Source organism: Bactrocera neohumeralis, chromosome 6, assembly GCF_024586455.1.
Source record: "Bactrocera neohumeralis isolate Rockhampton chromosome 6, APGP_CSIRO_Bneo_wtdbg2-racon-allhic-juicebox.fasta_v2, whole genome shotgun sequence".
NCBI classification, from domain to species: domain Eukaryota; kingdom Metazoa; phylum Arthropoda; class Insecta; order Diptera; family Tephritidae; genus Bactrocera; species Bactrocera neohumeralis.
In genome coordinates, this window is record NC_065923.1 from 48,232,584 (window position 1) to 48,341,028 (window position 108,445).

The window sequence follows — 108,445 nt, forward strand, 5'->3', positions numbered from 1 at the left end:
GACTATTTGGTGCCTGAAATTGAAGCTCGTGATCTCGGCTAAATTTAGTTTCTACAAAACGGCGCCAATTTCCACAAATAGCAATGGACTTATTGAGAAAACACTTCGCTGAGCAGATAATTTCACGTTTTTGGCCGGTCGATTGGCCACGAAGATCGTATGATATTACAACGTTAGACTTTTTCCTGTGGGGATATGCAAAGTCTAAAGTCTATGCGGACAATCCCGCTTCGATTCAGGCCTTGGAGCAAAACATCAAGCGCAACATTCGGCAGTCACGAGTTTAAATGCTCGAACGAGTCATCGAAAATTGGACTCAAGGGTTGGACCAACTGAGACGCAGCCGCGGCCAACATTTGGATTTACCCTTTGAATTATTATATTTAGTAGTCGAATACAACACAAAAAAATTCTACGTGTGAGGAAGCATAACTATCATTTTCGGGTTGAGCAACCCGAAAATAGCTAGAAGCAATCTCACCTCATAGTCGAAAAAGTCTTTTCGTATTTTGTTGTTGAAGTCATATATCTCCAATGCTACAATTGTGTCGTCCCACATAGAGTTGGAAAGGTGAAATTTTGAGCTTCATTTAACTAAAAATAAATTAAATTGAGGAAATTGAAAAAAAAAGTTATAACTGTTCAAAAATGAGTGAAAATAATGAAGAAATTCGCTATATTTTAAAGTTGTTATATAATAAAGGAATAATGCCATGAAAGCCACCAATGAAATTTGTGAAGTTTACGGAGACGATGCCGTATCAGGCACAACAATGGTTCGCTCGCTTCCGGTCTGGAAATTTCGATGCAAAGATGCAGCTCGCTCTGGTCAACCTAGCGTTGAAAAAGTCGAAGAAATTATCGAAAAGATTGGCCAGGACCGTCACTTAAACAGTCATGACATCACTAAGGAGCTTAACATTCATCACCAAAAGATTTTGAACCATTTAAAAAAAGCTGGCTACAAAAAGAAGCTCGATGTTTGGGTACCACATGAATTGTCTGTGAAAAATTTAATGGACCGAATTAGCATCTGCGATTCTTTGCTGAAACGAAATGAAATCGAACCATTTCTGAAGCAATTGGTAACAGGAGACGAAAAGTTGATCAAATACGACAATAATGTGCGAAAAAGATCATGGTCCAAGCGTGGTGAAGCTCAACAAACAGTCGCAAAGCCAGGATTGACACCTCGAAAGGTTATGCTGAGTGATTGGTGGGATTGGAAAGAAATCATTCACTATGAGCTGCTCCAGCATGATCGAACGATTGATTCTACATTTTACTGTCAACAACTGAGGAGACTAAAGCAAATAATCGAAAAAAATGAGCAACAGAAAGGGCTGCGTCTTCCATCAGGACAACACTAGACCATACACATCTTTGATGACTCGGCAAAAACTGGTAGAGCTTGGCTGGAAAGTTTTGATCCATCCACCGTATAGCCCTGACCTTGCACCATCGGACTATTATTTGTTTCAGTCAATACAGAACTCCCTTAATGGAGTAAAGTTGGTTTCGGGAGAAGCCTGTGAAAATTACTTGCCGCAGTTCTTCGCCGAGAAACCAGAAAAGTTTTACACTGATGGAATAATATCTCTAGCGGAAAAATGGCAAAAAGTGGGCGATCAAAATGGTACATATTTGTTTCATTAAAGTTCATTATAAATATATAAAAATAAGTTCAAATTTGATTAGTAGTATGAAAAGACTTTTTCGACTACCCAATATGTATTAATACCAATTTAGCTATTATTTTACTTTTAGGTTGGTGGTTTACAAATAGAGGAATTTAGTTAGATAAAAAAACTTAAAAATCTAAATTTAAATTTAAATTCTAAATTATTGCAGATTTATCTAGATTAATTTTATTAAATAGCAAACAGCTTAATTTATTAATATTCAATATTTACTCATCCCTACTAATTTTAAATTTGTTGAGTAGCTGAGCATGTCTAATTGGTTCGGTGAATGTGAATAATCAATTTGATTATTTTTATATTCGACGTTTGTAAGGTTTTATATTGTTTTTGTCTACCATTGCTTTACCCTCATCATTCAGTATTATCATTGTTTTCTTTTCCTTTCCGAGCTATTTCATTTATGTCACACTTAAAAACATAAATTCATATCGCGACAGCAGACGTGCCCCTACCGAACGTTACTTTCGCCCTCTGATTTCATTTTGTCCAAAACTTATACTCTGGCGCCAGATGAAATATTTATTTAAATTAGGCTTGACGCAGTTTTATTGTATAAAAACCACATATGTATGTGCTTTATTCTTCATAGAAATGCATCTCTTTCGTTAATAAAACAATGCTATTATTTATGTGATAAAAAGAGTCATAAAAAAGTCAGAAAAAATTAAGAACCGAATTCTGAATTTTAAACTTTTATTATACCACTAACAAAGAACACTAACCGCTTCGTTATGAAAACTTAAAGTTTGGCTACGCAATGAAATTATGTGACGTCAATATTCCCGATTATCGTGCGCCCAATTGTTTGCATTGTCTTCGCCTTACTTGGCAGAAGCTCTTCATGTTTTTCAAGCCACTTGAAAAGCTCTTCAAACTATGGTATCGTACCAGCCTCAGCGTGATATACTCGTGAGTACCGATTGAAATGAAGTTCGGAAAGTTGATTGATATCTGAAGCATTTAATGCGAATTCTATTGATTTATGTACTTATTTATTTTGTGTTTGAAATTTGATTATTTCACATCGGTGTGCTATTCATGTAATACTTCAAGTGTTTAAGAATTGGAGCATTGCTAAGTGTTGCCAAGTGGTCCGAGCCCACATGTTCTTCTTCTTTCTTGGCGTAGACACCGCTTATGAGGTATTAGACGAGTTTAGAACAACGCGTCAGTCGTTCTTTCTTTTCGCTGTTTGGCGCCAGTTGGAGATTGCAAGTGAAGCCGTGTCCTTCTCAACCAGGTCTTTCCAATGGAGTGGAGGTCTTCCTCTTCCTAGCCGAATTAGTTTTGTGGTGTCACCATAGTCAGACATGGTTCCTCCTTTCATTGGGCGTGTTTTGTATTTGACGGGTCCCAAACCTAGCGCACAACACTAGGGAGGGATGATTCGCCTTCTCACTTTGGCTCGCATTCAAACGGATGTTTTTGGCTTTCCTCACTAGTGAAAGGGTATTTTAAGACATTCGGACACTTAGGGTTACCTTACACTAGCATGAACTTCTAAAATTGGCATGAACTTCTACAATCCTCCGTTTCGTTATTGCCACGAGAGAATGAAGAAGTCAGGGCACAACTGTGGGGATCGATCATGTAACGATATTCCAACAAAAGATTATTAAAAAAGGACTCATCCTAGTTTTATTATTTGTATCTATATAAATTTAACTAATATTTATTAGCCTCAGCAAAGTCAAGTATCAAGTTGCTATTTTATTATCGTTTCTATTAAATTAGTATTTAAAGTTTCAATATTTAACGGTCGATAAATGGGAAATGAAACACTGTCACTATTTCGTAAACAAATTTTTTGGAGAAAAGAAACTCCGGCTGTATTTCAGTTGCTATCATCAATAACATTTGTCAAATTTACGATGTGTTTAAAAAGAAGAAGAACCATAAATTTCAAACAAAATTTGCATTCGCTGTAATTTTTTAACATTCACAAACAAATACAATATACATACTCACATATAAATGTGAAAAAAACAATGAAATGTTGTGAAATTAATCTCCATAAATGCCAACTTAACCAACTCACTGGCGCCAGCATACTCGTATATCAGACTAACCGAATCGATTTCACATTCAAACACTCTTTAAGGAATTAATTAAAACCTCGACCGAAAACAATAAGAAAATAAATAAATTTGTATAAATATTCGCAAAAATATTTACCACAATTAGCATACCAATTAGAACATGAGAACACTAGATCATAAATTGCCAGTGAGAATACTAGAGATCATATCAAAGTACAAACTTATACATACATACATACACCGGTGGATGTTTATCCATATCGAATTGAAATACGAGATTTTGTTTACATGACATGTTTTTGCACTTATTCGATTCTAATCACAGATTTCATTTCTGACGCCAAATGGCGTAATTTATTTAAGATTGGAATGCCGTATAGATAAACATCAAAACTTGACCGAACAGCATTTAAATCCAGAACAATCGGAATATTTCACATCCATATTTTTCCATTAAAATATGTTTCATTCACTATTTTGCTTATAGTATAATGGGTTGGTGATAAATGCACGAAACAGAATAATCTACTGATCAATTTCAAAATATGTTTTCTTATGTAAATTAAATATTTTCCAATTTTTCATTTCATACCAATACAACAATATTTAAATTACTTTATAGAGTTAAGGTGGGAACTCTAACAAAAAGTAACTCGGCTGAATGGCAGCGAAAGTGTAATACCTGGAGATGGTGAACTCGATTCCCCAATCGATGCATCAGCTTCTTTGCAGGATATTTTAAGTGTGCTCTGCCCAATTCACAAAAAGGCGGACGCTACAATCTACGCCAATTACCGTAGATTAAGGCTCCTTAATATCGCATATAGGGTCCTATCGAGCGTAGTGTGTGAGAGACTGAAGACAACCGTCAACAAACTGATTGGACCTTATTAACTTGGCTTAAGGTCAAGAAAATCTTCTATCGACCAGATTTTCACCATGCGCCAAATTTTGGAAAAGACCCGTGAAATGAGGATCTTCGTCGATCGGCAATGTCTGAACTTGGTATCCCCACAAATTTAATACAGATATATAAGCTAAATAGAGAAGGTACAATCTTCTATAAGAGTTTTCAGCTGCTGGTGTACGCCATTGATATTGATAGCATTGGCCTCACAACCGCACCGTTAGTTCTGCTTTCTCCAGACTGGATAAGGAAGCGAAGCGTATGGGTCTGGTTGTAAACGAGTACAAGACGAAATACATCCTGTCATCAAGTCATCGCATTCGCAACTTGGCTCGCACGTCACTGTAGTTCTTTACGCATTAGCCACCGCAGTCAATAGAACAATGAGCTGTACGAGAAATACAGTGACATTGACATAGTTCAGCGAATCAAGAGGCAGTGTCTGCGCTGATTAAGCCGTCTTGTCCAGCTGGAAGAGAACACTCTAGCTTTGAAGTTTTTCGATTCCACACCCGCCGGTGGAAGCACAGTAAGAGGAAGGCCTCCAGTCCAATTGAGAGTTAAGGTGGAGAAGGACCTGGCTGCACGTGGTACCTTGAATTGTCGCGTTATTATTAATTCAGCTATAACCGCCTAAGCGGTGTCTACGCCAGTAAAATAGAAGAAGGTGGTTTGTCGTTTCGGTTTAAGCAACCCGAGCACGATAGTCGCAAAATGACTATAAACTAGTATTATTTACATTTAATGCATTCTTGTTAACTACCAACAGCAACGAAACGGATACTTTGTTTACCACAAATATCCTTCATCTAATTTAGAAAAAAAATTCTACCATCTTAAAGCAAAATGATTTATGCAAATGATTTATGAGATAATTGTCAACAAAACTTTGGTATACTTGATGTTAGGCGATTCAAATGGATTTTACGGACTGTCTTTTTTATGCACAGCCCATCAGTTGTGGCCCAACATTTTTGTCATCATACAATAAATCAAAATAAATGTTCATTTAAATTGAATTCTTGATATTTTTCGTTTGCTTTATTATCAATCCAACTGAGTGGAGTTGAAAACTGTAATAAGCGCATATGTAAAACAATACGAATGGTTTTTTTTTTTTAAATAACTGTAATAATTTCCAAACATTATACATTTTGGTGTTAAGGTAAAATAGACATAGTCGGGGCGCCTAGGGCGGCCCGGTCCTGCTAATTCCATATGTAAGCTTACGGTTAAATTATACAGCGATGCACAGCAATCATTCAAGATGAGCACGGAATTAATAAAAACTAAAAGCAAAAACATATAATCATCTCTTTTAGTCAGAGTCACGAAGAACTTTAAGACGCACCTATTAAAATCACTTTTCATCATTTTTTTTTTTGTCCCACTCAATGTAAAACGGATATTAACTTTTTATATTGACGCGCATTTAGTAAAGAAATAACAAAATTAATGAAGACAATTAAAATTGCAACGAAGAGTAATTACATTTGAAATTGATTAAGCAAACAATAATTATTCTGCTTTAAAATGCAAATTCGGCTTTTAACGAAAATCGTAAAAACTCACTGAAATAAAATCAATGAGCTGGCGCTACTAATTTGAATTAAATTTATATAAATTTTTCACTTCTAATTAATTAATTTGTTTGTTTGTCAACACCAAATTCTTCAAATGGCAAAAACAATCTTAACGACCTCTCACAAAGCTGTGATCTGGTTTAAACCCGATATATGTACATACATACAAGTATGCATTTTCAGATTTTTATAATGCTATGAAAATAATGACGACAGCAAGGATGAAAAAAAACAGTCTCTTTTGGATGTGTGGAATAGTTGATGACTGAATCTTATACTTTTAACTTTGGAAATACTACAAACAATGTCGAAATCGCTTAGGCGCACTAATTTAAAAGATTGTCTGGAAATTTTTATTATGGAAAAATATTTAGACTCCATTAACACACCAACAATATTTTCAATTATGCCGTAGCTCGTTGTCGATTTTTTTTCCATGGTAAAAATATCTTATCAAGTCATCGAAAACTTGCCTTATGGGATTACATGGGTTTCCTCGGGTAAAACACAGTAATTTTTCAACAATTTTTTTTATATAAAAATTAAATATTTTATTAGAATTTTTTATTGTTACAAACATACACAATTAACAAAGAAATTCTTTTTTTTTTATTTAACTTTCTTTATTTACAATCTATCTACATTAAGATATTCAGTAAATTAGATCTAGTAGGTAATGGCAGAGGTAGATTTGTCCTTGAGCAAATCTACATAAAGGATTACTTAATTTTTAACATATACATAAGTAAAATATAATTAACTTAGGTTATTAAATACATCCATCAAAAATTCATTTTTTTTTTTTTTTTTTTTTTTTTTGCCAAACTTAAATCTAAGAAAGTTTTAGAGAAATGGTAAATCTAAGATATGAGAACGTTTTAGCCGTATAGTTTCATAAGTTGTATCTAACAGACAAACAGCAATTGGGTTTATATGGTTTGAGAGACGTGCAAGATATCTAGCACTATATTTAGGGATCTCATTTTTTATAAAGGGAATACCTAGGTCGTTATGGATAGCTTCATTGGTAACAAACCATGGGGCGTTAATAAGTGACCGCAAAGTTTTTGATTGATAACGTTGCAAAATCTCCACATTGGACTTACTGGCAGTACCCCAAAGCTGAATGCCGTATGTCCATATTGGTTTGAGGATAGCTTTGTAGAGCCGTATTTTATTTTCTATGCTAAGTTGAGACTTTCGACCGAGCAACCAGTACATGCGTTTAGTTTTGATTTTTAATTGCTGCTGTTTAGCCTGAATATGACTTTTCCATGTAAGACGTCGATCTAGATGCATCCCTAAATATTTAACTTTATCCCTAGTAGGAATCTGCTTATTATTTAAAAATACAGCAGGACACTCCTCTGTTCTTAATGCAAATGTGACATGTGTAGACTTTTCAGAGTTAACCTTTATTTTCCATTTGTTGAGCCAAACTTCCAGCATATTCAGTTGGTTTTGAAGTAGAGACGAAGCTTCTATAGGGGAACCACTAGAAGCGATAAACGCTGTGTCATCAGCAAAAGTTGCTACCTCTATTTCTCGTAATGTGGGCATATCTGATGTAAATATTGTGTATAGAACTGGACCCAAAACACTACCCTGCGGTACACCAGCATTAATGCTGTAGATTTCTGATGAGGCATCTCGGTGCCTTACATAAAAGTGTAAGAAAAAAAAAAAATTTTTAAAGTCGGCCATTGTGACGCCATTTCCGGTGACCCCTCGGTAAAAAAATGGGTCCGCGTTTGGCAGGATAACTTCTTACAGGTTCATTTAAAGTTAAAAAATACGTGTTTTAGTTAAAACCTTAACTTAGAACTTGGACGAAGGAAACAAAAATTAAAAATACATATTTCAGTGAAAATTTCGCGAAATTTTTTTTCAAATAGTTGTAATCGAAAAAACTCTCTTCGTCCCAGTCTTTAAGTACAAGGTGCCTTCCAAAGTAAACAGGACTTTTTGAATCTAGCGGCTTCTGGCTTATCGATAGTCCAGTGAGAGTTTCATGACATTTCATCGTTCGGAAGTGAAGTTATTGCGTTTTAATTGTCAGTATGTAACACAATCGGTGCGAAAATGAGCTTCGAACAAAGAGCCAACATTAAATTTTGTTTTAAAATTTGTAAAACTTTTACCGAAACGTTTCAATTGATGAAACAAGTTTATGACAATGATTGCCTATCCCGTAGCAGAGTGCACGAGTGATTTCAATGTTTTCAAAGTGGTCGTGAGGACATAAATGATCATTGAAATTCATAGAAATAGAATTGAACATCTCCAAAACATCGATTTATCACATTTTGACCGAATATTTGGGTTTACGATAGGTGTGTGCACGGTCTGTTCCGCACAAATTGACTGACGACCAAAAATTGCTCAGAATCCAACATTCGAAGGAGATCATTAAAGGGTTCAAAAAGAACAAAATCCTGAAGCGAAACGTCAGAGTGCTGAATGGAAGGCACCGGACGAGCCGAAACCCAAAAAATCGCGCATGGAGAAGTCAAAAGTGAAGACAATGCTGATTTGTTTTTATGATTCCAAGGGTATTGTCCACAAAGAATTTGTTCCACCCGGCCAAAACGTGAATGCGGTATTTTAGCTTGGAGTTTGGAAGCGTTTGGTGCGCCGTATTCGACGTGTTCGGCCCGAATATCGCGAAGATGAAAGTTGGCGTTTGTTGCACGATAATACGCCGTCTCATCGATCGACGCTTGTGACCGATTATTTGACCAAAAATCACATGTTAACTATTAACCACTCCCCATATTCACCTGATATGGAACCGTGCGACTTCTTCCTTTTCGGAAAAATGCATATGTCCATGAAAGGCAAGCGTTATGCAGATGTAGAGGTCATTCAAAAGGCTTGCACCGGCATACTGGCGGCCATACCGGCCAACGAGCTAAAACACTCGTTTGACATGCTTTTGGATCACGCAAAAAGCAGTATTGAATCAGAAGGAAACTATTTTGAATAAAATAAATTGATTTTGCCGAAATAACCATTTTTTCTTCTTTTTTTTTTTTTAAACTCCTGTTTGGAACGCACCTTGTATTATACCTCAAAGACCTGTGTAAAATTTCATGAAGAACGGTTGAGCAATTCTCGAGAAGTCTTGCCAACCAACTTCAAAAACGCAGTTTCGAGAAAAACGGAGGAGGAGATATTAATCTCTTTCATATATTTTGGATAATGTTTTGGGTATGTATCGTGGCAATGTAGACTCGTACAAAAGAGCCTGACTCTTTTGCAGAATTGACGTCGAGCAGAAGTCACAAAGGAGATGAATGACAACCTAATTGAGAAGCATACATTCATCAAAAGCATCAATATTGGTGACGAGACGTAGATTTATGAATATGACGTTATAACTGTCCAACAATCTAACTAATGGCGCTCCATAAATGAGCTGAAACCGAAACAAAAAACCAAAATTCACTGAGGCGAATAACAAGTGTATGGAAAATTGGAATAATCGTTGGCTTGCTTGTATTGACTTAGGAGCCTATTTTGAAGGGCGATAATAAAGGTTTGGATTAAAATACGTGTAAATGTTATTTTTTTAGTTTTTTGTATTGTCAGATAGTATAAATGATCAGGATGATAAGATTAGTTTTGGGTGCCTGTCTATCCTAATTCCTTAGTTTTCGAGATATCTGTTTGAAATTTTGCACATATTCTTTCTCAGCAAGAAGCTGCTCACTTGTCGGAAATTCCGATATCGGAACATCGATCAAAATTTAGCTTTTGTTTGGGAGTTAAAATAAATATCTTGATAAAAAATCTTTTCTGCTTATTTCCGCGATTTTGATCCTGTCAGCTGAACCTAGCACTTCTCTACTTGTTAAATATTGAGAAAATGAAGACAAACATTGATGAAAAAATATAAATATCGAACAAATTAAATACCACGAAAACGGTGAAAACAAAACTTAACTCGCTTTAGATCTGCAGAACCAACTAGTTGATGAGTAAGCGAATGATTTTCGATGAAAAATTATTCCTTTGTTTATACTTAACTATGTAAATAAGAGTTTCAAAATATTTTCTACGAAATTTGTGTGCACAAAAATGCAAATTAAATAGCTGGCAACGTCAATTGAAGTGCTCGGATGTAATATTTAGAACTGGTTGAATTTGCTTTGTCAGAATGAGTTGTAAACAACGAATTTAATTGTCGTTTAAAGCGAAAAATCATTGCGAAATCAACGTCCAATTGATATTTTGGCAAATCATTTGATTTGAATCGAGCGCTCGTAAAAATCAAAATATCAATTTTGAGTACCCAATACATGCACGTCATTTAAAATTGTTCTCCCTTGTTGTGCTTGTTGTTGCAAATTTAATTAAAAGCTCACCATAAAATCCAAGCTAATGGGCGAGTATATCGTGCAATAATTAATTTGCGCAAAAAATTCCAAAACAGTTTAGGCATTAATTAAATGTAACCGGTTTTGCATTTCTCGACGAAAGCGTTGAAATCTTTAATGCAGAGCATTAATCTGATAACTGCGGTGCGATTGGAAAACAAACAAAATTTACCCATTCGGGTGCAATAGCCGCAAGAGACCACAGCGCGTAGTCATTAGTCACGTGCGACCGATTATCCAGTAGTCGGTTGGTCAGTTACATACGCATAGCGGAACTTACAACTTGATCCAGTTTAACAACCTGTCTCTTGTTATCAAATTTGTGATTTTTTAGACGTCACAGTGTAAGTTCAAGTACAGCTCATGCATGAGTCAACTGTAAATGTCACTAACACTCTGTAACCGGTTGGGAACTGGGAAATTGGAGTTTACACTAACTGCAAGCACACGTTGCGCAGGTCAATTGGTTGCAATCGGCGTGATGAACATATTTTTATTATTATTATTAATTATATTGTTTGTCTGGAAAAGTACGAAGCATTGACCCCGGTGTTTCTGAACATTAGTACCTCACAAAGTTTGAGCGCGTTTTCAGGCAACGAGGCATTTGAGTACACATACATATATTTTTGTATTTTGACAATAAAAATTATTCTCGAAGATAGTTCATTGCCCTGCAAAGCCATTAGGAATCGTAGGGAACCTAAATTGTAGTATTTGATGAAGCCAAGCAGCACAGAACCCCTATTGTCCGCTAACTGAACTTACACGTTCGGACAGCAAATGAAGACTGTTACTTCTTGACTGAAATATTTAAAAGTAGAGGCAACGAAATGATATGTTGTATAATGTGACATTAGGTTTGGTCTGTTGTTGAAAACTGCTTATTTAACTCGATTTTATTTCCGTATCTCTATCTTCCCATTCGGCTTGATTAAATATTGAGATATCTTTATGAAACTTAAGTCCCATGTTCCTTGGCACTCTGAGTTGGTTAGAATTACAAATAGGTGGACGGAATTGGTCCATTACCGTGGCCACAAACAGGTTTTATTAAAAGAAGTGCTAAACAGCAGTCACCAATTAAGCTAAATATTTTAATTTAGCGCAGTGGTTAGCATTAGAGAGGAGCAGAACTGTCAAAGAATATAAATCGGTTTATATGATTTTATGCGGATTTTTTTTCTTAAGATAAATATCTTTCACTTAACTAATAGGTTAGGTTAGTCTGGTAGGCCAATGAGCCACCAGTTTTGGTCCTTTGCGATACCAGATAGCGTTAGTTTCTTGGTTCATGAGGAGTAGTCATCTTCTAAGATGCCTGCGTTTGACGCGATTTTCAACAGACTCTGTAACCTCACTATCGATACCTCTTCCAGTGTATCATACCGTAAGGCCCCCATATGCTTACAGTGTAGTCCTGCCAATGCAAACAATTGCACGAGAGATACTCCATTGTTTTCATAGTGCCTTGCTTTTGACATTTTCTGCAGTCTTTTCGATCTGTCAGGACATTCTCCAGGTGAGTGCCGTCACCAGACAGTGACCATTTTGTCTTCCGATCATGTTCGTACAGTCTCTTTTATCGAGTGCTAGTAGGAATTTTGTGTACTTCCGATCTACCGTTTCATTTTACACATGATTTTTGCAGTTTTGCAGTTTAGGTTTCATCGTGTTTTGATTTTCTTTACCATGCTTCTGATCAGATCGTCGTATAGACATGCAGTTAGTCATTTTTCGTAATCTCGTCCAATATCTCATTACCCTCGATGACTGTGTGACCTGGCACCCAGTAAAAGTGAAGTTGCTTAGTTCTGGCAACACTTTACACTGCTATCCTGATTCCATCGAACACTTCTGACCGATATGAGATACGAGTTTCCTGCTTTAAATGCTGCTTGGCTTTCTACGTAGATGTTGACTCTGGAATTGCCTGCAGGTGCATTGGAGGCCAGCTCCGCGATTTTCGCGATAGCATAGACCTAAGCTTGAAATATTAGTCCAACAAAGCTAAAAAGCTGCCCTATACCTAACTCTGGTCAGTATATCCCGGTACTACCCCATCCTCCATTTTCGAGCCATCCGTATAAATTAGAGTGTTGCGCGCAGCTAACATCCCTTTTCCCAACCATCTTTTTGTATGTTTACTTCGAACGTTCTTTCCCAGTTGAAAAGTGAGATCATGTAGTCGGTGCTTGCCAAACACACAGTGGATGCCAAGCGGTTTTGCAAAATCATTCACCGTGCGACATCAAATCGTGCGACGTGGCACTCCATGAATTTTCGTGTGTCGAACGAAATCATATGACAGCCAATATGTTAAAAGAGTTATTCTGGAAAAAGAAGAGAGCGGAAATCAACAATAAACTCCTTCTTTTCTGCCAGGCAAAACTGATACTGGGAAGATATAACCTTAAAAGGTTTAACCACATTATAAACGTCACGATGAATAAATACAGACTGGCTGCAGTCCCAAGAGGCACCTATTGAACCAACCACGGCGCATCAGCTTCTAGAATGCGTAGCATTTGTAGGCACATAAATAAGTCATAGGATATACATATATCCTATAGATAGCGCAGGTAGCGCATTGCCTCGGAGATCCCCCTCTCCATCCTACAATTTGTGGTACATACATATGTATAAGTTTTACAGAATACATTAGTACGTCCGCACTACCATTCTGTAGAACGTGGGTTTAATCTTCATTTGAAACTAAGCACAAAAAGTGGTGGCTCCTCGGTAAGCAAGGTAAAGCCTCTGAGAGGATTTTTTTCGATTTGAAGGCGGCTTAAGGCTTGTGGTACCCTTTTTATGAAACGCATGAAGTGCCAACATTGCCGTGATGTACGTCAACAACTGATGAAAGTTTTGAAGAGATTTTATCAACCCGAATTTTTAGAGAGCTAATTAAAATAAGAAAATTTTCCAACGACCCCGGATGTGAGACGACCATGGCAAACGCCACACACAACCTCTTCGTCGCTTTCAAAGCTGCTTTCGACAGCACGAAAAGGAGCTGCCTTTACGCCGCGATGTCTGAATTTGGTATACCCGCAAAACTAATACAGCTGTGTAAACTGACGTTGAGCAATACATTAAGGACCTCTCCGAGCCGTTCGAAACCAAACGAGGTTTCAGATAAGGCGACTCCATATCGTGCGACTTCTTCAATCTGCTGCTGGAGAAAATAATTCAGCTGCAGAACTTAATCGAGCAGTTTACAGCTAGTTAGTTAATTCTGCTTTCTCCAAACTGGGCAAGGAAGCAAAATAAATGGATCTGGCAGTGAACGAGGGCAAGACGAAATATCTCCTGTCATCAAACAAATAGTCGTCGCACTCGCGACTAGCCTCCCACGTCATTGTTGGCAGTCATAACTTTGAAGTCGTCGATAAATTCATCTATCTTGGAACCAGTATTAACACCAACAACAATGTCATCCTCGACCAGCTCTTGCCAACAGAGAAGAAAAGTCCTCTCTTGACGAACGAAGACCAAACTCTTCAAGTCACTCATCATTCCCGTCCTGCTACAAAGTGCAGAAACATGGACGATGACAACATCTGATGAGTCGAGGTTACGAGTTTTCGAAAGTTTATGATCCCTTGTGCGTTGGCCACGGCGAATATCGCATTCAATGGAACGATGAGCTGTATGAGATATGTATACGAAGACATTGACATAATTCAGCGAATTAAGAGACAGCGGCTGCACTGGCTAGGTCATGCCGTACGTATGGACAAAAACACTCCAGCTCTGAAAGTATTCGACGCAATACCCGCCGAGGTAAGCAGTGGAAGAGGAAGACCTCCACTCCGTTCGAAGGACCAAGCGGAGAAAGACCTGGCTTCGCTTGGAATATCCAATTGGCGCCACGTAGCGAAAAGAAGAAACGACTGGCGCGCTGTTGTTAATTCGGCTATAATCGCGTAAGCGGTGTCTATGTCTGTAAGATGCATCTTTGTTCTAATTTTTAGTTGTTTAAATAAAATTATTATTATTGCTAATTGCTCCTATGGCTAAGCATTTACATATCTGCGCAAATGTATGTATAAACTTATTTGCATTATGCATAAATTATCTACTTGTTTTGTCTATTCTGCTCGGATCTGTTATTATTAATTCAATGTCTGAGTTTTAAGTGTTCTCGGCGCGATTTACTATGGAAATAAATCAGTTTAAAATCTGTTTGTTTGTTCGACTAAAATGAAAACAGATTGGTTATTAGCATTAATAAATTAATTGCTGCTGCTCATTTGTGTCCAATTTTATTTATTAAAGCCTGAAATAGCTTTCTAATAAACCAGTGGAATTGAATAATGTCTGGAATTTCTAGCTAAACATTTTAGATACATTTTCTTTCCCAACAAGTAAGTAGTAGCGATTCACTAAATTATGGATATTTAATCAGAAATGTTAAATAATAATATTTTAATTAATGCAAGAAGCAAATTTATTAATATTCAAAAATTTATGTGGCGATGTCTATTTATAGAATTTTATAAATAACTTTTTTTGTGCAGAACCGCAATATAAAAAACGTTATTTTTTATGTATCAATGTGATCTGTATGTAAATACATAAATACATCTATGTATGTATGTATAGAAGTCGACCGATTGTACCGTAGTACAAAGCTTACATACAAGCTATGGTCACTTACTTAAGCCCATAACAAAATCATAACACATCCAATAAATAAAACCTTCCGATGCTAGAAATATATTATTTAGGATCTGTTAGGAAGTTCAAATTCGGATCATAATATTAAGATCTTAATACACACCTAGCGTATTACAAAAAGTATTGAAAAAAGTAAAAATAAAGTGCATTCTTACTAATTGGGAAAAATAAAGAAATCCTTGCCAGAAGCATTGATATCGAGGCTGAGGAATCCCTATCCAATTTTTGGTTTATGATTTATATCACTTGTATATATCACATTTGCAAAGTCGCAAAATCATTTAATAATTTCTGTTAGCCACATTATCACCAAAAAAATTTAAATTGAATTGAAAGCACCGACGCATTTTACCAACCTATGTACATATATGAAAGCGACTAATTCAAAAATGTAAACAAACAGCTACTGCTTCTCCTGCATAAAAAAACAGAATATGGATATTAAAATAAAAGGTTTATTAATAATAAAAAGGTTTAGGATACAATAAATTAAATACTCCAAGTAGAGATTTAATACCAAATAGACAGACCGATATAAACTTTTCTCCTTTTCTTTCCGCTTTTACAAAAATTATCGCTTTATCGATAGCATGACAAGGAATAATAGCACTTTCCTCAAAATTGTTTGTAATGGCAATGCTGTCGAAATCAAAATCAAAACAGCTGGTTATTGGGAATTATTTACTTGTTTATTCATCAACAACCGGCAAAAGTTGTACCGCGTTTTATTATAGGGTATTTTCATACTAGATATTCATTATTTTATATACAAAATGAAAGATTTAAAGTTAAAGATTATGTACAATAACGTGATCTCACAAGCCATTTCAGAATCTGGCCGCTTTTTGTTCGCCGGTAACCGCTTTGGTGATATTTTTGCCCAAGAGTTAGTAATTAAAACATTTAATCCCATGCTATATATCAAATAAATTGCTTTATTTCAATTTCAGCTTGCATGACTTAGAAAAAACAGACACACCAAGATCTAAAGTACTTGTTTTCCCGCAGCCTAGTCAAACAGAGATTAACAGTCTCTGTTGTCATCGCGATTTTCTTATAGTGGGCGCCATCGGTGTTGTGTACGGTCTATCATGGAATGAAGAAAAGCGAGAACTGAGCACTACACGTAAATGGGAAGTGAAAATACCGCTAGACGTGGATGCCGTTGAAGTACCCGATGTGAATTTTCTATGGTTACGCGCCGAAACCGACACATTGTATGCCGGGTGTGGCGATAATATAATTTATCAAATCAATTTAGAGGATGGACACATTGTACGAGACTATCGAGGTCATTCTGATTACATACATGGTGTAGCAGGTAGCGATAGAGGGCGTATCTTTTCAGCTTCCGAAGATGGTACAGTTCGATTTTGGAGTGAGCAACAAAAAGAGGCAACAGCAAAATTAGAACCAAGTTCAAATGCACAACTAATGCGTCCGGAATATGGTAAATGGATAGGAGCGGTAGCTACTAATGATGATTGGCTCATATGTGGCGGTGGACCAAAGTTTTCGATTTGGCATTTGGGAACTATGGAGTGCATGCGGGACTTCGAGTTTCCAGGAAAGGTTCATGTCTGCGATTTCGTCGAGGAAAACCTATTTGTAGCCGGCGAGCACAGTCATGCACAGTTCTATGCCATGAATGGTGACATACAAGCAAATATACCGTTAGAACATACCGCTGCTTATTCGGCTGTATGGCAATTAGAGCCTATAAAATTCATGTCCATTGCGGGCTATAGCAATAAGTTACATATTTTAAATGATTTCCGTTTCTTAGACAGTAAAATTGACTTATATGGAAATACTGAGGAATAAGAAATATTTTGTATAAAAACTAAAATTTTTTTTATATTTTTAAAACGATGGCAGAGTTAAAATTGACTTATTAATACATGTATCATTTGTAATAAACATTAGCTGATACTCCTCTTTTCCAACATTGTCGACAAATTTGCAATTACCAAAGCTTAATTCATCACTAAAAAGGAACATGAAAAGTAAAGGGTATAGACTCACAATTTCCAAATTGTTTTACCTCTTTGCTGCGAAATTTTCCAACATTCTAAGGAATTTCTGCGATATTATTTGTTCATCGGGGCGTATTTTAGTTCTTCCAATCCGATTGAAAATTAAAAAGAAGTCATCTCCATGCACAGTACCTTCGAAGGGAAAATTTTTGAATGTGTCAAAGTAAAGATAAAGGGAAAAAATTGGTTTAATTTTTACACACCCATTTTTACATCTTTGCGGTGTGATAACGCTTCACCTATACCCTCTTCCGCTGGATTATCATAAACATAAGCATAAATTGGACTAGTTGCGTGTTGTCGCTGCAAACGGATTGCTTGCTCCACACCATTTCGGAACAGTACATCCGTATACATCCGTTGCACATTCGGATAGGTGTCAATCGAGAATTCCTTTTCTCCCAAGTAGCGACGTTTCAATGCTACCGAGTAATCATCCATCTGTTCTACAGTATGCATAGTGTCCTTGTAGAACAAATTGTATGGCGCTAAATCATACCACCGATCGTTAAATACTTCAATCAACTCCTCTCTACGTGGCATACGTTGTAGCAATTCTGCAGCATTGTAAGCGCCATCCTGTGCCGCATAAGACACTAACCAAGGTATTTGGGCGAAATCACCTGATTCTACTATCTGCTGAGGTGAACGCATCAAAAATGCATCCTCAACAGCGGCATCTTCAATGCTAGGCCCAAAAGTGGTGAATGGATTATAACCGAAGACAAGAAAATTTCGCACACCACGTACAATAGCCGCTGCCGGTTTGCGCTGCAGACATTCTTTAATCAATTGTGAGCTACTGACATCTGGACAGTTAAGGTGTTTTGCCAATTCAAAGGCGCGCTCCCGTGTCTTATGTGTAATCGCCCATGGATTAAAAGCGACACCACTAAAGGATGCGGCCACTTTGGCATATTCTGTAAAATTTCGTTGTGCCAAAATATGTAAATGTACGGCAACGGCGCCTGAGGAGAAACCCAATACCATAATACGTTCAGGATCACCACCAAAACGTGCAATATTCGTCTTGATCCATTGCATCGCTAAACGTTGATCCTTCATGCCGAAATTACCCGATATAACCGCATCTTCAGTACTAAGAAAGCCCAAAGGACCCAAACGATAACCCATTTTCACAACAATTACACGTCCGTTACGCATAAAATTCTCATGACCATTAGCGCGCACTGAACCGAACATAAAGGCGCCACCGTGTATAAGCACCACCACTGGCATACCATTTTCTGCAATTTCAACGGCTGGCAACTTTGGCTTGTAGACGTTTACCGTGAGACAATCTTCGACACCGTGTAGTTTATCGGCGCCAGATTTATATTGATCCCATTGCATGCATTCGATTGGTTCACGTGTCGCGTCAAATGTGTCCGTCCAATTTCTAGTATATGGACGCGGTGATTCAAAACGTAGTGGACCAAGTGGTGGTTCTGCATAAGGAATGGATTCATAACTGTAGTAGTGATTGTTATCGCGGCCGCGTATTCTACCGTTCGGTAAATTTACGATTAATGCATCGTTAAATGCACTTATATCAGTTACAAACAGAACCGTTATAAACAAAAGCAAAAACTTAATGTGCATCCTAAAGCGGTGTCATTTAACGACTGACTAAAATCAGTAGCTCGCTAATTAATCAGCTCGTTCAGTACATAAATGTGTGTGTGCAAATAGCATTTATTATTTATACATATTTTTGTGTATATTTTTGTAAATATTTTTTTCGCAGCTATGCTTGCATCTCAAGTTAAGTAGGTAGTTCTGCTGGACACCATAAGCGTACATTCATACTCACATATTTCTATACCTAATACACGCAAAAGTATAAATATTGTGTACTGTATATTCAAATAATTGCTGCTGTGTCTTAAAATATTAGCAAATAATGAAATGACTAAAGCCTGATTAAGAATATATTAAAATCAGTATGTAGTCTAGTGACAATATTTGTATATAAGTACATATAAGTATGTATGTATAAACAAACACAATTACATTTACATATATAAAATTTCGCTAACAGTAATCCGACGAAATACTGTGTGGGGTATGAAAACTTTTCTTTCTGAAACATGCCTGTTTTGTTATGTATGTATGTATGTCTGATAGCATTATGTGAAAGTCTTTATTTAAGCGTGGCAACGGGCTGATAACAGAATTGTATGAAATTACAAAAAATAGCAGCTACTTTATACTTAAAAAATAATACAATACAAAAAAAAAACAAATACATACATTCGAAGACTTCACTTTGGCGCTAAACACTCACTTCTAAAATATTTGCGGCATATTCATTATTTATTTTGGTGCTAAAATATTAATAAGAAACCTAAAACTTTACAATATTACCATACAAAAAAATGTATGCCATAAAAATAAGAATCCCGAATTTTGTGTGGTTATGTGCATATGTATGCATGCTTTTGAACTCTGTTTTCAAGTAAATCGTCTTGTAAGTACACTGATGTGCGGTTTATTTAATTTTATTTGCTAACTTCGCAAATATTGTAGCATCTAATTTGATTTTCTCAAACATTAAACGAAAGTGTGTCTTGTGTGCACATACTAAATCAGCATAAATATGTATGTATGTAAGTATGTTTGCATATTAAAATTGAACAATGTAGCAGCCTAATCTTAGCGCTACTTTACACATGCAGGCATACTTGTACTTAATTTAGTTATCTGTACTTGATTTGACTAATCTTGTCTTATGACGTAACGTCTTTGATTTATCTGCGTCTGTACAAAAGGAGAGTCCATACCTACTTCAAAGATTAGTTCTTCATGCTTTAACGATAAATCGTGTGTATTTTATAGTCCAACAACCGATTAATTATTTATTTTTACCTTTTGAAAAAGCCAACTAAATCAAGTTAACAAAGGTTGATAAGCAGTTATGAACTTTATAGGCTACCTTGCATAACGTTAGCCAGATGATAAAAAGGCACGATATCACTAATTTGTTTAACAAAATCAATATATGTATATATAGCATATGTATGTATATATGTACATAGGTATGTATGCACACGTACTCTTTGAACTTTTACTGTTAAATTTCTGGGTCATTTCATCCATAAAACTTTGAAATTATTACAGTTTTTTTAATACAAAACGCAATAAGACGCTGTGTTTTTTAGACCAAGGCACCTCATTAGCAGCGGAACAATTACGCCAAGCGGAAGTGATTAACCGCAATTGACTGCCAGACATTCTATAACAATTTTCTATATACATACATATATAATGCCATGTAAAACATACATTGAAACAATAATAAAATGTATTTTTAAAACTGAAATTTCAATATAATTTTATTGTGAATATCATTAATGGTTGTAAGAAGTACAATATTTATAAGTTCATAATATTTGTTTGAATTGTTACATTTCTAAGAATCTAATATGTATATCAATTACAAGTATTCAGTGAAAAATCAAAAAGTAAATTGTCGATAAATGAGTAAAATTAAATTGCCTGTATAACTGGCACAACATTTTTGGAAGATTCTGTACAAGCCAGACTTAAAATGCAAACTGTTGTTATACGGTCACTTTTCTATAAGCCAACATTTTAAGTTTTAAATGTGTAATATATTTAAAAAGCTTTTTTTAAAAGCATACTATTTTACTTAATAATTAGAGAAAGCATGCAAAGTAAATTAGCATTTTATGAAATTATTAATTAATGCCATCTCCAATTTTTATTGAACGTAGAACCCGCACAATTGGCACAAAATTTGAGCAAATTATAAATTTGCAAATATAATATACATACTTATAATATGTATTTTTATATTTTCTCCTAAATCAAATAAAACCCAAAATTGATCACAATTAGGTTTAAGCTTAAAACACGTATCCTTGCGCTTTATTTCAATATCATTCAGCAGTCTAAAAAATGAACAAGTGCTCGTATGTGCTTTTCTAATTAGTCCGTTTATATATAAATGTAAAAGTATTCGCAAATGGAAACTTAGTCAATTACACAGTTTTGGTCGATTTCTAAAGCTATATAAATGTTAATATCTTTTAACACTATTTTCGGCAACCACAGTATAAATTGTAATATTGACGGTCATTTGCCAATGGCTTAAAGCCTACAAACAACAAATATATGCTGTTTATCGGTCAGCAGTAATTATTTATGATCAGAATTATATGATCACGATGTTAAATAATTGTGATTGGCTGTCCACTAACATTACTAGTAAGTTCATGTACATATGTATGGACACTTTTACATGTAGTGCAGGTAATGGGAAACACGAATTAAAAATTTTGTTGTACTTTGTCCCCTTTTACTCATCAAATTTTAGAAACAAACACACTGCTCATACTCGTATTACGAAAGTAAATTTATGGCTATATACATACGTTATCATGTTTGTAAAACTTGTAATTGGTAATCGCTCGCAGAGATGCACACCTACATGTGTATGTATAAGCATGCAAGCTCAACGCAATTACTTCGTCTTTGCGTCCGCTTTCGATTCGGAACCGTAGGATGAAGCTTTGCTGATTTTCGACATATTGATTGACTTAACCATTAGTATGTAGACTGAAAAATTCGAAAAAAAGATTACTATGAGAAAATTTAATTAAAACGATTTGCACTTACATGCCACAAGTATGCCCACAGCAATCGAAAGACCGATCCAATTTTGTGATAAAAGTGAAGATATCAAATAATAGAGTACAAGCGATATCGAGAATACAGCCCAGAGAGCAAAATTGATTAAACTGCATGGGCGATATTTTAAAACAGTAACGGGCACCTCCTTAAAGCCAGAGGCATCAAAGAAATTGCCAGTTGTGTGGAAGCTCTCGACCAAACGATCCTTCTCGCGATACAAATTATGTAACCACTCAGCCGCCTCCTTTTCATTTTCCGGCACACTGTCTACTGGAATACGACGTGCATGCAAATGACCTTCGACAGAGTATCCGTTGAGCAGTGTGGAAATAGTCGGTGCATTCTGCATATATAACAATTAAAGAAGTGTTAAATTCGGATGTGACCCCAGATTTCATACTCTTGCAGCTTGTCAGGATCAAAGTAGGGGAACTATTTTCAGGTAATTTATATGGAATCTAGGGAAAGTTTGGATGAATAGTTTTGGTCCGTTTGTACAATTTGTTGTCATAAAATGACTTATTTAAGCGGACAATTTGGACAAAAACGATGCATTCACTGATGCTTGATTTCCATTTTGGAAAGTGAAAAAATAAGAGTCAGTAGTATTTATTTAACTTATCGTAGTTTTTAACGGGACCGTTCGTTATGTGGAGATTGGGCGGGGTTAACACAAGATTTCATTCATTTTTACAGTGTCGGTTGGGTCCACCCATCTACGAACTCATCCGCTTGTTGCAAGAGTATAACAATATATATGTAGGTATATATTGATAGATTTAAAGTATTATAAGTAAACATAAGAAAGGTTTAAATATATGTATTACGTACCTTGGCTTCCTTTCTGAAGGCCAAAGTAGTGCAATAAATGGCGGGACAGCGACCACGCATGCTTGGTAGGCTTGTCGTAAAACCTTTTGTACGTGGTATCAAATGGTGTTTCAATACAGGTAAACCACGCTCCTCCGCGAATTTAACGGAAGCTTCATGTTTCTTTGGTGTGAAACGTGTACCCTCAGCATTGAGCAGCAGCCATATGGGATCAGGATAAGCAAATACCTCTTTTAATTGACGTGAAATTATTTCAATGTCCTTGTCATACGAACGTTCCAAAAATACAAATTCAGCGAATTTCCATGCCCAACCCATTACAGGCGCATAAGAAATAGCTTTCTTTGCATATGCTTTGCAATTGCCCAAACAATGTACTTTGTCGGCGAACATCCAACCGCATAGCCAATCAATTTCATATGAATGATTCTGAATAATCATAGCATGCTCCTCGCCACAGAATTTTTCTAATTCCTCTGGATCGATGTATAAATGTAGTGTACTATTTGAGTACCATTCGGCAATGAATATCAACTCTAAAATGACAAAGAAAACGTTAATAAGTAATGATAAATTTAATTCATATTGCATTTCAACTTACGAGAGTACAATGAATAACAGAGATAGTACATGATGTGTCTGAAGAGCACGACGTTGAAGGGTTTCAAAAAGATATACAATATTAGCTGCACAAAATTTATCACCAAACCCGATATAAAGAAGGTTACGGCTATGCCTAAATGCACAATTGTGAGTTTTTTCAACTCCGCCAACGAAATCATGATTAACGTGTTGTGCTAAAAAGCTAATCAAAAATTAAAAAAAGAGATATTATGGATGACTGTGGTTTATTCCAAAAATTTATTTTTTTTATACTAAAGTGATATATTTGCATATGTATAAGCAAATTTTTGCGTTGTTATTTTTCCAACTCATTAGCAAAAGAAAACAAATAGTGATCCACCAATAAATGTATATGTATATTGTATTTTCACTTTCACCATATGTATATATTTATTTTTATTTGATTATTATTAAAAAATATATATTTACTGTTTATATTTTAAATAGATTTACGCTGCTTGGCGATCAGTACACCACTGATCACAACAATCGCTGAAGAAAGACTGAAAAATCTCTCCAAGCAGGTATCAGGCGTAATTGCAACTGATAGCAAAAGCTTTCGTATCATTTGAATTAATTGAAACCTGGTAGTAACTTGGCTTGGTATAAAAGTGTGGCTGAACAGATCACTTTGGTGTAATACCAGTACTCGTACAATCTTCAAAAATTTGCTTCCAAACGTCACTTTAAATTATTTGTATGTAACTATGATACAGCAATATACAAAATAATAAAAAAACGATCTGGACAATAGATGAGGGTTGTGCAATAAGTGCCAGATAACTTCGAATGGATGAATTGTTCTTTTCAAGTTTCAGGTTAACACTCTCTTTATCACAATTTACTAATCATTAAAACATTCATTTTTTAACTGTAGAAGATAACATCATTGGCTTATAACTTTTTTAATAAATTGTTGTTTTATAAATACGCATACAATTATGATTATATGCGTGTGTACAAAAAGTCAAAGATATCGATTGGCTAAAACGCCAAGAAATTTAATAATGTTTCTAAACAACAGCAGTACCTAAAGTAACGCGGCAATCTATAAACGAGTAATATAGTTAATCAATAATATAAATATGTTTGTTTAACACAATGTGATAAGCTACCTAAATGTTGAAAACGAATTTGTTAAAGAAAGCGATAACAATTATATGCTGGCGTTGTATAAATTCACGAACATTTAATCGTCCGTCTACTTGTATCACAGCTGATTTTTGGCAATTGACTTCTCTTCCTGTCAAAATGGTAATAGAGTTTGACAAGATTTATGGAAATAGAAATCAAATGGTATTTAGTAATGGTTGTATTTCCTGTCGTCCATTTGTAATGTGTATGATATTCATGTGCATATTAAATTAAAATAAGAAGTGAAAGTAACTAATACATTTATTCGAATTAGTAAAAACTCCAATGTGGCAATGAAAGAATTCAGTGCAAACAGCTGTTTTGTTGCTTTCGCAAATATCCAACTCTTTCAACTCGTTGGTTACTTTTAAATTCATGAAATGCTTTTCCCACTGACCTTAGTCAATTGTGCGTTAATTAATTGAATAGCTCAGTGTATAAATGTGTGTAAATATTTGCAAATATGTATATGTATACTTTAAATTTATAAATAGAATTTGCCCATCAAAGAAAGGAAAAACCATGTGTGCTCTGTTTATGCAGTGTGGTTCAATTATATTTATTTCTTCTATATTTGTTGTGGTTTTGTTTAAAAAATTTCTAGCAAATGCATATACATATGTATATGTATATTATTGCAATTTTATTGTTCAATACAAAGATTTGTACCTATTTATTTAACTCTGTACTATCCTATTTAAATATATTTGGCTTAAATGCTTCACGAAATTTAACATTAGATGTATGTATATAATCTCATTTACATGAGATAACAAATTTCCAAAAATGTTTTCTCCTATATCTACACAAAAATTTGTTCTATAACTGTAAATTTGATTTTTTGAAAAGCACGAAGACCTTTTTTTTTCACGAAACCCCTTTGCTCACTCTTTTTAAATAAAACGGTAATTCAGTTTGTAAAACAAGTATTTTAATACAATTTTAATAATATTTTTTTTTAGACAATCATATAATAAAGAATTAACTTTTTTCGTGTATTATTCTATATTACTATAAAATTTCATACGTACATAAAATTTTACACATAAAGTCTATTTTTAATTTAATATTTTAGCTTAACCTCTAACGACATGCTTCTGATAACAATACCATCAAAAATCATTTATTTCTGTATAACAGATAAAAAATAGTTTTCGTTATTTTATTTTTTTGTTTACCTTCAGTCAGAAGCATATCCAAAAATTGTTAGTAAAAATAGTTTTAAATCTTGTTACAAACAATAGTGTACTCTACCCATCAAAAGCTGTAACTTTTTGCTAGCAAACTACTAGATATTGAAAAACAAACGTAGCGCCATAATCGCTCAATTTCCACACAGGTCGGGGATATACGCAATTTGTCTGTTTTTTTCGAACTTTAGTACCTTTATATCGAAATTAATGAATATAGACATGATTTAGATAAAAAATCATAAATTGATAATATATGTAGGTAAACTTCAGTAGTTCATAAAATGTATTATTTAAGCAGTATTGTCATAATTTGTAGAGAGGTTCCGAAGGAGGTTAATGTAATTAATAAGCAAAAGTAAATATGTATAAATTAATTGATTTGTTAATAAACTCGGGTTATAGAAGTGTTCACCTAAAAACATACAAAATTTCCAATATATTATAATATATTAATTTTTAGACATTAATTTGTAAAATATTGTGTTTGATATATTCATTCCATATATTTGCATTTACGGTGGGCCTATTTAAATAGTTCGTACTAATTACCTACTTATGAATTCAAATTTTTAAACCAATGAAATGGTGTACATAAATACCATGTTTGCAATCTTAATTCACATAATTTGCTATGGTTCATTTAATTGTACTAATAAACAACTTTGCGACATTCACTTTGCATTTATTTTACGTACTAAACATGGAAGGCTAGTTGATTTAATTAAAATTAAATAAAAAATTAGTGCATTTTCACAGCTATTATTTCAGACACTTATCTGATTACCATACCGTTTTAAATAAAGCCACGGTAATATGAGAAAAACATTAACGATACATTCTTCCGCTTCCATTGATAATAAAGTAAATAAAGCAATTAATATTGACATGTATGAAACTTGAACTTTGACTGCTATTTAAACTTCGGTTAAATCATAAAAATATTGATTGTACTTTTTTTAGTATAAAGAATAAAATTATTAGTATCTTATAATCTTATCGATTGTGCGATTATATTGGCTTCGCGTTAGCGTTTTGATAACATTTGTGATCGGTGATTGCGCAATATTGAACCAAAAATAAAGAAAAAAAAAATAAAACAAAAAAAATAAAGTAAAAAATACAGCAAAAAATACAATAAAATAAAGAAAATAAAAAAAATATATTAAAAACAGTTAGTATAGGGTTAATGGGTTTAAAGTAAAACAAATAGGTTAGAGCTGTTTATGATTAAGAAAATAATAATTGTAAAACATATATGCAGCATTTAAAAATTATATTTTTTCAACTGATTTTATTTGCATATTTACTCCAAGTTCGTAAAACTTTTGTTCGTCTTATTTCAGGTTACAATAATAATCTCCATTTAAACTTCTCCTTTGGTTTACAATTAAGACTAAAGGAAGTTTTTTCTTAAAACTCATACTCTAGGGCTGTTTTACAATAGATAAAATTTCTTATTATTACAATTTATAGGTGGTTTAATTGTGCTTTATGATTATGTGGAAACATTTTCAAGAAGACTATAATTTCTCATTCAAAACTAAATCATATTACTGACATTGGAATGCTAGGTAACTGTAAAATTACACATACAATTCATTTTAATTCGACTACTGTTGGTCTAACACATTCCACAGGCAGCGCTATTTTACTGTAGCCCAATACAAATATATTAATTGATTATAATTACAATGTGTTCTTCACTCACTTTGCCTTATATACATTCATATGTAAATTTGTGCCTATATTTTGTTGTAAATATATTTTCGCAAGTGTATCACAAATATACATAAATTGATCGCTGATACTTTGTTTGATGAAATATAAACTAAATGATTGCCGTTCTTCTAACGAACATAACAGTTGAATTACATACGAGTATATGACTATTTATGCTACAATTTCGTCGTTTGTACACTTGTTTTATGGTCTACGCTTGTGCGTATCGATAAAATTTGTTATGGATGGTCGCCCGCAAATCTCATACAATAGTATGCCTGACACTTGTATTACTTCGACTTCGATGTTTCGGAGCCATATGAGGAAGCTTTACTGATTTTTGACATATTTATTGACTTCACCATCATTACGTAGACTAAAAAGATATAAGAAAGTAAAACGTATAAGATATTTATTTAAGAAAATGAAGTGCAATTAACTTACTTGCTAACAGTATGCCGACAGCAATCGAAAGACCAATCCAATTTTGTGCCAAAAATGAAGACACTAGATAGTATAGTATTAATGATATGGAAAATAATGACCAGAGTGCAAAATTGAGTAGATTATATGGCCGATATTTAAATTGTTTTACGGGCACTGCCTTAAATCCTGATGTTTCAAAGAAACTGCCTGTTGTGTGGAAGCTGTCGATGATGCGATCCTTTTCGCGGAACAAATTTTGCAGCCACTCCGCAGCTGCTGTCTCCTCTTCAGGTACATTCTCGAGTGGGATGCGACGGACAAACATGTAACCCTCTATGGGGTAGCCATTTAATATCGTAGAAATAGTCGGTGGGTGCTAAGAAATTTGTTTAAATAAACCGTTAATCATGCTTTGAAAGACAAACTATGCAAAAAAAAACATTAGGTAGTTAACAAACCTTTGCGTCCTTTCTGAAGGCCAAATTTACGTCGTAAATGGCTGGACAGCGGCCACGTAGCGTGGGTAAGCTAGCAGTGAAACCTTTGGTGCGCGGTATTAAATGATGTTTCAGTACGGTCATACCACGCTCTTGAGCAAATTTAACGGAGGCCTCGTGCTTTTTCGGTGTGAAGCGTGTACCTTCGGCATTTAACAGCAACCATACGGGATCTGGATACGCAAACACCTCCTTCAATTGACGCGCAATTATTTCTTTATCCTTATCGTAGGAACGCTCTAAGAATACAAATTCAGCGAAATACCATGCCCAACCGATTGCGGGTACATATGATATAGCTTTCTTGGCATACGCTTTGCAATTACCCAAAACGTGATTTTTCTCCGTAAACATCCAGCCGGCTAGCCAGTCAATTTCATATGTATGATTCATCATTAATAAAACATGTTCCTTGCCACAGAATTTCTCCAAGTCGTCTGGATCGATATAAACATGTAGTTTGCTATTCGAGTACCACTCGGCAACAAATAGTAGCTCTGAAGGAGGTTTCATATGTTAGTAATTTATTCAAATTGGTTTAATATGCAGAGTTATTGCAGATATTACTTACGTGAGTTTAGCGAATAGCAGAGATAAAACATGATGCGTCTAAAGAGCACAACATTGAAGGGCTTTAATGTCAAGTGAAGTGTTAGCTGCACCAAATTTATCACCAGACCCGATATGAAAAAAGTGATCGCAATACATAAGTGTATCAGTCTTAACTTTTTAATCTCCGTAAGAAAAGTCATGATTGGACTCATTTACTGTTCGCTGTCTTAATTCGATTTTTATTTTGCTGCAAAATTGTAAAAGAACAAACTTATAATTTGTTATGATTTAAATTATGTTAATAAATGTTCATTGTAAAATTAACTTAGAATTATACGAAATTAACTGCTTAACTACAATAAAACTAACTATCGGCCTATCCACAACCAAACGCAACTCTTTAACAAGAAGTACTAAATTCAACAGTATAAACTTTGTACTTTTACTAAATTAGTTGAAGCGAAAAATTCCGCTACATACTTATTTCCTTCATAAAAACGAATACGAAATGAAAAAGTAAAATTCGTGAGAAACCATAATACATCTCGTGAATACAAAGTTTGAAATACTGCAGTAGTAAAAGCATTAAAAACACTTATCAAACACAGATTAAATATACTCATTATATGCATTTATATATGTATGTGAACCTCATAATGTAGCTAAAATCGATTATCGTATAATTAGCGCCCTGTGATGACGCCGCAAAACTTCTCACACGAATAAATAATCACACATTAAAACGATAGCCACTATTATTATTGCTAAGCAAAGTCTAACTTCAAGAAAAACCCTCTCCGCAGAACAAATATGACCGGCCTTTAAGTTAGCTGTAACCAAGCAGTACTTGCCAAACTCCTAAGTATATGTATATGGTTACAAACACAACAACGATCTCTTAATTAGGGTAAGCTTATTATGCATGTGCCTGAATAGTGTCGTTTTTCTCGAAACTACATTTTTTACAATTTTTGCAGCTCATTTCGGTGTAAAATTCTCACTTTACTATTAAATCTTGTCGTTAAAAATGAGATGTTTTTAACTGTAGTACAGAAAGCACGAGTTCCTAAAAATCATTGTCGCCAATAGTGGCAGCCTTAAAAAAGATAGTCGCTATTTTATATCAAAATGCAAAATTTACAATATTTTTTATGTAAATACGTGGTTAAAGCCTTTATGAAGAAATTTAATATTTTTTCTTTACTCTCACAATAAATTTCTAAAGTTAGACAATTTTAGAGGGCTCAAGATTAATATCAACTTATTATTTGTACCTACAGTTTCACTATGTAAAGGGTGAACGCTTGTTTATTATTATTATTCACAATTTCTGCATTATTTACAAGACAGTTCAATAATTTGTTTTTACTTTCGCAAATTTTAAAACAATTTGAGGTAATCAAACCACTTTTAGAAAAGTTCGTCACTTAAAATGGAAAATAACGAAATATTATTTTTCACAAGAGGAAAGGAATAAAACAAACGAACAAACATCATGCATTTACGTACGTTATTTTAAATATTAAATATCACAAAGTTCAATGCTTAAAGATAGATGTCCGTCCAATCACTTAAATTCAAACACACACTATTATAAACGGCTCACTTGTTGCGTCAAATACATTTACACACTGTGCAAAGGTAATCGCTAAAAAACACATTAAATAAAAGGTGTTTACAAAATAAAACAAGCAATAAATTAATGTTTTTTTGTAGGTGACGAGAGTCAGCAACTAGTTAATTGCATTTCAACGCAACTATTATCACATACATTTTGCGCTTTGTCGACAGTAATGCAAATATCATAATGCCGGCAACTATTTATATACATACATATATATTTAAATTGCGAATGTATTAAATGTAGAATGAAAATTCTTTGTTGTCGCCTGTAATAAGTAATTGTATGTTTTTAATCTGAGAATATACTATTTATTTCGTATTTGTGATTATTTGTATAATCAGTGTTAACGTTTGCATTGAAATGAGGTCTTTATACGACATTTGACCTGGGATATTTGTGACTGACTCATTTTTTTTTTGTTAGAAAAATTTTTGTAATTTTGCTGGTTACATTGGTAGTATATTCTTCGCATAAGATTTTGTACACCACAAATTACAACTATAATTGATCGAGATTACACCTATCTATTTATAACTCTATTTGCTATGCACAACTGCAACCTCTAGGCCTCTTGGCAGGGTAAAAGAATATGTATGCATTTACAATTGATAAGGAATATACCTGTCTATTTATACCGCTTCTGCATTTTTGCAATGCAAAACTGCTACCTGTAGGCTTCATGATTGCAGAAAAGCGTACTTATATATTGTAAAGTAAGTATGTATCAGGCAAAAACTAATGATGACGCATGGGTTTTTCCCTATTTCTTACAATTTCTAATGCGTTGTAGTTAAATATTACTTAACGTTCATCACTTTTAATATCAAAAGATATTAATTCGGCATATGCGGCTCAGCACAAAAAAAATGTCAAGGAAAAACTCGCAATGTAAATAAGTAACCTGTATAAATGTTACAAACACTTAAATAACTAATCTTTTATTTATACGTGTTGAATAACATATAAAAAAATAAACTTGTAATAACCTATGTAACAAGTAGCACAAGATTACAAACTAATACATAATTTCGTGCACATTTAATATTTGAAAACTTAATAACGTTACAACTTACTTTCATTTACAACTTTGAAATACCTTTTTTTATTTAGTATAAAAATATTAAAAAAATACTTGGCAAATTAAAAATCCACTTCTGTCTTCTATTATCCAAATTTTAGAATAAACATAATTTTGTTGTTGACTTAAAACGTCAATTTTCATATGATTCAATTCGTGGTGCTGCCAGCTTACATGGTTCTCTAACTTAACCTTTAGAAATCCTAATGAATTTTCACTGGGAAGATACTATATCTAAACAAAGTTTAGTGATACAAAAATTATATACATTATTATAAATTATATTATATATATCACATATCTACCCTTTTGAAGAGGAAATATTGCGATATTGATATAGTTTGTTGTTATATTGAATGCAAAATTTTGAAAACTATTTGACGGCGTCATTTTACATTAGAACTCGGCCACGTAGTGTTGCCAATATTAATAAATGGAAATAAATTTTGACATCGTATCAAAATACTAACAAAGGTTCTATGTGTTTCTTATCGTGGTAGAAGTTCATTCATAACTAGTCTAACTAAATATTAACTCATATAGGGTTTGAACGTCTGAATTGAATATAATTATCGAGCGAATAGGACGCTTATTTATAGTGTCAAAGGTCGAAGGTAAATTTCTAAACTTGTTAAACTATTCATAAAATATCTCAAAATTTAATTATATTCATTTAAAAAGGACGAAGTAATTAACTAGTTTCCGTTATATTTCCGGTCACTAAGTCCTTCACCCAAAGAAATTGTTTTCGTATATAACTTTTTTTTTTTTTACACTTTCTGCTCGGACACCTGTAGTCGTAAAAAAATCAAATCAAAGTTCAAATATTTACATATATTTACACCCCTATATTTACAGATAAATCATACTATCACAGTTAATTACTTTATAGTAATATAGATATTATATTGCAAATACCACGTAAGTTACTTTACTGCATTGACAAATACATCATTTATTTTACATTTTTACATTTATTCCAAAATAGAGACTGGAAAAGGTATGGAGTTAGAAAAAGGCGGAAACCGGCGTTATCGTCATGCAGGTGATTTAACAGATGAACCACCTACTCGTGAGGTAAATAGTTTTATTAAACATTTTCGGAAATATAACCAGTAATTGTGTAAATTCACTCCAGTTTGCCGAGGTTACTATCCCCGTGCCTTGGGGCCATATATCCGGTAAATGGTATGGTCCCCAAGATGTTCAGCCTATACTAGGGCTTCATGGTTGGCAAGATAACGCTGGCACCTATGATTTACTGGTACCACTTTTGCCGCCAGATGTTCCATTCCTCTCCATAGACCTGCCCGGACATGGACTCTCATCGCGCCTTCCGGATGGATGTTACTACAACACTATTGACAATTTGTATGTTATACTATACATAATGAAACAGTATAAATGGAAAACGATATCCATAATCGGTCATTCTATGAGCTCCATTATTGCTTTTGTATTTGCTGCTGTTTTCCACGATAAAGTCGACATGGTTATAGGTCTGGATGCACTGAAACCACATCAACGTCTACCCGCCAGTGTTGTACGTAGCATGGAAACGCGAATGGATGGTTTTTTAAAAGAGGATGAACGAAATCAATCGAATGAGGAACCACCAAGCTACTCATACGACGAACTTATTGAACGCATGTTTATCGGAACATTCCATTCCATCAACAAAGATCTCTGTAAACATATGTTAGCGCGAAGCATACAAAAATCGGAAAAATATCCAGACAAATATTTCTTTTGTCGGGATCGTCGTTTGAAGTTCTACAATTATATGGTTGGTACACAGGAAATTTGCGTAGAAATGGCAAAACGTATTCAGTGCCCCTACTTGTTTATTAAAGCACAACAATCTAGTTATTTCGAAGATAAAAAGTATTATGATGAGGTATTAGCAATATTGCAAACGAAAAAAAATTTCGAATATTTAGAAGTTGACGGCTCACACCATGTGCACATGAATCATCCAGAGCGCATTATTGGACCAATCAACGATTTCATTAATCGTAATGGTCCTCTGGCTAAGCGAAGTTCTAGCAAATTGTAAAATTTTCGTGTCAGGTATTGCAAAGTTTTACTCTAGCAAATATACACATCTACTTATTCCAACATTATATAGTAGTATTTGTAAATAGTTGCTTGTACTTTGTATTACATTTTGAAATAAAGTTTGTTAAGTTTGAATACATAAATAATGCATATATGTATGGAATAAAGGATGTATTGACCCGGTTTTATCAATTTTCGCCTGAGTTTCGCTATATATATATATATGGAGTAAAGTCAGCTGGAAGAAGAAGAAACGACTGGCGCGCTGTTGTTAACTCGGCTATAATCGCTTAAGCGGTTTCTACGCCAATTAAGAAGAAGAAGAAAGTCAGCTGGGTGATCGAAAATCCTGATATTAGTTACATATGTATATGCGGGCTAACGCATATGTTTCACGATATATGCGGAACAGGGAGGATGGGATCATGTGTAGAAGTTCACGCAAGTGAGGAAAGTTTTCTGATCGCCATTCACTTGGGAGTGGCCAGAAACGATTCTTTTCCATATGGCTCATGCAGCTCACGACTTCCGGTCTTTGACCAAGTATCCTCCGGGTAGCCTAAGAACATCCGTTTGAAGGCGAGATAAAGTGAGAAGGCGAAACATTCCCTGCATAGGGTTGTGCGCTGGGTTTGGGACCCGCCACGTAAAAAACACCCCCAGTGAAAAGAAGCAACAAGCCTCGGATGAGTGACCCTCCTTTTGATGACGACAATGGGAAACCAAATAAGGACTACGAATTGAGGGCATGCACCTGGAATGTCCGGTCTCTTAATTGGGAAGGTGCCGCTGCCCAGCTGGTTGATATCCTCGTTAGAGTGAAGGCTGACATCACCGTCGTCCAAGAAATGCGATGGACGGGACAAGGACTGAGACGAGTAGGTCCTTGTGGTATTTACTACAGTGGCCATATAAAGGAGGACAAGTTTGGTGTGAGAGAGAGACTCCGTCGCCGAGTACTATCATTCACTCCGGTGAATGAACGTCTAGCTACAATCCGCATCAAAGCGAGGTTTTTCAACATATCTCTGATTTGCGCCCACGCCCCGACGGAAGAGAAGGACGATGTGATTAAAGATGCCTCTATGAGCACTTGGAGCACACTTAAGAGCGCTGCCCCCACCACGATGTCAAAATCGTGCTTTTGGCGACTTTAACGCCAGGGTGGGCAAAGAAAGTATCTTTGGCAAGACGGTCGGTAAATTCAGCCTCCACGAGGAAACATCCCCAAATGGGTTGAGGCTGATCGACTTCGCCGAGCCCGAAAAATGGTTACCTGTAATACTAGCTTCCAGCATAAGAAGATTCATGAAGCCACCTGGCTGTGTCCGGATCGAAAAACCAAAAACCAGATCGATTATGTTGTGATAGACGGAAGACACGTCTCCAGTGTTCGAGGTTCTAACACGTACTCGAACCACTATCTTGTTGCAGCCAAGATTCGCACCCGCCTCTGTGCAGCAAAAAACGCAAGTCAACAAACACAAGAAAGGTTCGACGCCGAGAAGCTGCAATCACAACAGATAACCGAACGATTTTCTAATCGAATTGCACTCCTGCTCTCTGAGAGCACTCGTCAGCAACTCGGTATAAGGGAACTGTGGGACGGCATTTCAAGCTCCTTACGTACAGCTGCAACCGAAACCATTGGTTTTTGGAAAATGCAAAAGAAAGCTGGTACGACGAGGAGTGCCGTGTTGCAGCGGAGAGAAAAATATTGATATCATCGGCCTCAACACCCGCGCCGTTAGTTCTGCTCTCTCCAGACTGGACAAGGAGGCAAAGCAAATGGGTCTGGCAGTGAACGAGGGCAAGACGAAATATCTCCTGCCATCAAACAAACAGTCGTCGCACTCGCGACTTGGCACTCACGTCACTGTTGACAACATCCGGTGTGTTTTACGTGGGTATCTGCTGATGACAGCCTTACTCCACGGCGCTCAAAAGCACAACAGATCAAAACAATGCGTTGATCAGCGCCCTGAGAATGCTAAGCATTTTCAGTACCAATTGGCAGTGTGGCATGTACACACTAACCACCTTGGTAGTGTTCAAGGCCCATCTAAAACCTCTGCCGTACTTTGGGTCCGGCACCCGGTTGCAATGCAACTCCACATTCAACTGACAAGGTCAGTTCTTCCCGCGATTTGGGTTAAAACCACAATCACCACGAATCTTCACAAAGGGCCAAACCCAATGAGCAGATTGGAGTTACCTGAATGGGCTAGGGGACTGGTAGCCAGGATATTAGTCGCCTCTTACGACAGGCATGCCTTACCACTGGTATAATCTGTTTCCCCCCCGAACCCAAGGGGGTTCCCCCTACCCGAAGGGGGAGTCACTGTTGACAGTCATAACTTTGAAGTTTTAGATAATTTCGTATATTTGGGAACCAGTGTAAACACCTCCAACAATGTCATCCTGGAAATCCAACGTAGGATAACTCTTGCCGACAGGTGCTACTTCGGACTGAGTAGACAATTGAGAAGTAAAGTCCCCTCTCGACGAACAAAAACCAAACTCTATAAGTCACTCATAATTCCCGTCCTGCTATATGGTGCAGAGGTTTGGAAGATGACAACAACTGATGAATTGACTTTGCGAGTTTTCGAGAAAAAAGTTCTGCGGAAGATTTACGGTCCTTTGCGCATTGGCTACGGCGAATATCGCATTCGATGGAACGATGAGCTGTATGAGATATATGACGACATTGACATAGCTCAGCGAATCAAAAGACAGCGGCTACGCTGGCTAGGTCATGTTGTCCGAATGGACGAAAACACTCTAACTCCGAAAGTATTCGACGCCGTAGCCGCCGGGGGAAGCAGAGGAAGAGGAAGACCTCCACTCAGTTGGAAGGACCAAATGGAGAAGGACCTGGCTTCGCTTGGAATATCCAATTGGCGCCACGTAGCGAAAAGAAGAAACGACTGGCGCGCTGTTGTTAACTCGGCTATAATCGCGTAAGCGGTGTCTACGCCAATTAAGAAGAAGAAGAAAGTAAACGAATCATGTAGAATTTAAAATTGTTCTATATGGGAAGTAATCCTGAATGTAGTCCGGTTCCGCTCACTTCTGACTGTAATGTAAAAATCAAGATAATTTTGACCCCGGTTCCGATAAAACTCTCTTGTACCATCACGGATGTAAAATTTTATGTCTCTGCTTGCAACGATATGCGGACAGACAGATAGTCATTCGAAAATGAACTCGTATCGTCATCGTGATAATTTATCTATATGTAACCCTATATCTATGTAACTCAAGACTAATATAAATCTGTAGCAATATGTCTCTATTTAACGATGAACCATACTGTGGTTAAGAAAATATGTCAACTTGAACTTGAAATACTGAACGAAATATTTTTTATAAAACCTATCGGGAGATTACACACCTTGAAACTCGAACACTATAACGTTCAAGAGATGCGAAATAAAATCTATTATGCCCTCTCTTCTGGCATTGATAAATTCTAACATCCTGATCGGTGCTAATGATCCTTATTCGGAAACATTGATCCAAAGGCCTTGACCTTATGTCTACAGACTGCCGTGCAGCGTTCTCGGCTCCATGCCGCCGAACCTGTAATTTGCACAAAAGGCTGTACCCATGTTAATAGATGCTTCTTAAGCCTACAGTGCCAAGTGTAAAATGCCACAAGTAGCCGGAGTTCGTCTCTCGGAAAATTGATTACGCTTTTAAATTTAATGAAGTTGTAGTCTCCCATTATCAACTTTGCCTGGCGCATGTCTGTAAGGTTTTGCCCTGTACCTTCTTTCTCTGCCTTGCGAAGCAGCTCCTTTATGTTATGGAGACCAACGCAATGCAAGGTTTTGGACCCAACATCCTGAAATATCTGCACATCTCGTTAGTCAGCCATTCCCGGCTATTCAACACTTTTAACCACTCCTGAACCAAAATCAATGTAATCTCGTATGCTGCACTCGCATGACTTTCATTGCGATAGTCTCTACATACCTACTTATAGCAGGGACTTTTGCTTTAAAAATGCTCGAAAAACGACCCATAGATATGGAAAGTTTGGTACACGATCCTGCACCAATGCCTTAATAATAGTTCAATCGTGGAGTTACTCCATTCAGCTTTCCTGCCGAGGACAACCTTAAACTTTTTTGCGAAGTTTTATCTTTCATTTGCTGGGACGAGACTACCTTCCCTCTGCCTTTCATTTCTTCTGCTGTCAATTGAAGCATTGTACGTTTAGATGTTTGATTTATTATTAGGTGGATCGGTGTGAGTTTCAAAATCACTTCAAGTGCTGCCGTCGGACACGCAATGTATCCGTACATACATATGTATGTATGTAATGAATGTGGTTTTGGGTCTTTCGGCATTTCAGGTGTAATAGCTGTCTCAACATATTCCAGAATCAATTTTAGAATAGATAGAATAGAATTAAGAATTGATAACCACACAGTTGCTGTTGTAGGCGTTATTATAACAGAACCTTTCCTTTTTCCTATTACAATATACACTGCAAGGGTTCCAAAGAAACAGCGAGACTGACATCAAGAGTTATAGACCAATAGAATTTCTTTCATAATTTTAACCGACTCTGTTCAGTTAGATTAGATTAGATCATTAAATGAGGAATGGACCTTAGGTCTATTGTGTCCTCTCCTAAATCACAAGGACTCACACAGCTCCAGCATATTGATAAAGTCCAATATTCTGCTGGGTGCTTGTGAGGCAATGTGATCCCTATGCGGTAACATGGATCCAAGGGCCTTAATCCTGCGTCTACAGACTGCTGTGCAGTCGATTGGCAGTTGTTCAGGTGTTTGAGGCTCTCTGTCGCAGAACCGGCAGTCATTTTACACGCAGTGTTGCCAAAATTTATAAATGGAAAGGTAAATTGCGAAACTTGTTAAACTATTAATAAAATAGTTCAAAATGTATTTATATTCATTTAAAAAGGACGAAATAATTAACTAGCTTCCGTTATATTTCCGGTCACTAAATCCTTCGCCGAAAGAAATTGTTTTCGTATATAACTTTATTTATTTTTTTACACTTTCTGCTCGGACACCTGTAGTCGTAATTCGTCAAATCAAAATTCAAATATTTACATATATTTACACCCCTATATTTACAGATAAATCACGCTATCACAGTTAATTACTTTATGGTTATATAGATTATATTCTATTCCAAATACCACGTAAGTTACTTTACTGCATTGACAAATACATCATTTATTTTACATTTTTACATTTATTCCAAAATAGAGACTGGAAAAGGTATGGAGTTAGAAAAAGGCGGAAACCGGCGTTATCGTCATGCAGGTGATTTAACAGATGAACCACCTACTCGTGAGGTAAATAGTTTTGTTAAACATTTTCGGAAATATAACCAGTAATTGAGTAAATTCACTCTAGTTTGCCGAGGTTACTATCCCCGTGCCTTGGGGCCATATATCCGGTAAATGGTATGGTCCCCAAGATGTTCAGCCTATACTAGGGCTTCATGGTTGGCAAGATAACGCTGGCACCTATGATTTACTGGTACCACTTTTGCCGCCAGATGTTCCATTCCTCTCCATAGACCTGCCCGGACATGGACTCTCATCGCGCCTTCCAGATGGATGTTACTACAACACTATTGACAATTTGTATGTTATACTATACATAATGAAACAATACAAATGGAAAACGATATCCATAATCGGACATTCTATGAGCTCCATTATTGCTTTTGTATTTGCTGCTGTTTTCCACGATAAAGTCGACATGGTTATAGGTCTGGATGCACTGAAACCACATCAACGTCTACCCGCCAGTGTTGTACGTAGCATGGAAACGCGAATGGATGGTTTTTTAAAAGAGGATGAACGAAATCAATCCAATGAGGAACCACCAAGCTACTCATACGACGAACTTATTGAACGCATGTTTATCGGAACATTCCATTCCATCAACAAAGATCTCTGTAAACATATGTTAGCGCGAAGCATACAAAAATCGGAAAAATATCCAGACAAATATTTCTTTTGTCGGGATCGTCGTTTGAAGTTCTACAATTATATGGTTGGTACACAGGAAATTTGTGTAGAAATGGCAAAACGTATTCAGTGCCCCTACTTGTTTATTAAAGCACAACAATCTAGTTATTTCGAAGATAAAAAGTATTATGATGAGGTATTAGCTATATTGCAAACGAAAAAAAATTTCGAATATTTAGAAGTTGACGGCTCACACCATGTGCACATGAATCATCCAGAGCGCATTATTGGACCAATCAACGATTTCATTAATCGTAATGGTCCTCTGGCTAAGCGAAGTTCTAGCAAATCGTAAAATTTTCGTAAGTGTCAGGTATTGCAGAGTTTTTACCCTAGCAAATATACACATCTACTTATTCCAATATTATAGTAGTATTTGTAAATAGTTGCTTGTACTTTGTATTACATTTTGAAATAAACTTTGTTAAGTTTGAATACATAAATAATGCATATATGTATGTATAAACAACTAAGGAAGGGCTAATTTCGGGTGTAGCTAAATATTATATACCCTTGAACTTGCATTTATCAAAGTCGGCGAAATACTTATGTATACGAATGTGTTTTCAAAATTTTACATAAAAAATGTGGCAAAAGAATTCAACATTAATTATTTAACAAAATCAATAACTTGATAACTTGCTAACTCATTTTGAAAGTCATGTACTTTTTGGTTTGGGGGTAATTCGTATACCTATGTGATATAAGGCCAACCGGAAGTTTGAAAATTGTAAATTAGGTTTATGGGAATAAGGATGTATTGACCCGGTTTTATCAATTTTCGCCTGAGTTTCGCTCTTACCATCACCAATATCCATATGTGTATGGAGTAAAGTCAGCTGGGTGTTCGAAAATCCTGATATTAGTTACATATATGCGGGCTAATGCATACACTATATTTCACGATATATGCGGAATGGAAGTTCGAAAATCTTTTTTTTTATTTTTTTCCCCCCTTGGCCGGATGAAATCCGGGTCAATTCCGGTGCGCAGAACTGGCTGTTATGGGAATGAAAATCTTTGTATTAGGTATATTCCGGCTAACAAAAGCCTTCATCCGAATCAACCCATTTTTGATATACAGGCTTACTGTTATCAGGAAGGGATTTGCTTTGAATTTCATTAACGTATCTCCATGTATTCGGTATCTGGGGGCCTGATCAATTGTTGTCCGACATTTACAATTTTTGGTCATAAGGTGGTCTACTTTAAGCGCACTATTCGGGAAAAGTTTCTTTTTGATTTGCATACTGAAATGATAACCACACAGTTGCTGGTGTTGGGCTTATTGCAACAGAACCTTTTCTTTTTCTTTTTACACAAATACACTGCAACAGTTGCAAAGAGACAGTAAGACTGACATCAAGAGTTTTAGACCATTAGTATTTCTTCCATAATTTTAACCGACTCTATTCAGTTAAGGTTAGTTAGGTTAGGTTCAGTTAGTAATATAGGAGGTCTGAGCAGCCACGGTGCATAATATGTACTATTAACTTTTGCTCTTCGAAAATATGTCTAAAATTATATTTGCCTTACATCATTTGCAATATTCTACGATTTATTACGTGGTTCAGCAATAAATCACCATGATATTGATCAATTTGTAAAGAACCGGTCGAAATGGGTGCTACGGAAATATATCGCAAACATTTCTTTAAAAAATACAAATCTTCTTAGTTTTAAAGCAGCATAAAGTCAAGGTCACCGCCAATGAATAAATTTATTCAAACAAGTGTAACCAATGGATTATTAACAAAAAAAGGAAAACTGTTCAAATTACTGTAGGAATGTGGTTTTCCGTTCTGTTCCGCCGCTCACTGGAGATGAACTTGTGCTTCACACTTATATACATATACACATACATTTATAACGCAAGAACGTTGATTTGAATAAATTAGATTTACCGCTAATCTTGACATTTGAAAGCCAGCAGCGCACCCTAGCCCAGACGTGATTAAAGAGCTCATTGGTATCGATCATAACCCAAACTCGGATGGTTAATTCAAGCTGTCATTAATTATAAACAATTCTGTGTGCCAACGATTGATTTTTTATGCTTTTAATTACATATGTATGTTTGTTCATGTGTTTATATTGAATTGAATACGACAAATATGGAGAAGAATAAACATCAAGTTTTGTTTACCTCTAATCAACAACGAATGCCGGTTAACATTGATTTCCACACATATAGCAAGTCGCAGCCTCCGCAGAAACTACCGGAAATGCATTTTATAGTTTTTATGTGAAGCTGATTACCATTAAGAGAAGTATTGATGATGTGACATGCTCGATCGACAAAGCGACTTTAAACTGATAAGTGGCATGTTTAGTCATGATAAATGGAAGACCCAAACAAAATTATTATTATTTGTACATATATGTGAAATATATCTACATGTTCTGAAAACAATTTTATGTTCACAGAAATTGCAGTAATTTTGGAGATTCTTTATTTCTTAGGTAACGCAATTTTTCTATGGAGTATGGAATCATGTGTAGAAGTTCACGCAAGTGAGGAAAGTTCTCTGAACGCCATTCACTTGGGAGTGGCCAGAAACGATTCATTTACATATGGCTCAAGCAGCTCACGACTTCCGGTCTTTGGCCAAGTATCTTTTGGGTAGCCTAAGAACATCAATCAGTTTGAAGGCGAGCTAAAGTGAGAAAGCGAAACATCCCCTACACAGGGTTGTGCGCTGGGTTTGGGACCCGCCACGTAAAGATCGCCCCCAACGAAAGAGTACCAAATGCCTCAGATGAGAGACCTCCCTTTTGAAGACGACCATGGCTACGATTTGGGGGAATGCACCTGGAATGTCCGGTCCCTTAATTGGGAAGGCGCCGCTGCCCAGCTGGTTGATGTTCTCGTGAAACACACATCTAGCCACAATCCGCATCAAAGCGAGGCTCTTCAACATATCGCTGATTTGCGCCCACGCCCCGACGGAAGAGCAGGACGATGTGAAAACTGACTGCCTACCTCGCAATGCTACAAACGACCACAACACGTGCGGGATGGGATAAATACCGAGAGTTGAAGAGGAAAGCGAGACGTATTTGCAGACAGAAAAAGAGATAGGCCGAAATGCGTGAGTATTGACAAGCTGGCCGACAGGAGTAATGCTCTAAAATTCTACGAAATAACAGAAGGTTTCAAGACCGGAGCATACCCTTGTAGAACCCAAGGGGATGATCTAGTAACCGATGCCCAGAGCACATTAAAAATATGAACAAAAAGGGAGACCCCACAATCTGCGCCAACTCCCATGGGATAAGCCTCCTCAACATCGCATATAAGGTTCTATCGAGCGTATTGTGTGAAAGATTAAAGCTCACCGTCAACAAATACAAAGCTAATACGGCTGTGTAAGCTGACTTTGAGCAACACCAAAAGCTCCTTTAGGATCGGGAAGGACTTCTCCGAGCCGTTCGATACCAAACGAGGTTTCAGACAAGGCGACTACCTATCGTTCGATTTCTTAAACCTACTTCTGGAGAAAATAATTCGAGCTGCAGAACTACCGAGGAGGTACAATCTTCTATAAGAGTGTACAGTTGCTGGCGTATGCCGATGATGTTGATATCATTGGCCTTAACAACCGCGCCTTTAGTTCTGCTTTCTCCGAACGGATAAGGGAGCAAAGCAAATGGGTAGTGAACGAGGCCAAGACGAAATATCTCCTGTCATCAAACACACAGTCTTCGCACTCGTGACTTAGCTCCCACGTAATTGTTGACAGTGATAACTTCGAAGTCGTAGATAATTTCGCCTACCTTGGAATCAGTATTAACACCAACAACATTGTCAGCCTCGAAACCTAACGCAGAATAACTCTTGCCAATAGGTGCTATTTCGGACTGAGTAGGCAATTGAGAAGTGAAGTCCTCTCGAGACGAACAAAGAACAAACTCTACAAGACGCTCATCATCCCCGTCCTGGTATGATGCAGAGGCTTGGACGATGACAACATCTGATGTGTCGGCGGTACAAATTTTCGAGAGAAAGGTTCTGCGGAAGATGAATGATCTTTTGCACATTGGCAACGGCGTTATACAGCACTCGATGGAACAGTTTTGCGACGACATTGACATAGTTCAGGTAATGTCGTCCGAATAGACTCCAGCTCTGAAAGCTTTACCGCAGTACCCCCCGGGGCAAGCAGAGGAAGAAGAAGACCTTCACTCCTTTGGAAAGATCAGATAGAGAAGGCCCTGGCAAAACTTGGAATCGCCGATTGGCGCTAAACGGCGAAAAGAAAAAAACGACGTGCACGCTGCTGTAAACTCGGATATAACCGCGTAAGAAGACGAAGATTTTGAATATTTTAATACCTTCAATACTAGATATGTATGTATTTGGTGACTGTTTTCGGTTATCCTATTATTTCAGATATTTCAAAACAGTTAAAATTAGTTACGATTTCCCAATGGTCTTGAGGTCAGTTTTCGCTTTTTTGTTTGCTTTTTCATATTTTATTTATTACATTTTATTTATTGAATTTTTATGCGTCACTTGATAAATAAATAAGCAATGATAAATAAAAGAGTAAAGCCATAAAATTTGTAAATACTCCGATATCGATATGACGATAACTTGTTAATAAGCCGCTACTGGAGCTGGTGCTGGGACTGGAGCTGGTGTTGCGGCGCGACTGATGCGCTTCTTTGTAATATGTATGTGCCTGAATGTCTACATAATTTGCTAAAAATAAGAGAGCTATTAAAAACCAGATTACCGAAAAATAAAGAAGCTTAAATTTAGCCACAAACCAGCAACACGCACACTCATATTCACAAGCTTTTACACACAACACTGACCTACATTCATATGCCAAAAAGTCAATTGACGGCTGCCTTTGCATTACCATATGTATGTACATATGTGTGTATATTGTATGTAAGTAGATGGCCGAGTGCAGCGGGGAATGCAAAAAACGCGATGTATGTATGACTGCTTGTATAGAGCAGTCGGTGGCTGGAAGCTGGATTGCCTCCGCGTTGAGCGTTTAAACGACGCCAATAAAGGAGTTGTGTTTGCGGTTGAACTTGTCGTTGCGAAAGCGAAAACGAATGAGGGATATGAGGTAGGTTACGGTAATGACGATGGTAGTGCTGAAGAATGCGTCACTGAATGGACCTTCATCAAGAATGCCAACGTACATGCTGCGTGCGGTGCCTGTGCCGGCAGACAAACGCGTAAGTGGGTTTCTGCTTCATCCTTAATTGTTTTAGTTTCAGTCGGCTTAAAAAAAGAGTACAACAACAACATATATATTTAAAGGAGTCGAAAATTTCAGCAATGTGCTTGCTGTAATCAACACCATGTTTTCTTCTTTTCAACTTAAATTTTCATGTCATTTACATATTCTTCATCTACATATTCTCGGCTATAATTTATTTGATCTTTTAATATGCGAACATGCATATTTATATTTTTTATACTCTCGCAACATGTTCACCAGAGTCCAATAGTTATCAAGACAATTACAGAATTGTACAAATATCAAAGCAATCAGAATGACTAGACGTTTTGCATTCCGGATGTCTGTTTTTCCGTTCGTTTTGCCGGTATCTGAAGTAAATTTTGATACATGGTGCTCGTGTTGGTTGGCACTATGGGAGGTTGGTGCTGTAGATAGGCGAAATTGGACCATTGCCCAACTTCTTTAACAGAAAACCATAAGGTACTACCTAGAACCAAGTCCTAAATTAAGCTAAAAAACTTAAATTTATTAGATGTATTGCAATAGTAAGGGTCGTTTGTAGTTTCAAATTGCTTTGGATGACCCCCTTATAACGTGTGACAGTTTCAAAAAATCAATTTTTTTGGATACATCCCATCTTGAGCATACATAGAATGTGCTGGGAAAGTATTTTCGCGAAATTGAACGTAGTTGGAAAGTCGTTCGAGTGAAAAATTAAGATATTTAGAGCACGTGGCGTAAACACCTGAGTTTTAAATGTGTTTTCTCGAAAAAAAAACTTAAATTTTCGTCCATGATTTCTCAAAAACGGCTACAAATGTTGTCTTTAAAATCTTAATAATATATTCATCATATATGTAGTGAACGCCCGAACTAGAATTTTTTCCTAACATGAGTGTGATTTCGTTTTATAAAAGGACGATATTGGCATGGATTAACCAAACTCAATCTACTTAATGGAATGATTTTTGAACTTCCAGTTGACTTTAGTGGAAAAATTTTCATCGACATACCATGGTTTTGTGGTGAAAATGTATGGAATCCGCCCGTGCCTTACAATCAGCACAGGCTCTGATTTAACATCCATACATCTAATATTATGATTTTCTTCTCTCTTTTCTATAATATTGCCGAATATATTGGTTGCTGTACACGATATTTTAATGACAGTAAGTGATAATAGTATTATATCAGATACATGGTGTAACGGTTTGTTCAATCAACATCCATATATCCTTTATAATTATTTCCATCCTTATGGTTAATTCACCAACATATAAAAGTATTTTTCGTGATTTAAGCCTTGCAAATGGCGTTATTATGTAATAATCTGCTAAGCACGAACTTTTATCCGCCTTTCTTGCTTATTTTTATTATACCCTGAACAGATCGAATAGCAATTACCCGTCTGAAGAACAACAAAGCGGCGGGCCGATCTATTGCCGCCGAAGAACTGATAAGGAGCATGCATCAGCTTCTTTGTAAAATATGTTCGGACGAAAGCATGCCCAACGATTGGAGTTTAAGTGTGCTCTGCCCAATCCACAAAAAGGGAGACCCCACAATCTGCGCCAACTACCGTGGGATAAGTCTCCCAAACATCGCATATAAGGTTCTATCGAACATATTGTGTGAAAGATTAAAGCCCACTCTCAACAAATTGATCGGACCTTATCAGTGTGTCTTTTGGCCTGACCAACCAAATATTCACCAAGCGGTAAATCTTGGAAAAGACCCGGGAGAAGAAAATCGACACACACCACCTGTTCGTCGATTTCAAAGCTGCTTTTGACAGCACGAAAAGGAGCTACCTTTATGCCGCGATTTCTGAATTTGGTATCCCCGCAAAACTAATACGGCTGTGTAAACTGACGTTGAGCAACACCAAAAGCTCCGTCAGGATCGAGAAGGACCTCTCCGAGACGTTCGATACCAAACGAGGTTTCAGACAAGGCGACTCCCTATTGTGCGACTTCTTCAATCTGCTGCTGAAGAAAATAATTCGAGCTGCAGAACTTAATCTTCTATAAGAGTGTACAGCTGCTGGCGTATGCCGCTGATATTGAGATCATTGGCCTCAACACCCGCGACGTTAGTTCTGCTTTATGCAGGCTAGATAAAGAAGTAAAGAAGTAAAGCAAAAGGGTCTAGCTGTGAACGACCGACGATATTTAGCAAGACGAAATATCTCATGTCATCAAACAAACAGTCGTCGCACTCGCAACTGGGCTCCCACGTCACTGTTGACAGTCATAACTTCGAAGTTGTATATAATTTCGTGCATCTTGGAACCAGCATTAACAGCAACAACAATGTTAGCCTCGAAATCCAACGGAGAAAAACTTTTGCCAATAGGTGCTCAACAGGTGTTACGTTGGACTGAGTAGGCAAAAACCAAACTGTCTGTCTGTTGTCCCATAAATATTCGCACATTTCCTTGAAACTTGAAGCTGTTAGTGATCTCGCCGCACAAACTGGACTTAAAATTAATATAGCGAAGACAAAATTTATGCGCATCAACACAACCGAAACGCCAAACCTACAGATCGCTGGAACATGTCTCGAAGAAGTCGACGAGTTCTGCTATTTGATAGCATCATATCTAAAAACGGTGGATCAGCAGCCGATATACGAAACCGTATATCCAAAGGTCGCGCTGCCTTCGGAATGTTGGATAAAGTCTGGAGATCAACACATATATCCATACGTACGAAGCTAAAAATATTCGATTCAAGCGTGAAATCCGTTGTATTATATGGCTGCGAGACGTGGAATATTGCAGCGAATGTTTTACAATCGCTGCAATCCTTTTTTAATTGATGTCTTCGAAAAATTTTGCGGATATTCTGGCCTAACGTTATTAGCAATGCTAACCTCTGGACCGTAACCAAACAGCTACCGATCCATATCGAAATTCGACGTTGTAAATGGAAATGGATCGGTCACACTTTGCGAAAGCCTCACAACGACATTAGCAGAACAGCGCTAGATTGGAGTCCCCAAGGAAGCCGAAGAAGCGGGAGACCAGCCAACACCTGGAGACGGGAAGACGAAGCAGAAGCACAGAGAAGTGGTTATTCTTGGAAAGAAATTAAATTTATAGCTGTAAATAAAATGAATTATAATTTGTTTATTGAGGCCCTATGTTCCACCTAGGAACTACGGGAAAATACATATATATAGAGAAGAAAAACAGCGTAAATTAATTTTGCCACGAAGTTTTGTAAGAAAACGTCGGAGACCGTAAAAAATAAGTTTATACAAATGATCGGCATAACGAGCTGAGTCGTTTTAAACATGTCCTTCTGTCTGTCTGTATATACGCGAACTAGTCCCTTGGATCTGAAATTTTGCACACGACCTTTTCTCTCCAAAAAGCTGCTCATTTGTCGAAAGCACTGATATCGAACCACTATAGCATATAGCAGCCATACAAACTTAACTATCGGAATCAAGTTTTTGTAAGGAATTGTATTTGTGAACGGTATTATAGCTAGAATGCAAATGAATTAACCGTTTTTTCAAGTTTTGTTGTACAGTATAACATAAACTATCTTGTAGATCGGAGCGCGGCTTTAGCATCTCCAGCACATTTCATCTTCATACATATGTATGTATGTTGTCATTATTCCTTTTGTTCATAATATTGGCGTTTAAAAATTCTTTGGCATTTCAAACAAATTAAGCCTGTTATTGGCTTTTTTAGTTTATTCAATTTGTTTTCTGATTTCAGTGCTATCAATTCGCATGAAATGCGTGCCTTTCAATATTTAGCGCTCTTCTATGTTCTGCTGAACATTTTTTATGTGACTTTGCACAACTCGCTTGAATGCCATTTGCATATTAAACTTATTCTATGTCTAGCTGTTTCACAATTTTATGGTTGCGAAGAGTTCGCCATTTGTCGCCATTGTGTGATTTTCACTTACCGTTACTAAAATATATGGTTATGTCGCCAGTGTTCACCTGTTCTCAGAGCTCATCGCAACAAAGCTGAAAGTTCATTCGTGTTCACAAGCGCCATAGCGCACTACACGCTTCCCAGGCATATAATATTAGTGATGCTACTATATATGTATGGTTATGTTTATGTATATTAGGGTGGCCGCTATTACATAAGTTAATTTTTTGTTTTGCAAACGCAACTTGAAGCTCAGCTTTTGCCATAAAAAATGGATCCAACGTAAGTAAATTTTTTTTTTCGTTTTAAAGGGGCCCAAATCATATTTTTCCTACGCTTAAACATGAGTTCCTTTATTAACATCAACATTAATCTTTTTTTTTCATAAAAAACATAATCATCATAACAGTTCTTTAAAAGTTATACACAGTTAAAGTTATGCAATAAATGCGCTGAGAATTCATACAGTACCATGGCGTATGAGCAACACAGAATTAACCCGTATAAGACACTTAAAGGTCATTAAGACGTTTTTTGTAGAACGGAGCAGTTATATCATTATTTCTAAGTTGAAGATTTATTTTTTTTTTGGACAAACTAAATTTTTTTTATCAAAAAATCACATGCCATATAAATTGAAAATCAAGAGCTTGGTTTACGTTGAAATCTTTTTTTTAAGCCAAAAACTGAAGCTTCAAGTTGCGTTTGCAGCACAAAATCAACTTCGTAAATAATTGACACCCTAATGTTTATATGTGTATACACATATATCCATTCTAATAAAGTACACATTGAGTTTAAGTTTTTATATTTCCATTTTCTGTGAGGAAAACTTTGTTGCAATTTTATTCTAGATATGATGTCTTTAATACAATAGAGATATGTTTTTATATTTATTTGTGTATGCATATGTACGTATGTATGTATTTATGTATGTATGTATGCGTGTGTGTGTATATATATGTTGGTATGTGAAACTCGCTTAAATTAAACACGTTTTAGCGCTTCGTCAATGTCTCTTTGCTATTTAATTAATAGTACATATGAATATTGAAATTTACTGTTATGAAATAATGGCTCTTCACCTACATACAAATACAGACAGACGTGTGTGTGTGTGCATATATATGTACATATATACAGAACCACACTAGATAGAGTATGTAAAAAGGTAGTAGTGTAGCAACGGCGCAGCTCGGAAAGTGCATCCAATTGCTGCGCTTCAGAAAACTAGATTGACTAGGTAACTATTATTTAGATTTATTAAATAATTCAGCATTGCAATTTAGCTTCCAACTTGGCCATATCTACATACTAATCTAAACTTCACTTCACTTTACAACACTGCATTTGATTAACGGCAGTTCGCACATTTCGTGTAGTGTATTTATAGCGCCACTCGCTCTCTCTCTCTCTCTCACACACTAACTTCCACCAGCCGGCTTATGGGGCGGCGGGATGCGCTGCAATGTATTCCAAAGCGCGCACGATAGCTTCTGGAATTGGTGGTGGTGTGGGCAGATGTGCGCCGCTGGGTTGGAAACCATTCTCATCGGCTGTGTAGCTAATGGAGATTTTCTCGCCCTCCGGTGACACATATTCGTATTGACCGGCTACACCGACTGTGTTGCCAGCTTCCTGTTGCTGTATGCCATTGCTGGTTTCGAAGGCGTACGCGTAGTTACCTTCCGGATCGGCGACGTCGTTCTTGAAGCTCAGCACTTGCGCATCTTTGTCGATGTTATCGGCGCAGGCGTAGGCTACGAGTGCGGTAAGGAGCAGCTGCAAGTGAAAGAGTGTTTAAGCGTGTTAACAAAGTGAGCGGTAGAAATAATGCTTAAAAAAATAAATTGGGTTTAATTAAAGTGAATAATAGTAATTTTTATTATTTTTGAATTTTACTGTGAGCAAAAGTTTTATTTTGCAGATAACAGAACTCGTTCCCAAATTAAAAGAGCTCTCTGTCAAAGTAGAACAAATGAAGAATACTGATAATGATAGGATCAATGAATGCTATACTGAATTTATTTTAGATATATATGCAAAGTTTTAATTAAAAACCATTACTTGCAGCAAAAACAAAAAAAGGGTGGTAAATTGAAACTGACGAATAGAGCAGTAATGTTTTTTTGAGGCTCATTAGTTCCTTACCTAACACTATGTGAAAAATAGCAGTTATTTTAGTGTGAAGGTAGAACAATCGTTATATTTTTGAACTCTAAAATACTGGGAGATTGCTAAAGCTACTGCCTGCAATCATTTCTTTAACAAAAAATCTTTCCCATCACTTGACTGATGGCATTTTTTGGATTTTATCATCATTTGTCATTCTCTTGGAATAAAATTAAAGATTTCAAAATGATAGAAAAATCAATCGTAATAGTCGAAATAGAGCTTGCCAATCTAAAATCCTAATGATCCTAATAAAAAGGAACCGAGCTGCAGCAGTCCAAAGTAAAGCTCATTTTGAGGGCTTATTCTTCTTATAATGAGAAATGTATTTTGAAAATTGTTTCAAATACATGCACATCTATCTATTATATTTCATCTACGAATATTGTCATTAAAGATGACCGGAAATCGGTCCAAGTGTCACATGATTAATTCTTATTTCATTAACAATAGAAGTCGAATTATTTAATGCTTTAACTCCGACTCTGCTGATTTATAGAGTTTCAATAGCAAATACAACTTTCAAAATTTATTTTGAACTTGTTTTTTACACTGAGGAAAATTATGAGTTCATTGTATCTTTTTTTTAATTCGAATCCCGTTTTCTGTTTTTCTTAAACTGTAAATTAACAGCTGAAGTTTTTTGTTTTTGTTTGAAGTTATTATAGAGTATTCAGAAGAAATTTTTTATTAAATTAGTTTTTTAGGAATATCCGAATGTTTAAACGCTTTAATAAAATTATAAGTGCCAATTTCCGTTAGCAGAAAATATGTGATGAGGTAGTATAATTTGGAATTATTTGATTTTTTTATTTCAACTTGATTTTCCTCAGTGTAGTATCGGACACAAGTTAGAATGTTCGTTAAAACTGCTAATTTGAATAAGAAAGTGAAAACATTCCAATATGATATAACTAAAATTCGCACAAAATTATAAATTCAAATATTTTTTGATTATGAAACAACTAAAACTATTATTTGTTGCTGTACATTTCATTAAATATGTTTAACACATTAACATTAAACATAATTAAAAAAATTCAAAAAAATTTCAGTTCTCTAAAAACAAATTCAGTTTTAATTTAATTAATAAAAAATATTTTTATAAAATTATATTCCCTTTTTTGAAATATCAGACTTTCTTACAACAATTTCTTAAAGAACAAAATAAATAATAATACAAAATTTTTAATAATTTGAAAAAATTTATAAATTTTAAATATATTTATCAGTAAGAAAATTATTATTTTTTCTTAAAATATTAAATTATTTTTTTGCTATTCAAGATTTTAATTTTTTTATGTTTTTATTTAACAAAAACTATTTATGGAATTTTTTATAATATTTTTACTTTATAATTTCTTATTTCCAATATATTTTTTTTCACAAAAGAGAATATTTATCTCCACAGTATAAACAGGATAATTCCAACTTCACTATCAATTAATTTTCACTCGTTTTATTGGCTACGAACACTTGCACAGGCGTAAAATCACATTTTTTATTTCAGAAATAATGCAAGTTAATTCAAACTTGGCTAATTCTTTTCTAGCGAAACCAAATATTTACTCACAATCTTGAACATGTTGAAGTATTGTAAAGCGTTTGCTAACTGTTGACGGATTCACTGCAGCCAATGCTTTTTATATGAAACTAGCTAAACAAGCTAATGTCTTAGCCCCAATATGTTAGGCGAAGAGCATGGCCCAACTTAAGCAGCGCCAAAGTACTAACAAAAAGCTACAACAACAATGCACCCAACGCTGTACATAGCTTCCTCACTAGCAGGCGATTGGCAAAAGCGCGCTAGATGAAGCTGACGTCAAAAAATAAATAACAAAAGCAAATAAATATGAATGCGAATGTATGTGTTTGTTTTTGAAATAGTTGGAAATTATTAAAAACAAGCAAAAAAGCAAAAACAATTGCTATGAAAAATTTACGAATTAAAAGTCGCTGAAAACTGAACTCATTAAAAGTCGCTCTCAAGCTTTTAATATCGAATTTAACGCCTTAACCGAAGATGCTGTGCGCATATGTGTGTACGTATGCCTGATTATACTTATGTATATATGTAAAAGTACGTGATATTGTTTGCATACATAGACAGCGGATTTACCGGTGACGAGTTACGCTGCAATATTCAATCAACAACTTCTTCACATGAAAATTCCATTGGAAAAAAATTTCATGAAAGGCCTAAAAGCGAGTGAGCTAAGAAAAATAAGCTTATATATGTACTATATAAATATGTCCGTAGATACTTTTAAGAAAAATTAATTGTTCGATTTTCAGTTTCAAAGGCATTCAAGAGACCTTAATCCCGGCTCAGATGTACACCGACGCGTCTTTGGACTTACGCATGCGCAGCTCAAGCAACATTTCAACAACTCGCATATCACATGTAAAGCTAACAGACAATTCTATGACATTTTGGTTTCAAAAATTAAAAGTACAACTTGTATAAATATAAAAAAATTTAATAAATTTCAGAGCATTAACTAATAAAGATTAGTGGGGCTGCTTCTTAGCAACTGACATTTGATGGTTATCAATTTATTGCGGTGGCAAGCGTTATTATGATTAATTTATGATTAGCTTATTTATAGGTAGGTGTGTGTACGTATATATCACACAGATGATGGTTAAGAGTTCGCAAACAAGTGTTTGCGCTAAGCTAGCATTAAGATTACTATGTACAGTAGTGCTGTAAATTTCCAAACAGAAACTTAGAGAAATAAAACTGTTTATATATTATACTATATACTTCAACTTATATGGTTAGAGGTTTCATATAGGCTCATAAAGTTATAAGTTATAACGAACTGAAAACATAGCATTGAGAATTTTAATTGTGTAAACTCATTTTTGTAAAACGATATTTTTTATAAAATTGAAAATCGCACACATTAACATAACATTCCAAAAACTCTCCCAATATCATGAAGTTAACTTCCAATGGTCCTCAATTTGCCAAGCAATCGAACATTTAACAAATTCCAAATCCAAAACTAATAGGCCAATTAGCGTTTAATTGACAATAAATGGATGGTAAATGACCCACGCAACCATGTTAGCGGAGCTAAACGGGAGAAGTGCTAGAAGAGCGCGAAATCAAAATACCATAATTAAATGAATGACGAAAAACCATAATCTGTTTTTATACTACAGGCTCCTTTGCCATTATATTAAATAGTTGCAAGATTCTCCTTCTTTTTTGGCCTGTACAAGCAGCAGTCAATACTAGCAAACATTGACATGAAAAGTTAATTTTGCTGCTTAAGCCTAAGTGTAGGCGTTTTAATTAGCCAATTGTTCAACAAATCTACACTGTTCATTTATTATTTATATTATTAGTTACAACCATCAAAATTTTATATTTCTTTCTTAAAAAACATTTTTTTCTGTAAATAGATAGTAAATGGAATAGTTGGTAGTGAACGAGGGCAAGACAAAATATCTTCAGTCATCGCCCTCGTGACTAGACCTCAATGTTGACAGTCATAACTTCGAAGTCGTAGATAATTTCGTCTATCTTGGAACCAGTATCAACACCAACAACAACGTCAGCCTCGAAATTCAACGCAGAATAACTTTTGCCAACAGTTGCTACTTTGGACTGAGTAGGCAATTGAGAAGTAAAGTCCTCTCTCAACGAACAAAAACCAAACTCTATAAAACGCAGTACCCTTCGGGGAAAGCAGAGGAAGAGGAGACCTCCACTCGGTTGGAAAGACCAGGAAGGACCTGGCTTCGCTTGGAATCTCCAATTGGCGCTACATTGCGAAAAGAAGAAACGACTGGCGCGCTGATGTTAAGTCGGCTATAATCGCGTAAGCGGTGTCTACGCCAGTACAGAAGAAAAGAATAGTAACCTAACCCAGCAAAGTGCACAATTGACCAAAAGTCGCGGTGCATTCCTTATCTTTCAATCTAAACCCAGCCTAATAGTACGTGATAAAAACTTGTTTCATTAAATTTTATTATATTTATATTAAGTCTACATTGTATTTAACTATCTTAATGTGTTAAATACTTGTGATCAGGCTCAAGGTCAATACTATTTCTTACTGGATCTCGTTATAGATGTCGGACTAGCTGGCAGATGAAATGTCACTTTTTCGGCAGGTTATATCAGGCTATTTCTTCCCTATAGAAAGCGATGATAATAAGGAAGGTTTAGTACACATATTAATCGCTGGTTATGAAGGTGTACCAGGTTCAGCAAAATTATTCTTCTTTTGCAACCCTCATTCAGAAAACAGCTTTAAATTCATATTCTAAAGTCTCACAAAATAAACGTAAGTTTGAAATTAAATAGAGAGTTTTTAGTCTTTTGAATGTATTTTTTTTATAGAATCATAAAGTACATAGGATAGGGTTATTTTGAAATAAGACATTGAGTAAATGACCCATATAACTTTCCATAAACAAACGATTTTAAATAATCCGACGAAAAGAAATCTAATTAAAAGAAATCTCATTTTCAAAAAGTATGGTCCAATTTCCAGTAATTGTTTGTCGCAAGAAAGTGTTTTTGATTGGTACAATTATTCAAAGAGGGTCGAGAACACGTTGACGACGAACCACGTCCAGGATGGCCATCAACATCAACTGATGATCAACACGTCAATAAAATAAAGAAATTGGTGCTTGACAATCGACGAATAACAGTCAGAGATTTGGCTGGCATCGTTGGAATATCGGAAGGATCAGTGAAAACCGTTTTGAAAGATCATTTGGGCCTAAGAAAAGTGAAAAACACTAAATTTTTACGAAAAAGTCAGCGTCTCGTCAACATCTGTGAAATAATGCTTGCTGTCTACCAGGATGTCATGAAACGTATTATTAATGGTGATGAGTTTTGGATTTATGCTTACGACCTGGAACAGACGATCAATGGGCCAAATATCGAATTTTTATTGAGCCAAAGCCGAAAAAACACGCCAAAGCAAGTCAAAAATCAGGGTTATTTTGACAGTTTTGTACGATTATCGAGGTGTCGAATTCCTTCCGACAAGCCAAACTGTCAAAAAGAAATATTATTTGAGTGTTATGTGTCGTTAGCGTGAAACTATTCGTAAAAAGAGGCCGTAGTTATGGGCCCCTCCGGGGAAACCAGTTTGAGTCAATTGAAGTCATTATATGTGAATCGCTACGCGCATTGAAGGCTATTCCGGAAATTACTTTAACATCTCTGACGAGAATTGGCAAAACGTTAGCACAAGTGCGAAGAGAGATTACTTTGAGGGGGACGACATATATTTTGAAGAATAAATTAAAAACTCATGAGCAAAGTATTACTATTTTCTTCATATAGTAGTAAGGATACAACCCATACCGTACTCCTCTCCTCATATTTAGCTATACTTGTATTTTAAAATGTATTTTTCCCAAATAACCACATACGCTTTGCGTTAGCATGTATTTTAAGCAAATGGGTCAACCAACTAATTGGTCTCAATCAGAGATCATAAATTGAATCTACATTAATTGCCTTTATTTTGAACATTACTGTATTGCCTATATATGTATAGTATGTGCTTGTGTTTGTTAAGTAAGTTAGCTCTGTTATGGAATAACATCAGTTTGTTGTGCAAAGTAACTGAAATTCTTGAACGTGCAAATCTGCTTTATAAATCTCACTGTTGATCATTTACTAAAGATATCTTCACAACAAACAAAAAGACTTGCGCAAAAGCGTATACATTTTAATACACTCTCATATTTAAATAAAAAGTTGTAAGACAAAAAACCAGGAGTTTTACGAGTTGAAAATGAAAGTAAATCCATAAATCGTCTCAGTTGATGGTAATTATTTTCAAAATAAGTAATTAAGTATTTCACTCATTCCAGAAGAAACTGGATCATCTGATTTACTTGCTGCGACACACATGCACATATATTTTATGCATGTGAATTTATGCAATAACCCATTTTATTATTGAACAAAATTGTCAAATTTATAGAGCAGCTTTTGTACAGTTGAGACTCTTGTGTGCAACTATTAAAGATAATAGCGTGAACGGGAACATCAATTTGGGACTCGTAACTTATTCACTTTATCATAATTTATTGCATATTTCTAAGTCGTGCTGTGTTTTATTCTGTATTGCATTGTTTCTTGTGAGCATTGGACATTGCGCAATTTATTTTCTGGCGTCTAATAATGTCCATAATACTAATAATTAGCAAAATTATGTATGAAACTAGTTTGAAATTTCTAATCCATATTTAAACAAATAAGGAAGAGATAAGTTAGGGTGTAGCTGAAAATTTTTTACTCTCGCAATTTACGTGGCCCAAAGGCGGTGTTATACTATTCTCAGGTGTTGACTAAACTTTAAATTAAATAAAAAATATTTCGAAAGTATTTAAAGTAGTAGAGATGATATATTAATTACTTCACTTTGCCTCTTCTCCGAGATATTATATTAACATCATTGCAATGAGATACTGCCATCGAATGTACAATATAAAAATCCTTATAATAGGTATATGGAGGCTAGGAGTAGTATTCACTCCTTTTGATGGCCAAAGGATATACTATTATTAGAAAGAGACGCCATTTCCGGAGAGCCCTCGGAAAAAAGATGCGCCCGCGCAGGCAGAATAACACTTTACAGGATCATCTAAAGCGAAAAAATACGTGTTTTAGCTAAAGCCTCATCTTAGAACTTGGACGAAAGAAAAAAACTGAAAATTAGATTTTTGCTGGACATTTTTACAAAAAATTAATATTTTTGTGAAAATTTCGCAACATTTCTTTTTCAAATAGTTGTAATCGAAAAAGAATACTTCGACCAAGTCGTTAAGACTTATATTTCAAAGACCTGTGTAAAATTTCATGAAGACCGGTTGAGTAGTGCTCGAGAAATTTTGCCAACCAACTTCAAAAACACAGTTTCGAGAAAAGCGCGCCCAAGTTCTCAAGGCTGTATCTACGAAACTATTACTCGAATCAACTTGAAAAAAAATATTCTAGAAATGTTGTGGAATTTAATAAGATAACCCCTTAACATAAACCACATATTGATCGATATATGTATAGGGTATAAGGTCAACCTGGAGTTCGAAAATCTTTTTAAGCGGTATATGCAGGCAAGGGGAGCTTCGACCCAATTTTACCCTTTTTAGCATAAGGTCACACTATTAACAAGAAAGATTTTAAAGAAATTTACATAAATTTCAAATTAGATATCAATTAATAACACTGAAGTCAACATATACCATACTGAGGGTTTGAAAAGTTATAGTCCGATTGCAACAATTTTTAGACATAAGATGCCATACTCCATAGACACTGTTTTTAGAGACTCTTCTTCACATATCTTTCTCGGTACTTGATTTCTATAATGTAAAGTAAAAGGATCATGTAGAATTTAAAATTGTGAACCTTGGGAAGTAGGCGTATTTGTTTTCTGATTTCACACTTTTTCTTAATATAACTACTAATGTCACTGAATTCGGTAGAAATTCATCTATTAGTTCCTGAAAAATATGTTCTCACCTAACGATGGAGAGACCAAGCCAGTTGTCCAATTTTGATATTGGTTTCTATGAAGCCTACTTGTGCCATCTTTGGATTTAATTTGTCTGAAACAAAACCGTTATGTGGGGAGTGGATGGGCTTATCATCCGATTTCACCTATTTTCGTTCTGTCATAGAAGGTGCTCAAAAAATTGGTTTTGTGCAAATTTGGCTAAAAAACTTAAACCTTTTAGGATTCGGAACGAGGAACAGTTTTTAAATATTTTCACTCTTCCCTAATAAAATTGATTGTAACAAACTATTGTTTTGTAACTTTATTTGCAAGGAAATTTATACCATCTACAATACATATCTTTTTATGACGCTAAGGAACACGTACACCAAGTTTCAAAGAAATATGTTAATTTTTACACAAATTACAACTGGCAGGAACCAACAAACAGTTCGATGGACATACAGACAGTCACCCGAATTTTAACTCACTCATCAATCTGATCATTTATATACCATACATGATGCAAACAATGGTGAACAAAACTATTATACTCTGTAGTAACATGTTGCGACAATATAAAAATTATTTTCAGCACCATCCCACAAAACAAGCTCGCGTCCTGGCTACTGGTTCTTCTACCACAGCTTTTCATATTAAAGTTTGCTACTTTCTAACTATAGCAGTTTTTCGATTATTTTCATAGTCTCGGCAATGGTAACAATAAATGCTGAAAGCCCCTTTTCACTTTCAAAATCGTTACTCGAATTAAATTTGCTCATATTAATCTATACACTCAATGTACTGAAAAATATTTATAATAAATTATTTTAAATTGTATGTGGTGTCAATTTAATAATAATCAGTGCAGTGTTTGCTTTCGGTTATAAACAATTTAGTGCGGAGTTGAAGAAAATGGTATTGCGGTGATTGCTTTAGATAAGTGGCGCAAAAGGGGAAATGAATTTCTCAAAAAAGTTAATATTTCGATAATGTATTTTTATTATTATATTTCATAAACGTCCACTGTTGAGACGAATAGAAGTGCTTCTCCTCTTGCTGTTTGAACCAATTCAGCCAAAAACTGTTCACGAACGCATTCGTAGAAATCCATGTCAATATCATCAATGTCAGCACTCATTCGAGAGGATCACATGAAAGCGTACCATCCATCAACTGATCATCTTCGGACAATGCGCTGGAAGTAAATTAGGCTCAACTGATTCAAACGACTTCTTCAATGGCACGCTGTCAACGTCCATTAATTTTCCTTTTTACAGATGAAAAACTCTTTACTACTGACTCCTCATTTGAAAAGTTTTAAATAAGCAAAACGAGAAAGTCTACGTAGAAACTTCCAAAGACGCAAAAAGTGTTATTCTAAGGGTTCAACGTGGTCAATAGTTTTTTAGTGGTTTTATTATTGTCCAGACAAGCACTATCCACAAGTATTATTTCGACTGCTTTCATGAAAATAATGTACTTATATTGGCCTTAGGGATAGGGGGATAGAATATAAACTCATAAGGACCCTCATGAATCGATTAACCTCCTGGTTGGCCGAAGGTATGACTGCCAACAATTTACGAGAAAGTCTCTGTATTTTTCCATGTCACCTTCTTGCATTCGAATTTGACAATTTGCGGCCGACTGAATTTTTAGTCTTACAGCATGAATGCGTACAAGACAATTTCCTGTAAAAATTCCGACGATGCAAAATGATATTTACTATATTTTAGCCCATGCTAAAAGTATGTATATCGCAGTCAGGCAGAGACCGGACGTCGACCAATGCCTGTTAAGCACATGTGAAGTCCATGGTTCAGTGCTAAAACGAAAGATGCCAATGGAGATCCAACTCGGTCTTCTTCCTTGCTCATTGGCTTTGCAGTTTCCAAAGTTTTCGCTATGACCAGGCACCCAAACGAGTCTGAAAAAATCCTTGACTATTTGACTTCAGCACAACGCTAGTATAGAGCTCAACGCTAGTATAGAGCGAAAACCGCGTTCGGCGTGAATGCTCAACCTCCTGAAAGAGCTGCACTTAAGAACAGTAAGTCTACCTTAATAGCATCCACTTCTGTCTGGAAACCACTTTAATAGTCCGGTAGTAGTTAGGCTTGACAGAAGGCTAATTAAAGAAGTTTCCTTTCCATATTTCTATCCAAGCTAAGCTTGATGGAGAACGCTTACAAAATATTCCCTCCGTCCTTAGTTAAGCTTGACGGAGAGCTACTTACAGAAGATTCCCCTCCAACTTTCTTTCCCAGCTTCGACTAATCCATGAAAAAACGTCTTTTCTCCAGCGACTTTCCCCGTCCACATATCCTTCATTGGAATGTGAGCGGAGAATCAGCCAACAGGAGTAGCCTCTACGACGCAGTGGTACATTTTTTCAAGAGTGCATTTGAAGGAGGAGAGAATTCTAGCGTGACTCTGCTTGGACGCTTTTATATATCCAGCTTCCCTGAGCCTTAAAGCGACCTTCGCAGCAAGGCACCTGCTTGCGATAATACAGAATGACTTTAAGTGGTGCTGTTGGTGTAGTCCATAGTGCATCGCAGATGTCGATGAAAGCCGCTTTTTGGACACTTTCAAGCTTCTTATCAATTGTTTCCTCTTCGAGCGCCCTCTAGAGTATACTTATTACTTATTTAGTTTTATTGAAACATTTCTAAATTGTTGGTGTTTAATGTGATTTAAGCCATGACATTGTAAGCTACAAAATGATTAGTAACTTAAGCAAGAGTGATGGTTTTTCAGCTTAACCTCGTCATTTTAATTAATTTATTGGTTTACTGTTAATTATCTGTAGGTATGTACATACATATGTATACATATAATTATAGATTTGGCGAAAATCTTCAACCAAATAGCGAGAATACTAGTCGGCCTACAAGATAATGCCAATTTTTTACGAACTTGCTAAACAAGATTTCCAAAGAATTTAAATAATTAAGCGAATTCTTGCGTTTTTTCGTTGTTTTATTAGCACATCTAGAACAGTTGAAGCATATCGCTCGCTGTGGCCAACAACAAAATTATTTATGCGTGCGTGCATATTTGGGAATTTTTTTTGGCTAACGACAAATAGCACGTTTCACTCTTAAATGGCGCTGAGAAATTAACACAATATTTATTGTATTACTATACTATTTGCGATTAGCTAAATAGCCCAACCAAATAGAAAATTATTTTAAATATTTAATTAATATTTAATCAATATTGAATTTTCAGTATGTACTTATAAATTCTAATACCATGTTGCTAATACATATTTGGGTATAGAGTTGTGTTATCAGACGTTAATTAAATTGGCTTGGATATACGAGTACTTCCGCCTAAGAGACTTTTCGAAGTCTTCTAAGGAGTACTATCAAAGAAACTGAGCACTGTAACGAGTACCTTATGAGCTCGGCTTATTGGCTAGAACATAATTTTGAATAGTCGGATTGTATTATCTGCATCTATGCATCTGCATGCCGGGTGCCATGCGCACGTACCTAAGGCTGAATGGAATTATTCCACTCTCGGGCTACTACTTAGGGATAGTACAATCAAGTGCTACCCCGACGGCTCAAAAACGTCGTAGGAAAGGAGTCGCAGGACCACGCATCAAACTCTCCATACCCATGGAAAGTTTTCCAAGCATTTTACAAGCAGAAGTCTTTGCCATAAGTCGGTACGTAGAGCTAAATCTCCAACGAAACTATCTTAACAAACATATAACCATTAAACCATGCGGATTAAAGTTCCGCGCTTCGTCTTTCGATACTTCCCCCTACTATAAAAAAAAAAACATATAACCATACTTCACGCAGCACTTAAAACAATCTCTGCCTACGAGATCAAATCGCTACGAGATTGGTGCATTAGTGTAGAGAGCGGCTGAATAGTCTATCGGAGCATAACCAACTGACTGAATCCGTCATCGCGATGGGTCCTCATACCATAAAGGAGATACTCCGCAAGGAATAAGGAATGCACAAAGAGATGTACTGGCAGCAACGCCAAAGCATACACTATGTCAAGTTGCTAATGTGGGGTTACAACCACAGAAAGTTTAAATATGTAATCAATCTCACTAGGGACAAGCTCAGACTAATTGTCGCAGCCTAGCTTCGTATGTTATAGCCGGTTCCGCGACAGGGAGCCTGAACCTCTAGAACACCTGCTAATTTACTGCACAGCAGTCTGAAGACGGGCCCTTGGATCCATGTTTCCAAATAGGGATCACATCGCCTCGCTAGCACCTAGCAGTATGTTGGAATTTATCAATATGCTGGTGCTAGGTGGGTCGTTGTGACTTAGGAGAGGGTACAATAGACCTAAGGTCGCGGTGCAATCCTCATCTATTTATCTTATATTATCTTATGAAAGCTATATACCATAGTGGTCCGCTCTAACAACATCATTTGTAGATTATAGCGTTGACTTGGGCAATGACTATGTGAAATTTCATGAAGATATTTTGTCAAATAAAAGAGTTGTGCATAGAAGATATGTTTTTGATTTAATTTTAGACTTGTTCGCATATTTACAGATTGATGAACAGAGAAATGGCCATGTCAAAATGTACCCAGCTCGTTGCCTTCTGGGTGTTAGAAACTTCATGACAAACTTAATAATATAGTAGCGGACAAAAAAGAGAAATGTGTGATTATTTGATTTTATTTAAAAATGTGGACTTATATAAAAAAAATGTTCATGAAACTTGGTTTATATACATAAGTATTCGAAACAAAAATAAATAACTTAGTTCAAAATAAATATTTCCATTTTTTATTAGAAGCCGAAATAAAATATTTCCGATATTTCAATTTCTACTATGACACTTATAAAAAATGTTCTCAAAACTAAACGCGATACAATAAAAACTCAATTTTTTTTTAAATTAGTAATAATAATAGAGACTTCAAAATGTCTTGATTTAATATTTCATGGCCCCACTGTAAAATTTGTGCTGGTATACCGTTGTACAAAATATCTTCAATTATTAGGTCAAGTTCTGACAAAGTTCTTGCCAAAGGTTTCTATGGGGTTTATATCAGGACTGTTCCCAGGCCAGTCCAGTGATAAAACACCCAATTCTGCTAAATATTTTTTATCTGAAAAAAAAAAATTAAAATGTGTATTAACCATGTCTTTGTAAAAATGAAATGTTATTAAGGTTGTTTAATATAAAAAATGTTACTTACCGATTTGGCTCAATGGCATGGCGCAGAAACAACCTGAAAAATTATGTTGTCCATAGGAAAAGTACTATTCAATTGAAGATCTGTAAGATCTGTTCGTATTTAATGGCGTTAATATTTCCATAAATCAAGGCCAAATGTCCAACACCATGATAGGAAAAACATCTCCAGATCATCCGACTCCCCCCCGACCTGACGGTACGTTTGACACACTCATTACTGAAACGTTCAACAACTCTTCTGCGATCGTACGACATACGGTCTGAACCGAAGATGTTAATTTTGGACTCATCTGAAAATATGACTTTTCTCCAATCTTCTTTGGTCCAGGTCTTGTGCAGTTTCACCTATTGGAGGCGTTTTGTCGCATTTTTACCGTCAATAGTGGTTTTTTGGCAGGTCGACAGGCAGTTAGTCCGGCTTCGTTGGAGGCGCCGTCGTACTGTTCGCGTACTGATTTCGGTTCCATTTAATTCCTGAATTTCGCTTCTGATGTCTTCAGCCGTTTTAAATCTGTTCTGAATGCTAATCCGCTTAATATGGTGGTCATGCTTGGTAGTAGTCTTTTTCGGGCGTCTGGAACCCGTTTTGCGTTTTAAAGACTTAGTCTTCGCATATTTCTGAAGGAAAGCACCGACAATAGTTTTGCTAAAATTTATGTTACCACTAATTTCACGGAGGGAACACTTCTCCAGCCTGCTGAATGGCAGTGAACGCACAACACCAGGAGAAGGAGAACCCGATTCCCAAATCGATGACGATGGAGCAAACGTTCCATTACCCGACCATGAAGAAGTTCGAATAGCAATTGCCCGCCTCAAGAACAACAAAGCGGCAGGGGCCGACGGACTGCCGGCCGAGCTATTCAAACACGGCGGCGAAGAACTAATAGGGGACCAAGCATCAGCTTCTTTGTAAAATATGGTCGGACGAAAGCATGCCCAACGATTGGAATTCAAGTGTGTTATGCCCAATACATAAAAAAGGAGACCCCACAATCTGCGCCAACTACCGTGGGATCAGCCTCCTCAACATCGTATATAAGGTTCTATCGAGCGTATTGTGTGAAAGATTAAAGCCCACCGTCAACAAACTGATTGGACCTTATCAGTGTGGCTTCAGACCTGGAAAATCAACAACCGACCAGATATTCACCATGCGCCAAATCTTGGAAAAGACGCGTGAAAGGAGAATCGACATTCACCACCTCTTCGTCGATTTCAAAGCTGCTTTCGACAGCACGAAAAGGAGCTGCCTCTATGCCGCGATGTCTGAATTTGGTATCCCCGCAAAACTAATACGGCTGTGTAAACTGACTTTGAACAAACGAAAAGCTCCGTCAGGATCGGGAAGGACCTCTCCGAGCCGTTCGATACCAAACGAGGTTTCAGACAAGGCGACGATATTGATATCATCGGCCTCAACACCCACACCGTTAGTTCTGCTTTCTCCAGGCTGGACAAGGAAGCACAGAAAATGGGTCTGGTAGTGAACGAGGGCAAAACGAAATGTCTCCTGTCATCAAACAAACAGTCGTCGCACTCGCGACTTGGCTCTCACGTCACTGTTGACAGTCATAACTTTGAAGTTGTAGATAATTTCGTCTATTTAGGAACCAGCATTAACACCACCAATGATGTCAGCCTGGAAATCCAACGCAGGATTGCTCTTGCCAACAGGTGCTACTTCGGACTGAGTAGGCAATTGAAAAGTAAAGTCCTCTCTCGACGAACAAAAGCTAAACTGTATAAGTCGCTCATAATTCCCGTCCTGCTATATGGTGCAGAGGCTTGGGCGATGACAGCAACCGATGAGACGACGTTACGAGTTTTCGAGAGAAAAATTCTGCGAAAGATTTATGGTCCTTTGCGCATTGGCCACGGCGAATATCGCATTCGATGGAACGATGAGCTGTACGAGATATATGACGACATTGATATAGTTCAGCGAATTAAAAGACAGCGGCTACGCTGGCTAGGTCATGTTGTCCGGATGGATGAAAACACTCCAGCTCTGAAAGTATTCGACGCAGTACCCGCCGGGGGAAGCAGAGGAAGAGGAAGACCTCCACTCCGTTGGAAGGACCAAGTGGAGAAGGACCTGGCTTCGCTTGGAATATCCTATTGGCGCCACGTAGCGAAAAGAAGAAACGACTAGCGCGCTGTTGTTAACTCGGCTATAATCGCGTAAGCGGTGTCTACGCCAATTAAGAAGAAGAAGAATTTCGCGTGTACTCAAGTTTTGTGATCGCAAAATCAAAATTGTGCCTTAATCAACTTCAGTCGGTTTTGGACTTTTTCCACATTTCAATTTATTTGCAGCCATATGTATACTCAGGAATATAAATAAAAGCGTTTTATTGTGAGTGAGGTTAATTTTGTAATTCGTCTTTGACATTTCTAAAACCATTGGGGGGAGATTTATTACATTATTTTAACGGAAGAGCAGATTGACCTATTGTATATATAAATGGTGCTCGGATTCCACACAAAACTTATTTACTTAGATACTTAGAAAGTACATCGATCTGCGACTTACGTTGAAGGACAAATCAAAGCAAAGCAGCTGCAATTTAGTACGATTAAGACAGACAAAATGTATTGGTTTCTTGATATGAAGTCGGTATTCAGTCTTGACAATAAAATGCGAGTTTGTGTAAAATATAAAGTTGGCTTCAAAATTAAATATAGAAATTATGCAACTCTACTAGTCAAAGACACTAAAAATAGTTCTAAATACGCTAGGATTATTAACAAATAAAATGAAAATGTGCATAAAGATCTTCAAATCGCTCTCTGAAAGATGAAGCAAGTAAACTGAGTAATAAATAACTAAACTTTAAGCTTTCCTTTAGAGGTCACAGTAATATAGTTACAGTATGTCTACTAGATGTGAGTAAAAAAGCTCGATGACTTCAAAGCTATCATGCCCAAAATTTATATATTTTAGGAACTAAGAATGCCCATGAGAAATCATATATAATTATGAAATAATACTTTACATTTATTGTTGCTATTTATAATTATTTGAATTGGGCGTAGAGAAGAAAATATTTCCTCCTTACAGTCTTTGATTATTTTTAACTTAAATCGTCACCATAAATAAAATCTGTCATTAATCTGCATGAACTTGAATTAGAAATTGCCAAGATAAGCAATTCAATTTCAAAGAATTCTTATAATTTTGCATAATGTACTATATATACATTTAGAAATAAGGCTTTTATTTGACATTATTCAGATATTTTGCATAAACATCGTACGTGAACTTGAACGCCTATAATTTATGCAGCGACTAAGAATGAACCACAAAGAACATATATAGGAATTGCAAAAATCTTTAAAAGGTCAATGCAAATCTTCAAATTATATATATATATATATATATATACTAAAGAACTGAATAAATGAAAAACTCAAATCTGAATATGCGTCACACCTCTTAGCTGTGTTTTTCTTTCAGATTTTTGGACATCTTCACGCATACGCCCATTCATAATTAGTAAACATAATTTAACGAACTAAAAATAAAATAAAGCCAAGAGTATAAAACTAAAATAAGCTACTTTTCGCGTGCTCTTTAATCGAATCTTTCATCAAAACACGCACTCGAAACACTAACCTTGCACAAATCATCTATTACGGTCACCCATATAACCGCTTACCTGCAGCCGTAAATTAACAAAATTAAAAATGAATAAAAAATGCGAATTAAAATCTGCCGCCACACGCGTGACCACTGGTCATTATTCCCAAATTACGTCGAAACGAATGCAAAAAATAAAAACAAATGGCGTAAAATACAAATAAACTCAAATAAAAAGCTGCTAAACGAAAGACTTAAGATACAAACTCATTGTAGCTTTGTTGATTGCAGATTTATCGAATGGCATATACAAATATGCAGATTGATTTGTAATGCTATCAGCCAACTGTGCACACAATTTTATTGTAATATAAAAATTTGGAAAAAGTAATTTTCTCGCAGTGGGTGACCCTCAGCAGGCGAAACTTTTACACAAATCTGTAGACATTACCTTGCTGATTGTTTTAATAGACGTTTCTTGACAAAAGTAATTAAATCAAACAACTGATACACTCACTCATACAAACAAAATTAGTTTGGCAAAGGTATATATAAAGGCATTGTTATCAAATTCACTTTGAAGAAACTGAATTACTGAGTAAAAGTGAATGGCTGCGAGAGTAGAAAATGCCAAACCCTCGAAGCGAGTGTTTACCAATCTTCAATTACTATTTGATTGCACCGACAATCGATTAACAAACACACACCCACACACACTCTTAGTGATAATACAAATAAATCACACTTTGGCTTTGAGTGACCTTGCGAACAATTAAAAAGCGCTACAGTCAATAAATTTAGTTTGGTTAAGTGTTATGTCCGAAACGAATTTCAAATCGTACTCATTAATCTTTGCCAAAGCAAATATGCATGAGACGCGTTATAATTTACGATGCAGTTGTGGGCTCAGCCTACGCTCCACCTGCTTCAGAAGTTGACAAGTAGTAATTGTTTATTGTTTGCTTTTGTCTCTTCTTCGCAGTTTTAATACACTAAATTATGGTTTTATAATTGAGTGCATGAATATGGAAATAATAGAGTTATCTTATACATCTCGTACTTTTAGTGTGTAATTTCTTATCTTTCGTACGAATGTGATGAAAATTGGTTCATTATCATATACAGAAAATTCTTAAGTTGACAACTTATATCCCCAAAATCTGCCTATTTAAATTTTCATTATACCCTGAACAGGGTATATTAAGTTTATCACGATGTTTGTAACACCCAGAAAGAAGCGTCGGAGACCCTATAAAGTATATATATAAATGATCAGTATGTTGAGCTGAGTCGATTTAACCATGTCCGTCTGTCTGTCTGTCCGTCTGTCTGTCTGTCCGTCTGTCTGTCTGTTGTGGTTCGTCCGTCCGTCTGTATATATACGAACTAGTCCCTCAGTTTTTAAGATATCCTTTCGAAATTTTGTAAACGTCATTTTCTCTTCAAGAAGCTGCTCATTTGTCGGAACGGCCGATATCGGACCACTATAACATATAGCTGCCATATAAACTGAACGATCGGAATCAAGTTCTTGTATGGAAAACTTTCACATTTGACATTGTATCTTGACCAAATTTGGTATAGATTATTTTCTAAGGCAGAAATGTAATCTCCGAAGAAATAGTTCAGATCGGTTAACTATAGCATATAGCTTCCATACAAACTGAACTCATAGTTACTAAAAGAAATGCACCAGTGAAGGGTTTTTTTTTTTTTTTTTTTTTTTTTTTTATAGTAGGGGGAAGCATCGAAAGCGGAGTGCGGAACTTTAATCCGCTAAACCTAACCTACTCCCAACTCATGGCTCTCCCACGGAACCACCGATTAAGTATTACTTCGTGGGAGGGACAGGACATTTAAGTCTCCTCTATTGTGCGGACTGACGGACGCCTAATTTGTTCAAAAAGTCTCAGTTTTGTCATTATGGATGCTGACGCTTCGCTGACAGCTTTCCAATTATCAGTCGACTGACACATGAGTGTCGTTAAATTATCGACCGTAAAACCACCACCGAGTGTGGTTTTTAGTTTTTCCCTTGTATTTGAAAATCGAGGGCAATAAAATAGTACATGCTCAGAGTCTTCTATATGCTCTGTACATGTCGGACAGTTCGGACTAATGTCATTGTGGAATCTGAAAAGGTAGCTTCTAAAGCACCCATGTCCACTAAGTATTTGAGTCAGATAAAAGTCTAGGTTCCCATGTCGTCTGTCTATCCACGAGTGGATGTCGGGTATCAGTCGGTGGGTCCAACGCCCTTTAGATGAGGAATTCCACCGCTCCTGCCACATTTTAATGCTTTTGTTCCTCTCCTCTGTCTATGCCGATACTGTTTTAGGCGCTGATAGATGATATAAACGCTCGAGTTCATCTCCCTGGATGTCAATGGGCGGCATGCTGGCTAATACTTCAGCAGCGTCGGTTGATATTGTCCGGAAAGCACTTATTACTCGAATTGCAGAAAGCCTATGCACGGCAATTATTTGTTTAGCATATGCTTTTTATATCCATTGCCTGTATCCATACTGGTGCTGCGTACAGTATTACGGAGCTCATTGCTTTCGCTAGTAAGAATCGCCGGCTGGAACGCACACAGCCTGTATTGGTCATCATTCTCGATAGAGCATTGTAAATTTTGTTTGCTTTACTGGAGGAATACTCCAGGTGTTCTTTAAATTTTAATTTAGAATCTAATATTACTCCCAGATACTTCAGCTGCGGCTGCGAGGTTATCTCGCACTCCCCTATGGTGACCTCTATTTGTTCTTCTACCTTCCTGGTGCTTATGAGCAAAACTTCAGTTTTTTGCTCCGCCAGTTCCAGACTCATAGAAGAGAACCAATGCCGTAGACCATTTAAGCACTCATTGCATTTGTTTCTTAGGACGGCTAATTGTTTGGCCACTGTTACCACCATGAGATCGTCCGCATACGCTATTAGCTTCACGTCTGTTGGTTGCTGTCTTTTTAGCACCCCGTCATACATGAGGTTCCATAATAGTGGGCCTAACACTGACCCTTGAGGTACTCCACTCGAGATAGAGTAACTCTTGGTACCTTCGTCTGTATCAAAAAGCAGCCTTCTGTTTTTAAAATAGCTCAATATAATGTTCATGAGGTATTCAGGGGCGCGTATTTCATCCAGGGCTTTGATTATGTGTGCCCATTTTGCCGAGTTGAACGCATTCTTGACATCCAGGGTAATCAGCGCGCAGTACTTTTTTGTGCCACCTTTCCATCTTTTGCCACTTACTGCACATTTCGCAGTATCAACGACTTCTCGTGGTGCGTCAATCGTGGATCTCTTTTTTATAAAGCCGTATTGTCTCTCTGATAGTCCGCCGGCTTTCTGGATTGCTAACTCCAAGCGGTTTCTTATTATATTTTCGTACACTTTACCCATTGTGTCGAGCATACACAGTGGTCGGTACGATGAGGGTTCTTCAGGTGGTTTCTTTGGTTTTGGGAGCAGAACCAATCGCTGTATTTTCCACGCCTCGGGGAACATCTCTTCCTTTATGCACGCGTTGTACATTTTAGCGAATAGTTGAGGCTTTGAGCTTCCTTCAGGGCCCTGTTGGGTATCCCATCCAACCCAGGCGCTTTGGTGTTTTTGATTTTCTTAGCTATGGCCAATAGCTCATCTTCCGTGACAAACGGGGGTGAAACTGCAGCTTCGTTTCGTCGCTTAGCGTAGGAAATCTGGTCGTGTCTCGGGAACAATGTTTCGACGACTTTTCCCATAAAAGAGGCATCTTTAGGTTGCTGCTGCTTATTTTTAAATCTCGACATACAGATTTTGTAAGCAGTTCCCCATGGGTCGATGTTTGCTTCCTCACATAGCTTCTCAAAACATGATTTTTTGCTCCGGGTAATTGCCGACTTTAGGAGCTTCTTGTGGCTTTTATATTCATCTCTAAGGCGGTTTTGGTTTGTTTTACTCCGGTTACGCTGTAGACGCCGTCTGGCTGAGTGACAAAGCTTTCTCAGCGTGGAAATTTCCTCATTCCACCAATACACAGGCCGCCGCTTATTGCGATGTGATATTCTACGCATTGTTGCATCACATGCTGCGACCAGTTCATTTCGCACTGTCGATACCAAGTGGGCGGCGTCGTCACCTGATACTTTTGATGCACTCCATACTAGCTCAAACAAGTCTGGGTCGAACTCCTGTTGCTTCCAGCTTCGCTTTCGGAAAGTGTTTCTGCTAAGAAGTTCGGGCTCTCGGGAGTACGAGATTTGTGCCATAATTGCCATATGATCGCTGTTTGTGTACATGTAAAAATGTGGAACGCTTCACGATTTTGCGTGTCATCCTTGCGCAGGGGCCATGCTAATCTTCTCTGTATCGTTCCAATTTTAGTATATGTTCTGCCGAAGCAAGAACAAGCACCAGTGAAGGGTATATTAGCTTCGGTGCAGCCGAAGTTAACGTTTTTCTTGTTTTTTATTTTTAAATGTTCATATATTTAAGAATACACACAGAAAATGTTATATCGTTCCAAGAAAATATTTTCGAAGTTACACGCAAATTTGAAACAGCGTTTCAGAGCGCTTGGACTTTAAACGCGTTTTTCTCAAAATGGTGTTTTCTAAGGCTGGAATTTTGGTCAAAATCCATTTTTTTTCGAAAAAACCGCCATTTTGTCTAAAAATTTTAGTTTGCCCATTCCTTTGATCAATTATCAAACAAAATCGGTTTGGTTTTTTTTTCAGAGAGTACAGTTCAGAGATATAGTGGTCACCGCTCCACGTTTTGAGAGGAGCTCCCGGAGATTAGCTGTAGTTCCTTTCGAAATATTGTGTAATAACAAAGACTATGAAATAAATATGATGAATTGCGACATTTAGAAATTTAATTCAAGATATCTCAATCGCCTAAGCTGCCACCCTAACATACACGCCATTAACCTACTGGACAACAGTGAAGAAACTCGCCGACTGCAAAGGCTACATCCCTTAGACTTACCATTTCGATATTAAGGCTAACTGAATTAATTAAGTTGTAAAGTAATCTATAATATATTTATATGGTACAAATCTTATACTTAAAATGCCTTTAATGTATTCAAGGAAGTATTCTGGTTCAGAAGCCCGATTTTTAGGTATTTTTTTTGACGTGATAAGAAAAAATTGGTTATCCATTTTTTACATGCTTTTTATTGATATTCTAAGAATATAAGACATAATTAATATAAGAAAAAAAATTAAATTTAAAGAAACTGCAGGTCGGGGAAGCAGAGACTGAAGAAACAATGGCTTGTCCTGGTGTGCAGGATATAAATCCTTTCCGTGACCTAAAATGTAAATTTATGCAAAATCCTTGAAGAGTAAAAGTGTAGTTATCGCACTACGAAACGTTTTTGAAAAATAATTTTTTTTTTCACAAAATGGTGGAGGTTTGAAAACAAAGTTTCGTAAAAGTTAAAAAAAAATTCTTTCGAAAGCTCTTCGCAATGCGATACTATAATGTATAATAAAGCTCTATGTAAAATTTCATGTGAATCGGTTGAGTAGAACTTGAGATATCATGCACACCCTTTCTAGAAAAGTAGTTATGAGAAAAACGAGTTTAAAGTTTGAGAACTAAAATAAAATAATTTGAATTTCGAAAAAAATTTTGAAAACCGAAAAACATTTTCTTGAAGGTTATACTATAAAAATATGCAAAAAAAATCAATTTTTTCCAAATTTCTAAACCAGATTACCCTCTTAATGGACAAATTTCCATTTTAGCATCAATGCCAATCTTTGGATATAATTTCGTTTGGTAAAATATTGTTTATTCATGTGTATGTTCCCTTCATATCTGGGCATCTAATAGCATTCCTACTTAACTCAAGTAGGCATGTTTGATCAAATAAAGATTTACAGAAATAAATCCAGGTGAATTTCCACGTTCTATATAGAAAAACATTTTAATCAACTCAAAATGAAAGCTTGTTAAAATATCGATGAGGTTTTTTATGATTCCAAATAACATACCTACAGAGTTTCATGAAGCAGTTTCATAATGGTTTTTTTTAAATGGTATTTAATGCTCTTCAAGTTTATGGGAAAACGAAAACAAAAAAAATTCATGCACAGTGCATGTGGTCGGTCTTGTATGGAATCAGCGGCCAAAAAAACTTCCACTACATATATAAAAGTGAAACTTTTGCCAAAGCTTTTTAAAATCTCCCTCTCCCGTTTCCCACTCTGCCACCCCCGATGGTAACAAATTTTAATTAATTATATTAAATTAAAAAATTTGATAAACGAAAAAAGGAATTTTTTGAATATTATTCAACTAAATCAAAAACTGATTTTAATAAAATTGATTTACTTTTGCATGATAGTTTCTTTGACTGGTGATGAAAGGATCTAAGCTCAAAAGCAATCCTGATTTGAAGCATTCCGTTAGTTCTTTCATGTATGATGGAGTCGATACATCTTAACGTCCTTATTGCTTGACTCAGCAGATTCTCAGAGAGCTCTACAATTTAAACTGGTGCATAGTGAATAACATCAGGAGCGTGAATTAAAATTTTACGGACTGACGAAGGAAGATAATACCAGAAATATTTTTAAGTTAATTCCTTTGTAGGATTTAGCGCAAATCTAGTGAATTTAGGGTTATTAAACAAATTCCTTTTGAAATTGAATTTGAACAGGACGGCAATAGCGGTTTTTCCAAATTTGTTTATGCTCTTCATCATTTTGCGATTTTATTATCAGTTATACAGCAACATATGCCGTGACAAATAAATTATTGTCCTCCAAATTATTATTTTCAAATTTCTGCTTATATTCGCTCTGACCAGAATTGTCATCAAAGCCACATATTTCTATTGATAATAGGTAATTAGAGGACTCACTCCGTTCATTAATTACATTTGTGACACAATGTGGCTCAATAATTTTTTTATCTCAACTTCAACATCAGATTGTGAGACCTTTTATTTGCTCAGGATAACCGTTTTTCCTTTAAAATGTCATCACAGCAGGGTAAAAAGTTAATATCAAGTTTTTTGCTGGCGAAGCTTCTAATAAGTAGATACTGATGCTTTATTAAATTTGCTTCGGTGATAAGTGATATTACTTCACAAATTTTCTAAACACCAAAATTTAAAAATAAAATATTATATGTACATAGGCTTGAAAGTTTACACCCATATGATGTGCCTAAATAAAAGTACGTATAAAACAAACATTTGATAAAAGTGGGAAAATTATAAAATTAAAACCAAAGCTCAAATATGTGCCTATATACTGCTGTGCCCAAAAAATAATGACACTGTATTTATTTTGAAAATTCTTTATTTATTCTTCCAAATCAATTTTATCCCCTTCAAAGTAATCCCCTCCCGATGCAATGCACTTATGCCAACGGATTTTCCAATATTCGAAACACTGGTTGTAGTCACTTTCCGGGATGGCCTTCAGTTCCGTCTTCGCTGCGGCTTGAATCTCCTCTATCGTATAATCAGATCAGATGAATACGGTGGTTGCGGAACGATATGGGTTGAGTTTTTGGCGAAATGATCACGAATTATGCGGGCAGTATGGGATGGTGCATTATCGTGGTTGGAAGGAATTCATAATGCACAACACCACGATAATCGAGAAAAACAGTCAACATGACCTTTATTTTTGAGCGACTTTGGCGCGATTTTTTTGGTCTCGGCTTTCTTTTGGCACGATATTCGTTCGATTGATCGGTTGTTTCGGGGTCGTAAGCATAGATCCAAGTCTCATCGCCAGTTATAATGCGTTTCATGACACCCTGGTAGTCGGAAACCATCGTTTCACACACTTCAACGCCACGCCTTTTTTCCACAAAAATTCAATGTTTTCGGTACCAGTCGAGATTTGACGCGCTTGAGGCCCAAAACATCCTTCAAAATGGTATTGGCTGAGCCTTTCGATATGCCAACTTTATCAGCAAGGTCTCCAATTGTTAATCGACGGTTTTTCAACACCAAATCTTTGATTTGTTGAACGTGAGCTTCGTCGGTTGAGGTTGATGGTCGCCCTGGACGCTCTTCGTCTTCGACACGTTCACGGCCGGCTTGGAACTCACTATACCACTTGTAAACAATTTTTTAGACATAGCCTCATCACCAAAGGCTTTATGCACCATCCTTAACGTATCCACAGCAGAAAATTGATTCCGTAAACAAAATTTAATGCAAATTCTTTGCTCAACAAATTTCGACATCGCAAAAAACGAAAAACTCACTTTTAGCAGCTCACAAAAGGACACGTATCTCAAACACTAATGAATATTTTGACATGAAATTTGACATAAATGTGACTAACAGTACTACCAACCTAAAAAAAAAATAATTCTCCAAATCCTTCGACGCGCGCAGTTTAAATTCAAATGTCACCTTATTTTTTGGGCACAGTAGATGTAGTATATGATGAAAAAAAACATAAAAAACAATAAAATATGCACGAATATACGTACACGTAAATACAAAAAATTATAAAAAATAACACACAAAAAATCGCATGCCTGGTAGAATAACATGAGTAACAAAGAAAGTTGCAAAAAGCTGAAATCAAAAGCATAGACTTAGAAAACATTAACTAATATAAACAAACTTGATTCATTTGAGGGCGAGACAGGGATCGAAACTTTTTGTATGCCTTAAATCGATGTATAAGGAAAAACATCACTCAAAAGGGCACTTATAAAACAATAGTTTTAAAATAATAAAACAACATACATATTATTACATAAAAGCCACTTTTTTATATAACATATACCTTTGTTTTCAATTTTTGTTGTTAGTTTTATTGGTGTTTTAAAGATACAAACAGTGGTAAATTTCAAACTTTTATTTTTTTATTTTTGGCCTATGAAATCGACCAGTGTGCGGAGGAGTGTGGCTTCAAAAAAAAAAGGGGGCGTCCTGGTTGACGTCATTTCAACCCTTGTAGAGATCTAAAGCACAAAAAACAAGAAGATTCTTCATTAGTAAGGATGTCGTTATCGGGTTGCCCATTTTCAAAAAAAAAAAAAAATAACGAAATAGCCTCGACTTGAAAAAAAATTTTTTTGACCCGATTTTTTCGACCTTTCCGAATTTTTTAAAAACACTTCAAATCAAAATTTTTCAAAATATGCAAAACAAATAGATTTTTTCCAAATCCTAGACCAGTATACCCCCTTAAAATACCCAAGAGTGATCCAAACTCAGTTTTTCGACGCAGGAATTCAAAATATTCTTCAAAACAATCAGGTAGTCTATCTTATTCATTATGCTTTCTATGAAAGTCATATTACCAACTCCATCTGCAGCCATGCATTCCTTCAGTATCACCAAACCCCCATCGTTCTGCACGGCTGATATTACGTTCTTTTCGACAAATGCTTGCTTCCTTCTCACTCAAAATTTTCGTTGATTCTTCATTCCAAGTACCTTAAATTTGCTTTCGTCGCTAAAAAACACAGTATTCCAAAAATATCAAAGTTAAATATTTTTGATGTTATTGATATTTGATTTGAAAGGTTTCTTCCGCGGAACTCGACCATAAATACCGTTCGAGTGTAATGTCTGACGAATTGCGCTGGCAATTAACTATCTTTATTGAAAGTAATTGATTCCAAAATTATCCTCATCATATAATAACATATAAAAAGCCAGCACGTGTCTTTCCAACACAACGCTACTATTGTGTGACCAGCAACAACAAAAAAAATAGCTAAACAGAAACGTTTGAAAACAAGAAAAGAGCAAAGCAAAAGCATAAAACAATACAACAAAGCCAAAAAGCAACAAAGGCACAGATTTTGATAGATGCTTTGAATTTATTCGCAGTGCCTAAAAGTGTGCAACTGATTAAACGTGTATTAAAAAAAGCTATGATGGCGATAAACGTTAGATGCACCAATACATATAAGCTTCAAAGAGCCGCAAGAAATTACAAAGGTAAAAGTTTGTATCTTAAGTCTTTTTTTGCCGCAATGTTCAAGCGTATGTATGTGAATTGCATTCGCTTTGCAAAAACGATTTGTGAGCTTATGGCAAGGAATACTGAAATTGTTACAATGGTTTTCGCACAATATTGAACAATTTTGGGATTTTTTCTTTATTATTTTATTTTTACAATTTTTTTTCGATTTGTTCACGCTCTAAAAGGCATAACAGAACTTGTTTCATAAGCATATCTAGTTACTTGGCACAGCAACCCTTGTAAATACAGACGTTTACTATAAAAAGCCCGAAATTTTTTGGTTCATCGCACAGTTTCTGGATATCAAGCAACGAGTCCTGTCGCGTCTTCTTCACCACCAATCGAGTAACCACAAAAAAGTCAATATGCTTAGACATGTAAGTATGTCAATAAACCAGGCAAGCAAAAAATATGTTAATAATATGTATATATGTATTAGTCACTCATTGTTTCATTCATTCATCAAAGCATTGAAATTGTAAATCGACTTCATTAAGTATTGCATTATACCTCAATTCCAGTTTATTGCCTTCATTATATTTTATTTCATTTTTTTTTTTTTTTATTGGCTTTTTCGTAATCTTTCACTTCCAGCTCATCTGTGTTGCGCTGTGCTTGTTGACCTTCGTCTGTGCCGACAACATTGACAAAAATGCCGAAATACGCAGCTTTCAAAGTGACGCATCCGATGCCGAGGGCAACTACCAGTTCTCCTATGAGACCAGCAATGGCATTCAACGTCAGGAGGCCGGCAGTTTGGCCGGTGTGCGCGGCTCACTGAATTACGTATCGCCCGAAGGTGAGCGCATCTCCTTGAGCTACACCGCCGACGAGGAAGGTTTTCATCCGACCGGTGATCACCTGCCGACGCCACCGCCGGTGCCAGCGTATGTCTTGCGTGCCCTCGAATATATACGCGCACATCCACCACAACTGAAGGAGGAGCAATAAATGCATACATGGAAGTCTGTGTGTGTATAAGCCAAGAATCACCGGTTTATGATAGCACTATAGGTCAAATGCCCAGCGGACATGTCCAAGTGACGCGACGTGTTAATTGCCGCTTATAAATTTTTGTATTGTTTTATGTCTTCACATTGATTTTTCATATGTTTTCTACACATATTCTTCCCTTCGGCTAATTTGCTTATGCATCATATGCTTTTTCGCGCGCGCAGTTGGCGGTATAAGCGAGCGCATAGTCATTATTTGTAATTAATAGTTTTTGTTTAATAAATGAAGTGTATAAAAATTAAAAGACAAACACCTCAGTAAGATTTGTATTTTAGCTATATTTGGGTTTGGCAAACCGGTGGGTGCTCATATGTACAAATTTGTTTGTTTTCCAAATATATTACTATTTCAATTGATCGTGACACCAAAGTCATCAGATAAATCTTTAGTTGGCTAAAGTGGAGCAACAAATGAGTATAGGTCAAAAATACACTAGTTTACAAACAAATTGCACGTTCAATAATTTGTGAAAACCTTCTACAAAGATTTTCGTTTAAATGCTGTGGAAAAACTAAATAGTAGCGTTAAAAGTTCTGAAATTTCGGTAAGAGTACTGTGCTATAAAAAGTAATGATTTTGAAAAAGAGTAACATTGTGATATTGTCATTATGAAAGAGAGACCTGCGCTTTCTCTCTTTATTTTGTCTCAATGTTTTTATTGTATTTTTTTGGGTCTATAACTACATTCGTGAGCACTTTTTTAAATTTGAACATTTATTTAAGAAAAGTATACATTTTTAATTTAAATTTCGCGCGAAATCCGCTTCATTGAGATTATTTGTTTTTTCTAGGTAGGTATATGTAACTGTGCCAAATGCCACATCAAAATAAAATATTTATTTAAGAAAAATGTGGGCAAAAAATAGTAAAACTTTTTACGAACGACGTCCAGGGCTGCCATCAACATCAACTGATGAAGAACACATCGATAAAATAAAGGAATTAATGCTTGAGAATCGACGATTAACAACCAGAGACCTTAGTATCAGAAGGATGAGTGAAAACCATTTTGAAAGTTCATTTGGGCCAAAGAAAGGTAAAAGCACGATTGCTTCCAAAACCACTAAATTTTTTCGAAAAACAGTGTCGCGTTAACGTCTATGAAACAATGTTTTCCAACTGCCAGGATGTCACTAAACGAAGATACTCTTAAAAAGAGGTCAGAATTATGGGCTCTTGGTTTTTTCACCACGACAAAGCAATGTCGCATACTGCATTGATTCTTCGTGAGTTTTTCGACAAATTTTCAACCAACATCGTGCCGCTCCAGGGAAACTGTTTTAAGTCAATTCAAGACACTAACCGTGAATCTCTACGCACATTGAGCACTATTACGAAAATTAACTTTAACAACTGTTTCGAGGATTGGAAAAACGTTAGCAAAAGTATATTGGGATCAATGGAGATTACTTTGTGGGGAACGATTAAGATATTGAAAAATGAATTAACAATTTTAAAATTATAAATAAAGTCTTACTACTTTGTGGATTCCATCCTAGATAACTGCGCTGACTTGACGGCCGAAAATGAATGAAAGTAATTTTTGATTCTCATGTGAACGAAGTAAATGGTGGACAGAAGAGCACTTGGATATAAAGAAAGTGAGGAAAAACTTACACTCATAAAAAATTTTGAAACAGTGAGCGTGGCCCCGCCCTCTAATATGTTTAATGTTTATATCTCCTAAATCGCTTAAGCTACAACAACCAAATTTGCTGAGTACCAAGCTTATAAGATCTTCTACCGACAATGAAATCGGAGGATAACCCCGCTCATTCCCCATATAACCAGTACCGTTAAAACTACTAAAAGCGCGATAAATCAATAACAAAATACGCCAGAGACATTAAATTTCACCACCGAACCGGGGTGAAATCCCTATATCTCCGGGCACGACCGATTCGACAAAATTTAGTGCGTGGTATTCTTCTTACATTCTTATGTCACAGTATAAAAATGGACCGACAACAACCACAACTATATACTTCCCATATAGCACAATTTTAAATTCCACTTGATTCGTTCAGTTTCCAGTACACAAACCAAGAAGCAATTAATACAACGGGATAAAGCTTTGCTCAAATAATGTCTTTAGTGTGTGCCATCTTATGATCGAAAATTGTTTAAGTCCAATAAAAATTGTTCAAGCCCCTAAGTGCCGAATATTTAGACCCCTTTGCCTACCTTTGACTTTCGACCCCGTTACCTGACTTTTGATCAAAAATGTCGGTCAATGTGTGATATGTGTAACTGAAATTGAGGGATAATCCTTCTCTTATAATGGTATGTTAAAAATAGTTTGAATCGGACCAATACTTCCTTTAGTCGTCATATACCTAGTATAAAGACTTTCGAACTTCCGGGTGACTTTGCACCGCATACATCGGCCAAATGAGAGTTATATCAAGAGGGCGCAATAGTTTTTTTTATTTGCCAAAAATAGATAAAATTGGGCAAAAACTTGCCATAGCCCGTATATATAACTATTACCAGGATTTTCGACATTCGAACATCCGGCTGACTCTTTATGATTGGTTTTTAGTATGTGGCATGTTAATAGTACAAATACATAGAACATACATAAAATGATTTACGTCGGTCTGTGTATGAGTTATATATAAATAGTTATATACCTAAAAATTGCTTGTATTTCAATTCTCTTGTTGACCTTTTACACCTTAAAGTACTTCCCTGGCTTTGATTCTTGCAAGTTACAAGAGTATAAAATATTCGGTTGCATCCGAACTTAGCTCTTCTTTACTAGTTATGCATCTTATTCAGCGCAATTTGTTGGTCGCGCCTTATCTCTACTTCATTTTCATATCTCAAATTTACCAAGAGTTACTCTTGTTAACAAAAGTAATTTCTCGTTTGATATAACTTCCTAAAGGAAAATCATAATCGAGTGGACTATTTGCTCGACAACGTCAGACATTACAATTTTTAGTTCATTTAAAAGGCGAATTACATCGGTTTGAAAACGGTCAATGTTGATATGTGTAACTGAAATTGAGGGATAATCCTTCTCTTATAATGGTATGTTAAAAATAGTTTGAATCGGACCAATACTTCCTTTAGTCGCCATATACCTAGTAAAAAGATTTTTGAACTTCCGGGTGACTTTGCACCGCATACATCGGCCAATATGAGAGTTATCTCCATGAAAATGAGAGGGCGGGTTTTACTCATAACAGTTTATCTTTTTGCCAAAAATAGATAAAATTGGGCAAAAACTTGCCATAGCTCGTATACATAACTATTGCCAGGATTTTCGACATTCGAACATCCGGCTGACTCTATATAATTGGTTTTTTAGTATGTGGCATGTTAATAGTACAAATACATAGAACATACATAAAATGATTTACGTCGGTCTGTGTATGAGTTATATATAAATAGTTATATACCTAAAAATTTCTTGTATTTCAATTCTCTTGTTGACCTTTTACACCTTAAAGTACTTCCCTGGCTTTGATTCTTGCAAGTTACAAGAGTATAAAATATTCGGTTGCATCCGAACTTAGCTTTCTTTACTAGTTATGCAAAAATTTGTTGGTCGCGCCTTTCTCTACGCCATTTTCATATCTCAAATTTACCAAGAGTTACTCTTGTTAACAAAAGTAACTTCTCGTTTGATATAGTAACTTCCTAAAGTAAAATAATAATCGAGTGGAATATTTGCTCGACAACGTCAGACATTACAATCGCTTCTAGTTCATTTAAAAATTCGAATTACGTCGGTTTCGAAACCGTTCAGTTTTTAGTTTGGAAAAGTTCTTCTTAATGTTACTTATTACTCATCAAAAGCCGGATTTTTTCCCCATCGGGGCGTATTGCGGGAATTTTAGATTGTCAAAAGGTTTCAGAAGTTTTGTAGAGTAAAGTCAAAAGCATATCAGGTGCCCAAATTTGTTCGCGATCTCGGAAAAAATTGTGAGTTCTGTCCCTAACCCTTACTTGAATTCTTTGTATCAATTCTTTGCAAAAGCATGGCAAAGTGAGACACATTAAGATACATACCTACAATTATTACTTGTATACGTACATGCATAATGAATGAAATTTATAAGAATTTAACTTTCTCAAAATCTCAATTTAATATATTAAACAAGCAATGATACTTTTATGAAAAATTCAATTTTTTTATCACTTAACAATTGTTTTCATTCTACGCTAAGGAAACTCATCGACTCAACAACGTTCTTGAAAGAAATTCGTTGACAGTCAAATAGCACCATTCTATGAAGAATATGCAAATTATTAATTAAGATTGTCCATCAGCATTCATCAGGTGTTCAAGAAAAGAAATTAGTAAACTTGAAAAATCAATTTGACTACTCCTCTGAAAACTTGTTATGTAGACTATTATGAATATTAAAATTGAAAATTATTTTTAATTCTCTTTCTGGTTAGTAGTTCCCACCATTCATGCGACTCACGTGAATCAGTCACTTAATCAGATGTCAGAGTTCCCCATTGATTGCTCGTCCATTTCGACACGATACTCATTAATTCGCTTATCTGTGTCGCAATCCCCAAAAGCGGACAATCAAAACCAAACCTGTGTAAACAAACATACATACAAACAAGCCAGCATAACTACGAGTATGTTTCAGCAGAAATTTGAATAAGAAAGGTTTCAACAGGTTTAATTTTTCTTCATCTTTTATACTCCTATGTGACATTTTTTTAGGTTTGTTTGGTTTGCATTTTTAAGACCCAAACATATTATGTCATAGCATTTTGTTGGCCATTAGTGGGTTTTAAATAACTTTATAGCATTGGGAAAAATAATAGTGAACAAATAAATTATAAACACATTTTCATTCTATACTCTTTTGTTATGTTTGCAGAAGTTGCCGCTACTTGTGGTGAATATAGGTCTGTGTGTTAATGTGTTGTATATAATATGTATAGTTACCATAAATTTTACTCAAATCGAATAAACTGCAATAAATTAAAAGAATGAAATTTTAAAATACTTAAACTTGTATTATTTTTTTTTAACAAATAAAGTTTTACTTCTCTCTATGTTCCTTGCACTTTACCTTAGAGAAGAGTATAGGAGTAATAATATCGATAAATGACGACAGAGTCGATGTATTGCCAAAAATCGTGTTTATGCCCGATATTGTAATTAAAAATTAAATTTTTATTTTTTTTTAACCCAAAATGAACGAATTGAAATGAATAAAATATTTTTTTTTAAACACAATGACTGGAAAAGCTTCGAATTTGACTTAAAGTATTTTCTAATCGATATCTCAAGTAATTTTTGTAGCCACTCATCACCCGTTTATCTTTAAACGGGTTTTTCTCGGAACCACATATGTTTGACTGACTGCTCGGAAAGAAATAATCCGATCAATATTAAATTCTGTGTGATCTGTACATAACGGGTGATCCAAGTAGAGGTACCTCTTTCAATAACTGTTTTTTGACAGATCACGTGTGAGCCGTTTTTATGTTTTTTTTTTTTGTTCAATATTGTTTGTCATTTCATCATGGATAGACTTATTACGCCTAAGCAACATTTACAAATCGTTTAATTTTATTGCGGAAATTCTGTAAAGATTGAGTTTCGCGCGCTTCGCTCAACTTATGGTCAACATAATCGGCCTAAGGAGCATACCATTCGCAACAGCATCAACAGCATTCATTATTGGATAACATTCTACCAAATAGACCACGTCCAGCACGCTGTGGAGGTACACGAAGACCATGAAAGACGAATCTCGTGATCTCTGTGACATTTAGTTTCAACAAGTTGGCGCCACTTCCCACACTTTGCATCATTCAAAGGTTTTATTGAGAGAATACTTCGGTAACAGTTGATTGGCCAACAAGATTGTGTCATATCACGCCGTTAGACTTTTACTTGTGGAGATATATACCCAAAGCCTAATGTCTTGGCGGACAATCCCGCTTCGATTCAGGCCTTGGAGCAAAACATCAAGCGTGTCGTTTGCCAGTTACCAGACAAAATACTTGAACGAGTCATCGAAAATTGGACTCAATGGTTGGACCATCTGAGACAGAGCCGCGGCAACATTTGAAAGATAATCTTCAAAAATGAATGCCTAATAATGAATGATTTTTAAATTTTTTTTTACATACCATCCATACAAGCTTAAAGCTTAAAAAAAAATGAATATCTCGAAATGTATTAATGATAGCGGTTTTGACTTCAGATCTTTTTTGTAGCAAATAAAACTTCCTACAAGTTTGTCATGAACATTTTTTTCTATAGCTCTTGTCATTTACGAGATATATACGAGGTGTGTTCAAAAAGTATCGCGAATTTTGTGTTTTTTCAAAAATTATTTATTTATTCATGAATATCTATTTTGTCCCCTTCAAAGTAATCCCCATGAGATATTATACACTTGTGCCAACGGTCTTTTCCAATCTTCGAAGCACTTCAAAAAATCATTTTTTTATCTTCTTCAGCTCCTCCTTCGATGCCGTTTTATCTCGTCAAGAGAAGCGTTTTTTCGTCCTTTCAAAATGGGCCTCTTCAGTTTAGGGAACAAGAAAAAGTCACAGGGGGCCAGATCTGGGGAATACGGTGGCTGCGCATCATTAGTGTGTTGTTTTTGGCCAAAAAGTCGCGCACAAGCAACGATGTGTGAGCAGGGGCGTTATCGTGGTGCAAAAGACAATTTTTGTTCTTCAACCAATGCCTTCTTCCAATATAACTGTATACAAATACGGGCGTTTCTGATAGCGGAATAAAACTTCGCGCAAATTGCGCATAAAAATATGCAAATGACGGATAATATTCCTTATCACCGTTCTTCCCTGTGCCAAGAACTTATGATTCACCACGCCCCTGCAATCGAAGAAAACTGTCACCAAACTGTGGCGATACTTTTTGAACACACCTCGTACAAAAAAATGCGAATTTCGTGAAAAAGTCAGATTTAGAGCCCCGTACTACCTCGCCGGTGTGAGTTTCGACTTTCTCGCAATGGGCACTTTTGTAGATTGTTCAATTCTAATTCTGCGGAATATGTGTCTAAAGTCAAAGCAATATAAAATGCCTCTGAGCTGTAGAAATTTAAAGATAAAAAATCACGATTGTCCTGTATTTTCAATGGACAATTTTTAATTTGGCAGCCTGACAATGCCCTCCCTAAATCACGAAAACAATCAATTTTAAATTTTTCTATGAGTTTAGACAACTATAGAGGCCTAAATTGAATCCAAATGACAGCAATCATGAAATTATTATTTTCAAAGTCCAAACGTTTGGACGAAGTCAAATGACACATATCCTACAATTTTCAACAAAAAGGAATATATCTTCTTCTTCTTTACTGGCGTGGACACTGCTTACGCGATTATAGCTGAGTTAACAACAGCGCGCCAGTCGTTTCTTTTTTTCGCTACGTGGCGCCAATCGGATATTCCAAGCGAAGCCAGGTCCTTCTCCACCTGGTCCTTCCAACGGAGTGGAGTTCTTCCTCTTCCTCTGCTTGCCCCGGCGGGTACTGCGTCGAATACTTTAAGAGCTGGAGTGTTTTCGTCCATTCGAACAAAATGACCTACCCAGCGCAGCCGAGTCTTTTCATGACTCCATCCTCCAAAATATAAAGGAATATTTAGTAAGAATAAAATAATCATTGCTTTATTTTTACTACATCATTTATTTTTTTTTTTAATATTTATACATAAAATATTTATTCTTGCTTAAAAGTATTTAAACTTTGTAAATTATTTGATTTCCTTGATGGTTAGCTTGAAAAGCTTACTATTTTAAATAAATGACTCAACCATAGAACTAATTATTTCAATTTCAAATTAGATAACTAGTGTCATTAACCCCCTAAATTGGCAAGCAGTGCAAAATTTAAACGTTTTATTTATATAAACCTTATACAAATCACATTTTTGGGTTATATGAAGCGGTAATCAAGTTCAAGTGCTAAAAACAGCCGGAGATTAGAATGACAAAAAACCAAAACATACATATAAACAGATATACCTAAGAATTAATCAAATTCAAAGAAGCACGATAATGAAGCTATCTGAGCATAAAACCGCATTCTGACTTTGGACATATTTTTGCAAAAAACTACTTGCAACAACAAAAGCATTTGAAGATTTCACGCTAATTAAGTCAAGTCCAGTTGGTTGGAAACTTCTAATTTTTAAAAGGCGTAAAATATTCGACGTGGCTACAAAATCGTAGGCATATAAATGAGAAAATTCTTTTTATGTGTTTTACTTGAATTGCGATTTAAAAATTAGCGCAAACTAGTTTTCACAACACACACACGCATGTACATATATGTAGGTAAACACCCACCCAGAAGTTGTTCAGAAATTATCATTGAGCCAAGATTTGCATTGAAACAAGAAATTTATGTTTCTAAAATTGTTTCTTTACTCTTCTATTTAACACGTTTTGGAGGAATGATTTATTGTACGAATTGCAGTGAACATCCATACGTTTGAGTGTTAAATGATCATTAGTATTTGCCTGCTGTGCAACAGTGCGTTGCTTGGAACAAAAGACTTAAGCAACGAACTTTTTTTTTTTTTTTTTTTTTATTTGTTGACTTCTTTTTATAGCCTGAACAGGGTATAATAAGTTTGTCACGAATTTTGCAAAACGCAAAAGAAACATCGGAAACCCTATAAACTGTATATATAAATGATCAGCGTGACGAGCTGAGTCGATTTAGCCTTGTCCGTACGTCTGTCTGTATTCTAGTGTCTCAGTTTTTGATTTGATCGATCTAAAATTTTGCACACATCTTTTTCAACCCAAGAAGCTGCTCATTTGTTGCAATCGTTGAGTTCGGGATCACTATAGCATATGGCTTCCCTACAAACTGACCGATCGAAATCAAGTTCTTGTATGAAAAACTTTTTTATTTTGAAAGATATCTTCACAAAATTTCACACAGATTATTATTCAAGCCAACACTACAATATCCGAACATATTCTTCAGATTAGACCACTATAGCATATAGTTGTCATACAATTTGAACGATCAAAAACAAGTTAAACATATTTTTCACCCTTTTATGCGATATTAATTGCGCCCGGGTAGGGTATTATTACCAGCCGAAATTAAAAATTTTTGTTGTTTTATTATTATTTCTTTTTTAAAGGACATATGTATTTTATGTGAATTATGATGAATTAGTGAAATACACGAATCATACGCTTGAACTGCAGTGATTGAACTATTAGTTAACGCCATTTCAATCCATCATTCATATACAAATATACAAAAACACATACACATATAAACATATTTGTAAAATATTCCACTGTGCCGCAACCGTGCAGTGTTATCATATTTATTATTATTTTATTTTTGGAATTTTGTTTATCAATATCCGATAATACACAACACTTCCGCTCTAAACCGCCCATAGTGATCATTAACACAATGAACCACGCGCAAATTAGAATATTTTTGTATAAATTTGCAGACAAATTTTGAAGAAATCAAAATCACTTTTAACGGCATTCGTTGGCTTCTTGCGGCTTACTCACTGCATTCATCACATTTTTCTTAATGCAAATAGTAATTTAGTTTTTTATGTTCAGTTCAATGTGTAAAATATGGAAATCAAAGCGTGCGATTAGCATTTTCAGAGATACGTACAGACATGTACACACTTGCGTAAATATTTCTTAATATTTTCGGTTGTCTTCCACTTCAGCATAGTATTTTATTGCCCAAATAAACTTTAATTAAGCAAATGATTTGAACCCACTTCATATTCTTATAAATCCATATACAAATAAATAATCTATATTTATAGTGTGGTATTTTCATATTCATAACTTTGACAAGTGTATCGAGTTTCCACACACCAAATTACCAAAATAGAATGCTTATACAATTCTATGTTTATTGTATTAAGAATATTGTTAGCTTCAAAAGATTATGAGTATTCTTATTTCAAATTCTTTATAAAATCTGCTTACGAATTTACTAAACTGTAAAATTCTAATTTGAAATCGAAGGTTTTATACAGTAGAGCTGATAGTCAAGAGCATCACAAATTGGAGGGCATTCTAATAGGAACGTGTATTTTCTTATTATTATTGTTTTAAGTTATTATATTTATTCAAATAATTGGTTGGTTAAACTAAGCCGACTGCCTCTTTTATCTTTACATTGTGCAATATAATTGAATTCTCTAGTCAAAAATGCTTAAATGTAGCAAAAAGTAACTTAACAACAATGAAAATTGTCCTATTCTCCACAAGACTGCTTAAATTTTTCAAAATATTTCACAATTTTGATATCTGAAACTTTTTTGGTGATAAGTGATTCGATCACCATGAAAATTAGAGGTAAAATTTACCAATGTTAGGAAAATATCTTCTAGTTTAACGACAATTTTTAGGTTTCATTAGCGGAGAAAGCCGGAATCACAGCAGCAGCAGCTGAGGACCTTTGTTTAGGGTCGTCGGAGATCTCTTATAACTCAAAAAATACCTTTTTTTCAAAAGTTTCGCTGTGTATTTTTGAAGAATATACCCTTAACATTTCAAAACAACCGATCCAGTAGTTTTTTTTCTTTTTGTAAGTTCAAAAAAATTACGTTCGGCCGTCTGTTGTGATTGCAGCTTACTTGTGTTTGTTGAAGTCGATCAGCCTCAACACATGTTTCATCATGGAGGCTGAATTTACCGTGTTGTTGTGCCCAAAGATGCTTTCTTTGCCTACCCTGACGTTAAAGTTCCCAAGTACGACTTTGACATTTGGTGAGGGCAGCTCTTATAGGTGCGCTCCATCTTTGGTCACATCGTCCTTCTCTTGCGACCAGAAGTAAAAGGGACTTATTAATGAAAATTTAATTTTTAATTCAAATTTTTTTAATTATGAAATTCGGAACCCTGAGAAAAGGTCATCCGCATACTTGCCGGAAGGACATAATTTCAAAGCCCAGAAAAAGCGCAAAGTGCAGAAACAAGCTCACACTCAAATTACAAGTGCAACCAAAAGTGATTAAAATAACGAAATCGTCATAAGGGTACATGACTTCAATCGGTCGTATTTAGCTATCATAAGGATCATTTTAATATTATTCAACAATAATATCTCAATTTACTATTTACTTACTATAAAAAATACAAATGTTTAAATAAACTGGTCATGAATCATTAAACAGCAAACCAAAGTATTATATTATTTCGAATTATTCAGGAAAAATTTAACAGTTGTAATATAAACATTGATAACACGAATAAAATAATTAAAATACAACACATTCGTTAACTCGACAAGTATGGTTTTAATTAGTTCGAGTTTTCACGCGTTTACTGTAGTTATGACGTAATTGGTTCTTTGCTTGAATTCTTCAAAAGCGGGTTGTTTAATATGAAATTAATATTCACTTTCACTGAACTTAACATGAAAACATACTGATGGAGATTCATAAATTGAAAGAGTGCAGGCATCATTTAACATAAGAACGTGAGATTGCTGATGTTAGTGTTGATATAACAAATACGTTGCCATAAAACATTAGATCGACGAATAAATTGAGGAAATTACTTCGAAAGAGTAGATTAAGAAAGTTTTAGACGTATTCTTAAACAGCATGATTCGCAATGTAACAAGCCTTTCGAAGGCAATTTTAGAATATTACAAACTACTAAAAGTGCGAAGATCTTCTCCTTTTTGTGTCTTACATTTCTACTTTTTGTGTCTTACATTTGCAATTTCTATTATGGTTCTCGTGGAGTATAGAAATATTGCAAAAAAAACTTCTGGAATCAAGAGAGGACAGACAAATTTACCGAGTGTTGCTCGTTAGGACATTTCTAATAGCGTCACAAAGTCCGCTCCCTACCTACCTATCCTACCCTTAAGGGTATATTGTTTTACCAATCTAATGTGTCCCAAAACATATGCTACTCATGCTATTTCGTGTTAGAGCAGAACGCATACAAATCCATAATTGAACAACCTCCTCACGCTACCGAAAACAATTGTCCGGTTATAATTCAGGTTCCACTAGGAACAGCTGAAACGCTTAACAAACACTATTAATTAAGTTGGCGAGCGTCTATAAAAAATAAGATTAAGGCAACAACTAAATCGCTATAACAAAATTTCGTCATATTTAACGGTATTTAGTTAACATAAATTTTATTATGTAGATATACATGTATATATTTTATTTTTAACGATGATTAGCAAACTCGCAGATCGTGGTTGCTATTGATAAAGGAATTCATAAACACTTGCCTAAATCATAGTTTAATCCGTCTACTGCGACTATTTTATAATTTAGCAGTAGTACTATATAAACAAACACACATACATATGTGCTAAGGTATAAAACACAAATTGAGCAACAAAAATATTTAAATGAAAATATGTTGATTTCGCAAAAAAAAGAGAAAAATTAACAAAAAGTGAAAAACCAGATTTTTTTTCGAAAATACAGATCGACACAGATGGGCGGAGAAGAAGCGACAAATTTTTGCTGAAATTTTCGAAGATGACTGTAAACAAATTAGACTATTTCGAGGCAGACGATGGTCAACAATGGATATGAGAGAAAAATATATGTATGCACATAATATATATATGTATGTGTGTGTGTATGTGCGCGTGAGCGATAATAAAGTTGGAACGACAAATATAGCAACTAAACTAATCAGCCTCCCATTTGACAAAGCACTGGATACTTGCATACATATACACATACATACATACATATGTATTTATCAGCTAAGTTTGGTGGCTAATCGCTCGTGGCCAGATTGTTGTCGATTAATTTCAAACAGTTGGATCATACGATATAAAAAACATAAAGTTATACGCGCTCGCCCGCAGTTGTGAAAATCACTTCAAACCCTAAACATATACAAAAGAAGCGAAAAAAAGAAGAATTGTCTCAAACACGAAACAGAAAAAAAATATACGAAACATTAACGAAAACGAAAAAACCTGCATTAACAAAAAATATTTCAATTTTTAAATTGAAAAAAAAAAATTTAAGAACATAGTTGAAAGAAGCGATTAAAGATGCGGCGAATAAATAGAACACAATCAAGCCCCGTAAGTGTCGGAGTTATTAATTTAATAATTAAATAAAAAATATTTTTATAAAAAAGTTAAAGTGTACAACCAAAGTGTGCAAAATATTACAATATTGTGAGCAAATATTGAACTAAACATGTTAATAACGGCGAAACAAAAATTAAAAATTATTATTTTATATGAAAAACAAAAACCAAGAGATACACACAATATTAAAATATAAAAATAAAATAATAAAAAAATATTAACCTTCTTTAAAAATATGAACTTCTAAATTAATGCGAAAAAGTATATACACCTTTCAAGTTCTGAAATTAGATTATTTCCAATGTAACTGTAAAAATGACATGTGACTGTGTCATTAATAACTTCAATATTTTATTAATTATTTATTTTATTTTTTGAATTTTTTGATAATCCAGTATATTTTTAAATTCCCAATTATAATTTTTCTAAAAGTTATTTTTGTTTACAGTAATTAAGTGTTAAAATTACAATTAAACTAAACAAAATGCAAAATTTTAGCTGTGCTTAAAGTGTAAGAATGATATGCAAAAACGAAAAAAGTTACACTAGGTTTACGAATTAGAATTTTTTTTTGTCAAAAATATATTATTATTTATAATTTTTGTTTTTTTTTTCAAAATTTTTTTTATTATTTATAACTTTTTTTTATTAAATTATCTGTCAAATTAAAAATGTATAAATTTTTTCGAAGCGACTGGTACCAAAAATATTTTTATTTAATTTACATAAAACTAACGAAAGATGAAAAAATTAATACCTATATTGTCTTATGGTGGACACTTAGTTGGTGGGGATTTTAAAAAATGTCTAAACATACGCACATCTTCCTAGCTAATATTGTCGTTAGATAAATACTGTACAATTTCACAATTTCAAGCCCGCAGCACGTGCCTCCAACATTATTAAAAATACATACAATCACTTAAAAAACGTGTGTTCTATAAATAACTTTTTTATCTTATGTTAAAACTCGTTGCTTTTAGCCCAAAAACAAATAAGTCTAACGAATTCTAGAAAGGTGTAGCGCCATTAACGTAAATATTTCTAAACAAAATATATTTTATTTGAAAATTAAATTTGTTAAAAAAAATCACAATGCAATTGCGAAACTCTCCTAATTTTAGCATGGTCACAAACCAATTTCATTATTACCAACAGATGGCGTTCTAAAGTGCTTGATCACGGTACCTTTTAGTTATAGATTAGGCAAATTTAATATTTTGTATTAGTGCTTAGCCCGAAATAAACTTGTGACTGCTCAGGTTATAGTGAAAGTTATGCAATTATTTGTACTTAGTGTTTTTTTATTATTTGGTTAAACCAGCATTCACCTGTTTAATATTAAACCCTAGTCCCAACATAGACAGCAACCAATTTCTGCAAGGTCAATTTCTTTATTGGTCAATTTTAGGGTAGGGATAATAAATTTTTAAAAAATACAAGCAACCCTTAAAGGACTTTCAACAATATACTTTACCCATGTACCTCCTTCACTGTTTTATTTACTTTATGTTTAACGGAGGTAAATAGACCAAAGTTTCCTTTTTCCTTTATCTCACTCTAGTACTTACATTCTGGATTAAGCTTAGACTTAAATTAAACAAAGTTTTCGATGGCTCAATTGTTGGAACGGAGTAAAAATTTTGCTTCTTAGATTATGTTTACAAGAGGACTCTTTTCGTCATCAACACCGCTAGAAAGAAAATAAAAAAGAGTAAGGAAGGGCTAAGTTCGGGTGCAACCGAACATTTTACACTCTTGAAACTTGCAATAATAAAAGCCAGGGAAATCGCTTAAGATGTAAAACGTCAATCAGAGGATCGGATTTTAAGAAATTTTATATACTATATAAGTACATATACTCTATATAACTCATACACTGACCGACAAATCGGCATAAGATTTCTTAGAAAAACGAATGACTTTATGACTATATGTAGTATATAGGAGCCCGATCCATTAACTATTATCATTAGGTACCTCACATACAATCACCAATCATATGGATCAAAGTCAGCCGGATGTTTGGTAATGGTTATAAGGGGGCTAAGTTATGTTTTCTCTCAAATTTATCCAGGCATAAAGATACACTGTCATGATTTGAAAACGCTCTCCCAATTTCATCGATATAACTCAAATATTGGCTAATATATCCAGGATAAAAAAAAGTATTTGGTATATGGGGGCTACGGGAAGTATTGCCTCGATTCGAGAAATTTTTGACATACAGACATACCATTGTCAGAGAATTATTATCTCTGAATTTCAATTATTTGTCTCACACATTGACCGATATTTCCGGTCAAAAGTCAACTATAGGTACCGGGGTTAACATATTCGGTACCTAGTGTCTTAAAGAGTTTTGGCTGGATTTGAACAATTTTTGCGCAAAAGGTGCCATACTTTGAGGGAATTATTACTGAAAAATTTTATTCCGTTATATTAATTAGTTCTTGATTTGTGTGTTGGAAAGTGAAAGAATCAAATAGAATTTTAAATTGTGTTATATGGGAAGTAGGTGTGGTTTGTAGTCCAATTTTGCTTATTTTCACACTCGAACATAGGAATGTTAAAAAAATATACGTACTAAATTTAATTGAAATCGATTAGTCGAATCCCAAGACATGTGATTTCAACAAAAAGTGGGCGGTGCCACGCCCATTAACTCTCATAAAGTCCTCTCATACCATCTCGGAGGTAAAATTTATCGTCTCTGGCGTAATTAGTTATTGATTTATCGCCCTTTTAGTAGTTTTTAACAGAACCGTATATAGTATAGTTCTTATAAAATCTGTACACAGCACATTTGGTTGTTGTAGGCTTAGTAGTTTAGGAGATATGTACATCAAACTTATTAGAGGTTATGGCCATGACCACATTTTCAAAAATTTGTCCCCACATGTGCCTCTTACTACAGCGATCCGCTGTACCAAATTACAGCTTTATATCTTAATTTAGGCTTAGTTATGGCACTTTATATGTATGGGGTTAATGGCGATTTGTGGGCGTGGTAGTGGTCTGATTACGAACTCGAATTTTTTTTGTACTAAGGAACCTACTCAAGATATATCTAAATTTTTACTCAAGTTACAGCTTGCACGGACGGACGGACGGATAGACAGACAGTCAACCGGATTTCAACTTTTCTCGTCACCCTGATCATTTATATATGTATATATATATTAGTCGATCGATTAGTTTTAAGTGATATGTACAACCGTTAGGTGAACAAAATTTCAATACTCTGTAGCAACTGGTTACAGTAGTATAAACACAATTACTTAAATTATTATATACTCTAGCATATGTATGTACATATGTATATGTTTATCAACTTATTGCCACTTATATTGTTCTTAACGAATCACAGTGTGTCTTTTTAGTATTGGCCTTTATGTGCATTACCAGCACAGCGATCAAACCGCTACATGCTGTTCAACTTGGCGATCCCGATGCAGTGATCACGCTATATAATGTGGCTCCAGCCGACGACTTGGGTATCTATCGGTATGCTTACTCGACGAGTAACGGTATTGCAGTACAGGCCGCTGGCAGCGCACTGGAAGCTATAGGCATATTTAGCTACACCTCACCCGAGGGCATACCAATCGAAGTGCGTTACATTGCTGATGAACTGGGCTTCCATGCTGTTGGACGTCATCTACCCCGACCGCCACCAATACCAGACTACATACTTCGTTCGCTCGAGTATATACGCACGCATCCGAATGAAGAGGATCGTGGCCGTTACAGGGTCTACAAGTAGAATTATATTTGTACGCATGCATATAACAATTATAATTTAAATAGTTTGCATTCTCACATGCACACAGAATATATTTAATCATTAAACAAATCACGAGAAAACAAATTACATTACCAACGGGTAAACAAACTGAACAAATGCTCGTTGGTTGACAAAAGTAATTTAGTAATTTTTATTTAGTAAATTTTTATAGTTATTAATTATTGTAAGCGCATTCTAATACTACATACATACATATGTAAATATACACAGAATAAGCAGTGGCCTTTCATTCATGTACTCATTATCTCGTGCAACATACAGGCAAGATTTCGAAATTTTTGGATCATATAGTATATCGAAAAAATTGAACAGGGTCGTGTTAAAGTGTGGGTTTATGAAAAAGTTGGTAAGTACATATAAAAGTTTGCAGAGAACGAAACGTTATATGTATAAGTGAAATTCCATAAAACTATTCTCGTCTAGAAATAAAAAAATGGATTTTTCAAAACTCAAATTATTATCGGTGATATAACTACATACATATATTATATCTTTTTCAAAACGATATCCACGATTTCTAAGGCTCTACCCGACTGATTTACCTAAAATTTTCAAAGAGATTTTCGATAGGCTTGTCTATGTCTAGAACTGACTACATCCGCAAATTTAATTTTTACAATTTCTAAAAATTCGAACAGTCAAAAAGTGATACAAAAATTGCTTTTGTAGGCAGTTTTTTCGTAAAAAAAAATTTCGAAGTTGTAGACTTAAGGTCATTATTGTAGATTAATATTTTTTTTAGAGTGATGGGAGAGTTCAAATCTTGGAAATGATCATGTGCTAATTTTTGAAATTTCTAACTATTTTATTTTTGGTGTTTTTTTCTGCTTCTTTAATGTTAATAAATAACTACTAAAACATGGATACTAAAAATATTGTCTTTTTTTTGCGACACTTAACAAATTTCGTGAATTTCAGTCTCTAGAATACCCCCCCTTAATTTTTAGACATATGGCATGGTTGAAGAGGGAAGCGAGGCGCACATGCAGACAAAAAATAAAGAGGCCGAGATACGTGAGTATGAAAAGCTTGAGATTCTGGTCGACAGGGGAAATACTAGAAAATTCTACGAAAAGATTCAAACCTAAAAAGGTGATCTGTTGGCAGATATTCAGTGCATACTGAAATTATGGAAGGACACCTTCAGCCTGCTGAACGGCAGTGAAAGTATAATATCTGAAGATGGAGAATCCGATTCCCCAATCGATGGCAATGGAATAGATGTTCCATTGTCGGACTATGGAGAGGTTCGGATAGCAATTACCCGTCTGAAGAATAACAAAGAATACGGCGGCGAAGAACTGACAAGGTACATGTATCAGTTTCTTTGCAAGATATGGTCGCATGAAAGCGATCTCTGTAATCCGATTTATTCCCATTTTCGTGGCGCAAAAATTACCTTCCGATGTTTCTTGGCTGTAATTTAAAAAAAAAACCAAAAACTTTGATTCTGCTTGTGGATTATTTTTAATTGATCTTTTAAATTTTTTACAACAAGTCGAGAATATGATATCATGTAAATGGCCGACGCCACAATTGATTGTCATTTGAGCCATTTTTATAGCATTTTCCATGACTTTGGCCAGAACTTCCGGCAATAGGTTCTCACATTCTTGACGGATATTGTTTTTAAGAGCTGCAAGAGTCTGAGGCTTGTTGACATAAACCCACGACTTCAAAAAGCCCCACAAAAAGGAGTCTGGAGCGTTCAAATCAGGCGATCTTGCTGGCCAGTGCAAATCGCTAAAACGGGAGATTAGGCGGCGGGAAATGCATTCTTCAGCATATCGATTGTGGCACTTGTAGTGTGTGCCATTGCAACGTCCGGTTGGAACCACATGCTTGTCAATCCCAATTCATCAAGTTGCGGCAAAAAGAACTCGCTGATCATTGCTCTGTAGCGCTCACCCCTCACAGTAACCGTTCGGCCCACGACGTCTTCGAAGAAAAAAGGTCCGATGACTCCTCCAGCGAAAACAGCACACCATTCAGTGACTTTGAGCGGGTGTAATGGCTCTTCGTGGGTTACACGCGGATTTTCAGTGCCCCAGAAGCGTAAATTTTGCTTATTTATTTTTTGTTAATGAAAAATCATCTTCCTCTTGCTGGTGATTAAGGCTTGACGCAATTGGCGGTCAGCAGCTAACAGCTGATGCACCGTCTGGACTTTGTACGGAAACATCTTCAAATCTTGTACCAAAACTCGCTGTAAACACCGTCGACTGATACCCATTTGCGTGGCACGTCGTCTGGTCGATGTCGACGGCGCTTCCATGACATCCTCGGCAACAGCAGCAATATTCTCCGCAGAACGGCTACTCCGGGGTCTGCCACGCCTGGCAGCATCTCGTGTTGTGCCAGTTTCTTCGAGCGAGCAGCTGAACGTAGCAGTGTTTCACCAGTAGTCGTCAGACAGCCAGGAAATCTGCGACGAAATTCACATTCTGCCAATGTAACCGACCGATTATTGGTCAAAATGATCAGCCATACCATTGTTTATTTACGTGTATTTCGCGTGTGTTTACTACACAAATGTCAAAACAGAACTGACATTAGAGGTCAAATGCAAAATTTATAGCATCTTCTGATAGGAGGATTACTTTTGCGCCACCCTGTATAATATAAATGTCAGAGAATGTAAGCGATTTAGAAGATATGTATGTATGTACATTAAGCCAATTATAAGGTGGCCTCACCCCTTTTATAAAATTTTTAGCCCACAGAGGTTCCTTGCGTCTTCAATCCCCTATACCAAATTACAGTTTTATATCTTAATTTAATGCTTAGGTATGGCAATTTCTCACACCCACACTCATATTCAGACAAGAACTAAAAAATTAAATTAAAATCTCAATAATAAATGGCATTATTTCATCAACGGTCATTAAGATTCACTTTTTAAATTGTGTCAAACCTATTGTTTTTTATTCAGTCGATTATACAAATTTGCACACTAACTTAGATGGCCCACCCTGTTTGTTATGTTATATTGATTTCAACCTAAAAATGAAATGCTGTTTCTTTATTTATGGGTGTGCTAAGTGAAAATCAAAGCAATATTAATTTAAAAAAATCAAGAATAATAGAAAAGAAAAAGTAGCAAGATACATTTGCAGTTGGGAAGACTATTGGCAAAGCGAAATTTAAAACAAGTTTAGTCAAACATGAAAAAATAATTGATATTTTAGATGAAAAAAACTTTCGTAAGAATATTAAATTGATATTTTGTTGTTAAATATGTATGTATTTATTTATGTACAAAAGTGTAGTTTGAGAGAAATTACTCTTAGAAACTTTTGCATAAATTCTTTGACACTCAAGAGGAGAAGTTGTGTAGCATACAGTGGCGTAGTCAAAACTTTGGGAACAATAGGATTAACGAAAAATATTTTTTTTTTCATAAATTTTAGTATGAATCTTTAAGAATATGTCACAAAAAAATGTTATTGCAAGTATTTCTCATATAAGAGTTTTGCTCAAAACCAAAGAACCTCTTTCTTGTTGCAAAGAAGATACGCACTCGCTTCTGAGCAGCAAAAAACGCACGTCAACAAACATAAGGAAGGTTCGGTGTCGAGAAGCTGCAATCACAAGAGACAACCGAAGGATTTTCTACTCGAATTGCAATCCTGCTCTCTGAGAGCACTCATCAGCAACTCGGTATAAGGGAACTGTGGGACGGCATTTCAAGCCTTTTACGTACAGCTGCTAATAAATCCATTGATAGATTGTTCGATGCAGTAGCCGCCGGAGGAAGCAGATGAAGGGGAAGACCTCCACTTCGCTTGGATAATTAGCATTTGACTGTCTAAATAAAGTTTTGATTTTGTTTGAGCTTAAGTTTTATAACTAAAATATTTTCTAGTGATTAAATAGAATTCAACAAAATAATTTTTTTTCCTGGTATCTTTTGATGTTTTCAAGAGTCCAGAGGAGGAATTTGTTCATCAAAGTATTGAATGTGTTCTTGTTTTTGTGATTTTATGGTCCCGTTTAGCGTTTTGCGCATTTGGTTTACGCATACAACAATCACGTGATTTCCACTCTCATGCTTCTTACCGAAAATATGCAAAAGTTTCCGAAGTTTATTGTGGAAAATTGAAGATGGAATATTTAATACTAACAATATGCTGAGAGTTTTTCATACTTTAGGATCAAATATGTGTGGCAAAGAACTTTCTTTCACACATTTGGATAAATCTCTGATTCATTTATAAAAAATTATTTCAAAAATATTTTAAACTCGAAATTGCAGTAGCTCCAAGAATTCCTTGGGCTCTGTGTCATAAATGAAGCTTTAAATAGTTGACAAGTCGTATTACATTCAAAAATTTGTTACGTTTCAAAAATTAATGAAAACCGGATGTCAAAAATAATCCTTTTTTAAATTATCCATTATATGCACTTATTGGTATTCAAATTCATTATCAAACCCTCTGGCATTCTCACACGTACATGTACGATAAAATCATTTGAGGTGACGTGTCAAGCGTTTTTGGAGAATGAGATGACACTAACTATCATCAATTTGTTTTTAAATGCTTCCTCAATTGAAATATTCATTGTTTATTGCAACAATATGAGTGAATCAAAAGCCAAATAGAGAATATGTGGGTAATCTGGCAAGTTCTGTGTACACTTCATTATACCCTGAACAGCCGACGTGGCATTAAGTTTGCCACGAAGTTTTTAATAGTCAAAAAGAAACGTCGTAAACTCTAAAAATATATGTCGCATAGATTATTGTTCAAGGCAACGTCAACATATACAATCTTCGAATATAATGTTCATATCAAAGTACTATAGCATATAACTTCCATACAAACTGACTGATCCAAAATCAAGATAAAGATATTTTTATTACCTTTTACGGTATAAAAAGTACACCGGAGAAGGGTATTAGTTTCGATGCAGCCGAAGTTAACGTTTTTTCTTGTTTTAAACTAAACTCGTTTTCAATTATTCATATTTCATATATTGGCATTCAAGTGCTGATTATCTAACAGGCATTAGCCATACACTTCAACATCAAACGAACACACTTATACATTAGAGTGAACAACAAAAAAGTTTAAATTTTTCCTTCTTTACACTTTGGAGAAAAAAACGTTACCAGTGAACCTCTAGTTTATCCAAAAATTGTATTATTACCACCTTTCTTGTATCTGAAACAAAAATTTCCAAGAGTCAGTGATGCAAAAATTAAGGAGTGCCTTTAAAAGCGTTGTTAAAAATTTTCTTGGAAATGTGAAAACTGACAATTACAAAGATTTTGTAACTGAACTATTTACAGCCTATAAAAAAATTTGGATTGCAACATGTCCCTTAAAATTCACTTTCTGGACTCCCATCCCCGAAACTTTAGGAGCCGTAAGTGACGAACAAGTGGCGATCATGGGAAACGATTCCACCAAGACATTTCTGCTATGGATAAACGGTATTAAGGCAAATGTAGTGCTAGTTTGGTTGCCGATTACTGCTGGACATTGTTACGGGATACTCCAAAAACAAAATAACGCCGAAAACCATCGACAGTAACATTTTAAGGAGCTCTATCGCTGTTTATTTTTTAACAAAAATTATCATAGCAAAAAAACTGTAGGTGATAGAAGAAATCTATAGCTATTTTCTGCATTTGTGGAAATTTTTACATAATAAACACTTTGTTCTCTTAATGTCACAAAAAAACAAGTGGATTTTTGTTTACCAGTGTTATCATTTTTCTTGGCTATTGTACCAATTTATTACTCATTGAAGATATATTTCTGAACCTATTTATGTCTGTATATACATATTTGTATTTTAGAAAAATTTCCACTTTAGAATTTCAAATGAAATGACTGGCGCTTTTTCGAAATTTTACAGAAGCCTACAGTGCTTTTTTGCCCTAGATATAATATCGATTTTGGATATGTTTGTACCTACAATTTACGAACCCATTAAAGATTTTGTAATATTTGATTTTTATTATTTTTAAATTTATATTTTTATTTTAAATTACAAAAATTAAAATACCTGAACAAATTACTATAATAGCGTTTTGTTAAAAAAAGAAACATCAAAGCAAGCAAAGTGACAATTGTCGAAAACGTATATTAAACTTCAATATAACTCCTTTTATGATCCGTTCTTTTATGATTTTCCAGTTAACAGTTTCTTTTCAAGGACTAACAGTAATCTGCCGTAGCATAAACTTTGATATCTTTCTTCTCTTTCACTTTTAGATCCTGGTGAACCTCTCCCTCTCTCTCTGTTTCTTACTATTATTCCCAAAAGTCTCCAAAAAATTGTTCTAACGATACTCTAACTTAATAATCACATTTGCTCCTAGAGGCTTTAGAACAGGCCCGTCCAACATAATTTTGTGAAGGGCCAGGTTTAGCATTTTCATAACCGTAGCGGGCCAAAAAAAAAATAAAATGACCTTCAGTTTTGGTATATTTATTTATTTATAATAAGCAACATCACATAAATCTTAATATATTATTATTAATGTAACTATGGCCTTAGCATATAAAGATATTCTTATTCTTAAAATCTAATTAATGAGATGTCTGAAATTTTTTCTGTTTGCACAGCGCATCTATGTGAGCTGGAGTTTTAAAAGTGGGTATGCGCAAAATGCCTTTAAGATGGCTATCTAATAAAGATGATCTGGTTTTTGATTTGTTAAATTTCATGCGAGCAAACAGCTGCTCTCAAACATATGTACTACCAAATAAAGAAATATGTTGAAAAGCCAGCTTAGTAAGGTTTGGGTATTGACTGGGTGTAATATACTTTTTGTAAAATTCAATTAAGTTTGGAAGACAATTATTATATGCTGTTTTTAGATGATAGCTGCTTTGCAATTCTATTAACTCCAGCTGTAAACTCTGCGCAGCGCCTTCAATTTCAACATCAAATGGATTTTGAAATACTTTCATGCAGGGAGTTTGTGATTTGAAGTCTGCGAATCTGTCGTCAAACTCGTTCCTTAATCTTTGTAACATCAACACGTACTTGTCAAAATTCAGGGTATCTTGCTTTTTTGTAGATAAGGTCTCCCAATGAATCAACTGCTTTTGTTCCAGCTGCTTTTCCAACAATAAAAGCTTTTTTGTGAAAGAACGTGTTAGTATAACTGTGTGCATAGTTGGTCTTTCCCTTGTAGTTTTAAGTTAAGATCAGAAAGATATTTAGTTATATAAACCAGGAAAGCCAGATCAGCCAACCACTCCTCATCAGTAAGGAAAGTAATTTCTTGGTCTTTGTTGCCAAGAAAAATCTTTAAGTCGTCCAGCAGGGAATAGAACCGTTTTAGTGTGGCTGCTCTGCTGAGCCAGCGAACGCGACTGAAGTATACAATGTCTTCGTGATCTGAACCGACATCAGCCAGAAAAGCCTGGAACGGTCTGTCGTTAAGCCCTCTTGCGCGTATAAAATTAACTGTCTGCACTACTTTATCCATCACGTGTTTCAGGCCTATACAACTGGGATGCCCAAAGACTATAAGAGATGGCGGGCCGGATTAAGGGCCTATGCGGGCCGGATGGTGGCCCGGGGGCCGTATGTTGGACAGGCCTGCTTTAGAATTTCTTTGTAATTTGGTGCTTCATGATTAGCAAGGAAATTTTCGACTATAAAACCAAAACTTTTCCATTTTCTAAAACAATCATAAGTTTGATAAAATCTGTATTTTTCATCAATTTTTTTATCCTTCCACGCTTAGTTCTTTTAAAAATTGTTGTATCACGTATTTAAACACTGGGATCATTTTCGGAAAATAACTTTGGCATAGATGTGTCATCCTTCCAATTACTTCCTTCTGTAAATTGTGCCAATAATGGGGACTATAACTTATATGAGACCTTTATGATACTCTCGCAACATGTTGCACAGAATATAATAGTTTTGATGGTACACCCAGCGGTTGTTTGTATCACCTAAAACTAATCGAGATAGATATTGAGTTATATAAATGTATATAATTGATCAGGTTGACGAGACAAGTACCATACAAGCGATTAAACAAAAACCCATAAAATATCATAATAAGGCACTGAATTAACCAAACTTTATGAGAAGAAGTCATTTAGTACTTCTTTTTAGTACCCTGAAAACCGCTAAAATCAGATTTTACCCACAAGCAGTGGGCGTAAGTAAGATAACTCACTGTAAAAATGCGCCACAAAGATTAGAATTTACAAACCAAGATGCTGAAGAAAGACTTTTATAGGAATATTTGTTAAAATTGGACAAGGGTGGTGGCACCGCCGACCTTTAAGTTAAATACTATATCTCAGGAACTACTTTACCGATTTCAACGAAATTTGGTGTGTGTGTTTATCCAAATATTCCTATTATACGCAAAAATAGCCGAAATCTTATGACAACCACGACTACTCCCCATATAACAAATTTTAAATTCCATCTGGTTCATTCACTTTACAGTATACAAATCAAACATCAATGAAGTTATCAGAATAAAACGTTTCACAAATATCCGTAGAGCCCTCAAGCTATTTCAGACAACAAATGTAAAGACGGACCCTACAGCATATGCTGAATTTGTTACCGAACATAGCGGTGAATCTGTGAGGCAAATCCATGTCGTCCCGCTCAAAGTAATCCCCCTTGGGCCCAATACACTTGTGCCAACGGTTTTCCCAATCCTCGAAACAGTTGTTAAAGTCAATTTCCGTAAAGTCAATTTCCCGTTTAATAACTTCAATCGTCTCAAAACAATTTCCCACGGAGCTAAATAAAGCGAATACGGATACGGATTGCGGCAGTATCGGAGTGCCCCACACTTCGATAATCGAAGAAAACGGTCAACATAACCTTGATTTTTGATCTGCTTTGATGTGGTTTTTTCGGCTTCGGCTCACCTTAGCCACGATATTCGGGCGATTGATCGTCTGTCTCCGTGTCGTAATCATAAATGCAATACTCATAGCCAGTGATAAAACGTTTCATGACACCCTGGTAGTCGGAAAGCATTATTTCACAGAAGTCAACGGCACGCTCTTTTTCGAAACAATTGAGTGAATTTGGAATTTTGGAGCAAAACGTACTTACACTTTGCTTAGACTCAAATGTTTTTTCAAAATGGTTTTCAAAAAAATGGAAGAATTGCTTTCGATATGCCAACGATGTCAGTAAGATGTCAGTCTAGCACCAATTCCTTTATTTTATTAACGTGTTGATCATCAGTTGTTGTTGATGACCGCCATGAACGCAGTTCGTCGTCAACACGTCCTCGACCCTCTTTGAATAATTTGCACCAATCAAAAACACTTGCTTGCGGCAAAAAATTATCAACTAAGGCCTTTTCCAACATTCTGAGCGTTTCGGCATCAGAAATTTGATTCCGCTCACAAAATTTAATGGAACTTCCTTGTTTAATAATTTCACGCATTGTACAAATAACCGAATGTACTTCCGAAAGTAAAGCGTTAGTACTATATATACACTATTGATTTTTACACCCTGAACAGGGTATATTAAGTTTGTCACGAAGTTTGTAACACCCAGAAGGAAGCGTCGGAGACCCTATAAAGTATATAAATAAATGATCAGTATGTTGAGCTGAGTCGATTTAGCCATGCCCAACTGTCTGTCTGTCCGTCCGTCTGTCTGTATATATACGAACTAGTCCCTCAGTTTTTAAAATATCGTTTTGAAATTTTGCAAACGTGATTTTTATTTCTTCAAGAAGCTGCTCATTTGTCAGAACTGCCGATATCGGACCACTATAACATATAGCTGCCATACAAACCGAACGATCGGAATCAAGTTCTTTTATGGAAAACTTTTGCATTTGACAAAATTTATTCACGAAATTTGGTATAGATTATTTTCTAAGGCAACAATATAATATGCGAAGAAATTGTTCAGATCGGCTCACTATAGCATATAGTTGTCATACAAACCGAACGATCGGAATCAAGTTCTTGTATGGAAAACTTTCGCATTTGACATGGAATCTTCACGAAACTTGATATGGATTACTTCTTAAGGTAATAACACAATCTCCGAAAAAATTGTTCAAATCGGATTACTAAAGCATATAGCTTCCATACAAACTGGACACATAGTTATTAAAAGAAATGCCCTTGTGAAGGGTATATTAGCTTTGATGCAGCCGAAGTTAACGTTTTTTCTTGTTTAATGTGACATTTGGCACAGATGTCACTGACAGTCATACCAACCTAAAAAAAAAAATATTTTGACAAATGGGTTTTCGCGAGAAATTTAAATTAAAAAGTCTTACAATTTTTCGCCAACAGCAATATTTCAAACTTCCGGTTGGCTTTATACCGTATACATCGGTCAATTAAAACAAGTCTTAGAGATATATCATAGTTTATTTTATAATTTTTTAACCACAACAAAGACACTCAGTTGCGCCAGGGTGAAGTTAGTTTGTTATGAAAGATATTTTGTGTTACAACGACATTGCAGAAAAGATAATTGATTTTCCCATGAATTTTTTCTTAGAAATAACGACACATTTATTTTATGACAGTGAAATTGCTTTATATTTTTCACAAATAACGTCATAAATCAGAATGGCACTTATGCTCAGCACTTCAATTAATATATTACATTCCACTAGTTTAATCAATAAACTTATGGTGTTTGCTATATTTGCTAAATAAGAGACAATCGAAAACTTTAAGCCGCTCCCTTAAAAATCGACTTTTTGACTTTTATACTAACATATGTACGTACAACACACCTGATAGTGAAATATTTTTAAAACAAGTTTTTTTAAATATCAAAGGCTATAAATTCATAAATAAATATAAGAAATTATTAAAATTTCGGAACAGGATTTGAAATCGAATTTTCTAACCACCACTCAGCAACAGCAGCACAATGTGACTCACAGTTAAGCCGCACCAACAGAGAATAGCGCTCGTGCCAGCGGCTACTTTAACATTAAACATTTTTATTATACAAATGCATTACGCGTTGACGCGACAAACTCAACATTTTTTCGGTAGGATCACTGCTTCTGTGACCTTTTGATGTGTGTTAATAAATCTACGTTAATAGAATTGCTTTGGTATTTCATTTTGCAGCGGTACGAGCGTGAATGTTAATTAATATCATAATCATAAATATTCCTTCTTGATTTTAATTTGACTTTTACTGATGAAGTGCATTCATTATAACTCAATAACACGTTAATATGATTAATTAAAAGTATTAATAATGCTGAAGTAATCAAAATATAAAAAATAAAAGCACAAAAAAAGAACGAAAAATCACATAAAAAAACGGCGTGTTGCATTTATTTGTTTTTGTAATGTAGTGCGGTTACATTGCTGGAGATGCTCAGATATACATATGTACATATGAAAATGTTGTTGTGCTCAACGTTTGTGAATAATTGACTTGAAGTTGTGCAAAACTAAATTTTATACACTGAAAGTGATTTTAGGAAAAAAATCATGATTTTTAGATCAAAATCAAAAATTTTTAGAAAAAAAATCATGATTTTTAGAAAAAAATTAACTTTTGCCAACAAAGGAATTTTGGAAAAAAACCATAATTTTCTTTATAAAGTAATTATTTTAAATGCCCAAATTTAGTAAAGAATAGAATTCAAGATTACAGTACATTTTAATTGAATCTTGGTGCAGGTTACGAGAATTTTCAGAAGAATTATCGCCTAAAAATAATTTTGTTTTAATAAACATATGGATAAAATTAAAAAAAAAACAAGAAAAAAACCTTAACTTCGGCTGCACCGAAGCTAATACACTCTTCACAGGTGTTTCTTCTTTTCATGTGTCTAGTTTGTATGGAAGCTTTATGCTATAGTAATCCGATCTGAACATTTTTTCGGATATTATGTTATTACCTTAAGCAGTAATCCATGTCAAATTTCGTGAAGATACCACGTCAAATGCGAAAGTTTTCCATACAAGAACTTGATTCCGATCGTTCAGTTTGGATGGTAGCTATATGCTATAGTTAACCGATCTGAACAATTTCTTCGGAGATTGCATTGTTGCCTTAGGAAATAATCTACACCAAATTTCGTGAATATATCTTGTCAATTGTGAAGGGTTTCCATACAAAAACTGGATTCCGATCGTTCAGTTTGTATGGCAGCTACATATATGTTATAGTAATCCGATATCGGCAGATCCGACAAATGAGCAGCTTCTTGAAGAGAAAATGACGTTTGTAAAATTTCAAAACGATATCTTAAAAACTGAGGGACTCGTTCGTATATATACAGACAGACAGACGGACAGACAGACAGACGGACACGGCTAAATCGACTCAGCTCAACATACTGATCATTTATATATTACTTTATAGGGTCTCCGCCGCTTCCTTCTGGGTGTTACAAACTTCGTAACAAACTTAATATACCCTGTTCAGGGTATAAAAATATTTGTTTCAAAATAAAAGATTTTATAATAATCTCTTTTTAAAGGGACGACATTACTAAAAGTGTAAACTTAATTAAGAAGTGCAAGGTTACCCTTAGCAGTAAGGCTGAATGGAATGATTCCGCTCTCGAGCCACTGGGATAGTGCAATTAATTGGTACACCGACGACTCGAAAACGCCGGAGGGAATTGGTGCAGGAGTCGCAGGATCACCCGCCAAACTCTCCACACCTATGGGAAGTTTTCCGAGCACATTCTAAGCAGAGGCCTTTGCTATAAGTCGGTGCGTAGAGGTAAAACTACAATGAAACCAATAGCACTGAACGTATAGTTATACTCAACGACAGTCAAGCGGCACTTAAAGCGATCTCTGCATATAAATCAAATCGTTATTGCTGCAGGAGTGTGTAGAACGGCTGAACTATGAGATCGTAACCAAGTGCACCTTATCTGGGTGCCCGGGCACAAAGGTATAGCCGTAAATGAACTGGTTGATGAGTTCGCCCGCTCTGCATCCACCAACGTGGTAGGCCCCGATCCTTTCATTGCGGTCGGTCCCCATGCCATAAAGAAGTTGCTCCGCAAGGATGAAAGAGCGGGCAGAGAGGGGTATTGTCGACAACTCCTAGGCATGCGTCATGCCAAGTTGCTAATGAGTGGTTACAACCTTAAAAGATTTAAATACATATCTAATCAACATCGCAAGGGACAAACTCAGGCTACTTGTCGGTTTCTACACTGGCCATTTTAAGCTCAAGAAGCATTTATATAATATGGGCAATGCCCCATTGGTCATATCTTTTTGTGCAAATTGCCAGTTCTGCGACATTGAGCCTGAAACTGCAGAAGACCTATTAATTGACTGCACAGCAGTCCGTAGGCGCAGGATAAAGGCCCTTGGATCCATGTTTCCAAATAGGGATCACTTCGCCT

General features: G+C 35.5%; 9 protein-coding genes, 2 long non-coding RNA genes and 1 other non-coding gene across 18 annotated transcripts; 7 read left to right on the forward strand and 5 right to left on the reverse strand.

The window, feature by feature from the left end:
- The first annotated feature begins 15,978 nt into the window (after positions 1 to 15,978).
- On the forward strand, positions 15,979 to 17,245 carry LOC126762607 (THO complex subunit 6). The gene is made up of 2 exons (XM_050479481.1): positions 15,979 to 16,183; positions 16,248 to 17,245. Exons 1-2 carry the CDS (start codon positions 16,071 to 16,073, stop codon positions 17,119 to 17,121), a joined length of 987 nt encoding a protein of 328 aa, XP_050335438.1. The 5' UTR covers positions 15,979 to 16,070; the 3' UTR covers positions 17,122 to 17,245.
- LOC126762578 (esterase-5B) lies at positions 17,126 to 19,385 on the reverse strand. Its single transcript, XM_050479439.1, has 3 exons — positions 17,537 to 19,385; positions 17,342 to 17,465; positions 17,126 to 17,284 (listed from the first exon to the last, which is right to left on the reverse strand). The coding sequence occupies exons 1-3, from the start codon at positions 18,933 to 18,935 to the stop codon at positions 17,161 to 17,163; spliced, it is 1,647 nt and encodes a 548-aa protein (XP_050335396.1). The 5' UTR covers positions 18,936 to 19,385; the 3' UTR covers positions 17,126 to 17,160.
- A 353-nt stretch (positions 19,386 to 19,738) lies between these two features.
- Positions 19,739 to 20,655, forward strand: LOC126762625 (uncharacterized). Its single transcript, XR_007667490.1, has 2 exons — positions 19,739 to 19,803; positions 20,495 to 20,655. It is a non-coding gene; the product is annotated as an uncharacterized LOC126762625 (long non-coding RNA).
- Positions 20,639 to 24,676, reverse strand: LOC126762588 (1-acyl-sn-glycerol-3-phosphate acyltransferase gamma-like). Of its 3 annotated transcripts, XM_050479457.1 has the most exons (6): positions 24,560 to 24,656; positions 24,475 to 24,492; positions 23,422 to 23,625; positions 22,821 to 23,356; positions 21,975 to 22,332; positions 20,639 to 21,914 (listed from the first exon to the last, which is right to left on the reverse strand). In XM_050479457.1, exons 3-6 carry the CDS (start codon positions 23,600 to 23,602, stop codon positions 21,820 to 21,822), a joined length of 1,170 nt encoding a protein of 389 aa, XP_050335414.1. In that variant the 5' UTR covers positions 23,603 to 23,625; positions 24,475 to 24,492; positions 24,560 to 24,656; the 3' UTR covers positions 20,639 to 21,819. The 3 variants fall into 3 exon arrangements, with proteins under 3 accessions (XP_050335414.1, XP_050335413.1, XP_050335411.1); XM_050479456.1 differs by lacking the exon at positions 24,475 to 24,492 and having other exon boundaries at positions 24,560 to 24,676; XM_050479454.1 differs by lacking the exons at positions 24,475 to 24,492; positions 24,560 to 24,656 and adding an exon at positions 23,874 to 24,341.
- Positions 24,677 to 27,034: 2,358 nt separating this feature from the next.
- On the reverse strand, positions 27,035 to 31,773 carry LOC126762587 (1-acyl-sn-glycerol-3-phosphate acyltransferase gamma-like). Of its 2 annotated transcripts, none has more exons than XM_050479452.1 (5): positions 31,663 to 31,773; positions 28,985 to 29,212; positions 28,375 to 28,910; positions 27,935 to 28,292; positions 27,035 to 27,866 (listed from the first exon to the last, which is right to left on the reverse strand). In XM_050479452.1, the coding sequence occupies exons 2-5, from the start codon at positions 29,175 to 29,177 to the stop codon at positions 27,781 to 27,783; spliced, it is 1,173 nt and encodes a 390-aa protein (XP_050335409.1). In that variant the 5' UTR covers positions 29,178 to 29,212; positions 31,663 to 31,773; the 3' UTR covers positions 27,035 to 27,780. The 2 variants fall into 2 exon arrangements, with proteins under 2 accessions (XP_050335409.1, XP_050335410.1); XM_050479453.1 differs by lacking the exon at positions 31,663 to 31,773 and adding an exon at positions 29,335 to 29,432.
- A 407-nt stretch (positions 31,774 to 32,180) lies between these two features.
- Positions 32,181 to 33,921, forward strand: LOC126762602 (probable serine hydrolase). Of its 2 annotated transcripts, XM_050479473.1 has the most exons (4): positions 32,245 to 32,281; positions 32,526 to 32,588; positions 32,656 to 32,744; positions 32,806 to 33,921. In XM_050479473.1, the coding sequence occupies exons 3-4, from the start codon at positions 32,670 to 32,672 to the stop codon at positions 33,721 to 33,723; spliced, it is 993 nt and encodes a 330-aa protein (XP_050335430.1). In that variant the 5' UTR covers positions 32,245 to 32,281; positions 32,526 to 32,588; positions 32,656 to 32,669; the 3' UTR covers positions 33,724 to 33,921. The 2 variants fall into 2 exon arrangements, with proteins under 2 accessions (XP_050335431.1, XP_050335430.1); XM_050479474.1 differs by lacking the exon at positions 32,526 to 32,588 and having other exon boundaries at positions 32,181 to 32,281.
- LOC126762604 (probable serine hydrolase) lies at positions 32,181 to 40,200 on the forward strand. 3 transcript variants are annotated; one of them, XM_050479475.1, is made up of 4 exons: positions 32,245 to 32,281; positions 32,526 to 32,588; positions 38,978 to 39,066; positions 39,128 to 40,200. In XM_050479475.1, the coding sequence occupies exons 3-4, from the start codon at positions 38,992 to 38,994 to the stop codon at positions 40,043 to 40,045; spliced, it is 993 nt and encodes a 330-aa protein (XP_050335432.1). In that variant the 5' UTR covers positions 32,245 to 32,281; positions 32,526 to 32,588; positions 38,978 to 38,991; the 3' UTR covers positions 40,046 to 40,200. The 3 variants fall into 3 exon arrangements, with proteins under 3 accessions (XP_050335433.1, XP_050335432.1, XP_050335434.1); XM_050479476.1 differs by lacking the exon at positions 32,526 to 32,588 and having other exon boundaries at positions 32,181 to 32,281; XM_050479477.1 differs by lacking the exons at positions 32,245 to 32,281; positions 32,526 to 32,588 and adding an exon at positions 38,873 to 38,910.
- A 9,454-nt stretch (positions 40,201 to 49,654) lies between these two features.
- On the reverse strand, positions 49,655 to 52,668 carry LOC126762620 (pupal cuticle protein Edg-78E-like). The gene is made up of 2 exons (XM_050479496.1): positions 52,604 to 52,668; positions 49,655 to 50,640 (listed from the first exon to the last, which is right to left on the reverse strand). Exons 1-2 carry the CDS (start codon positions 52,613 to 52,615, stop codon positions 50,302 to 50,304), a joined length of 351 nt encoding a protein of 116 aa, XP_050335453.1. The 5' UTR covers positions 52,616 to 52,668; the 3' UTR covers positions 49,655 to 50,301.
- A 176-nt stretch (positions 52,669 to 52,844) lies between these two features.
- Positions 52,845 to 53,570, forward strand: LOC126762624 (uncharacterized). Its single transcript, XR_007667489.1, has 3 exons — positions 52,845 to 53,072; positions 53,137 to 53,267; positions 53,326 to 53,570. It is a non-coding gene; the product is annotated as an uncharacterized LOC126762624 (long non-coding RNA).
- An 18,006-nt stretch (positions 53,571 to 71,576) lies between these two features.
- On the reverse strand, positions 71,577 to 71,683 carry LOC126763833 (U6 spliceosomal RNA). The gene has a single exon (XR_007667690.1). It is a non-coding gene; the product is annotated as a U6 spliceosomal RNA (small nuclear RNA).
- A 5,923-nt stretch (positions 71,684 to 77,606) lies between these two features.
- On the forward strand, positions 77,607 to 78,251 carry LOC126762787 (pupal cuticle protein Edg-78E-like). Its single transcript, XM_050479833.1, has 2 exons — positions 77,607 to 77,618; positions 77,836 to 78,251. Exons 1-2 carry the CDS (start codon positions 77,607 to 77,609, stop codon positions 78,190 to 78,192), a joined length of 369 nt encoding a protein of 122 aa, XP_050335790.1. The 3' UTR covers positions 78,193 to 78,251.
- A 12,839-nt stretch (positions 78,252 to 91,090) lies between these two features.
- On the forward strand, positions 91,091 to 95,443 carry LOC126762619 (pupal cuticle protein Edg-78E). The gene is made up of 2 exons (XM_050479495.1): positions 91,091 to 91,301; positions 94,681 to 95,443. The coding sequence occupies exons 1-2, from the start codon at positions 91,269 to 91,271 to the stop codon at positions 95,074 to 95,076; spliced, it is 429 nt and encodes a 142-aa protein (XP_050335452.1). The 5' UTR covers positions 91,091 to 91,268; the 3' UTR covers positions 95,077 to 95,443.
- The last annotated feature ends 13,002 nt before the right edge of the window (positions 95,444 to 108,445 follow it).

Excerpts from the sequence above, each read along its gene's own strand:
- LOC126762607 (XM_050479481.1), top strand. The coding sequence starts at position 16,071 with ATGAAAGATTTAAAGTTAAAGATTATGTACAATAACGTGATCTCACAA. Across the intron at positions 16,184-16,247 it reads GGTGATATTTTTGCCCAAGA|CTTGCATGACTTAGAAAAAA; the intron begins GTTAGTAATTAA and ends TTTCAATTTCAG.
- LOC126762578 (XM_050479439.1), bottom strand. The coding sequence starts at position 18,935 with ATGCACATTAAGTTTTTGCTTTTGTTTATAACGGTTCTGTTTGTAACT. Across the intron at positions 17,466-17,536 it reads CCGCAAAGATGTAAAAATGG|GTACTGTGCATGGAGATGAC; the intron begins GTGTGTAAAAAT and ends TTCCCTTCGAAG. Across the intron at positions 17,285-17,341 it reads GAAAATTTCGCAGCAAAGAG|TGATGAATTAAGCTTTGGTA; the intron begins GTAAAACAATTT and ends GTTCCTTTTTAG.
- LOC126762588 (XM_050479456.1), bottom strand. The coding sequence starts at position 23,602 with ATGATTTCGTTGGCGGAGTTGAAAAAACTCACAATTGTGCATTTAGGC. Across the intron at positions 23,357-23,421 it reads CTGTTATTCATTGTACTCTC|AGTTGATATTCATTGCCGAA; the intron begins GTAAGTTGAAAT and ends TTGTCATTTTAG. Across the intron at positions 22,333-22,820 it reads CCTTCAGAAAGGAAGCCAAG|AATGCACCGACTATTTCCAC; the intron begins GTACGTAATACA and ends TTATATATGCAG.
- LOC126762587 (XM_050479452.1), bottom strand. The coding sequence starts at position 29,177 with ATGAGTCCAATCATGACTTTTCTTACGGAGATTAAAAAGTTAAGACTG. Across the intron at positions 28,293-28,374 it reads CCTTCAGAAAGGACGCAAAG|CACCCACCGACTATTTCTAC; the intron begins GTTTGTTAACTA and ends CAAATTTCTTAG. Across the intron at positions 27,867-27,934 it reads TGTCGGCATACTGTTAGCAA|TCTACGTAATGATGGTGAAG; the intron begins GTAAGTTAATTG and ends ATATCTTTTTAG.
- LOC126762602 (XM_050479474.1), top strand. The coding sequence starts at position 32,670 with ATGGAGTTAGAAAAAGGCGGAAACCGGCGTTATCGTCATGCAGGTGAT. Across the intron at positions 32,745-32,805 it reads ATGAACCACCTACTCGTGAG|TTTGCCGAGGTTACTATCCC; the intron begins GTAAATAGTTTT and ends AATTCACTCCAG.
- LOC126762604 (XM_050479476.1), top strand. The coding sequence starts at position 38,992 with ATGGAGTTAGAAAAAGGCGGAAACCGGCGTTATCGTCATGCAGGTGAT. Across the intron at positions 39,067-39,127 it reads ATGAACCACCTACTCGTGAG|TTTGCCGAGGTTACTATCCC; the intron begins GTAAATAGTTTT and ends AATTCACTCTAG.
- LOC126762619 (XM_050479495.1), top strand. The coding sequence starts at position 91,269 with ATGCGGCGAATAAATAGAACACAATCAAGCCCC. Across the intron at positions 91,302-94,680 it reads ATAGAACACAATCAAGCCCC|TGTGTCTTTTTAGTATTGGC; the intron begins GTAAGTGTCGGA and ends AACGAATCACAG.